At 45.2% G+C, this 113,169-nt stretch overlaps 4 protein-coding genes across 5 annotated transcripts; all 4 read right to left on the minus strand.

The window, feature by feature from the left end:
- Window positions 1-9,630: 9,630 nt before the first annotated feature.
- On the minus strand, window positions 9,631-39,572 carry LOC149863156 (T-kininogen 2-like). The gene is made up of 10 exons (XM_090054473.1): window positions 39,280-39,572; window positions 31,395-31,505; window positions 28,837-28,921; window positions 25,534-25,706; window positions 21,511-21,618; window positions 20,138-20,219; window positions 17,651-17,820; window positions 13,885-13,992; window positions 12,818-12,904; window positions 9,631-10,994 (listed from the first exon to the last, which is right to left on the minus strand). Exons 1-10 carry the CDS (start codon window positions 39,472-39,474, stop codon window positions 10,173-10,175), a joined length of 1,941 nt encoding a protein of 646 aa, XP_089910599.1. The 5' UTR covers window positions 39,475-39,572; the 3' UTR covers window positions 9,631-10,172.
- A 7,427-nt stretch (window positions 39,573-46,999) lies between these two features.
- LOC149863157 (T-kininogen 2-like) lies at window positions 47,000-70,118 on the minus strand. The gene is made up of 10 exons (XM_090051835.1): window positions 69,827-70,118; window positions 63,651-63,761; window positions 62,130-62,214; window positions 57,641-57,789; window positions 56,653-56,760; window positions 54,696-54,777; window positions 52,609-52,763; window positions 51,129-51,236; window positions 50,101-50,187; window positions 47,000-48,190 (listed from the first exon to the last, which is right to left on the minus strand). The coding sequence occupies exons 1-10, from the start codon at window positions 70,019-70,021 to the stop codon at window positions 47,684-47,686; spliced, it is 1,587 nt and encodes a 528-aa protein (XP_089907961.1). The 5' UTR covers window positions 70,022-70,118; the 3' UTR covers window positions 47,000-47,683.
- Window positions 70,119-75,683: 5,565 nt separating this feature from the next.
- HRG (histidine rich glycoprotein) lies at window positions 75,684-86,813 on the minus strand. Of its 2 annotated transcripts, XM_090054861.1 has the most exons (7): window positions 86,576-86,813; window positions 84,527-84,634; window positions 83,114-83,201; window positions 82,410-82,576; window positions 80,848-80,961; window positions 80,034-80,120; window positions 75,684-79,516 (listed from the first exon to the last, which is right to left on the minus strand). In XM_090054861.1, exons 1-7 carry the CDS (start codon window positions 86,771-86,773, stop codon window positions 78,296-78,298), a joined length of 1,983 nt encoding a protein of 660 aa, XP_089910987.1. In that variant the 5' UTR covers window positions 86,774-86,813; the 3' UTR covers window positions 75,684-78,295. The 2 variants fall into 2 exon arrangements, with proteins under 2 accessions (XP_089910987.1, XP_089910988.1); XM_090054862.1 differs by lacking the exons at window positions 83,114-83,201; window positions 84,527-84,634; window positions 86,576-86,813 and having other exon boundaries at window positions 78,548-79,516; window positions 82,410-82,428.
- Window positions 86,814-92,223: 5,410 nt separating this feature from the next.
- FETUB (fetuin B) lies at window positions 92,224-105,662 on the minus strand. Its single transcript, XM_090052013.1, has 7 exons — window positions 105,323-105,662; window positions 100,370-100,480; window positions 98,833-98,920; window positions 95,474-95,640; window positions 94,418-94,531; window positions 93,392-93,481; window positions 92,224-92,852 (listed from the first exon to the last, which is right to left on the minus strand). Exons 1-7 carry the CDS (start codon window positions 105,542-105,544, stop codon window positions 92,295-92,297), a joined length of 1,350 nt encoding a protein of 449 aa, XP_089908139.1. The 5' UTR covers window positions 105,545-105,662; the 3' UTR covers window positions 92,224-92,294.
- Window positions 105,663-113,169: the final 7,507 nt, after the last annotated feature.

Genomic DNA, 113,169 nt, shown 5'->3' on the forward strand with positions numbered 1-113,169 from the left:
ATTTTGTTAAACAGTCCCCTCTAGGTCAAAGCAGTTTATCAGGTATGGACATGCAAGTCTGTGAAATTGGTTTAAAGCTGCCTAGAATGGTTCAGAAGTGTGCCTGGAAAATCAAGTACTATTTTGAACCAGGTCACCATTATGTGTGAACACCCAGTGGCACTCCAGGCATCCCACATAGCATCCTTCCTCTCTTCCCCCTCCCCACTGCAACTGGACATTTTGATACACAGCCAAAACTCTACAGCCCCCTTTTCCTCTGTTACTGACACTTTTTTCCCAGTGAACTTAGTGTATTGCCTTGTTCAGTAAAAGCTATCTTTCTAACAAACAGCTGTGTCCTCACTCCCTGCTCCACCACACCTTCTCTTCAAACCCTGCTTCTCATCCTTGGGAACCCAAAAATGCAGATCCAAGCACTTCCCCCCACTCTCTCCTTCCCCAAGTCACACAAGCACACTGCAGGCTTGGGTCACTTGCAGGCTATTGAAATTTACTGAATTCATTTTTAGGAGAGAAGAGGAAGCAGAAATATGAAAATGCCCCCAGCCGGAGGTCACCCACCCCCTGAGATTTCCGAGTAGTACTTCCCCTCTGTCTCCCTACCTTCTGCCACACTCAGTGCCAGGCATGTTGGGCTGGGTGCTCATACCTGTTGTGGTCTTTGTCTTCTCACCACCAGGTGTCAGAGCCACAGCACTTCACACAATTGTGAAACAGTTCCTGATCAGTGACACTTGGGTACAGCACAATTATTATGTGTGTCTACATAAGTGCCGCTGCCACCCCTGGCTTGGCCAGCTTTGTTTTCCCTTGATTTTTCTGTTAACACACAACTGCTATCTGTTCCAAACTGGCATTGTTTTTTTGATAACCAAGAGATTCCTTTAAGGCAGGGGTCTCAAACTTATTAGACCCAAGGTACCCCTTGTTAGACTGACGGGTGTCCTTAAAAAATGTCAGCTCCTAGTTTGCACTTGATTTTTGACTACAGCAGGGGTCAGCAGCCCCTAGCACACAAGCCAGAGGATGGCACACAAGGCCATTTTGCTTGGCATGCCACAGCAAGCTCGGGCTCTGGGCAGCTGCTGCTAGCCACGGAGCCTGGGCTGCTCACAGCAGGCAGTAGGGAGGCTGCAAACAGTTAAACCAGGCTCTGGAGCCCCAGCCAGGGTCAGTGGTGGCAGTGGCTGCACGAATACCTCAGGGCATGTGGGTGGGAGAAGGTGCCAGGGCTGCCTCAGCCCCTCACCCGCTGTCCACCCAGAGGCATGCATGCACTTGCCACCAGCAATGAGGATCAGGCCCTTTGCAGCTCCCCACACTGTCTGCCTTTGGCATGCTAAGTCCAGGTGTGGGTCGAGGCTGGGCTGTTTTTGGCACTCCAGCAGTGACTTGGTCATTAATTCATTTACGGCAACACTTCACAAAAAAAAGTGGTTTTGGTTACAAGTTCTTCAAGTCTTTTTTGGCATGGATTTTGTCTACTCAGTCCTGAGGCTCTGGACTTTGAACAAAAATGTACAGACTAAGCAGGCTTCTCTTTTTAAAGGACCCTACAATTTCATGTCTGACCTTCAACTCACAGGTCAGCTTTATCACACTCAGCATGAGTGAGTGAAGAATTAGTGCTAATCAACCTTTGCGGATAGGAGAGGAAAAAGGGGAGCACCTGGTAGGCTGATCTCCATCGCCTCACAACTGATAAGAGTTGCCTTCCTTTGAAGCTGCTGTTCAGTCTTTCACTGAGCAGCAATAACATCGGTACTGATCATGACAACATACCTTATCCAGTTAGGAAAAGCCTTACTCTTAACACCTTAAAGTGACCTTTCTCTTATTTTAAAAGAGTGGCACTCAACATTTTAGCCCTGTAGGCCAGATAAGTGGCATGGGGCTGGTCCATGGACTGAATCAGACCCCGCATACCAGGACTGGGCCCTGCAGGACCCCCACCTGGTCCCACGTGTACTGATTGGGCTCTAGCACCTGGCACTGTCTCCACCCAATCCTGCATGCCCAGATTGGGCTCCAGGGGCCCCACACCACCTCTGCCTGGTTCTGCATGCAGGGCCACAGCTCACAGAGTTCCCCATGAATCCATAAGGGCCCCAGAAGCTAGCTGACATGGCACTGGGGGCCAGATCTATTCCACAGGCTTGGGGTTGAGCATCCCTATCCTAAAACATTAGAATAATCCTGTTAGATGATTAGATATTAGAATCAGTGGTAAGCTCAGTTTTTAATAAAATACCTTTTTCTTTAGGCACAAGTGCTGTATAATTGAGAATGAACAGAATGGGAATCAAGGGTTCTGAATGGCCTATATGAATAACCAGATACTGGCATGAAAAAACATCTCTTTCCAAAATGTATTTAGAGTATTTGAGATGACGGAGCACCTGTCACTGAGGGCTGGCGTGTCTCTGCAGTACAGGGGTGTCTTGTTCCTTGGTAGCTTTTTAAATTCAATTTTGTCACAGAGAGCTGTGATTCCTGAATGAGGGGTAGGCATCAAACTGAATTTGTGATTCATAGATGTTGTTGGGGGCTGGAAGGAAGCTCTCGAGGTCATCAGGTCCTGCCCCCCACCGCTTGGGCAGGAAAAACTGCTGGGGTCAAGTGACCCCAGCAAGGTGAGTGTCCAGAGGTTTTTTGAAGATCTGCAGAGTAGGTGATTGTACCACCTCTGGGGGGAGTCTATTCCAGACCCTGGATGCTTGAGTTGTAAAGAAATTTTTCCTTATGTCTAATCTAAAGTGGTCTTCTAGTAATTTATGACCGTTAGTCCTAGCTATCCCCTGGGGAGCCCTGGTGAACAGATGTTCTCCCAGTCCCTGATGTGCACCCCTTATATACTTATAAGCTGCCACCAAGTGCCCCCTGAGTCTTGTCTTCTCCAGGCTCAGCAGACCCAGTTCTCTCAGCCTCTCATCATATGGCCTACTCTCCATAACTCTAACCACATGCGCAGCCCTCCTTTGGACTCTCAAGCTTCTCCACATCTTTTCTGAAATGTGGTGCCCAGAACTGGGCACAGTACTCCAGCTGCGTTCTCACTAAGGCCGAGTAAAGCGGGAGGATGACATCCTTAGTCTTGTTTGAGATGCATCAGTAGATCCATGCCCATGTTTTGTTTGCTTTCCTGGCTAGTTACGGCATCACATTGGTGGCTTATATTCATTGTATGGTCTATAAAGACTCCCAAGTCTCTTTTGGTTGTGATGCCAGTAAGTGTAGCACTGCTGAACCTGTAAACACGTTGTGGGTTGTTTCTCCCCAGGTGGAGCACCTAACACTTCTTGGTGTTGATCATTAGATTTTGATCCACCCACCTTGCAAGCCTGTCCAAGCCAACTTGTATCCCCAGCCTATCCTCCACCATGACCACAGTCCTCCATAATTTCGTGTCATCTTCAAACTTTGCCAGTCTATTTTTAACACACGAATCCAAATCATTAGGACTCAAACACCTTCCAAGGTCCCTTCCAGCCCTAATGCCTATGAAATCTATGTTAAAAAGCACTGGTTTGAGTACTGAACCCTGAGGGATGCCATTGGTCACTGAGCACTATGTTGACTGAGTTCTATATATTATTACTCTCTGGGTCCTGCCTTGGAGCCAGTTTCCTAGCCACCAGACTGTTGGGTTATCGAGGCCACAGTTCTCCAATTTTACCATGAGCATGTTGTGGGAGACCAAGTCAAAGGCTTTTTTGAAATCCAAGTATATGATGTCAACCTCATTTCCCTTATCCAGGTGGCGTGTTACCTGATCATAGAAGGAAATGCAGTTGGTCAAGCATGACCTGCCTGGAATGAAGCCACGTTGCTTATCTATTAGAATGTTGCTTTCTTTTAGCCTATTGTTAATGGATTCTATGATAATTTTTCCAGGGAGTCAGGTCAAACTGATTGACCTGTAATTCCCTGGATCTTCCTTCCTTCCTTCCTTGTAGATAGGCACCACATTGGCCCTCTGCTAGCCTTCTGGTACTTCTCCCAAGTGCCATGAGTTCTCAAAGTTTTGCCATAGGTAGTGCAATGATGGCCAATTCTTTCAGCACACTTGGGTGCAGTTCTGCTGACTTGTAGATATCCAGCCTCTCTAAATGTACCTGGGAGGGGGACTAGAACAGGTACTTAGCAATGTGATTTCTATGAGATTCCACTTGGGTGGAATGTGAGAATGTTGTCCCAAGTCAGAGAACAATTCAGAATCCTATCCAGCACTGGGTTAAAGCATTTTTTCAAGGGGCAACTAGAATAGATATTCTGCCTCATTACTGGAATGAAAAATACAAGAGGAGAAGAGAGAGAGCATTTTTAATCCAGATAGCACCAAAATGGCCATGGCATACTCCTGGTTCTCAGAACCAGCAGATTTCATGAGTTCTTCTAGCGCCCTTTCACACAGTGGAGACGCTTGAAAAGAGGAGTATGTTCAGCTGCGCTGGTCACTAGTTTAAACCACAACTGGGGTACAGACTAACTCTTAATATTTGTATTTGTAAAACACCTATAACATTTACACCCAAGATAGGGTACTTTGTACATACTGGGTGCATCTACACATGCAATTAATATGTATGAATAAACTGTGGATCAAATTGCACTGCAGTAAAATACTTCTGGGTGCAACATCTACACGTGCACCCACGTCAGGAGCAAATTGAGCCCAGGAGGAGCAGGTTAGGCCAGGGCTGCTCCTGCCCTCCTCTGGACTCCTGCAGTAGCCAGAGAAAGCTCCAGACTCTGGCTACAGCTGCCTGGGTGCCAGCCTCAAGCTGGCAGGGTGAATGGGGGTCTGGCCCAGGCTGTCAGGGGGCACCAGGGTCAGCCAAGTTGGTAGGGAGTACAGGGACAAAGGGGGGTCAGGCCTGATTCCCTGGGCTTGAGGGAGAGGGGCGAGTTGGCACAAGCTCTGGGGGCAGCTTCTGGCTAGCGTTGGGTACAGGGGGTCAGGCCTGGGCTCTGGGGGTGGGTAACATGGGGCTTAGCTCTGGGCTCTGGGATGCAAGCTGACTGGAGGCACAGGGGTCAGACCTGAGCTCTGGATGCCTCTGTCAGGTGGCCTTCTGGTGCCTGGGTGGACTAGGATGCTCCTGAGTTAGCATCTATAAGTGTGGTGCTGCACAGTAAAAAACCTTCCTATTTACTATTTATAAGTACTATCCATCTGCAGAGTTTATTAATCTACTGCACCCTCATAGCTGTGTATATGTAGATGTGAAACATGTACTACACAGCTAATTAGGCTACTGTACAGGAAACTGCATATGTGTAAGTAGCTGGGCAGGCTTTCCTTGCAGATTGAAAGAGCTTCAGCACTTAGTAAGGAGATGCACAGGTGTGGAGCATTCATCTGCATAAACACACACTATAACACACTGCAGAGGACAGCGCTGAATGTTAAGCTTACTGACTTAACCTTAACCAAAGCCCTAAAATAGGAAACTGTAGAATCAGTTCAGAAAAACTGCCATCTGCTGGCCAAGTGAGAGACACACTCCTTCAAGGATTAAGTCCTTGTTTCATAGCTACAGCTTTACCAAACAAAATTCAGTAGTAGTGGCTTGTAACCCAGTGGAGCTTCCCATCAAACAGAATAGTTTTTTGGAATATTTGTTTGTTTGTTTTGCACTGGAGAATGCTGTTTCACTTTAACTGAAATTTTCCTTGAGAATATGTTGTTTTCAGTGGAATTTCATTTTGAAGAAAGACTGAAATGTTTCTCTTTGAAGATGACAAAGCTTATTTCCAAATCTTTGGCATGGAAAACTTAAATTATTTTGGTGTCAAAACAATTCTTTGTTTTCAAATTAGTTACAAAAACAAAAAGTCTAAATTGAAATGATTTTTTGTAATTGACCAAAACCAATGGTTTTTGACATTTTGTTTCATGGTAGATTTTGAAATTCCATGTTTTAATTGTTCTGTTTCAGAACAAAAACAAAATTTTAAATTGGGGAAATAGAGAAATTCTGGTCTGTCCAGTGTATCAACACAAATTAAGTTTGCACAACCTGAGTATAAATATTTTCTAACTTTAAGGTACTTGGCTTTTCTTAAGATTCTTTTAATGTAGCTTTTTAATTTACATTCTTACATTTTTCAAAAGCTCTAACAATGCATGAATGAAAAAATCATCTTATACTGTTTTATAGCTCCCTACTGCTGCATGGATCATCAATATGGTTGAGATCTTTAGATCCACAGTGCAGTGTCCTACTATCTGTATTAATATAGTATCTCAGCGTTGCTTGAACTTGTGTGTTTATGTCATACCACTGCTTGCCTTGCCACTAACTGCTGCTGATTCTTTCTGCTGCAATTCCCCTTGCTGGGAAGGGAAATCCTCTTGGCTCGGAACAGAAGTTACACACCAAACAGTTTAAGTGATCAGAAACCACTTTAAACCTGTAACAGAACAGATATTCAGTGCACTTAAACCACTTTCAAAATGGTTGAAATTGGTTTAAGATAAACCTGGTTGGATGTAGTATCAGACTGAACAGATTTAGATGAAACTAGTTTATGGAACTTCTGTCCCAGACACCTTACTAGTTCAAGTTAACTCACAGTCTCCCAGCATCCCAGGATGCTTTACAGCCGTGGGCTGTGCTGTGCTGTGCTGTGCTGTCTGCTCCAGTGGAGAAGGGTTGGTCCTGCCTCTCTGCTCCATAGCCAGAGTGCTATCATTGCTTTGGATGGCTTAGAAGGGGTTAGGGGGAACCGGGCTCTGGATCCCAGTTGGGTTCTGCCTGAATGGAAGAAGCAGGTCCTCCCAGGCTTTTTCCCCATTCTCCACTCAAGCAGAGAGCGGGTGGGTGTGGCCAGGCCCTGGCCCCAGCTGGCACACTGAGGCGGGGGAGGGAGGGTGGTTAAACCCCCTCCCTAGACAGCACTCGCCTTGCACAGGACCCCCACCCCAGGCAGACCCCATCTGGGGTCCTGTACGGTTCAGAGTGGGGGTTTAAAACCCACCCCATCATACTTAGCAGGCTTCCCAGTGCCTGGCCATGTGCCTCCCCCCACTCCAGCAGGGAGAGGGTGAAAAACCTTGGCTTCTCTCCCAGCTTCCCTCCCTTCCCTTTGGCAGTGGCTGGCTGCATGCTCTAGTGTCCCCCAGATCCCCGGCTGAGCCACTTCTGGCATGTGGCTGCAAAAGTGAATGTCTGTTCACCTGCTTCTCTGTTGAATCTATGCAGCTTAGACTGACCTGCAAAAATGCAATCACTTTAGCCTTGGGCTTTTTGACTGTCTGTACTTAGCTCTTGTAGTTACAGGCCCTTTTACCTTGGCCTTTCAGACTTAACTCTGTTACCATTTGCTCCTTTTCCCATCCCAGTCTACTGTGACTATTGCCTCAGCTCCTAATCCTTTTTCCATCTGCACCTTTTTCTTTCTGTCTGCTCCTTCCTCTTGCCTCAGGCCCATGTTCTTCAACCCCCATTTCTATCCTTTCCATTTCTGTGGCTTCTGTCCCTCTTCCTAGTTTCTGATCTTACTCCCTCACCTTCCATGATATTATTCTCCCTCTCCATTGGCAAGATCCTACTGTCTTCTCATTCTGTGCCTTTTCCAGTCTAATTCCAATGTTCTTCATCTGCCTAAACCTGTTCTTCCCCATGCTGAATATGCACCAGCAAGGGGAGCATAGTGATCACAAGAGACACCCTCGCCTTCCTCTTGATTCTGTTGCAAGTGAAACAGTAGCCCCAGGAGCTGGGAAGATTAATTACCAGCAATGTCCTATTCAACTTAGGAACACCCTGGGCTCAAGGCTGTATCTAGAGGGGGTTTACTGATGTAGTTGCACTTCTTAATTCCTGCTCTACCTAACATTTCAAGCCAACTGCCTGCCAGTGGCCTGAAGAAGGGCATTCGTGCCCAAAAGTTTGCAAAAACATTTTTTTCCAACTATTTAGTTGGTCTAATAAAAGATACCATATTTACCCAAAAAACCTTGCCTGACTATGTCCTTAGACCAACACCAGCACAACTACAACTAACAAACCTGGCAGTGGCAGCGGCATTGCTGTTCAGGCAGCAGTGAGAGCATCAGTTGAATCTATGGATCATTAAAATCTACCTGATTCTTTCTAAACTCTTCATTCACAGGTTTAGTGACTCTCTCTCCTTAAACAGGTCTTGATGTTCCACTAATGAAGCTAGCCTTTCTTCTGCAGTGCTGCTGTCTGTTGGCTGCTCTTGGTAATAAAGATCCTATTTCATGGCCCTGCAGACTGCTTTTAGCTCATTCCCATGAAGTTACGGGGTTTTTTTGCTTCAAAGTTAAACTGAATAATACAGCCCTAGGCCACTAGTGTATTCATAAATTTTTCAGTTTCTTTTTACCTGGAGAAAAATAGGTACTGTCACATGAGATGAGGCACCATCTGTTCCAGTTTTCCAAATCTTAGATCTGTCCTTGTTTGGGCTGGGATTTTCATAGATTTCATAGACATTAGGGCTATAAGGGACCTCGGAAGATCATCGAGTCCAGCCCCCCCGCCCAAAGGGCAGGAAGTTAGCTGGGGTCATAGGATCCCAGCAAGATAAGCATCCAATTTGCTCTTGAAAGTGTTCAATATAGGTGCTTGAACCACCTCCAATGGCAGACTGTTCCAGATCTTGGGGGTTCGGACAGTAAAGAAATTCTTCTTTATGTCCAGCCTGAAACGGTCTTGTAGCAGTTTATGACCATTCGACCTCGGCACTCCTTGGGGCGCTCTAGTGAACAAACGTTCCCCCAGATCCTGGTGGTCACCCCTAATAAACTTATAGGTGGCCATCAGATCACCCCTGAACCTACGCTTTTCCAGGCTAAAGAGCCCCATGGCTCTCAGCCTGTCCTCATAAGGTCTGCTTTCCTGACCTCTGATCATGTGCGTGGTTCTTCTCTGGACTCTCTCAAGCTTGGTATATGCTTAGCAGAGATGAAATCTTAGGGAATGTAGCTGGTAACCGCTAGCCAACCTCTCCTAAATACATGAAAACTGTAATTATTCAGAGTCTTCTTTCTTGGACAGGTTTTAGTGGATTTTCATGATAGTGGTGCATGGGGACCAGAGGCATCCAGCCAAATCTCAAATCCCTGAACCAAACCATGGGAATGTTAAAACCTTGCAAAAGAGGTGTAAGAATTTTTAACATGGTAAAACAATGTGTTTTCCTTAATATTATAGTTGCAAATAAGTGGATCATTTTAGCTCAAACCCTCAAAAAATATTCTGGCTTTGGTAGATACCCAGAATAGAAAATTTCTGCTGAGCTACAAGCAGTGGTTTGCAACAGAAAACAGGGACTTATGAAGGAACGTGTCAGACAACCTTAAGCATCCCATACTGTCCACAAGCCTGTTCTCGGCTCTGTTGTACATGTGAACCTCTTCCACAGGAAAAGCTGTCATTTGCTGTGATTATTTTGTATAGCAAATATTCTACATACTGGAAATAGTTATGCTGCTCTGGAAATGCATTCTGGCTGAAACTTGCTTAAGAGATGATGTTTTATCTGGGATTCTGTGACCTCTCCCTCCAATGTCTCCTCCAAGAAAGCACCTACTGTATATGGAAAGAATTGGAGAGTATGTTAATAGGACTAAAGAAATTCACAAGTAAAACATTTATGTTTTATTGTTTTTTAATTGTCAGTCCAGCGGATGATTTTAAATACCCAAGGGAGGGGTCTTACCCTGTTTCACAGTGTGACCTCCTTTTCATCACCCTACAGATATCTTTTGACTAGGTTCCCACAGATAATTCCCAGAATTCTTTGTACTCTCATAGTATTTTAAACCTAGCACATTGGGAGTGAGTGTAATAGTTTTGGCATATGAGAAAAAGGACTCACAAATAATTGAATCAATTGACTTTACTGAAAGATTGGAGAGAGGGGCCCTCAGTTTCCTCTCTGCTTGTTCTACATCAGTATCACACAGTTTTCAGTGGATTCACTCCTAATCAACACCTTTGTAAGGGTTGAATCAGGTACTGAGAGTTGCCTTGCGCTCTATTATGTTCCTAGGTTTTGCTAATGACTTTCTTGAGTATTGTATGTAACAGCATGGGAACCATTCTTCAAAGAAATGTATTGGCTTCCAAAGAAAATAACTGTATAATTTTGTATTTCTGGGCTGAAAAAAAATGGATTGCAGACTGTTCAAATTAAAGGGATAAAGCATCCTCAAGGTCAAAATCATCCACATCAGTATTGATAGGTGAGGGTTTTTCTGATGCTGGATTGAGGTTTTCAAATGGATGAGGTAAAAGATCCTCATTTGTAAATAATTTAGTCTTTTCAGAAGGATTTGTGAGTTGCATAATTGATTTCCATGGCTTTCCAGGACACTTGGGAACAGGGGGTTCTGGGAGATTTGGAAGCTCATCAAATAAAGAAATATCAGGAGCAATTTCAGCAGTTCCAGGGCTAATAGGTTCCTCAGGGATATCAGGGGTAGAAGCGTCATTTGTTGGACCCACCATAACCCCAGGAGTAGTTAATGCATCTGACTGCATTAGACCAGGTGTAGTAGGAAACTGTGAATTTTCTGATGTCCTGTCTATGCTTGGTGACTGGCTTTCCCTTTGGCAAGGGACCTTTTCCTCTGATTCTTCAGAGGACTTGTCCTTGGAGTCTTTATGTTTGTCCTTCTGATGTTTTTTATGCCCTTGCCCAATACCATGCCCTCTTCCACGCCCCTTCCCATGCCCAGGTCTATGCTTAAACCGATGCCCATGTCCATGCCCATGCCCTACTCTACGGTCACACCCATCTCCTTGCCCATGTCCATGCCCATGCCCTACTCTACGGTACCCATCTCCTTGTCCATCCTCATTTTCTAGTCCTGGCCCAAGATTTTCTCTCGGTCCTTTGTCAGGGTCTGTTCCTTCTTCTGCAGTTTGTAAAGAGGATGTCACTGGATAAATTTCATGCAGCATAAGTGATCGGAACGGGGTAAATCCTGGAGGCCTTCTTGCTAGGATACTCTAAAAGGAAATGGAAGATATTTAGACAAAGAAATGACATTACTTTAATGATCAGCACATGGTATACTATTTGGAACGAAATTTTGCCATTCCATTTTGAGGTTTCAATGTAAAAGTTTAAACAAAAATGTTTAAAGAGCTGGTGGAAAGAGGGAGTTTCCTGGATTGCCTAAACTATTGCCATTAGTTTCAGATATTTTAAGAACCAGCTAACTATAGCTGAGGTAAAAATGTGAGCCAGTTAATAAAAATGATTTATCAGGTCTTTTGGGCTAAGTTAGATAATCTTATCCATCTATGATCTGAATGGAAATAATATAACTATATAGAATATTCTTCCAGCAATATTCCAAAAATTTTGGGAGATTATATGTAAAGGAATCAAACCATCTATCACTGACATTTAGCTGCTTTTAGCATGGAAAAGTTCAGTACAGATGAGAGCCAATGCTTTTTGTAAGTGTGTATATTAGTTCTCATTTGTGAACAATTTTGGAACTAAAGTGCTCTTGGCATAGTCATAAGATACCATATCAAAAAGAAAAAACAATGTGCTAATTTATGTCCAAGGCTAGTTTCAATAGAGGCATGAAACAAAAACCTGACTTATTTTTTTTTGTGAAGCACTACTTGATGAATTTTGAGTTGCCAGATTGGAAATATATATGTTTTGAACCAGTGGGAAATAATAAGCATTGGTTAATGTCTACACAAAAAACCCTTGTGTTTAGTAATAGATGATCAACACAGAGCCTTGCTTCATATAGCAATACAGAATGCCCTTTATAAGAATGCCTTCTCATCTAATCAACAGAGACCGATTGCTCTTCCTACATCAAATGTCTAACATGGTTTGGTTCCTGCTCATTAGAACACCTGAGCCTTATTTAGCCACTGTTCGAGGAAACCTAGGGTGAAAACATGTTTGACTTCTAATGGCAGGTGCAATATAGTCTGTAGCATAAACATGATCCAAGTGGTCATTTTCACCCAATACATGTGACCTGGACGTTATGAAGTTACTAAGCCCAGTGAAAGTGTTGAAAACGGATCCATTCATTAAGCAGGTCTGTTAGATTTTCTGTTTTGGATTGGGTACCAGTAAACATCCTGGCCTCACAATTATAAAAAAAAAAATCAAAATGATTTGATATCCTTCTCTGAACCCAGATACAGGGGCTGGTAATGGTTGGATGGGGGAATCTGGAAACTGCTTCTTCAGACAAACAAGCTGTCTGCTTCCCTGCTAATAAGCACAAATTAGAGACATTTTGGAAATTTTTGAACTTGTGGAGTATAATGTTGTCTCCCATTGTCAAACATAATCAGTAAAGAAGTCCAGTGGGGGTTGACAATCCTTAGCACCTCACGAATTTGAGCTTGACAGTAAAAGCTAAGGACCAGGCATCATATCAGTAAAACAGTGTCTACATATTCTGCTGCTTTTTCTGCTCTTTCTCATGTAGCCCAGGATATCATACATGGCTTTAGTTCAGCCTATGTGTCACAAAGCCACCAGGGTCACAGGGCGAGGAAGGTTAATGACATTACTAATATGACAACACGTAGCATTTCCCTCTTATCGCTTTAGAACAAATCAGACCTAATCTGAGAACTGGATGGATAGAGGAGGGCAAATATTTTTCCACAGCACAGGGCGTGTTTATACGTGTGCCCCACTGAGCATTTGTCACTGGGCAGTCAAGTAGTACCCGTTGCTACTGTGATGTGGCATCTCATGTAGATGAGCCCCCCACTCCCCCGCTACTTACTCTGCTGCAAGTAGGCTGAAATGAAAGAATTACTTTATTTAGGATTCATACCGGGATCACTTCACTGCAGTTAACCTGAGGGATGATTTCCTGCTTCCATGGCACCACATATATATTTGCTATGCATTGTAAAGTTATCTGTGAGCAAACCAAAAATGGAACATGAGGTTTTAAAACAACAAAGTATCACAAAGAAACAGAATTTTGTGTATGTAATGATACAGCTTTTTAATGATACTTTTAAACATAATGATTAGAGATTGTATATGTATATCTATAAATGTAGTTGTTGTAACTATGGAGGTTCCTCTCCTGGAAATCATCCCCAATTTAGTTTTACTTAGCTTTAGGAAGCTTGCATGGATGTTACAGTTTAACTTATGACAATTATTCTTAGCACTTTTAATTTCCAGTTCTATACAATATTATGTAGTTAATCCTCTCAACAGCTCTGAGAGGTAAGAAAGTATTGGTGATGTTATCTTTACGTAAAATGGGAAAATTGAGGTAGACAGGGATTAAGGCCAAAAGTTTTAAATGTGTCCATTGATATTGTGGAGCTGGCTTTGCAGCTCCTTGCAGCAGCATTTTTCAGTTGGAGAAATGAGCACTATGCAGCTTGGAAGGAAAGAGAAAGGAAATAAAATTTCCCTGCCCACCAGCCCCTCCTGCCTCCAGCACCATTTTCATCAGTGCCTCCTTCCAGCAAATCCTCTCAGGATCATATGCATTCACTCCAACATCACCAGCCTTTCTTTCCACCCAGCCATGCTCTCCTTTGTGTCCAATCTATTGGAATCATACCCTCAGGAACACAATACTCTCATATCTGGGCCCTCCCACACCCTCTCTGCTCCTTCCCACCTTCCAGTTGGATTCACAACTGGGGAAACGGCCCCAAAATGTCCCATCAACTTTGCAACATGTACAGAGACTGTGGCATGAGGATTGGCTGATATTTAGTGAGTTGGTTGGCTAGCCAAAGAGGCAACTGAACCTAGAAACACAATTATGTTGCTTTACATGAGTTTATCATATACATCCTCTGGTGTTATTCTGTTTGGTGAATTAGGAAACAGGTGTTGGATGTGGTAGCCCATAGCATCCTAATTACTTACCTTAGGAATTACAATTTCACAGTCTTCATTTAGTTTCTCCGCTTCTGACTTGGAGCAGTTTGTCTTCCCAATGAGAAATTCTATCTCATAATTTTTTCCAGCAACCACCTGAAAAATCAGTCAGAAGTTTTTCTTCAATAAATATGCCTTTTTTGGTAAGGGATTCACCAAACCAAAAAACCAGTGCTCTAAATAGAAGCAACTGACCTGCAGGGTTGTGAGCATTAAAAATGTTGTATTCTACATACATTTCTGATTGACTCGTTTTTGTACGCTGTTCTACCTGCTAATATTATTATAGTATTGCAACTGGAAGAGAAAGAACATAAAGGACAAAATGACATAAGGCCCACAAGTCTTGTGTTTTCCTCAGTGCCTGCAGTAATTTCACTAATAACAAAGAAAATCATTAGAGACATCTCAGGGGAGATCCAAATATGATGTAAAGAGACCTTGATTTGGATAAAATGAAGAGTCATTTTTAATCTGTCAGTGGAAAACAAATATAGCATCAGTAGAACTGCTTGCCAAAGACATTAAAGAGCTAAACTGTAATGATGAAGCAATGCACCTGGTACATGTTGCTGTTAGAGTATTACACAGCGGGCTCATCTACACAAGACTACATTGCCGTAGTGATGAACTACGTTGACATAGCTCGTCGTTATGGTGATGTAGCGTTGGCAGGCACTAACTGTGATGCCACCACTACTGTGCAGTAGCAACAACCTACTGCATAGTAGCTCATTGCTACTGCACAGTAGTGTCAAAAATGAGCTTGCACCCCCCAGACTGCCCTATACCAAGTGCAGTCAGGGGAATGTGTAGATGTGCCTAGTATTTCTTATGGCAGTAAAATGGGTAGTAAGTAATGATGTAGAGAAAACAAGAGGCAGGGTGAAATTCTGGCTTTAGTGAAGGCAATGGGGTTCTTCTTTTCATTTCTCTAGTTTCAGGTTGTCAACCGTGATACTTTTCTTGAAAGCGTTTATATAATTGTAGTCATAGCTTGAAAAGGGACTATGCAGACAGTAGGAACAGGACAGAAGAAAGAAGCACGGGGAAGAGCAGCAAGATAACTTGATTTGCTATGTAGGGTGGACAAAAACACTTCCTCCCTGCTGCTCCTCACGACTGTGAAGAGCTCCTGATACACATTTGGAAAGCTACCTTCTCCTCCTCCTTTAAATCCCTTTTCTGTACTGCCTACAGAAATCTTGGTAATAGTTAACTGGTGATCATGCTACCTGCAATTGTGTCATTGTTTCTTCATGCTTCCCTAATTGCTCTCTGGTGTCCCTTGCCTTGTATTTAGACCATAAACTCTTTGGGGTTGGTAGTGTATTTTTCACTGTATTTATACAGTGCTGCTGCTGTTTACCCACCTCTGTTAGCTGGCTAGCTTTGTTGTGGGCTTCACAGAAGAAGTGGGCTCTGGATATTAATCCAACACCCACCAAAGTCAATGAAAACCCTTCTGTGAATTTAGTGACAGTTGGACCACACCAATGAGGAGGGATGTCAGTAGGAAGATACAGAGGGCAGCCCAGGAATGGTGGCTTACAGGCATGGGGCAATATAAAAGAAGGCATGTTGCAGAAAGGCAAATAAGCAGGATGTTGTAGCTGTGTTACAGAGCTCTCAGGTGCCCTGCAACTGAGAGCAGAAACGGCCCAGGAGAGACCTCCAGTGGCGGGAAGGGGGAAGCTCAGCTGCCAGTCACCAGGACTGAGCAGGTGCTGGTTGCCCTAGCAACCAGGGAAACCTAGAGACAGGAAGGGGCGGAGCTTAGCCCTTCTTAAGCCCAGGCAGAAGGCCAGAAGGGTAGTTTTCCTCCAGCGGCCAAGGGAGGAGGAACTCAGCCAGCACAAAGGGGAGAACTCTGATAGTGGGAACATAGAATCATAGAAGTAGGGTCAGAAGGGACCTTGTAGATCCCCTGGTTCCTGCTGGGGGTTGATGCACGCTCTCTCTCTGGTAGGGATGGATTCTTATTTTTGACCAGAATGGTCTAGCTTTTATGTTTTAGCCCAGGGGCTTTGTGTTCTTGTGTTTATTGTTTTGACCGGAGGACCGGGTGAGGCTATTAGGGGTTGGAGGAGGCCTCATAGGGACTCCACAGTAGCGTGGAGGTTCCTGGCACTGGAGAGGGCACAGCATTGTTTGGGGTGCGTGGGCCCCAGCCCTGGAGCTAGGGGGCAGGGAGGAGCCCCGGAGTTAGGGGGCAGGGAGGAGCCCTGGAGCCAAGGGGGGGGGCAGGGAGGAGCCCCGGAGTTGGCACAGGCGAGAAGTCCTGAAATGGGCAGTGTGGGACAGGCTAGATGGCGCTGGTAGGGGCACGGGCTGTGAGATGAGCTAGAGGGCGCCGGTGAGGGTGCAGGTTGAGGGATAAGCCAGAGAATGTCCATGCAGCACAGAGAGTAGGACAGACCTGAACAACACCAGATATATCTGCGAGGCTTGGGCTGTGTTATAAGGGGAGGAAAGGAGCTGCAGATAGTGCCTCAGGCACTGAGACAGAAAATAGGCAGCCTCCCGTTTGATTAAGATCTTCCAATCAAGCAAATAACAACAAGGCATGGCAGGCAAGAAGGCGGGCGGTTGACCCTTGATCAGTGTTGCGAGACCATGAATAGACGGCCCCAGGGAGGCACAACTGTCACAAGCTGGTAGAATTTGGATAAGTGGAAAAGATGGAGATTTTATTTGTTTTAATTCTATGTAGTGTCTAAATTAATTTGTTTTGTCTTTTTTCCCAATTAGGTGGGTATTTTTACCTTGAAAATGAGTCTCATCACTCAAGGTTTTAATCAGTGCATCTTGCTGCAAACAGGAAGTGTTTGTCAACTGAAAGCTTCAGCAGTGAGTATTAAGATCACAGCTCCCAGTACTGAAATGATAACTTCAGTAATGATAAGTATTTGAAAATTGAAGTATTTGTTAAAACACCACTGAAGGAAAGGAATCTATTAGAGGGGTTAACAGAGGTTTGTATTCCTCTATAAGGCATTTAGCAAAGGAAAATATATAATGACTATTTAGTATTTCCTGACAGTGAGACCTGTTGGAGTCTGAGATAGGAATGGTTTGTTTATACAGTGCCGCAACTATGCATTCTCATATATAGACAAGTTAAAGATAAGGATCATATTTGGATACAGCAGAATGATTGAAATTCTGTTCTGAGATTTACAGTGGTGTGAATCTACAGTAATTCTATTCCATTTCTGTGAAGTTACTAAGGTGTGCTATTAAGTGCAGAATTTGGATGCAAGTAATCAGATTATCAAAGAAATCAGGAGAAAATCCACTTTTGAGCTCGCTAAAACCATTTTCAGACAAGGCGTTGGAGAATATAACAGGATAGAATGCTGAGCCTGAAGGATGCACTGAATAATCTTACCTACTTTCCATCATGGACAACCATGTAATGTTGAAAAAGGTTTGCTAAAGAAGGACATATCAGATCCTTGAATCTGTACCTATCCTTAGGATTCTGGGTCCAGGTCATATTGAAACGGTATTTAAGGAATGTCTTTTTTTTTTTTAACTTCTTTTTGGATACAACCTAAGATGGTTGCAATTTTGCAAGTACAGGTGATAGTGGTTCAAACAGTAGGACAAGTGTAGCAACTACTAGGATTCCAAAACTGAGCCTTGATTCAGCTCTGACTTGTAGATATACCACATCCTAGGACCATCTCTACAACATAAGGAGGGATGATGTTAAATAAAACTGAATTAAGAAGGAAGGTCAAATTCCAACCTGGACTGTGGTGTGGAGTACATGTTCAACTTTATAGTAGAAATCATCATCGCTCTCTGAATTGTACTTCTCCATGGAAGCCTTGAGTATTTCCTTCAGTTCTGGACTGTCATTTGGGATGCGCTTTGGACAGCCAGGACAGATCTGTGGAGGAGGTACAGTTTCCTCAACTGAAAGAAACATTGGGTTACATATAAATCTAAAGAGGAAAAGATTCAGTGTGTATTAGGCCTGGAGAACCATCTATTTGGAAACCCACGGTGTCTGAGCAGAATGTGTTTGACCTTGACAGACTGAACCTAAATATTTTGAGCTTAATATGGGAGGTGTATGTGTTGCTATATCCTTGATGTATTTGAGAGAGAGGTGTATTCAGCATTTAAGGCTACGTTGGGCTTTTGATCAATAATCTGCTTCTCCTAAAAGTGAGAGAGATATACATAAAGTGAGGCCAGTGGAGAAGGCAGATACAGACTCATCTGCAACTGGATAAGGGTCTGGATTAGAGGATTTGAGACAACTTCAAGCCTTGAGGTCTCTGAGTGCACATTATAAGGCATGAACAACTGTATTTTTCAGACTATCAGTAGTATTCTTTGGAGTAAAACACAGCTAGGGGTATGTTCACATTGTACTCCGTGACTGCAGAGGAAAGTAGCTATTTCAGAATCAGGTTGAGGTGGGAAATTATACCCCTGAAAAGGTTTCCAAGGAATCAAATTTAAGAATAAATCTGAGGACATGAAATACAAATGGTGACAGCACTAGACATCTGTGGACAGGCTCTGGGAAGACACCAGCTAGGATGGCCGTGGCTGTGTAGTTTAAGGGGATATACGTACAAAACCTAGTTGTGACCATGTTGTACTATCTTTTTTGGACACATCTGTATCTTTGTGAAGGCCCTACATGGTGGACTTCTCTGTCATGTGAGAGCGTGGACTGGAGCTCCTGGGAAAATCTAGATTTTCTGGAAGCATATCTGAAAAATTGCATAGTGAAAATGAATGGTGTGACATTAATGTCTGTTAAAAGGCCCTCTTCTGACTGTGATGGTATAAAGGAGTAAGCAAGTTTATTCTACCTGTAAATAAAGTTTAAGTAAAAAAATGTGCTGTCGAGATTGCCCTGCAAACCTTTATAGTGGGTTTGACTCTGAGATTATCCAGGTGATTGCTGTGGCAGAAAGCCACTTTGGTTTCTCCCCAAAATCTCTGCCCTGCGACAATGTGATCAAGATGGGCCAGCACAGAGGATTCACACCTCAGCCTGTCTCTTTAGGTAACCTGAGCTGGCTGCATTCCTGAGAGAGGGGGGAAACCTGCTCCCTCTGCCTACGTGACTGGCATCAGTTACCTGGGTGAGGGGTTTGTACCTGGTGAGCTGGAATCTGCCCAGTGACAGATGATGTATTTCAAATTGGTTGGCTGACAGCCAACTGGGTCTGACCTCCACTGGACCAGGTGAATGAGGTCACGGGGGCTATATAAGTTAGGACGGGGGAGGAGGTGGCCTCTCTTGGGCCATGAGGTGAAGCAGCAGCCATGCGGGGGACACAGAGAAGCCTCACCATCTGAAACTAGCTCTCTCTCACCCCAAAACTCATGAGCAAGGAACTGCCTGCCTCCAAAGGGAAACTTCACCTGCCTTTGGAAGATGCTTGTGAGTAAGCTACTCAATCTGATTAGATATTTAGCTGGCAGTAACCCAGATGCGTAATCAAAAGGCTACCTCAGCCACACTGTTTGCTCTTTAGGATTTCTAAGATATTGCTCAATCCTGTACCCTAGTTTACCCTACCCCTTGTAATCAATAAAGTTCTCCTTTTTGACTGGTGTGGGAGACTTATTGAGGGGTGGGTCTAAATTATGCCTAAGAGACCCCTTAGGTCTGCAGACTAAGGGAGACTTTACTTTTCGCCCCCTGACTTGGGGAAGTGCCCTAAGTGCCTGTACTGGGTTGAGTACCCATTGGACTATTAGACCTGTGTTTCCCTGAGGACACAGGGCCAAGACAGTCCCTTCTCGGGGTGGTGGCGGTGACATTACCCCCAGACTAGCAAGTGTGCTCTGGGAGAGGGGTCGGCTGAGCATAAGGCGCTCCTAGGGAGGCATTCGGAGCCTGGAAGGTGGTCGGGCACAGGGAGGTGAGCAGCTCAACGCAGGAGCGCCCCCTACTGGCCCGCCACAATCCCTGTATGGAGCCCAGTGGCCAGCCCAACAAGCCATAGTAAACAGAGATGGTGGACAGATCAGAGGTAATAACTTTCCCTGCCGTTCCTACATACTTGTAGGAAATGAGAAGATTGTGCATTAATATTTCCTGGTGAGAAGGGAAAAGACTTCTGATATTTCTTTTCTTTCCCAGCAGCATTTCTCCTCTCATTATTTTCTCAATCCCGTTACATTTTGATTACACAGTAAATTGTAATTGTAACATATCAGCTGGAGTTTCAACACTTTCCAGATTATGGTAATTTTCACATACCTGGAGACTTGCATTGCTGTGTAACATCAACAAGTGTGTTGCTGAGATCCACAAAAGCCTTGGCTACACAGTGACCTACATGCTGAGTTAAAAAACAAACAAAAAACAGCTTTTAAGAATCCTAAACTCATATGTAAATGTCCCACGGCTCCTCGTCATAAGAAGAAAAAACCCCTAAACCCTGGGCCATGCAGAAAGAGAGTGATTGAAGGGGTGATCATGGCTCTCATCACAATAGTGTTACTACATTGTTCTCACCACATTTTCTCTTGAGCTGTATTGGTGGGCATAAAGACAGGGTTCAAGCCCAGCAGTTTCTGATCAGGAAAAATAAGATGCCCTGCAGATATGTTGACAAGACCTTCTGATCCTTACCAAGGGCCATACATGGTCAGCTCATAAGGTTGTTTAACAGCCAAGGAGCTAAGGGGTTGTTATACAAGCCATGTGATCAGTCTTACAGTTGTGGTAGTTTGGCTGAATTCATGAATCATTTGACAGAGTAGGAAATGGAGGCTCAAGCAGATTAAGTGATGAGCTTCAGGTTAACTAGCAAGTCTCTCAGATAGTCCAGCAGTCACTCCCTCGTCAATTCAGAACAGTGTGGTCTCATCCCTTCTCCTTTCAGACAGCACTTCTGAAGGGGGTAGCAACATCCCATGAGGAATTTGTGAACAGCAATCAGAGCCATTCTGCAGTGACATTTATCCGCTACGCATAGATTTTGCGTACATGTAAGTAGCTTTTGGTAGCCTGCTCATTACTGTCCACAATATGATTTTAGAAATGGTAGGGATGGAGAGGTCATTTTTGCTCAGGAATGCTTGCATTAGTCAGTACAGATATGCCTGTGTGCAAGCCAGCTGGTAACTCAGTGCTACATAGGAGAAATATGTGTATTTATTTATTATTTCCTTCAGGGCTTTCCTGCTTAGACTGCAGTGCAAAAAAATGGGAATTTGGCTACTTACTTTCCTTAGGAACTATCTGCCTCAGGCTACTTAGAGTTTGCCATTTTAATGACTACCTTACTGCTTTCCCATGCAGAGTTCTTGGCCAGGATCTCCTTGAATAAAGCTTTATTGTTTTGATGAGACTTTTCTGGTTGCCTAGGTGAATCTAAAGACATTTCAAGAGCCCTGATTCAGCAAACCACTTAAATGTGCCCCTTCCTATCAGTACCATCCATATGATGGCTAGATGGGTCATAAATCCAGCGCCAACACCATAAGCACGTGTTTAACTTTAAGCCTATGCTGAAGTTCCAGTTACCTAAAGCTGAGCAAGCATTTAACTGTTTTGCTGAATTAGAATCTTTGTCATCATTATTATTTCCCAACATGTTCATTCAGCTATACGTAAAGATTACTTACGCCTCCAAAAATGGGCTTGCACTTTGGACTTAAATCCTGAAATTCTTCCTTGGAGCAATTTGTCTCTTTGACCATATATTCAACTGCATAGTTCCATCCAGCTACCACCTGGAACAGATATTCAGGAGACATCTCAAATGATTCAGTAAGTCTCGAGAAATAAAACTTTTAAAGTCACCGAATGGACAGCAAGATAACAACATTTTTGTAGGACCTTCCTTCCAAGGCTTTCAATCATGCTGAAGGTTGTAAGCCACATCACACCTCAGTACAGCAGGAAAATATTATCCTTGTTTGCAGAATAGTCTCAGGGGCCAGCTGTGAAATTTGTGTCCATATCCACGTTCACATTCCAAACCTCTAGTCCCATAGCATGAGGTTTCTTGTATTTCCTCCAAAACATCTGTTCCTGGCTTGTGGCTTGCACTAACTAGAACCATGGGGTTGGAAGGAATTTAAGGGTCATCTAGTCCAATCCTTTGTACAGATGCAATGATAGTGCATCAGGGTGGACAAAGTCGTCTACTGCTTTGACTCAGTGTGTCAGTCCCTGTGTACAGCATTTCAAGGTAGGGGTAGTCATAAGAATTGCCATTTACTGGGTCAGACCATAGATCCATCTTGCCTATTACCCTGTGTTACAGTGGCAGAGTGGATGCTGAAAAGGAGAGTGAATTGGGTATGTCTGGGGTTTTTCCTACTGTTCCTCTCACTTTTAGCCTCCAGTGTAGAAGGTCCAGGAAGTTCTGATTCAGAGGCTGTATTCCTAACTCTTGTGATCAATAGCTACTAATGCCCTTTCCTCCAAGAATCTGTCCAATCCCATTTTGAATCCAGCTAAACTGTCAGCTTCCACAGCATGTGGTGGCAATGAGGTCCATACTTCAATTACACACTGGGTGCATCTACATATGCGCTTTACTATGGACTAATTAGCTTTGCAGTAAAGCATCACCATCTACATGTGTGCAGTATAATGGCATTGTAAATTAATTAACTCCAGTACTGTCCCTGACAGCACTATTGTACAATGGAGTAATTACGTGCACTGAAATGCATGTGTAGATGGTGACAGGGGCTGGGTAGGGCACAAGGGTGCTAAAATGTGGGAGCTGCCTGCTGCCTAGCCCCACACTTTAGCACCCTCCTGCCCTAGCCAGCCCTTCTGCTGTCCGCCACTGCCACCTGGATCTGACCCCCTGTTCATCCTGCCAGGCTGGGCTGCTCCACCCCAGATTCACGTAAGTTTAGGGCTGGAAGGGACTGTGTGACATCATTGGGTCCATCCCCTCTGCTCTGGGCAGGAAAGATTTCTGGGGTCAAATAACCCCAGCAAGGTGTGCATCCAGTCCCCTTTCAAAGATCTCCATGGTAGATGCCTGCATCACACCGCTGGGAGTCCATTCCAGAGTCTGGGCACACGAATCATGAAGAAGTTTTTCCTTGTATCCAGTCTGAAACCTTCTTCTAGAATTTTATGACCATTTCTCCTGGTTTTCCCCTGGGGTCTTTGGTGAATAGTTGTTCATCTAGCCTTTGATGCTCACCCCCGATATATTTGTAAGCTGCCACCAAATCTCCCCAAAGTCTTCTCTTTTCTAGGCTGGAGAGTACCATATCTGTCAGCCTTTCTTCGTATGGCTTGCTCTTTAGGCCTCTAATAATGTGTGGCTCTTCTCTGGATTCTCTTAAGCTTCTCCACGTCCTTCCTGAAGTGTAGCGCCCAGAATTGGATGCAGTGCCCAGGCTGAAAGGGCTGCTGCCCTGGGTACATGTGTAGACACTGTGCCTGGGAGCAGCTGAAGCAAATTGCCAGAGTTCATTTTGTCATGTTAATTGCACATGTAGATACTCCCACTGTGTGAAAAAGAACTTCCTTTTGTTAGTTTTAAGCTTACTATCTCCTAGTTTCATTTTATGACCCCTAGCTCTTGTATTGTTAGAGAGTAAATACATCTCTATTCAGTGGCAGATTAAGATTTATTGGAGCCTTGGACTCCAGCAGGGGGGAGGGGGCCTTTCCCCATCTAGTGCTGCTGCTGCCAAGGGGGGGTGGGCCTCCATGCCTTGCAGGCACAGATGGCATAGGGGGAGCTATAGCCACCCTAAAGTTCACCTTAACTTCCCCATAGCCACTCCTTCCAGCGCCCTCACCACCCGCCCACCTGCCACACACAGGTGAGCCCGCAAAGGTCCAGCACTCCCAGCAGAGGCAGTTTCAGCCTCTTCCTGGTGGGGGAGCTCGGCTTGGAGTGGGGCAGGGTCAGCTGCATGGGGTGGGTGGGCAGAAGCAGTGGTGGTGCTGGCAGGGTGGCTACAGGGGGCTAAGATGAATTTTGAGGTGGCTATAGCCCCCACAACTCCTCGGCCCAGCCAAGCCCAGCCCTGACCCAGCCCCACCACACTGGGAAGAGGCTGGGTGGACCTGGCCAATTAGGGGCACCCGGGTTCCTGTGGGAAACAGTGGGTTTCCCCTCCCAGGCGGGCAGTATTCCAGCCTGCAAGGGGCAGCTTGGGGCTGCCAGGAGCAAGATAAAGGGGGCACCATGTGCACGTGGCCTGGAACACAGTGGGTAGTGTGGCCTAATTTACATACATCCTGCACATCTGACTTTCTGCAGGCTAGATCTGGGAATGGAAAGGCTGATTTGAAAATCCATGCCTAAACTAGTGCCAGGAAGCAAGACTGCAGCATTACTCAGTGGCTACCCATGTTCCCAACCCATGGAACAGAGTAGTATCTACAGCCTCTCTGTAACACAAACCTGATCCAAAGTCTAATGAAGTCCATGGGCACAATCCTGCTGCCTTCAGAGGGCTCTGGATTAGGATTAAAACAAGCATATCATGTATTCCTTCTTTGGTTCATCCTGGTGGAGTCCTCTGGATGGTCTGTACAGGCCTGATGTGAAGACCCTCCAGGGCTCAGAGGTGATGTGGCAGTTTCCTTTCCAGGGGCTCCATTACAGCTCCTGGAACAGTTTTCCTACAAGGTTTAAGTGTTGTGTGTGTCTCCACTCAGAGGACCAGTGGAGTTAATAAAAGCGGAGGGAATGGATTTTTCTTAATACACCTGATTTGATTCCAGATGCGGAGATGAAGCTAGCACATGACTAGAAGGCACAAAGACAAAAGCATACAGATATACAAAGAAAAGGGATACACACTTGTTTCAGGCATGTAATACTTAAACTTAGATAAGTAACTCTTTCAGATTGATTTGAGATTGGAGCCTGCACTTCCAGTCTACCCAGAATTCCCACAAAATACAGAATTCAGGTCTAACAGACAAGTTCTGTGTGGCTTTTTTCCCACTTTTCTGCTTTAACTTTGTCTAGACCTTAAAACAGGGCTGGTAAACCTGCAGCGTACATGCAACAAGTGGCACAGGCTGTCTCTGTGTGTGGCACGTGGCAGATGAGGGAGGTGACAAGCAGCACAGTGGCAGATAGAGCAGCAGATGGGGCAGGAAGCACAGGGAAGGAATCAGAAAGCAGATCAGCAGATTGTGTAGGTGAAAGGGATTGGAGTAGCACTTGGGGAGGGTGCGGGGCTAATGTGTGGCAAAAAAGGTAGCCTCTTACTGCCACAAAACATATCAATTGCTGACAGTATGCACTGGCAACAAGAACAGCTGAACTAATATTGAACACTGTTCAAACACACCATACTTACTAACAGTCCAGAGAACATAGAAGCTCTGAAAATCAGGTATTCAGATAAACCTATAACGAGGGTGCTGACAATAAGGTTATAATTGCACTATAAGATCTGATTTTTGGTTGACCTTTGCACAAGCATCAGCCAATATTCAAGAGAATTTTTCCCCCTCAAATTGAACCTGAAAACATGGATTTGGCTTATATGCAGGGTTGACTTATAATTACAACAATACAGTATAATTTTTATAGCACACATCTTAGGACTGTGAAGTATAACATAAAAATGTAATAAAAAAGAAGTGCATAGGCGGCGCCAAAGTACTACATGCCCTAAAATGAAAGAAAATTCCAGTATACAAACCTGTCTCTTGGCTGTTATTATTTCACCAACTTCATACAGGAAGGCTTTCTGACTTTCTTTATTGAAGATTCGAATGGCATATCTCAGAATGGGTAGCAGATCTAAGCTGTTGCCTGGTATGGGATGGTAGCAGCCAAGACATGGAGCATGAGAAAGAGGCACTCTTCCTGCAGCTGGAAAACAAATCAACCAAAAAAATCATGGGTTTTGCTCAATGAAACAGCTTCACTTACTGGGGTAGTTCTGAAGGATTGTATCCATGATAGTGAATAATACATGTCAGGAGTAAGGGTTCTTTGGTTATATATTTTGTTGGATCAACTGCACAGTTGGAAAGATGTTAGACAAGCTTTTGGGCACAAAGTGCTCTTTCTAAAGCCTTGACCTGGAAAATGGCACTTTGTCCTGAAAGCATGTCTAATATCTCTCCCAGTTGACCCAATAAAAGATAGCACCAAACCCCCTTGCACTTACTAGGCACAAGTGAGCTCTTAGAACCAGAGAGAACTGGAAGGGCCCACAAGAGACCACCTAGTCCAATGCTTTGCTCCAGGCCTGTGTCTAAACTATCCCAGTCAAGTATCTGTCTAAACTGCCTTTAACAGCTTCCGAGGGTGGAGATTCCACAATCTCTGTAGGTTATTTATTTCAGTATTTAATTATCCTCACAGTTAGAAAGTTCTTCCAACTGTACAACCTAAATCTCCCATCTTGCCCATTATTACTTGTCCTGCCCAAAAGAGGATAAAAAAGTAGGTTTCACCCCCTGCCATTTATACCAACCCTTTTATAGCTGAAGATGGTTATCAAAATTTCCTTTGATTTAAGGAGTGAGAATCTTCACTCCTTTCAAATGGACAGCAAAATACAGATCCAGACTACAAGTGCTTACAGCCTAGATCTAAATTCGTTGTATTTGCTAAAACCCAAATTTATGGTTCAGTACAGCAACTTTGCGATCCAAATCTGGAGTCACATACATTTCTGGAGTCTAGGAATCTAAGATTTAGTTTTAGGCTCTTCTCTATTTTAAAAGAAAATATAACACATAGCTCTGAAGATGTGTGAGAAACGATGTCATTTATCAGCAGTGGATAAGAGAATGGCAAAAGCCACTGGGTACCACAGCTAGAATTGCAATAAAGTGAAATTTCCCTGAGGTCTGGTTTTACAGGATAATCTATGGAGATCTTATACACTCCACCAGGCATTAACATTTCAACTGGCAGCTTTTCTGGTGGGCCACCATGATGCAGAGCTCCTGTATAGGTTTACATTCAGGTGCTCAGCAGACAGATTGTGTGAACTGCCTCTAACTCACATAGGCAGCCAAGCGTTTATCAGTTTTCAGTAAAATCAACTTTCAAGCACTGTCAAATTGGGCTGGTTTTGACTAAGCAACCTAGATGGAGGAGGCTCTAGACTGTGTTCCCTACCACTAATCGTATTACCCCTCTTTCCTGCCTGATAATGATGGGCTGGATTTTCATACATTAATTTCATAGTTCACTGCATAAATTAATTTCATAATTCAGTGAACTTGAGAATCAAAGTGAGTATTAGATCTCTATGGAATTGAAGTAGTGTTTGTGGGCCTGATCCCCACCTGATGTAATCTGGCTAGAAGTGGAACAATTTAAGGACACGGTAGAACTGTTCCTGTATTAATGGCTGAACAATATGGTACTCACATATGAGAGACTGAGCTGTGAAATCATTCACCAGGCTGAACCCATTGCTATTGACCTCTTTCCACAGGAATCTTTGGATGAGATTCTGCTCTTAATGCCCATGTGGATTAACTCCAGCACACATGTTATAGTTACTTATGCTTTATGTAAGAGTAGCAGAGCAGAATCTGACCCTTCAGATTCTTGCCCACTAGTGGCATGGCAAAGCGGTTGTATTCATCACAAAAAAGCCTCCACACTCCTGTTTGCAGTGAGCAGTCAGAAACCAGATAGAGCAAGACACGGAGTGCATCCTGTTCTAAAGAGGCTATGGTTTTAATTCTTTTCATGAGCTGTGAACCAACTTGTACATTTTTTCCTCAAGTTGGTAAAAGAGCTCTGCTTCTCATGCTGCCTGGCTAAGATATTGAATTCAAATTTATATTTTTATTTTTCCAAGTGACGACTCAAATGCATACCTCACTTGACTCCTCTGTGGAACACACCTACCTCTCATTATGGAATACACATACTTCTCATTAACTTTACTGGCACCTAGATGTCACCATTGCCCTGCAAATGCATCTGAAATCAAATAGGATTTAGTTGGCAGTAAAACCTGGAGATTGTCTATCCTGCAATCACTGTACACACTGAAGCTAGTTTTAAACTAGCTGGCATGGGTATTGCTAGCAGTATAGCCACAGTCCCATGGGGCTCAGGGTAAGCTGCAAAACATGTATGTACTTGGCTGGGTAGCCTACTCTGAGCTCTGTGCTGCTGCTGCTGCATTGTTAGCAGTCCCTAAAGTTTATTAGCTGCAATTACAGCCATGACTGCAGTGTCAACATCCCTCTGGATACTTAAAGAACCCCAGCTCTGATGCATTCAAGCCTGGTAACTTTCTTCCGATAAGGGCATGTATTCCAGAGGCATTCTGTGGATATCCATCCGGATGTGTAGATTATAAGCAGACAGTGTAATGCCAATCAAGCGGACTAATCAAAGCCCTTTGAAAAGGCCTTTTTCAGATGATTTCACCATCTTTAGATGATTCCACCATTGTCAGACATTTATGCTGGAGGATACATTTTTTCATTTTTTTTCTCTCTGTGAAGCCTCTTTTTGCGGCAAGTTTCAGTAAAATGAGCACAGCCCTTTATGAACTGGAAGACAATGAAAAACTACAATTTTGTCATGCAACAAAAATTCTTGTCATTTCAGTACTCGTGGAATAAACTTAAAATTTGACAACAGGGAAGCCAATCCCTAGGTCATAGATGTGCCTTTAGTCCAGTGAAAATCCTTTTTGATTTGGTAGAGATCTAAGGGTTTCAGAGGTATGTTGGTCAGATGCTTTTGGTTTCTTTACACAAAACCAATTTTTTTACTAATAATCTGCTGGTGTACCATTGACACGGCAAATACATGCATAAGAAGGAAGAGCGGAATTTAATTTTTAATGTATGGTGGCCCATGATAAATGATTTAAGAGGTTCTGAATAGAATGATGCAATGCTCCTTTCTTTAAAATTACCAAAAAATCTCAATATAGGTTCTCTTGTCACCTCTTGTTCTTTTTTGGTTTGTTTTACTCTTTACTTATCTAAAGTCCCCCTGAACTGTAACATACCTGGGATGATTTTACATTCCTGTGAAACATTACTGATTTTCTGAGCCTTGTCAACGTAAACTTCAGCTGTACAGTCTCCTGTTTCCTGCAAACACAGATGACACCATTTGGTTTTAATCTACCTGATGCAGAAATCCAGTTAGCACCACATATTCTGCTGTGAAATATTCCTGAGGTATTTTGTTGAAACAGAATACAGTTGGCAAGTGTAACCAGTGCTTAGTGGATAAGAGCAATACAGGCTGACATGAGCAATCATGGTTGTTCATGAAGGAGTTTCAATTTTACTGTCTAAATTAGTCCAAGATTTTGCTGTGGAAGGGGCGGATTGGTTGATCACAGGAAAGTGGGAGCTGGTCTAAGCAGGTAGTATGAAAGGTATCTTTTGTTCTATGATTAACAAATGTCATTGGAATCTCTACTATTATACTGAAACTCTCTTTCTTAATAAGCTAATGCACCTGGAATGCATGCAGGGAACACATTTCAATAAATAAAGGATGTGTCATTTGCAAACTTAAACAGGGGCTAAAGCTGCCCCCTGCTAGCACAGAACCTGGATCTCATGGGGCAGCTGGGCTCACAGCACTTCACGGTGATTCAGGTGGGACCCAAGCTTCTTGGAGTAGGGTCCAAATATGAATCAAAGAGGTACTGAGGTGTACTGAATCCTACGGCTGCAAGTCTCCATTGGAGGGAAGCTTGAGATTCTTTGTAGTGTCACCAGACCCTCCTTGTGAATTTTCTGCTCCTTTTCTACCCAGGGGTGGTTTTTACTGGTATACAGGAATCAATTTGCTCTGATAAGCTGGGATCCTGGTTTTCTCTGATTTAAAAATATCCCCAATTTTCAGTTTTAAAAAGTACTTCCTGATCTAGTGCCGGGGATGGGAAGTCAGCCCAGCTGGGCTGATTTCCCATCCCCAGCCCGATGGTTGCGCTGGGGAGGGGAAGTCAGCCCAGCTGGACTCAGTTCGTTTCCCCAGCATGATTGTTGTGCTGGGGAGGTGAACTCAGCCCAGCTGGACTGACTTCCCATCCCCAGTGCTATGGCTGAAATGTTTTGACTTTAGAAATGTTTTGACTAGCTTCATTTTGTTTTGAGGCTGTTTCGAAGCCCTTTGTTTCATTTTGATTTTTCTGTTTCAACCTCAAAATGAGTCGAAACAGTGTCGAGATTAAATGGCCGGAGAAATTTCGCACGGCCTTACTCAGCAGGTCTGGCCCTCGAAGGCATCCATTGAGCTTGGCAATGAAAACACTGTTAGATTATGTTTGACTCCTTTCAGCCCTCCAAAGGCAACTCCACTAACAGAATGAGTAGCTTCTATTCCTTTTCAGGTGCCACAAACAGAAACATTCACTTAATGCCCAGCATTTCCATCTGTGCAATCTCAATGAAGGCAACACAGGTTGTACAGATTTCACAGAGGGCAGAACTCAGTTTGCTGAATCTTTTTTCTATCAGTAGTGGCATGTAAAGAGAAAGCTCATGACTTGACTTCCAGGCTAGGGACTGACATTACACATAAACAGGTTTAAGTGATCAGAAACGGGTTTAAACTTGAAACAGAACAGATGTTCAGTGTACATAAACCAATTTGAGAAAACCTGGTTGAATGGAGTATCAGACTTAACTGATTTAGGTCAAACCGGTTGATGCAATGTTTGTCCCAGACCCCTTGCTGGTTTAAGATAAACCAGACACCACCAGCATTCTGGCATGCTCTCTGCACTGGGTGGGGATCTCTGTTTCACAACAGGGTTGGCCCCTCCCCTCTGTTCCCTGGCTGCAGCTCCAGTAGTCTCTGCAGATGTCTGCCTGGCTTCTGCTCCCCACACCCCTCCCCACTCTCCGCTAAGCAGGCATTCCCCCGTCCCTCACAAATATCTGTCAGCATTAGCTAGCAGCCCACATGCTGATTACCTCTGAGCTGTGGCACTCGGGACAAAGGCAGAATTAACAGATAACTAGTAACGTCTCTCTGTTGTTGTCTTAATGGGGTTATAATCACAGACTTAGGGTTGATAAACATCCCCTGCTGGGCCGTTCAGGAAAGTGGGGAATCCTCCCTAATCAGAGCATCCTGCCTGAGTCTGGCCATGCCCCCCTCAGCTCAGCACTGTAGAAGGAAAAGGAGGGGGCTGCTCTAGCACCCCCCAGTTCTAGCCTGAGCCACTGCAGCCATGTGCCTGCATTTCTTGGATGCCTATCTGGTTACAAAACTGATTTAGCCTAGCCACGTTAGACTAACCTGCAAAGACTGAATCAATTCAGGCTCAGGCTGTTTGAACGTCTGTCCCTAGCCCCACACACTAACTTGGGTTTGTAGGGCTGGCAGGTAGCAATAAGTGTGAGGGAACCCGGCTTCATCTTTTTATTTTTTACTTGCAGGAGCACATCTTTTCTGCCAGCCTATTCAACACAACCCCACAATGCCATTGGCACAGTCGCTTTTCAAAGCAGAACTGCACACTTTCCCCAGGAGACTGGTAACTGGTGGATTACATTGCTATTTCCAGAAAAAGAATTTTGAAAGAAGAGGGCAGCCACTTACAGCTTCCACAGATTCTCTGTAATCACAGTCTTGCCAGGCTTTGCCTTCCCCAATGGTACAAGTGCTCTCTCTTATTTGATACTTCACAAAGAACTGTGCGCCAGGACCTGCCTGGGAAAAAAACAACAACATGAAGTTATCATTTGCACTCTAATAAGACAGCAGAGCATTGGAGGCAATAAGTATTTCAAAGAGTTAAGGTTAACTTACCTGTGTACAGCAAGGAGGTATAAAATGGGCTTCAAATTAACTACTGGTCTCCACTGAGCTGATCTCTAAAATCTTTCTGACCCAGTAATTTACCTTGCCAAATACAGACTTTGTTCTAGTTAGCCATTGCTGAGGCTGTTCAAAACACTGTCTCTCCGATGGAGGAAGGTTGAAAGAGAAACAGTTATGTTTTCAATACTCCTTTGTAGTCTGTGCACTCTGATTAAGAAAATGTGGGCTGCTATTTCAATGGTCTGCAGGTCTGTCGTTGCAGACTGTGCTTGAGTCGGACTTTATCAGTGAAGCAGAGCTGAGCGAGTTCCGCAGAAGGATGAGAAACTTTCCCCGGTAAACCCTGGCAGCAGCGGCAGGCTGCAGAGATTGGTGCTGATAATATAGTAATAGATACTTCTCTCTATGCCCCAAACTCAGTCGCAAATCGGTGATCTTTCATGGCAATCAGAGGCACTGCAACATGTGAGATAAAGCTTATGGGTGAGATGTTCAACCAAGCTTATCACTGGTTTTAGCATTCCCAAACAGTGGGTTGCGGCCCCAAATGGGGTATCAGCAGATGGGATAATGATAAATGTGGCCCCTGAGATTTCTGCACCCACAGTGGGTTGTGGGGCTGCAGCCAGGTTGGACCAGCTCTGGGCAGCAGCTGCCTCTGCAGCCCAGCAGACAGGACCCATTGTGTAGGGAGTGTGGCACCACCCTATCTGCCAAGGTGAGGCATGGCAGTGGTAGCAGTGCGGAGTTGTGCCCCTGCTGCTGCCAGGAGAGCAGGGGGCGCCTCACTTGGCAGCCATGGTGGTGCTCCCTCCCTCCTGTGCTGTGTCCTGCCCGCTGGGACGTGGCACCCCTGGGGGTGGGCAGCAGAGTGGGGACTCCCAAGCCTTTATTAAGTATCCTGTATCCTCCCCCCATGGACTCCACTCCGGCAGTGCTACCTGCAAGGGAAGGGGCTGGGGAAGGGCGGGGGAAGCCAGGCTCTGTACTCTGCTCTGGCTGCAGCAGCTACCACCTCCCACGGGTGGCAGCCAGGGCTTGGGTGCTGCTGCTGGAGGGGAAGGGCACTATGGACCCTGGTCCTAGCGCACCTGGCAAGCTGGGGGGCTGTGGGTGGGGAGTCAGCGGCACTGGCAGGGCCAGGGAGCTTTGGGTGGGAGTGAGGGGCACCTGGGGCTGTGGGAGGCTTCAGGTTGGGGGTGAGGGGCCATGCTGAAGAAATGGGGTCATAAACGGGGTCGAGCTGAGGAAAAGTTTGGGAAGCACTGCTCGAGAGATTCTGTGGCCACTTCACAAAAGCTGAGTCTGCCCCTGCAGGTGATTACATTCGTCTTCCTTCAAGTCCTGCAGCCTCAAACTGGCAGTAGACCCCCAGGTCTGCCATGCTGAAGCCAAAGTGGCTGATAGTGGAGTGATGTTGGATTTGCACTGAGGGAGCTGAGAGGAGAATTTGGCCCAATGCTCTCTCTTATTTCTGCTATATTTTGTCTTGCATTATGAGAAAGTTGCTGCAGATCCCTGGGCTGTGGAATACCTAGCAACAGTTTTCTAAAACTGTACTGCTGATGTACATTGACTGTTAAGGAGCAAATGGACTTTTCTGGATCCTCCATTGGTTTAATTTTTATGTCAGAGTTCTCTCAGCAGCATGGGCGAGGAGCAGGGAAAATCATCTTCTGGACTGCTTGCTGCTACTGCCGTTGCTTAGCATAGTGTCAGCTCTCTTGTGCTCAGGGTTCTTCAGAGTGGATCCTGGTGTCCTGTTCACTTTCCCCTGCCCCATACACATGTATTGGGAGCAGGGCTGTGCCTGCTTTGGCATCGGCTCCCAGGCACAGGGGGAGCATCATTCTGCTTACCCTGCTTACTTCCTGCCCCCCAGATACATTGCTTTGTGTGGTACTGTCCTGCTTGGCTCCTATGACCTGGCAGGGGCAGCACAGAAGTTCCCCCAGTGCCACAAAGACTCCTGGTGAAGGTGGTATCCTGACACCCCTTCACAGTCAGCACCCAGGATGGTTACCTCCCTCCCCTTATTATGCTACTGAATTCTCTCTTGCCAACCGTGGTAGCCCCCTCCCTTATTTTTCTTTCTACACCCTCAATACCACACTTGGACCAGGTAACACTTCAGTTCTACTTCCCATATTTTAGCCATTAAGTCAGTGTGTCTAGAGAAGGAAAGACAAGCAGCAACTGCAATAAAAATGTATATTTTAAAATAAAGTGCATATTTAAACTAAAATATGGTGAATATTAGAGCCGTGCAAAATGGAAGCATTTTGTTTCAACCAGCTTTTCGATGTTTTGACAGAACAGTGTGTCATTTCAACTTTTGTTTGGAGTCAAAACAGCTGTTGCGTTTTGTTCTGTCGAAACGTTTTGACATTTTGACCCTGTTTTGACGTTTTGCCCATAGGATATAATGGGGAAGGTCAAAACAGGCTATAACTTTGTCATTTCTAGACAGATTTGGATAAAACTTGCAGTAATGGTAACACCTTCTGAAGGCATGATCCATGCTCAGTTTCAAGAAGATACGTGCAGGGGGTCGGAGAAACTGCACCCCAAACTCTTGAGAGCAAAAGTCATATTGCTTCTTTGTGTTAAGCTACAGCAGGTTAAAAACTGCAGGGGTGGTAGCCCCTGGTGAGCAAGAAAGCCTGCCACATTTCAAGGAGATAGGTACAGGGGGTTCAGAGAAACTGCACCCCAAAATCCTGAAAGAAATACTTGTGTCACGTGTAAGTGTTAAGGCACAGTGATGTCAAAACTGCAGGCATTCTAGCCCCTGCTGAGGCCGCAAAGCCTCCCAAATTTCAAGGTGATAGGTGAAGGGGTTGGGGGGGGGGAACTGCACCTCAAGCTGAGGACAAGCAAAACTTGTGACATGGGTGCTTGTGCAACTGTGTCTGTCTTGGGGCACTGGAGGGGTGCGGGGCGACTACTGCAGGCCTGGCTGCTAAGCTACTGTGTTATCAGTTACCAGTCAATCATGATTCACTCAGGGACCAGCTCAATACACAGTACCTAGCTACTATATAACTTAACGAGCATGGCTTAACACCGACAAAAGCACAGACTAAGGAGAGGAATGAATCAACAGAGACAATCAATTGCCCCATGACAGACACAGTCAGTTGCACAAGCACCCATGTCACCAGTTTTGTCTGTCAGCAGCTACAGGGGCAGGGCCCCAGAACCCAGAAGCCCTGCACCGATCTCCTCGACATCTGGCAGGCGTCGTGGCTGCATCAGGGGCTAGGAGGCCTGCAGCTTTCACCCTGCTGAACCTTAACACACACTGTGTCACCCATGTCATGAGTTTTGCCTGTCAGCAGCTTGAGGTGCAGTTTCCCCAGACCCCTGCACCAATCTCTTTGAAACATGGCAGGCTTTGTGGCCTCAGCAGGGGCCACACCCCTGCAGTTTTGATCATGCTGTGGCTTAAGACATACACATGACATGAGTTTTACTTTCAGGATTTTGGGATGCAGTTTCTAAGAACCCCCTGTACCTATCTCTTTGAAACTTGGCAGGCTTTGTGGCCTCAGCAGGGCCTAGCACTCCTGCAGTTTTGACTCCAGTGTAGCTTAACACGTACATGTGACATGAGTTTAGCTTTCAGGATTTTGGGGTGCAGTTTCTCCGAACCCCCTGTACTTATGTCCTTGAAACATTGCAGGCTCTGTGGCTTCAGCAGGGGCTGACATTCCTGTAGTTTTGACCCTGCTGTGGCTTAACACATGACACAAGTTTGGCTCTCAAGATTTTGGGGTGCAATTTCTCCGAACCCCCTGTGCCTATCTCCTTGAAACTTGGCACGCTTTATGACCTCAGAAGGGGCTACCATATTTACAAGATTAATCCAAATGTGGCAGAAATGACAAAGTAATAGGTTGTTTTGACCTTCCCCATTATAGCCTGTGGGAGAAACATCGAAACAGCATCAAAACCACAAAATGTTTCGACTTGCCTCGTTTCGTTTCAAGGCTGTTTTGACCATATCTGTTTGATTCTGATTGTGCTGTTTTGACCTTGAAACAGGTCTGTAGCAGGACACTAAGGTGCCTGCTACTCTCAGAGCAGAGGCAGGAACCCAGGTGCCAGTTGCCGTGACAACTGGTTAAGGAGGGAATTGGCCGCACCTGCACCTGGTCAGCTGACCGGAAGGGGCGGGGCCTGGCTCCCATATGAATCCCAGGCCTGAGGCTAGGAGGGCAGTTCCCTGCTGGCAGCCAAGGGGGAAGGGAGCTCTGCCAGAGCAAGTAGAGGGGAGAGGCCTGGCTGCACGAGCAGCTCCTGATGCTGTTATGGGCTGGAGTATTCCCTGGTAGGGATTGAATGTTTTAGCCAGGCGGCTTGGATTTTTGATATAACCCAGGGACTTGTGCTTTGTGTTTCGCTTTTACCAGAGGTTTGGGTGAGGCTATTAGGGGTTGGAGGAGGCCTCATAGGGGACCCAAAGTGGCGTGGGAGCCAGTGAGAAGCCCCAGAGCATGGGAGCCAGCAAGACACCTCAGAGCATGGGGGCCAGTGAGAAGTCCCAGAGAGAGGGGCCAGTGAGAAGTCCCAGAGAGAGGGGCCAGTGAGAAGTCCCAGAGAGTGGGGGCAGCGGAGCACCAAGAAGGTGCTGAATGAGACAGCGCAAGACAGGGCTGTGGAAAGCTCAGGGGAGACAAGGGGAGGGCCAGATTACAACAAGGTCCGGATCAAACCACATCAGTATCATCTGCAAGGCTTGGGCTGCGGTGTAGGGGAGGAAAAGGAGCCACAGATAGTGCCCCCTGGCACCAGGGCAAATAAATGGGCAGCCTCCTGCTAATTACCATCCATTAATTAATTAAGATCAAGGTGTGGCAGGTGAGAAGGCAGGCGGTTGGCCCATCACAGGAGGGCGGGATTACCGATAGACGGACTCCAGAAGAGGTACTCCTGTCACAATGTTGAAACAGCATCGAAGCAAAACCAGTGGCAAAATTTTGCACAGCCCTAGTAAATATTATCTTGTCCCTGGGGCATGAAAAAGGAAACAGGTTCACTTAGTAGGGTGACAAGATGGGTCAGTAGTAAGTTGGGAACAGAGTATCATGTTGCTCCTCAAATGGATCAATTGATTTAAAGCGAGCTAGGTAGTCCATCCATATATGAGACCTCTTCTTCTGTGGAGAAAATTAAGACTATTTGTGGGCCAGATATTGAAGTCTTACATTAGTGAGTAGTTTCTAGCACACTTGAAGTTGCCGGCAGTATAATTGCTCAACAGTAAAAGTGTGAGGCTTCACATTTTGGCCCATATTTATTAGAACTCGAGGAGGAAGGGTCGATATCAACCTGGAAAGGTGTGGGTAGTGGAGTCCCACAAGGCTCAGTCCATGGACCAGTGCTATTCAATGTCTTCATCAGTGACTTGGATGAGGGTGTGGAGAGCACCCTGTCCAAGTTCGCAGATGTTACCAAATTATGGAGCAAAGCTAACACATCAGAAGGTAGGGAACAGATCCAGTCACATCTGCACAGGTTGGAAAAATGGGCAGAACGAAATAGGATGCAGTTCAACAAAGACAAGTGCAAAGTGCTGCACGTAGGCAAAAAGAACCACCAACACACTTTGAGGCCAGGGGATGACCTTGTCAGCAGAACAGCAGTGGAAAGGGATCTTGAAGTCATAGTTGACTCCAAGATGAACACGAGTCAGCAGTGTGCTGAAGTGATCAATGAGGCTAACTGCACTTTATCATGCATTAGCAGATGCATGATGAACAGGTCCAGGGTGGTGATGCTTCCCCTTTTATGCGGCACCGGTCACAGCGTAGTTGTAGTCTGTGGCGGGCCAGTAGGGGGTGCTCCTGGGTTGACCCGCCCACCTCCCTGCGCCTGACCACCTTCCAGGCTCCGAATGCCTCCCTAGGGGCGCCTTACGTCTGGTTGATGCCCTTCCTTTAGCACACTCGCTAGCCTGGAGGTAATGTAGCTGCCACCACCCGGAGAAGGGACTGTCTCATGGCCCTGTCTCCTTGGGGAAACACAGGCCTAAAGTCCTATGGGTACTCGACCCAGTACAGGCACTTGGGGCACTTCCACCAGTCGGGGGGCAAAAATGAAAGTCTCCCTTAGTCCACAGACCTAAGGGGTCTCTTAGGCATAATTTAGACCCACCCCTCAATAAGTCTCCCACGCCGGTCACAAAGGAGAACAGGAGAACTTTACTGATTACAGGGGTAGGGTGAAAATAGGGTACAAGATTGAGCAATATCCTAGAAATCTTAAAGAGCAAACAGTGTGGCTGAGGTAGCCTTGTGATCATGCATCTGAGTTACTGCCAGCTAGATATCTAATCAGATCTACAGTAGCTTACTCACAAGCATCTGCCAAAGGCAGGTGAAGTTTCCCTCTGGAGGCAGGCTGTTTCTAGCTCGTGACTTTTGGGGGAGAGAGCCAATTTCAGATGGTAAAGCTCCTCTGAGTCCCCCGCATGGCTGCTGCCCCCTCCTCCTGGGCAATCTTAACTTATATAGCCCCTCTGACCTCATTCACCTGGTCCAGTGGAGGCCAGCTCTGGTTGGCTGTCAGCCAACCAATTTGAAATACATCACTAGTTGCTGGGCAGACTCCAGCCCACCAGGTAGATGCCCCTCACCCAGGTAGCTGATACCAGTCACGTAGGCAGAGGGAGCAGGTTCCCCCCCTCCCTCAGGAATGTAGCCAGCTCAGGTTACCTAAAGAGATAGGGTAAGAGTGTGTCTTCTCTGCTGGGCCCATCCTAATCACATTGTCACAGCACAGAGATTTTGGGGAGAAACAAAGGTGGCTTTTTGCCACAGAGTCTGCGTCTGGTTTTGAGCATGGCACTTCAAGAGAGAGATGGAGAATCTTGAGAGGGTCCAGAGGAAGGGCACTCATCTGGTTAGAGGCCTGCAGGCTAGGCCCTACAAGGAGAGGCTGAGGGACCTAAATCTCTTCAGCCTTTGCAAGAGAAGGCTGAGAGGTGATCTTGCAACTGCCTATGAATTCATCAGGGGAGGGCAGACGGGAATAGGAAATGCTGCATTTACTAGAGCGCTGCCTGGAGTAACTAGGAACAATGGCCACAAATTGAGGGACAGCAGATTTAAGTTGGATATTAGAAAGAACTTCTTCACAGTAAGGGTTGCCAGAATCTGGAATGGGCTTCGAAAGGGGTGGTGCTGTCCCCTACCTGGGGGGTCTTCATGAGGAGACTGGAGAAATCCCTGGCTGGGGTCGTGTGACCCCAGCACTCTTTCCTGCCCAGGGCAGGGGGTCAGACTCGATGGCCTACTGAGGTCCCTTCCAACCCAAACATCTATGAATCTGTGAATCTATGACAGGAAGCCTCTTCTTTGCCTTTATTCATGTGTTATTTTATTTAGAGTACTTTACTCTAAAATCCATTCCTTTCATTTCATTGCAGAAGGCAGCTATCATAGACAAAATCCTACTTCATCGGATGCTATGAATGGACCTGAAGAAAGTAAGGGTTCTAAACAGAAGAGAATTAAACCACAAAAGAAAGATATATATTTGATTTCACTACAACTGCCTGCAAAGCAAGATGCTACCTGTGCTCAGGGAGGTGGGCTGACTTTGGCATAGACAAGTAAGTGAATACATTCCACAATGTTTTTTTGCAAAGTGTACTTACAGTTCGCTGGGCGTCCATCACCATGTACAAAGCGAACTGGTTGCCATCCGCTTTGTCATCATTATATTTTCTGAGGGCTATATCCACAGCTTCGAAGACTTCAGGATGGTCACAGTCTACATTCTCAGGGGGAAGTGGGCTGGCTTTGCTTGAGAAAGAACTGCAGCAGAGCAGTAGCACAATGAAAAATTTCATATCTGAGCATAAACTTGGGGGACTCTTTCAAAAGACGAACGCAATAGAATGCCTGTTAGAGATTTAGTAACCTCTTCCTCTATTTTTCAGAGGCTTGAGGCAAGCAATCAGAGTGGGCTTGCTGATAGGCTGGTGGATTCCCATCATATCCTATTTACAGTGCAAATAGCCCCTGGGTTTATCCAAACAAAGTTTGTGCAGTCATCAGAATGACCCCAAGGTTGTCCACCTGCCATCAAGATAATAGGATAAGCCTTGGCAGCTGGTGTAACAAGGTCAGCATCAACAGTATGAGCCCTCGAGCCCACAAAAAGCCTTAGAAACCTTGGTAGGCCTCTAGGTCCTGGTTAATTTTTCACATCTAACCACCCACTCAGAATGAATCAGAACAGGAGGCCTAAAGAGAAAGACCTAAGCAGGCCACAGTGTTTCACTGAGACAATGAAGTGCTGGTGCTAGACAGTGACACCATGATTGTAAACGAGTTGTTTAATAGTCAAAATGCAAAAGTTCCAGAAAATCAGCGTATGTTGCAAAAATGTCTGCAGAAACGTTATCAGTGAACATCTAGCTCTGATGGCTCTTTAGAGTTCCTTAATCTGTAATTGAAACTGCTAATATGCCAACCCTTACAACTTAGTGCAATGTGCAGCTGGTGATAAACTAATTAATGCTCATCTCTACACAATACAGTCAATAAGCGTTAGTCAGTAATCTGGGAAACTGAGGCCCAGTGAGGTGATGTGTCTGTCCTTGATGCCACTCAGTGAAACTGTGGTGGAGCCAGCATTAGAAATAGCTGCTAATACTCATGCCAACTGCCAAACAACCTGATCTCTGAGCCCTGAACTCATTATGAATGGCTAGGCTCCAGGATTCTACTTGCAGTCCTATCATATATTTTAGTTAGAGTCCTCTGTTAGTAACACATAAAGAAGAACTATGGGAAAAGAAAGCCATTAAGGTACCAAAGTCAAGCACTAATATTTGAGGGATGCCAGAATTAAAATTGGCTATCCAGCCTTAGTTCAGCCCCTTGTATGTGCGCAGTCCGAGACGGTCTTTAATTATACAGCCATGTGCCAGTCCATGGGAACCCTGCCTCGGAAAGGACTGTGCTCGGTAAGCAGGCAGCTATTTAATATTTTGCTTCCTCCTTGTAGAGTGTGGGCCCCATGCTGTATTTACTGCATACTGCTCTGAAAACAAAACAACTCATTTCCTCATGGGACTTTTTATGGTGTTCAACAGCCTTTACAAGCATTCAACAAACTTTACCCCTGTTAGATGAAAGGGGTTTTATTGTTATCTCCTTTTTATACAGGTGGGGAACTGAGATGCAAAGATGCTAAGGGTGCTTACAGGTATGGAAAAAAAGAAAACAGTGCTTTGCTTTCAGCTTAGCACGCACTGAGCACAACACATGCCCAGAAGAGGAATTGAGTCATTTAGACCCAACTCACCTTACATCCGTATAGCTCATGGACTTAAGTGGGGCTTTTTGGCACTTTTATCTAACAGCTGGTTCAATCAGCTGTTAGATTAAAGCAGGAAAAGCCCCCTAAATCGTGTGAGCTATACAGATGCTGAGGAGCTGTGTCAAATGGATGGGATTTCTCTTCTGGAAAAGCTCTAGGTTTTTTTCCCCCCATATCTGTCAGCAGCCTAATGTCAAAAGTGAGCACTAATTTTGAGTGCCTAATTTGAGACACCTACGATACACTATTTAGCATGCTTAGCATTATCTAGCATAGTTTCCACCATTGATTCCCGCTGCAGTTGTGAGCACTCATCATTTCTACAAAGCAGACCCAAAGGTTTCCGTTTGGGCAACTAGAAAATAAGAGCACACAACAATGAGACGTGGAAGAGTTCACAGAATGGGTCTCGGTTGCCCCTTCTACAGCAGAGGGAGAATTGCACCAGTCACTGCCATCTGTTATATCTTCCTTGTCTCTCTCTTTATTTCCAACTTTCCATCTCTGCCTTATGTATCGTAGCTCCAATCCAGCGTTTAACAGTGAGGTGGCCTAGGATTGGATACTGAATGAGGGGTACATTTTATGGTATAATTCAGGGCAATATTCCGTATATAGTGAGGTAACATGGGAGGCAGAGAGTAGCTGGACTGTGGAAACTTCCTCTGAAGGGTTGTTTCTGAAGACCTGGAAACAGTGACAAGCTGCTTGAAATGGGCTGCTCTCCATTGTGCTGTCTTGGATAGAGCTTTGTCAGTGACAGGAACAATGGGAGAAGTGAAGCAGAGCAGCCATGAGTGCTCCTACTTACCTCTTGAATTTAGCTGAGGGTAGGACTAGACTGTGTGGTTGCTAAGCCCCTGGTAGCCAAACAGTTCTTTCCCGAGCCTCATTCTGTCCTCAGCAGAGTGAAATCTTTGAAACAAATGGGCTGTCCAAGTGGCAAATATTTTCCGCATCTTATTTTCTCTGAACAATTTTTCAAATGTGAATGGAGTGCTGGATTGGGCACAATATGGACAGTTGAAGTGCAAGGTTCTCTCACACTGCTGTGCAATAGTTCTTTGACTCTATCTAGAAATAAAATGGTACTGGAAGGCCTTTTTTATCATATCTATTCAAAACTTCCTGTGGTTGTTAACAAGGCTCCAAATTACAGCCATAGAATTGTGTAACAGGAAGCGGGCTAAGTTCACCAAGCTTGTTTCATACAAGTCCCTGAACAGTCATTGCTTGGTCAGTCATCACAGTTCAGCTTTATCAGCCTTGACATAAAAGAGTGCAGAATTAGTGCTAATAGACCTTTATGGATAGCAGAGCAAAAAGGGGAGCACCTGGTAAGCTGATTTCCTTGTCTTCATACTTGGTGAGAGTTGCCTTGCTTTGCAGCTGCTCTTCAGTCTTTCATTGTGCAGTGCTGATCATGGTAACATGCCTTACCCAATTAGGAAAAGTTTCACTCTTTCCAGTTTAAAGCCACCTTCGTCTTATTTTAACACACTGGGCGTTGCCAGATGTTCAGGCCCACACTCTAGTTCATGGTATTTTACATAAAGTGCCATGAGTTGGAGCAGCACCCTTGTCCCAATAGACATTCTCCTGTAGGGTTCAGGTGAGGAAGAATTGAGCTCCACTTTGCAGAGGAGAGGAGCCTGCCTGCAGCCTCTCTCCCCTAGCCCTGCCCCCCACCCTCACAGCTCTGGTGCTGTCTGCAGGAAGGGAGGGGCAGTGAGCTGCGGGCTGGGATTTGCCCAGTCTGTGCTAGAGGGAAGAGGAGTGGGGGGCCTCTGTGAGGCAGGGGGACTCCAGTCCACCTGCCCCCACCCCCAACCCCACTCAGGCCAGATAAACCCCAATCCACAGCTTGCTCTCCATCCCTTTTCCCTCCTCGCTTCCTGCAGGGCAGGGCAGGGCAGGACAGGGCAGGGCTGCCTCAGCTCAGCCCCAATCACGCAATGGATTGACCCTAGGAAATGGAAGTTCCCTAAGGTGCTCCAAAGTGAAGTGTCTTCATCTCATCTCTCATTTAATGAGGGTTAATATGTCTCACGATCAGCGACTTTTCAAGCTCTCTGCAACTGTTCTTGTGTGTCATGATGTGGCTGTAGAGTGCTTTGAAGGGGCCAATTGCATGATGAACGTAAGTGGCGCTCAACCTTTTAGCCTTGAAGTTCAGGTAAGGGATACGGGGGTGGTCCATGGGCTAGATTAGACCCCTCATACCAGGACTGGGTCCCACAACAGCTTTTCCTGGTCTGATAAGTACGGATTGGACCCTGGGGGCCTCCACTGCGTCCACCCAGTCCTGCATGCTGTGACAGGGCTGCAGTGGCCCTGCACCACCTCTGCCTTGTCCTGTATGCAGGACCATGGCTCACAGGGTTCCCTGTGGCATGGGGGACTGGATTTAGCCTCCAGGCCAGGGGTTGAGTATTCGTGGTCTAACACATTAGAATCATCCTGTTAGGTGATTAAACATTAAAGACAGTAGTAAGCTCAGTTTTTAATAAAACACCTTTTACTTTAGGCACAAGTGCTGAATAATTGAGAATGAACAGAATGGGAATCAAGGGTTCTGAATGGCCTATATGAATAACCAGATGTTGGCATGAAAATACATCTGTTTCCAAAATGTAAAGTTAGAGTATTTGAGGAGGCTGAGCACCTGTCATGGGGTGCTGATGTCTGTCTGCAGTACAGAGGTGTCTTGTTCTTTGGTAACTTTTTAAACGCACGTTCTCACAGAGAGCTGTGATTCCTGAATGAGGGGAAGGCATCAAACGGAGTTTGTGATTCATGGGAGGGGACTGGAACAGGTACTTGGCAACGTGATTTCTATTTGGTGCAACGTGGGAATGTTATCCCAAGTCAAAGAGGAATTCCAAATTGTATCCAGCACTAGGGTTAAGGTATTGTTCGAGGAGCAACTAAAATAGATATTCTGCCTTCTTGCTGGAACGAGAAATACAAGAGGAGAAGAGAGAGAGCACATTCAGTCCAGCTAGCACCAAAATGGCCATGGCATACTCCTGGTTTTGAGAACCAGCAGTTTTCATGAGGTCTTCCTGGTGCCTTTCTCACAGTGGAGGTGCTTGAATAGAGGAATGTGTTCAGCTGTGCTGGTCCAATATAAATCACCACTGGTGTGGGGACTAACTCTCAGTGTTTGTACTTATAAAATGCTGGTGACCTCTACACCCAAGCTGGGTGCTTTGCACAGACTAAGTAACTGGGCAGGTTTTTGTTGCAGCTTGAAAGAGTTTCAGCACTAAGAAAGGAGATGCACAGGTGTGGTGCATTCGTGTGCATAAACACACACTGGTGATAGCACACTGCAGAGGACAGTGCTGAATGTTAAGCTTACTGACTTTTTACCTATAACCAAAGCCCTAAAATAGGAACTTGTAGAATCAGCTCAGAAAAACTGCCATCTGCTGGTCAAGTGAGAGACACACTCCTTCAAGCAGTCCTTGTCGTATAGCTACAGCTTTACCGAACAAGATTCAGTGTAATAGCTTGTGACCCAATAGAGCTTCTCATCAAATGATCTGAAGCAGGATGTTTTTTGATGGAATATTTGATTGGTTGGTTTGAAAATGCTGTTTCACTTCACCTGACATTGTCCTTAAGAATATTTAGTATAATTTCATTTTGAAGAAGAACAGAGAGGTTTCATTCTGAAGATAGCAAAACGTGTTTCTAAGCCTTTGGAAAACTTCACTTGTTTTGGTGTCAAGACAATTCTTTCTTTTCAGATTGGTTAAATAATAAATTACAATCAAAAAGTCTAAATTGAAATAATTTCTTGTAGGTGACCAACACCAAAGGTTTTTGACATTTTGTTTCACTGTAAATTTTGAAATTCTATGTTTTGTTCTGATTCAGAATGAAAAAAATGTTTAAATTGGGGAAATAGAGAAAGTATGGCCCACCCAGTGTACCACCATAAATTAACCTTGTACAACCTGAATACAGGTATTTTCTAACTTTGAGGTACTTGGGTTTTCTTAAGACACTTTTATTGTAGCTTTTTAATTTACATTCTTAATGTTTTTAAAAACTCAAACTCAAAATGAATGAAAAAGTCATCTTATGGTGTTGAAGAGCCCCCCTGCTGCATGGATCATCAATACGGTTGAGATCTGTAGATCCACAGTGCAGTGTCCTACCATCTGTATTAATATAGTATCTCAGTGTTGCCTGAACTTGTGTGTTTATATTGTACCACAGCGCAATCAGGCATTTTCACTTTTTCAAGTGGTGCTTCTGCTTCCTTTGCCACTAATTGCTGCAATCACCCTTGCTGGGGAGGGAGATCCTCTTGTGGATAAAAGGCCATTTGCGTTGGTCTCTCTGACTTAATTCTGTTCCCTTCAGCTCCTTTTCCTTTCCACAGTTCTTGCCCCTTTCCAGTCCATGGTGGCTATTGCCTCAGCTCCTGCCCCTTTCTTCCATCTGCACCCATTTCCACGTGTCTGTTCGTCTCTTTGGTCTCTGACCCATGTCCCCCAACCCTTATTTGTGTCCTTTCCGCTTCCATGGCGTCTGTCCCTCTTCCTAGTTTTTGTTCCTCACTCCCTGCCCTTCCATGATATTATTTTCCCTCCCCGTTGACAAGCTCCTGCTCCTGTCTTCCCACACTTGGTGTCTTTTCCAACCTAATCCCAGTGTTGTTCATTGGCCTATATCTGTTCTTCTCCCTTCTGCACACGCATCAGCAACAAGAGCATAGTGAGAACAGGACAGACCCTCTTCTTGCTCTTGATGCTGTTGCTGGTGACACAGTATCTCCAGCAGGTGGGAGGAACGATTACCAGCAATGTCCTAATCAACTTTTGCAACCCTGAGCTAAGGGGTGGCTCAAGGGAGGCGGGGCTGTGCACTGACGCAGTTGCAGCTCATTAATTCCTGCTCCACCTAGAATTTAAAACCAATTGCCTGGCAGTGGCAGCAGCATTGCTGTTCATGCAGCAGTGAGAGCATCAGTTGTATCCATGGCACATTAAAATCTACCTGATTCCTTCTAAATTCTTCATTCACAGGTGTTAATGACCCTCTCTCCTTTATAAAGGTCTTGATGTTCCACTAATCAAGCTAGACTTTATTCTGTAGTTCTATTGTCTGTCAGGTGCTCTTGGTAACATAGCTCCTATTTTGTAGCCCTGCCAACTGTTCTTAGCTCATTCCAATTAAGTAATATTTGTTCTTTGCTTCAAAGATGAACAGAATGGTACGGCCCTAGTTCCTTACCATATTAATAAAGTTTTCAGCTTCTTTTTACCTGGAGAAAAATAGATACTGTGTAACAGGATGATGCACCATCTGTACCACTTTTCCAAATCCTAGATCTGCGCATGTCTGGGCTGGGACATGCTCAACAGAGATGAACCCTTAGAGAATATAGCTGTTAACCACTAACCAACCTGTCCTAAGTGCATGCAAACTCCAGTTATTCAGAGATGTCTTTCTTGGCCAGATTTCATGAGTGTGCTGCATGGACACAGGAGGAAGCCCCCAGCCAACTCCCAAATCCCTGAATCAAACCATGGGAATGTTAAGGCTTTGCAAAGGAGGAGTATAAATTTTTAACATGGAAAAATAATGTGTTTTCCTTAATATTATATATGCAAATAAATTGAATATTTTAGTTAAAAACTTCAGAAAATATTTTGGGTTTGGTAGTCACCCAGAATAGACAATTTCTGCTGAACTACAAGCTATGGTTTGTAACAGAAAACAGGGTCTTATGTCAGAAGGTGTCAGATATCTTAAGCATCCCATACTGTCCATAAGCCTGTTCTCAGACCTGTGGTACCTGTGAACATCTCCCACAGGAAAAGCTGTTATTTGCTGTGATTATACTGTACAGCAAATATTCTACATAGCGGAAATAGTTATGCTGCTCAGGAAATGCGTTCCAGCTGGGACTTGCTTAATGATGATATTTTATCTGGGATTCTGTGACCTCTCCCTCCAACGTCTCATCCAAGAAAGCAACTACTGTATATGGTAAAGAATTGGAGAGTATGTTAATAGGAATAAAGAAATTCACAAGTAAAACATTTATATTTTATTGTTTTTCAATTGTCAGTCCAGCGGATGATTTTAAATACCCAAGGGAGGGGTCTTGCCCTGTTTCACAGTGTGACCTCTTTTTCATCACCCTACAGCTATCCTTTGACTAGGTTCCCTCAGATAATTCCCAGAATTCTTTGTACCAGTCCCCACAGTATTTTAAACTTAGCACAATGGGCGTGAGTGTAATACTTTTGGCATCTGAGAAAAAGGACTCACAAATACCTAAATCAGTTCACTTCACTGGAAGACTGGAGAAAGAAACCCACTGTTTCCTCTCACTGTTGCTTGTTCTACATCAGTGTCACAGATTTCAGTGGACTCACTCCTAATGAACACCCTTGTGAGGGGTGAATCAGGTACTGAGAATTGTCTTGTGCTCTGTTCTCAGGATTTGCTAGTGACCTTCTTGAGTATTGTATGTAACTATAGAAACTATTCTTCTAAGAAATGTTTTGGCTTCCAAAGAAAATAGTTGTATAATTTTCTATCTCTGGCCTGAAAAAATGGATCACAGACTGTTCAAATTAAAAGGATAAAGCACCCACAAGGTCAAAATCATCCACATCAGTATTGATAGGTAAAGGTTTTTCTGATTCTGAATTGGGCTTCTCTGATGCATGAGGTTAAAGATCCTCATTTGTAAATAATCTGGGCTATTCAGGAGGATTTGTGAGTTGCATAATTGATTTCCATGGCTTTCCAGGACACTTGGGAACAGGGGGTTCTGGGAGATCTGGAAGCTTATCTAATAAAGAAATATCAGAAGCAATTTCAACAGGGCTAACTGGTTCTGCAGGGATAACAGGGGTAGAAAAATCATCTCCTGGACCCACCATAACCACAGGAGTAGTTAATACATCTGACTGCAATAGACCTTGGCCTACGCTTGGTGGTTGGCTTTCACTTGGGCAATGGACCTTTTCCTCTGATTCTTCAGAAGACTTGTCTTTGGAGTCTTTATGTTTGTCCTTCTTATGATGTTTTTTATGCCGGCACCCAATTTCACGCTCTCTTCCATGGCTCTCTCCATGCTTAGGTCCATGCCCAGCCCCACGTGCATGCCTAGCCCCTTGTCCATCCTCATTTTCTTGTGCAGGCCCAATTTCATGCTCCTTAGCTGCTCGGAGAGGGGTGAATCCATTAGAATATCTGATGCCAACCTAAAAGGAAATGCTAGATATTTAGACAAAGAGATTACAGTAATTTAATGATTAGCACATGGTACACCGTTTGGAACAAAATCGTGCTATTCCGTTTGAGGTTGCAGTGTAAACGTTTAAATAAAAATGTTTAAAGCGCCTGTGGAGAGAGGGAGTTTTCTGGGTTGCCTGAGCTCGGTACATTAGTTTCAAATATTTGATAAGGAGCAAACTATAGCTGAGGTGTAATGTGAACCAGTTAACAAAAATGTTTTATCTGGACTAAATTAGATAATCTTATCCATCTATGATCTGAATGGAAATAATTTAACTATATATAACCATTCTTCCAGAAATATTCAAAATTGTTGGGAGATTATAAGTAAAGAAATTGCTTCATCTGTCACTGATGTTTAGCTGCTTCTAGCATGGAAAAGGACATTGTGGCATAGCCCACTCAGATGAGAGTTGATGCTATTTGTAAGTATGTATATTAGTTCTCATTTGTGAACAATTTTGAAACTAAAGTGCCCTTTGCATAGTCATAAGATATCATATCAAGGAGAAAAAACAATGTGGTAATTTATGTCAGACACTAGTTTCGATACAGGCACAAAGCAAATACCTGGCTCATTTTATTTTGTGAAGCACTACATAATGAATTCTTAGTCGCCAGATTTAAAATATATATTTGGAACCAGTGGGAAATGATTAACTTAGGTTAATGTCTACACCCCCACCCCACCATGTGTTTAAGAATAGGTGATCAACGCAGAGCTTTGTTTCGTGCAGTAATATAGAACATCGTTTATAAGAATGCCTTCTCATCTAACCAACAGAGACTGATTGCTCTTCCTACATCAAATGTCTAACATGGTTTGGCTTCTGCTCATTAGAACACCTGAACCTTATTTAGCCACTGTATGAGGAAACCTAGGGTGAAACCACATTTGAAATCCAATGGCAGGTGTACTATAGTTAGTAGCACAGATATGATCCAAGTGGTCATGGTCAGTTAGTACACATATCCCAGATATGGGTCTGGTATGGTGCAATGGGGGTTGTGGAAACTGCTGCTTCAGAAAAAACAACTGTCTGCTCCCCTGATAATAAACACAGATTAGCAGTCATTTTTGAGATTTCTGAACTCCTGAGACACATCCACACAAGCCTGTACATGTGGTATGCAGCTCTGGATATCTGTTTTTAGTGGTGCAAACCACACGTGGCGAATGTGACTTTGCGTACCATGCTGAAAATTTGCAGCACAGTGTCAATATTTGATATTGGCATGTCCTTGTCCTGGTATCGTAAAAGTAAAGGGCCGTACAAAGCGGCGTGGAGCACACAGCAGTAGCATGTGTCACCAGAAAAGGAACTTGGCTGTCCACAGCTATGCTCTGGTGGCCAGCTAGATTCTATGCAGCTGGATTGGTGCTGCGGGGGTTGATAATCCTCCGCACCTCATGAATTTGACTTTGATAGTAAAAGCAAAGGAGCAGGCATCCAATCACCAAAACAGTGTCTACGTATTCTGCTGCTTTCTTCTGCATCTTCTGTTCTTTCTCATGTAGCCCAGGATATCATACATTGCCTTAGTTCAGTGTATGTGTCACAAAGCCACCAGGGTCACAGGGTGAAAGGACGGTTCATGACATTACTAACGTGACAACAAGTAAACATTTCCCTCCTGTCACTTTAGAACAAATCAGAGGTAATCTGAGAACTGAATGGATAGAGGAGAGCAAATATTTTTCCACAACACAGGGTGCATTTACATGTGTGCCCCACTGTGCATTTGTCACTGGGCAATCATGTGGTACTCATGGCTACGGTGGCATAGCATCTCATGTAGATGAGCCTCCTCCCCCTTTACTTACTGTGCTTCAAATAGGCTGAAATGGAAGAATAAATTTATTTAGGATTCGTACCATGACCACTTCAGTGCAGTTAACCTGAGGGAAGATTTCCTGCTTCCACGGCACCACATATATATTTGCTGTGCAGTCTAAAGATATCTGTGACCAAAGCAAAAAGGAAACATGAGGTTTTAAAACAATAAAGTATCACAAAGAAACAGAATTTTGTGTGTGTAATGATACAGTTTTTTAATGACACTTTTAAACACAATGAATAGGGAATGTATATGTACATCTATAAAATGTAGTTGTTCTAACTATGGAGGTTCCTCTACTGGAAAACATCCCCATTTAGTTTTATTTAGCTTTAGGAAGCTTATATGGATCATACAGTTGAATACACAACAATAATTTGTAGCACTTTTAATGTACAGTGCTTTACAAGATCAGGTAGTTAATCCTCCCAAAAGCTCTGAGATGTAGGGAAGTATCAATGTTGTTATCCCTATGTAAGAAGGGTAAATTGAGGTAGACAGGGATTAAGGGCAAAAGCTGGGTTTGCAGCTCCTTGCAGTCACATTTTTCAATTGGAGAAATGAGCACTATGCAGCTGGGAAGAAAGGAGAAAGGGAATAAAATTCCCCTGCCCACCAGCCCCTCCTGCCTTGGAGCACCATTTCCAGCAGTGCCTCCTTCCACCAAATCCTCTCAGCATCAAATGCATTCACTTCAGCACCACCAGCCGATTTTTCCACCCAGCCATGCTCTCCTTTGTGTCCAGTCCATTGGGCTCATGCCCTCAGGAACACAATACTCCAGTATCTGGGCCTTCCCACACCCTGTCTGCTCCTTCCCACCTTCCAGCTGGATTCACAACTGAGGAAATGTCCCATCAACTTTGCACCATGTACAGAGACTGTGGCATGAGGGATGGCTGATATTTAGTGAGTTGGTTGGCTAGTGGAAGAGGCAACTGAACCTAGAACCACAATAGTGTTGTTTTACATGAGTTTACGATATACATCCTCCGGTGTTATTCTGTCTGGTGAATTAGGAAACAGGTGCTGGATGTGGTAGCCTGTAGCATCCTGATTACTTACTTTAGAAATTACAGCTTTACAGTCTTCATTTAGTTTCTCCACTTCTGACTTGGAGCAGTTCGTCTCCCGAATACCAAAATGTATCTCATATTTTTTTCCAGCAACTATCTGAAAAATCAGTCAGAAGGTTTCCTCAGTAAATATGCATTTTTTTCTTATACAGGAATCACAGAAAATAAAAATGGTATTCTAAAAAGAAGCAACTGATCCAAAGAATTGTGAGCGTGAAAAATGTCATAATCTACATCCATTTCTGATTGACTCATTTTTTATACTCCATTTGACCTGCTAATATTATAGTATTGCAACTGGAGGAAAAAAGAACATAAATGGCAAAATGACATAAGGCTCAGGAATGGTGGCTTACAGGCATGGGGCAATATAAAAGAAGGCATGTTGCAGAAAGGCAAATAAGCAGGAAGTTGTAGCTGGTACAATTTGGGGAAGTAGAGAAGATGGGGATTTTTTTGTTTTAATCCTGTGCAGCGTATAAACTGATTTGTTTTGGCTTTTTCCCAATTATGTGAGTATTTTTACTTTGAATATGAGTCTCATCACTCAGGATTTTAGTCAATGTATCTTGCTACAAACAAAGAAGCGTGTGTCAATTGAAAGCTGCAGCAGTGAGTATTAAGGTCCCATCTCCCAGTACTGAAATGATAACTGCTTATAATATAAGTATTTGAATTTTTCAAATTCACTAAAGGAAAAGAATTGAGTAGAGGGGTTAGAAGAGGTTTGCATTGCTCTATAAGGCATTTAGCACAGGATAAATTGTGGTGAATATTCATTATTTCCTGACAATGAGACCTGTTTAGGTCTACAATAGGAACTATTTATTTATACAGTGCCATAAGTGTGCATTCTCATTTATTGACAAGTTGAAGATACAGATCAAATTTGGTTACAAATTTGGATTCTGCTCTGCAATTTATAGTGGTGTGAATCTACAGTAATGCTACTTTTGTGACGTTACTATGGTATGTTACCAAAAGCAGAATTTGGAAGTAAGTACTTAGATTATCAAAGAAATAAGGAGGAAATCTATTTTTGAGCCTGTGAAAACTATTGTCAAACAAGGCATCAGAGACTATTATAGGATAGAATGCTGAGCCTGGAGGATGCACTGAATAATCTTACCTAATACCTTACTTTGCATCTTGGACAGCTATAAAATGTTGAAAAGGGTTTGGTAAAGAAAGATGGGGGGAAAAAAGCAGATCTCTGAACCTGTATCTATCCACAGGATTTCGGGTCCCTGCCATATTGAAATGGTATTGAAGGAATGATTTTTTTTACTCCCTTTTGGATACAAAGTAAGATGATTGAAATTTTGAGAATACAGGTGAAATGGTGGTTCAAAATGAGCCTTGATTCAGCTCTTACTTGTAGATGTACCACATCCTAAGCCCATCTCTACAAGATAAGGAGGGATGAGATTAAATGAAACTGAATTTAAAAAGGAAGGTTAAATTCCAACCTGGACTGTGGCATGAAATACGTTTTCAATTTTATAGTAGAAATCAGAAGTGCTCTCTGAATTGTATTTCTCCATGGAAGCCTTCAGTACTTCCTCCAGTTCTGGACTGTCAACTTGGATTGGAACTGGACAGCCTGCACAGACTGGTTTTCTTTCTGCAGTTCCCTCATCAGAAAGAAACATTGGGTTACAAATAAATCCAAAGAATAAAACAAGATGCAGTGTGTATTAGGGCTCGGGAGCCATCTGTTTGGAAATCCATAGCTATCTGAATGGAATGTGTTTGAGCCTAAGAGTCTGAACCTAAATATTTGAGCTTCCGTAGGAGGCATGTATGTTGATGTACTGGAGAAAAATGTAAATTTAACAGTTAAGGCTAGATAGGGTATTTGATCAATAGTCTGCTTCTAGAAGTGAGAGTTGTGTATACAAAGTATATTTGGTAGACAAGACACAAACAGACTCATCTGTAAATAGGTGAGTGCTGGATTAAAGGAAATGAGACAACATCCAGCCTTGAAATCTCTGAGTGCACATTATAAGGCATGAGCAACTGTATTTTTGAGACTATCATAAGCATTATTTGGAGGAGAATGTGTCTGGGGGTATGTCCACATTGCATTCAGTAACTGTAGAGTAAAGTAGCTATTGCTGAATCAGGTAGAGGTGGGAACTTTTACCCCCTGAAAAGTTTGTAAGCTATCAAACTTAAAAATAAAATTAAGGACATGAAATACAAATGGTGGCAACACTACACATTAGTGGGCAAGCTCTGGGAAGACACCAGCCTGGGATAGCTGTGGCTGTATAGTTTATGAAGGGGATATTCATAGAAAATCCAGTTTTGACCATGTTGTTCCATGTATCTTTTTGGACACATCTGTATCTTTGTGTAGGCCCTACATGGTGGACTTCTCTGCCATGTGGGAGAGTGGACTGGAGCTTCTTGGAAAATCTAGATTTTCTGGAAGCATATCTGAAAAATCACTTAGTGAAGATGAATGGTGTGACATTAATGTCTGTTGAAAGATCCTCTTCTGGCAGTGATGGGAGAAAGGAGTAAGCAAGTTGATTCTACCTTTAAGTAAAGTTTAGGGGTACTTGTACACATGGCGCCATTACCATGTACATGGGATGACAGTGTCACTGTGTGGCTTAATGGTGTCACCCTGTATACATGCAAGAGTTTTGGGGGCTTACAATGAGTTTGCAATGTTGCTAATAGCAACAACACAGTTGTTAGCTTGCCCTCTGGTTGCAAGAGGGATAGGCAGGATCCGCAGAAAATAAAGATAAGGCTCCTTGCTGCTTCTGCCTTCGGCAGTCTCCTGCCGCTGGCAGGACACTTGGGGCCACCTGGGAATGGGCTGGCTTGCCCCTGGGGCAGTGTGGGAAGATGGCAGGATGGTGGTTGGGTTTGTTTGAAGCTGGAGAAGGCTTCTGGGCCAGTGCACAGGGTGCTGGTAGCCCTGGTGGGCTGCTTGCTGGCCGGGTGCTGCCCCAGCTTGGAGGCGCCTGATCCAACACGTCCCTAAGCCTGCCCGGGCTTCCAACACTCCATGCACCATCCCCACCACCTTCTCCGGTCACCAGTCACTGTAATGTGGTGGAAAAATTGAAACCGTGTTCAAAAACACTGTTTCAGTTTAGGGGGCATAAAAGAAAACCTTGAGGACTAAACCTCTGTCATGTGTACAAGCGGCTTAGGTGAAAAATCATTAGGTGAAAAATCATGCTGTTGAAGCTGCTCTGCAGACCTTTATATTGGGTTTAACTCTAAGATCCCAAGCCATTCCTGTTTTGAGCCCAGTGGCCAGCCCAACATACCATAGTAGACAGAAGGTGGTGGACAGATCAGAGATAACAACTTTCCCTGCTGTTTTACCTACTTTTAGGAAATGAGAAAATGTTGTATTAATATTTCCCGGTGGGAGGGGAAAAGACCTTTGATTTTTTTTTCTTTCCCAGCAGCATTTCTCCTCTCATTATTTTCTCAGTGACTTTACTTTTGATTACACATTCATTTGTAATTGTCACACATCAGCTGGAGTTTCACCACTTTCCAGATGATGGTAATCTCCACATACCTGGAACCATGCAGTGCTCTACGATGTTTGCAATTGTGTTGCTGAGGTCCACAAAAGCCTTGGCTTCACAGTGACCTTCAGGCTGCATTTCAAAAAGAAACAACAGTTCTTAAGAATACTGAACTCATGTAAATGTCCCAGTTCCCCTGCTTATAGGGGAAAAAAGACTTTGAGCTCGATTGGATAGTTATGAATGCTACTGACTGCCTTTGGCTTCTCTGAGAGTGTAAGGTGATTAATCCTTTGAGAACCAAGTCTTTGGGCTGTTCCCTGAGCTGTTGCCTCTTGTGGTTCGGAGCACACAGTAGTACAATTTGCACTAGAAGATAACGATTCAAATGCATTAGTTTGAGGCTAGTACAGCTGCAGATACGTTGACAAGACCTGACAATCTCTAACAAATGCTACACAGAACCATAGACTCACAGAACATGAAGGTTGGAAGGGACCTCTGGAGCTCACATGTAGTCCAACCCCCTGCTCAAAGCAGGACCAGCCCCAACTAGATCATCCCAGCCAAGGCTTTGTCTAGCTGGGTCTTAAAACAAACTTCAAGGTCCACCACTTCTCAGTCCCAGTGTTTTACTGCCCTATTATTCTACTCCCCTGTATGTGGTCAGCTCATAAAGTTACTTAACAGTTGGGTAGCTAAACAGTTGTGACCTAGTACTACAAGCCATGTGATCGGTCTTACAGTTCTGGGAACTTTGCTGAATTCATGAATCCTTTGAGAGAGTTGGAAATGGAGGTTCAAACAGATGAAGTGATGAGCTTAAGGTTAACTAGCAAGTCTGTAATGCCAGGACATGGACCCAGATAGTCCAACAGGCACTTCCTTATCAATTCAGAACAGAGTGGTCTCATCCCTTTTCCTTCCAGACAACACTTCTGAAGAGGCACGTCCCCTTAATAACTTGTGAACAGCAATCAGAGAGACGTTTTGCAGTGACACTTATCTGCCACACATAAATTTTGCTGACATATAAGTAGCTTTTGGTAGCCTGCTCATTACTGTCCATTACAGTCCACAACATGAGTTTGGCAATGGTAGGGATGAAGAGGTCATTTTTCCTCGAGAATGCTTAGAATCATAGAAAAATAAGTTTGCCAGAGACCTCAACCCCCTGCTCCAAGTAGGACCATCCCCAACTAGATCATTCCAGCCAGGGCCTTGTCGTGATGGGCCTTAAAAACCTCCAAGGGTGGAGAGCCTACCACCTCTCTAGGTAATCCATCGCAGTGTTCACCACCCTCCCAGTGAGAAAGTTTTTCCTAATATCCAACCTAAACCACCCTTGCTGAGACTTCAGGCCATTGTTCCTTGTCCTGTCATCTGCCACCACTGGGAATGGTCTCACTCCATCCTCTTTGGAAGCACCCTTCAGCTAATTAAAGGCTGCTATCAAATCCTCCATTGGTCTTCTCTTCTGCAGACTAAATAAGCCCCACTTGCATAAGCCACTCTCCCGTTGGAAAAGCTTCTGTGCAAGCCAGCTGGTAATTCCGTGCAGTATATGTATTTATTTATTATTTCCAGCAAACCTTTCCTACTCAGATGCTATGCAGAAGAATGGGAATTTGGCTACTTACTTTCCTTAGGAGCTAGCTGCCTGAAACTATGTAAAGCGTTTGCCATTTTAGTGATGACTTTACTGCTTTCCCAGGCAGAGTACTTGGCCGGGATCTCGTTTAAAATAAAGCTTTATTGGTTTAATGAGACTCGTCTGGTCGCCTACATGAACCTGCAGACTTTTCAAGAGCCCTGATTTAGCATAGCACTCAAACATGCCACTTACTGTTCAGTACCATCAACGAGCACGTGTTTAACTTTAAGCCTATGCTGAAGTCCCAGTGACCTGAAGTGGAGCAAACATTTAACTATTCTGCAGAATCAGAATCTTTCTCGTCGTTATTATTTCCTAACATGTATATTCAGCTATACGTGAAGATTACTTACAGCTCCAGAAACGGGCTTGCATTCTGGATGTAAATCGTGATATTTATCCTTTGAGCAATTTGTCTCTTTGATCTTATATTCAACTTCATAGTTTGTTCCAGCTACCACCTAGAACAGATATTCAGGAGATTCTCAAATGATTCAGTAAGTCTTTGAGAAATAAAATTTATTTAATAAAGTCACCAAATGGACAGCAAGGTCATAACATTTTTGCAGGGCCTTCAATCCAAAGCTTTCAGTCATGCTGCAGTTTGTAAGCCAGATCGCATCCCAGCACAGCAGGAAAATATGATCCTTGTTTTGCACAGGGAAGGAAGCAGAAAGCAGACCAGCAGATTATGCTGGCGAGAGGGATTGGAGTGGCACTTGGGGAGGGTGCAGGGCTAATTTGTTGCATGCCTGCCAAACAAGTTGTCCCTCACTGCCATAAAACACATCAGTCGCTGACAGTATGCGTTGGCAAGAGGAACAGCTGAAGTAATACTGAATATTGCTCAAAGACAAACCATACTTAGTAACAGCCTAGAGTCCATAGCTAGAAGCAGTGACAGTCAGGTGTTCAACAATGTGTGCCTCAGTTTCCCCTTCTATAGAAGTGAAAAACGCTATATAGTTTGGATTATAAGTCTACCTTTCCCCCACCAGAAGAGGCATAAAAATTGCCCTTGACTTCTGTGTAGGATGAACCTAAAACCTGCCTGCTGACAATCGGCCTTTCATTGCACTGTAATATCTGATTTTTGGTTGACCTTAAAAACATCAACCAATATTCAAGAGATTTTTTTCCCCTAAAATTAAATCTGAAAACATGGGTTTTGCTTATATGCAAGATTGACTTATAATTGGAACAATACAGTATTATTCGTACAGCACACATCTTATCACTGTGAAGTATAACATAAAAATGTAATAAAAACAAGGAATATGTGCATAGGAGGAGCCAAAGTACTATCTTCTCTAAAATGAAGGAAAAATCCAATATACCAACCTGACTTGTGGCTTTAATTATTTCATCAACATCATAAAGGTAGTGTTTCTCACTTCTATTGTTGAAATTTTGAACAGCAAGCTTCAGAATGGGTAGCAAAATTGGACTGTCGCTATCCATGGGATGTTTGCATCCAGCACACACATGAGCTGGAAAACAAACCAACCAAAAAATTAATGAGATTTTCTGAAAGAAACAGCTTCACTTATTGTTGTAGCCTTGATAGTGCAAGATGCATCTTAGAAGGAAGGGTTCTTTGCTTATATCTTTTTTTGGATCAACCGCATAGTTGGGAGGAATATTAGACAAGCTTTTGGGTACTATGGACATTTATACATATGCTCCGGGATGGGGTGCTCTAATTCAAACAGCTCTGAGAGCCGCTATCACGAAATCCCCTTGCTTCTCGCTGACTAGGCGTAAGTGAACTCTTAGTGCCACAGTGGGCTGGAAGAGGCCTCACAAGACTACCTTGTTTAACCCTCTGCCCAAGGCCTGTGTCTAAATTATCCCAGCCAAATGTCTGTCTATCCTGCTCTTAACAGCAGCCAAAGAGAGAGACCCACAACCTCTCTAGGTAATTTATTTCAGTATTTAATCACCTTCCCAGTTACAAAGGTCTTCCTACTGTACAACCTAAATCTCCCTCCTTGCCAATTATTATTTGTCATGCCCCCTGCGGATACAGATAATAGGTGATCACTCTCCTATTTATATCAATCCTTTTTATAGCTGAAGACAGTTATCAAAGTCTCGCTTGGTTTAAGGAGTGAGAATGTTTACTCCCTTCAAATAGACAGCAATACAGCAATACAGATCTAGATGCAAGTCCCTGGAGGGACATATAGACTTTCAGTTTTGGTTCAGTACAGCAAAATTGGGATCCACATCTGGAATCAGATACTAAGCCCTTCAGCCCTACATTTCTGAAGTCTTGGAATCTAAGATTTAGTTTTAGGCTTTTTCTTCTCTATTTTTAAGAAGAAATTATAACACATAGCTCTGATGATGTTTGAGAAAGGATATCATTTATCAGCAAGGGAGAAGAGAATGGCAAAAGCCACTGGCAGGGCCGGATTAACCCTTTAGTGGGCTCAAGGGCAAACAAACCTGTGGACCCCTACTTCATACTGTATATTTCCATATATTCTATTCACTCAATAATTATAATATGTAAAATAAACACAACTTGGGTCCCTTTTTTCCTTAGCACCCTAGGCATGTGCCTAGTTTGTGTATGCATTAATCTGGCCCTAGCCACCAAATACCCCAGTTACAGTTGCAATAAAGAGAGATTTCCCTGAGGTCTGGTTTTACAGAACAGCTCACAATCTACGGAGAGCTTATACTCTCCACAAAGCATTAATATTTGAACTGGCAGCTTTTCTGGTGAGCCACCATGATGTAGAGCTCCCGTACAGTTTTACATTCAGCTGCTCAACAGACATATTGGCCAGGGACAGACATTACATATAAACTGGTTTAAGTGATCAGAAACTGGTTTAAACCTGTAACAGAACAGATGTTCGGCGCACATAAACCAGCTTGAGAATGGGGGAAACTGGTCTGAGATAAACCTGGTTGAATGTAGTATCACAGATTCATAAATTCATACATGCTAGGGCTGGAAGGGACCTCAACAGATCATCAAGTCCAACCCCCTGCCTAGACAGGGAAGAGTGCTGGGGTCAGATGACCCCAGCCGGATGCTTATCCAGCCTTCTCTTAAAGACCCCCAAGGTAGGAGAGAGCACTACCTCCCTTGGAAGCCCAACCAGACTTAACTGATTTGGCTCAAACTGGGTTATGCAATGTCTGTCCCAGACCCCTTGCTGGTTTAAATGAAATCAGACTCCCCCCAGCATCCCGGCATGCTCTCTGGGCAGGGCTCTCTGCTCTTCAGCACAGCTGGCCCTTCCCCTCTGCTCCCTGGCTGCAGCTCTGACAGTCTCTGCAGGCATCTGCCTGGCTTCTGCTTCCCCACTCCCCTCACCAGTGCCTGCTAAGCAAGCATTCCCCCGTCCCTCACAGACACCTCTCAGCATTAGCTAGCAGACCACGTGCTGGCTACTTCCGAGCTGCTGCACATGGAACAAAGGCAGAATCACCAGACAGCTGGTAATGTGCCTCTGTTGTTTTCTTAATGGGGTGAGAAGCACAGACTTAGGGGTGATAAACATCCCCTGTTGGGTTGCTGAGGAGGAAGGAAGCACCCCCCCAATCAGAGCGTCCTGCAGGGGCGTGGCCACACCCCCCTCAGCTCAGCACTGTGGAAAGGAAGTGGGGGCTTCTAGCCTGAGCCACTGCAGGCATGTGCCTACATTTCTGGGATGTCTGTCTGGTTACAAAACTGATTTAGCCTAGCCAGGTTAGACTAACCTCCAGTGATTGAATCAATTGTCCCTAGCCATTGTGAGAGCTGCCTCTAACTTTTGCCCAGGCAGCCCAATGCTTATCAGTTTTCAGCAAAATCAACTTTCAGGCACCACCACGATGGGCTATTTTTGACTAAAAGCCTAAATGGAGGAGGCTCTAGACTGTGTTCCCTACCACTAACCCTGTTACCCCTGTTTTCTGCCTGATAATGATGGGTTGGATTTTCATACATTAATTTCATAGTTCAATGCATAAATTAATTTCATAACTCAGTGAACTTGAGAATCAAAGTGAGTATTAGATCTCTATGGAATTGAGGTAGTGTTTGTGGGCCTGATCCTCACCTGATGTAAACTGGCTACAGTGGAACAATTTAAGGACATGGTAGAACTGTTCCAGTACTAATGGCTGAACAATATGGTGCTCACATATGAGAGACTGAGCTGTGAAATCATTCACCAGGCTGAACCCATTGCTATTGACCTCTTTCCACAGGAATCTTTGGATGAGATTCTGCTCTTAATGCCAGTGTGGATTATTTCCAGCATGTACATGTTGTAGCTACTCCTGATTCACATCAGAGTAGCAGAGCAGAATCTGACCCTTCAGATTCTTGTCGGCCAGTGGCATGGGAAAGCAGTTATATCCGTTACAAAAAACCAAGTTCCTATTTTCAGTGATCAGTCAGAAACCAGACAGATATAGTCACAGAGTGCATTCTGTTCTAAAGAGGCTATGGTTTTAACTCTTTTCTTGAGCTGTGAACAAACTTGTATATTTTTCACTAGCTTGGTAAAAGAGCAGTGCTTCTCATGCTGCCTGGCTAAGATACTGAATTCAAATTTATATTTGTAGTTTTACAAGTGAAGATTTAAATGCATATCTCACATTACTCCTCTGTGTAATACACATACTTCTCATTAACTTTACTGGCACTAGATGTCACCATTGCCCTGCAAATGCATCTGAAATCAAATAAGATGTAGTTGGCAGTAAAACCTGGAGACTGTCTACCCTGCAGGCACTGCATACACTGAAGCTAGCTTTAAACTAGCCGGCTGGGGTACTGTTACCTGTATAGCCACAGGAACGTGGGAGTCAGGATAAGCTGCAAAACACATATGTGCTAGGCTGGGTAGCCTACTCTGAGCTCTGCGCTGCTGCAGCTGCATTGGTAGCAGTCCCTAAAGTATGCTAACTGCAATCACAGCCATGACTGCAGTGTGCCATGGCTCTGATGGGATGATTGAATTGCGGATGGTCCTGCCTTGAGCAGGAGGTTGGACTACGTGACCTCCTGAGGTCTTTTCCAACCCTAAATTTCTATGAGTCTATGTTTACATCCCTCTGGATACTTAAAGAAAGAAGCCCAGCTCCGATGCATTCGAGCCTGGTAATGTCTTTCCAATAAAGGAATGTATTCCAGGGGCATTTCACAGATATCCATGCAGATGTGTAGATTATAAGCAAGCAGTGTAGTGCCAATCAAGTGGCCTAAGTATTTTCCTTTGAAAGGGTCATTTTCAGATTCCACCATCTTTTGATGATTCCACCACTGTCAGACTTTTACTCTGGAGGATAAATCTGTCCACTTTACTTTTTTCTCTGTGAAGCCTCTTTTTTGTGGCAAGTTTCAGTAAAATGAGTGCAGCCCTTTATATTTTGGAAGAAAGTGAGAAACTACAGTTTTCCCATGCAACAAAGCTTTTTGTTGTTTCAGTATTTGGGGGATCGAGACTTAAAATTTGATGAGAGGGAAGCAAATCCCTAGGTCATAGATGTGCCTTTGGTCCAGTGAAAATCCTTTTTGATTTGGTAGAGACCTAAGGGTTTCAGAGGTACTTTGCTCAGGTGCTTTGGGTTTCTTTACACAAAACCAAATTTTACTAATAATCTATTGGTGTTTCATTGACTCAGCACTTACATGCATAAGAAGGTAGAGCAGAATTTCACTTTCTCCTTGCATGGTGGCCTATGATATATGATTAATGAGGTCCTGAATGGAGTGATGCAATGCTCCTTTCTTTAAAATTACCAGAAGATCTCAACGTGCGCTCTTTTGTTTTTTGTTTTAGTCAGTACTTACCTAATGTCCCCCTGAACAGTCACGTACCTGGCCTGATTCTGCATTCCTGTGAAACATTACTTATTTTCTGGGTCTTGTCAATGTAAACTTCAGCAGTACATTCTCCTGATTCCTACAGACACAGATGACGCCATTTATTTTTAATTCACTTGATGCAGCAATCCAGTTAGAACCACACCTATTGGTGTGAAATATTCCTGAAGCATTTTGTTGAAACAGAATACAGTCAGGAAGCGTAACCAGTGCTTAGTGGATAAGAGGAATACAGGCTGACACGAGGAATCATGATTGTTCATGAAGGACTGTCGGGTTTACTGTCTAAATTAGTCCAAGATTTTGCTGTGGAAGGGGCGGGTTGGCTGATCACAGGAAAGCGGGAGCTGGGCTAAGCAGATAGTATGAAAGGTATCTTTTGTTTCATGATTAACAAATGTGGTTGGAATCTCTAATTTTATATTGCAACTCTTTCTTAATTAGCTAATGCACCTGGCGCCTGGAATGCATACATTTCAATAAACAAAGAATGCCTCATTTGCAAACTTAACTACCGGGGCTAAAGCTGCCCCCTGCTAGCACAGAATCTGGATCTCATGGGGCAGCTGGGCTCACAGCACTTCATGGTGATTCAGGTGGGACCCGAGGTTTGTGGAGTAGGGGCCAAACAGGAATTATACAGGTACTGAGGTGTACTGAATCCTATGGCTGCCCTATTTACAGCCTGTCCCTGGGACGGGCTGGCTGCAAATCTCCATTGGAAGGAAGCTTGTGATTCTTTGAACTGCCATCAGGCCCTCCTCGTGAATTTTCTACCCCTCTCCTACTCAGGGTGGTTTTTACTGGTACAGACCTAGAGTCAATTTGCTCCAAGCTTTCCATACGTGCATGTGGTATCTATTGTGATAGTTGCCCCCAGTGTATACAGACTGCTCCAGCCTCTTGTACCATGCCTACTTACACTGCAGTTTTAGTTTGAAAATGTTTTGCATAAAAATAGCTCCTCCCTGCTCAGCAGGTCTGGCCCTTGAAGGCACCCATCGATTTGGTGATGAAAACACTTTTAGATTGCATTTGACTCCTGTCAGCCCTCCAAAGACAACTCTGCGAAGAGAATGAGGCAGCTTCTATTCCTTCTCAAGTGCCACAAATGAAAACATTCACTTAATGCCAAGCATTTCCATATGTGCAATCTCACTGAAGGCAACACAGGTTATACAGATTTAACACAGGGCACAACTCAGCCTGCTGAATCTTTTTTCTACCAGTAATGGCATGTAAAGAGAGAGCTCATGACTTGACTTCCACACACTAAGTTGGGTTTGTAGGGCTGGCAGGTAGCAATAAGTGTGAGGGGACCCAGCTACATCTTTTTACTTTTTACTTGCAGGAGCACATCTTTTCTGCCAGCCTAGTGAAACACAACCCCACAATGCCATTGGCACAGTCGCTTTTCAAAGCAGAACTGCACACTTTCCCCAGGAGACTGGTAACTGGTGGATTACATTGCTATTTCCAGAAAGAGAATTTTGAAAGAAGAGGGCAGCCACTTACAGCTTCCACAGATTCTCTGTAATCACAGTCTTGCCAGGCTTTGCCTTCCCCAATGGTACAAGTGCTCTCTCTTATTTGATACTTCACAAAGAACTGTGCGCCAGGACCTGCCTGGGAAAAAAATCAACAACATGAAGTCATCATTCGCACTCTAATAAGACAGCAGAGCATTGGAGGCAATGAGTATTTCAAAGAGCTAAGGTTAACTTACTAGTGTACAGCAAGGAGGTATAAAATGGGCTTCAAATTAGCTACTGGTCTCCACTGAGCTGATCTCTAAAATCTTTCTGACCCAGTAATTTACCCTGCCAAATACAGACTTTGTTCTAGTTAGCCATTGCTGAGGCTGTTCAAAACACTGTCTCTCCGATGGAGGAAGGTTGAAAGAGAAACAGTTATGTTTTCAATACTCCTTTGTAGTCTGTGCACTCTGATTAAGAAAATGTGGGTTGCTAGTTCAATGGTCTGCAGGTCTGTCGTTGTGGACCGTGCTTGAGTCGGACTTTATCAGTTTAGCAGGGCTGAGCGAGTTCGGCAGAAGGATGAGAAACTGTCCCAGGAAAACCCTGGCAGAACGCAGACTGGCGCTGATAATATAGTAATAGATACTTCTCTCCATGCCCCAAACTCAGTAGCAAATCAGTGATCTCACATGGCAATTGGAGGCACTGCAACATGTAAGATGCAGCTTATGAGTGAGATGTTAAACCAAGCTTATTACTGGTTTTAGTCACTAGGGATTCGGTGGTAACCTCACCAAAGCTGAGTCTGCACCTGCAGGTGATTACATTTGTCTTCCTTCAAGTCCTTGCAGCCTTGAACTGGAGGTAGATCCCCAGGTCTGCCATGCTGAAGCCAAGTGGGTGATGGTGGAGTGATGCTGGATTTGCACTGAGAAAATTGAGAGGAGACTTTGGCCCAAGGCTTTCTCTTATTTCCTGTTGTATATTGTCAAGCATTGCAACAGACCTGCTGCAGCTCCCTGGGCCGTGGAATACCTACCAAAGGTTTTCTAAAAATATACTGGGCCGAATCATCTGCTGATGTAAACTAACTCTTAAGGAGCAAATGGACTTCTACGGATCCTCCAGTGGTTTAATTTTTAAGTCAGATTGCCCTTTGCCCAAAGCCAGGAATAATAACTCAGTTCAGTCCAATGAATTGTAGGTGTAAACAAGAGAGGGGGTTGCCTCTTTGTTTTATTGTTTGTTGCTTTGTTTCATTATTATTACCAATAGCTATGCCTTTCACTGGGGCAGGCTCAATCTCTCGCCAGTCAGCTTTTATGTTTTAGTAGCTTATCAATAATGAATGTACATGAAAATGTAATAACAAGGCAATTAATTAATGCATTTGGTGTTGCAAGACTGCCGAAATGTAAAGTCTACTTCCTGTTTAGAGGAAGCATTAAGAACGTGGCCAATTCTTTCAATAGCCTTGGTCACTCACGGAGTGTGTGGGGTGGGGCGGGGGTGCTCAGTGGCGTGGGTGAGGGGAAAGCAAATGTTATCCTCTGGACTGCTGCATAGCATCAGCAGTGTCAACTCTCTTGTGCCCAGGCTTCCTTCAGATTGGATCCGGGTGTCCTGTTCATTTTCCCCCACCCCATACACACATATTGGGGGCAGGGCTGTGCCTATTTTTGCATCAGCTCCCAGATGCCAGGGGGAGCATCATTCTGCTTGCCCCACTCACTCCCCGTCCCCCAGATACATTGCTTCATGTGACACTGCTCTGCTTGGTTCGTTTGGCCAGGCAGGGGCTGCGCAGAGCTTTCCCTGCTACGAGAAAGACTCTCCTGGAGAAGGAGGGATCCTGGCACCCCTTCACAGTCAGCACCCAGGATGGGTGCCCCCCTCACCCCACAGCTGTTGGGTCTCTTCTTAGCTGTGCAGCTGAATCCCTCTGTGCATTCAGGCCTGGGCCAGGATAGGCCTGGCTTTTCTTTTTTGAGTTATTTTGCAGTTTTCTGATCCGGCAGAGCTGAGGATCAGGGCTAGGAATTTTGGAGGGTGTGGCTTGCTGACTGAAGCCTCAAAGCCACCATGCAGAAGTGGAAATCAGTGCCCTACAGCTTTCCAGGGAGCAATGAGGGGCCCCTTGCACTGCGGAAGGACCTATGCTCACTAGCAGCTCCCCAAGATGCAGCAAATCCCAAGGAGCAGCTCGTAGGGCTCTCCTGCTAAGTAGCAGGTATTGGGGTGCAGGCCCCCAGAGCTATCCCTTTGGGTGACCCCCAAGCCCAAGACTGTCTGGGTATAGTTGAACCCTCTCCAAGAGGGTGCAACTTATAAACTGTGCTTTATAGTTGTTAGTGTTTTAAATTGCACTTGGTATTTTTGTGTGTTTACCTTGCCTTTATTTTCTATAATAAATCTGTCCTTTTATATTTACTCTGCATGTAAGGAGGAGGCTTTATTTATGAGCAAGATCCCAAACAAATTCAGTGATCCAGTGGGGGCTTGAGAAAATTTCTCTGGTACCCTGGAATTTGCCTCTTGTCCCTGGGGCTCTTGGACCCTTCTGCCTTTACCTCCTTCCAGCGTACGTTGGCTGATGTCAAGCATAGAAAACATGGAGCCTAAGTGTCAGGAGATATAAATTCTAGTCCCACTTCTACTGCTAGCTCACTTTATGACCTTGAACATGCCTGCATAAAGTGCTTTGAGATCTTTGTGTGTAAAATAGTCTAATGATTCATACTGAAATCTAGTGCGGCAGGAAAACAAATGTGAATGCTGGTCAAAGGAAAAAGCAATGCCTCCCATTATCCTCCTAGTAACATTGTCTTTGTGTGGCCCTTGGGAGTAAATACTCTTGTTTGATTAATGCTGAACAGAAAAGACTGGAGGCAAAAGATCCTGCCTGACCTTTTTTCCTCCAACTTCGGCTTCCTTCATGTTTGACTAAGAGAGTGCCTGGTCTTTTTTTGATAAAGATGTGACTCAGAACTAGCCCCAATCACATATCGTCCACAGATAATTTATTCAAAATATTTCCATCATTGGTTAAGTCCATTATTTGGAATTTTTATCATGACTGTTACCAGCTCTTCTCAGGAGAAGACCACATTAAACTTCCTCACAAGCGAGCTTCGCCAGCAGGAAAATTTTCCTAGTGGTGAGTAAACAACATTCGCAACACAGAAAAGGAAACAGGTTCACTTAGTAGGGTGACAAGTTGTGGCAGTAGTAGAGTTGGGAACAGACACCTTGGTTGTCTGACTTAGTCCTGCCCTGGTGGCATTGGAGAGACTCAGTCATATGATAGGGCCAAATTCTGATACATTTACTCATGTGGAGTAGAATGTTGCTCCTCAAGTGGATCCATTGATTTCAAAGGAGCTACATAGTATGCCTGTGCAAAGCGGCTAGTATTCAATTCAGATTCGGCCAATTCGGGGGGACAGTGATTCAATTTGGTGATTTGAATCACTGTCCCTATTTGATTTGGCCGAATCTCTGAATCAGCCAGGCCATGCCCATCCCCCGCCTCTCTCCCAGCCCAGCAATGGCTGCCCCAGCTCCCGGCACTTGTAAAAAAAAAAGAAGCCTCGGATCACCAGGTGCTGCTGGGTGGGAGGCGGGAGGTGGGGGGAGAGGGGGAGGATTGCCCCCTTCAACAGGAATGATGAGTCCTGGGGCTTTTCTCATATTTTTTCCCATAAAGGGCTGGAGCTGGCCAGGGCGGGTCACCCATGGGGGGCTGGGGGAGTGGGGGCAGGGGGCTTGTGTAGAGTCCCCCATGCAGCATGGGGCAGTGGGAGCAGCAGGGATTGCCCCCCCACCCAGCAGCACCTGGTGAGCACCAGGGCTTTTCTTTAAAGTAACAGGAGCTGGGGTGGGTAGGGGCAACTATGGTGGGGCTGGGGGAGTGGGCGGGGGTCAGGGGGGCTGGCAGGGCTCCCCCCATGGTCCACTCCCCCACCCCCTCTCTCCCGCCTCTAGTACATATCAGGTCAGAGTCGGCTGCAGCTCCCTACTACAGCCACCGGGGACTGCCCAAATCATCAAAGTTCTCCAAATCTTTTCTGAAGATTCGGAGAGCTTTGAATCGATTCGGACCTTTAAAATGATGTCTTGATTCGATTTGGATTTGGAGATTTGGCCACTGAATTGGGCCGAGTCTCCTCTGAATTGAATCATCACCCGAAGCTTCGCACAGCCCTACTCCAACCTAGAGTCCTTAAGGAATTGGCCGAGGTCATTGCAGGACCCCTGGCACGGCTCTGTGAGCACTTGTGGTGCTCTGGTGTGGTCCCAGAGGACTGGAAGAGGGTGAACGTGGTTCCAATCTTCAAAAAGGGGAGGAAGGAGGACCTAGGAAACTATAGGCCAGTCAGTCTTACCTCGATCCTGGGCAAGCTTTTTGAGAAAATTATGCTGGCACACATCCAGGAGGGGCCAGCAGGGGACTGCATGCTTAGGGGCAACCAACACGGGTTCATCAGTGGCAGGTCCTGTCAGACCAACCTGGTGGCCTTTTACGATCAGATCACCAGATCATTAGATGCAGGGGTAGCAGTGGATATAGTCTTCCTGGACTTCCAGAAGGCTTTCGACACTGTCTCTCACCCCGTTCTCATTAAGAAACTGGGGGCTGTGGGGCTGACGCCCACACAGTCAATTGGGTCGCCAACTGGCTAGAGGGCTGCACCCAGAGGGTGGTAGTGGATAGGGGCTTCTCAACCTGGAGGGATGTGGGCAGTGGGGTTCCGCAGGGCTCGGTCCTCGGGCCCGCGCTGTTCAACATCTTCATCAGCAATTTGGATGAGGGGGTAAAAAATACCCTGTTCAAATTTGCTGATGACACTAAGATGTGGGGGGACGTGGGCACATTGGAGGGATGCAGCAGGCTACAATCAGACCTAGACAGGTTACAAGGGTGGGTGGATGAGAATAGGATGGGATTCAACACAGACAAGTGCAAGGTGATGCACCTGGGGAGGAACAACCGGCACCATACCTACAGGTTAGGGAACTCCTCTCTTGTCAGCACGGAGGTGGAAAAGGATCTGGGGGTCATCATTGACTCCAAGATGAACATGGGCCAGCAGTGTGGGGAGGCAGTCAGGAAGGCAAACCGTATCTTGTCATGCATCCACAGATGCACCTCGAGCAGGTCCAAAGAGGTGATCCTCCCCCTCCATGCGGCACTGGTCAGGCCGCAGCTGGAGTACTGTGTCCAGCTCTGGGTGCCGCACTTCAAGAGGGACGTCGCTAGCATGGAGAGGGTCCAGAAGAGGCCACTGACATGATCAGGGGGCAACAGGGCAGGCCCTATGAGGACAGGCTACGGGACCTGAACCTGTTCAGCCTCCAAAAGAGAAGGCTGAGGGGGGATCTAGTGGCCTGTTATAAACTAGTCAGGGGGGATCAGCAGGCATTGGGGGTCACTGTTCCCCCGAGCACCGCCAGGAGTGACCAGGAATAACAGTCACAAGCTGGCAGAGGGTAGGTTTAGGCTAGATATCAGGAAGCACTACTTCATGGTCAGGGCGGCTAGGGTCTGGAACCAACTTCCAAGAGAGGTGGTCCTGGCTCCTACCCTGGGGGTTTTTAAGAGGAGGTTAGATGAACATCTTGCTGGGGTTGTTTGACCCCAGTACTCTTTCCTGCCATGGCAGGGGGTCGGACTAGATGATTTGCTCAGGTCCCTTCCGACCCTAGAAACTATGATACTACTATGTAGCCCATCCATACTTTAGACCTCTCCTCCTTGCATTGACAAGAATTAAGACTGTTTTGGGGCCAGACTGTGAGTCTCTTATATTAGGGAGTAGTTTCTAGCAAACTTGATCTTGCTGACAAGAATTGCTCACCAGTATATGTGTAAAGCTTCATAGTTTGGCCTATAATTATTAGAGCTCCAGAAGGAAGCCTCTTCTCTGCCTTTATTCATGCTGACTACTGCTTTACTCTAAAATCCCTTCCTTTGATTTCACTGCAGAAGGCAGCTATTGTAGGCTACAGCCTACTTCATCAGATGCTATGAATGGAATTGGAGAAAGCAGGGGTTCTAAATAGGAGATAATTTGAATACAAAAGATTTAAATTTGATTTCACTACAACTACTTGCAGGGTAAGATGCTACCTGTCCTCAGGGAGGTGGGCTAAATTTGGCATAGACTAATAAGTGAACATGTTCCACAATGCTTTTTTGCAAAGTGTACTTACTGTTCGCTGGGCATCCATCACCATGTACAAAGCGAACTGGTTGCCATCTGCTTTGTCATGATTATATTTTCTGAGGGCTATATCCACAGCTTCAAAGACTTCAGGATGGTCACAGTCGACATCCTCAGCAGGAAGTGGTTTGGCTCTGCTCGAGAAACAACTGCAGCAGAGTACTAGCACAATGAAAAATTTCATATCTGAGCAAGATGTCCCCTTGAAACTTGGGGGACTCTTTCAAAAGATGAACACAATGGAATCCCCCGGTAGAGATTTAATAACCTCTTCCTCTATTTATCAGAAGCATTTAGGTAAGTAATCTGTGTGGGTGGACTGAGGCTGTTTGATTTCCATAATATCCTATTTACACTGCAAATAGCCGTTTAGGTTTATCCAAACAAACTTTGTGTAGTCACCAGAATGACTCTAAGGTTGTCCACCTGCCATCACGATAATAGGATAAGCCTTGGCAGCTGGTGTAACAAGGTCAGCATCAACAGTATGAGCCCTTGAGCACACAGAAAGCTTTAGAAACCTTGGTAGGCCTCTAGGTCCTGGTTAATTTTTGACATCTAACCACCCACTCTGAATGAATCATAACAGGACCCTAAAGAGAAACACCGTGGCAAGGACAGAAGTTACACATAAACCAGTTTAAATGATCAGAAACTGATTTAAACCTGTAACAGAAACATAAAACAGTTTTAAAAAGGCTGAAACTGGTTTAAGATAAACCTGGTTGAATGTAGTATCATAATTAACTGATTTAGATCAACCCGTTTTATGAAACTTTTGTCCCAGACCCCTTCCTACTTCACGTTAAATCAGAGTCCCCTGGCATCTCATCATTTTGCAGCCATGGGCTGGCTGGGCTGTCTGCTCCAGAGAGCGGGGATGGCTCCACCCCTCTGCTCCCTAGATGGAGCAGAGAGGGCTGGCTCATTTGCTCCCTCCCCCGGCAAAGCTCTTCTGGGGTCTAAGCCCAGGGTGGGGGATTAAATTTCCCTTCCCCCGAGCATGGAGATTTCCTGCTCTGCTTACTTAGTGCTGGTTGTGACTGTGGACTACAAATCCCAGAGGCACCTGGAAGCAGAAAGAAGTGATGAGCAACCCTGCAGAATCCTGCTGTTGTGAATCTGGGCTCCAAATCCCAGAGACCTTGGGGGCAGCAGGAATAGGGAGCAAACACACAGCCTACACTAGCTACATGCCAGATAGCCATGCTCTTGTGCCTTCTGGTCTCTGGCTTGAGCCACTGCAGGTATGTGGCTACATTTCCTGAATCAAAAGTGAATGTCTGTTTATTTGCTTATTGATTTAATCTTTGCAGCTTAGACTAACCTGCAAAGACTGACTCAATTCAGCCTCAGGCTTTTTGACTGTCTGTAGTTAGCTCTAAGAAGGCCACAGTGTTTCACTGAGACAAGGAAGTGCTGGTGCTAGACAATGACACCATGAACATAAATGATCTGTTTAATACTTAGAATGCAGAAGTTCTAGAAAATCAGTATGTTGCAAAAATGTTTGCACAAATGTATATCACTGAATATGTAGCTCTTTGATGGTTCTTTACAGTTCCTTACTGTGTAATTGGAACTGCTAATACACCAACCCTTACAACCTAATGGAACGTGCATCTGGTGATAAATCAGGGCTGGGTAAAATATAGTCGATGGGCTGGTTCTGGCTATTCTATCTGGCCCATGGGGTCCCTAAAAAAATTTGAAAATGAATGTTTATCTGCCCTGGGTGCCTGTCAAAGATGACAAGGTATCAGGGTCAATTGGACCCAGCAACCGCAGTGAGGCTGGCCCTGACCCACCCCCAGATGGAAGCCTCTGCCTAACAGAGGCTTCTGGCCTGGGACCCTGGGGCTGTTCCTGCCTCCCTTTGTGGGAGAGGGAAACTCAGATAAGAACAGGGGAAGGGGAGGCAGAGGAGGACCCCGGGCAATTGCCCCAATCCCCACAGCCAGGCCAGCTCCTGTGGTTCTGGCGCTGCAGCTGGAAACCACATGGGGCTGGAGCATGTCGGGGGGGGGCGGGGAGGAGAATGGCGGCAGGTAGGGAAGGGGAGAAATGGTAGCAGCAGGTGGTGGGGGTGTGGTAGTGAGCAGGTGCTTGGGGCCCATGCTGGTGTCTGAGGATCAGCACCAGCAGGGGCCCAGAGCGGGGTAGCAGGAGCGTGGGGCCCAGGCTGGCAGGGGCTCTATGGAGCCAGACCAGGCTGAGCCAGCAGGGAGACAAGGGAGATGGCTTGGCTCCCTAGCCCCTGAGGCCTGGGCCCTGAGCTCCTGCTGCCCCACTCTGGGCCCTTCTGGCACTGGCCCCGGGACACTGGCATGGGCCCCATGCTCGTGTCTTCCCTAGGCCCTGCAGAAGGAGCCGCGGCCTCTCTGCCCAGCTGTGGGGGCCACATGACAGTGTCCCTGCTTGGTGCCACTCCCCCGCTGCCTGCGACTGCCATTTCCCTGCTTCCCTGCCTGCTGCCATTTTCCACACCCCCTACCTACCATTCTGGTACCGTGTGGTTTCTGGCTGCAGCGCTGGGTCACAGGACTCAGAAGGAGCCAGTAGATGGGAGGGGGAAGTGGCAGTGAGTGGGAGCATGGGGCCTGTGCTGGTGCCAGGAGTGGTAGGAGTGTGGAGCCCAGGCTTGGAGAAGTGCTGGTGGGAGGTCTGCCTGCTGTGAGGGGGGCCGTGGGGAAACTCTTCCCCTCCACACATGCCACAACCCTCCCCAGCCACCCTCCTTACAGCTGCCCAGAAACCCCATACCCGCCCACACCCCATATCCACACACACTCACATGCTCCCCCCACCCTGCATATACATACCCTCCCCACACCTCCCCACCTATCTATCCCCCCATAAACCCTCCATACACACCCAGACCCTCCCCCACACCCCACATACCCACAGCCTTCAACAAACCTATACCCACCCCTGTACTGCTCCATATTATACAAAAGTAAGACATCATTTTAAGCTATTATACAATCACCTCTATGTACACTACACAAACACATGTAAATCAGGACAAAAATATTTTTTGAAATGAAATTAATGAATGTTGTAATACAGGGGTTCTCAATCCCCAGGCTGCAAACCGGTGCTGGGCTATGGTAGGTTGGCTGCTGGTTTGCAGCATGGTCACCTGCCAGATCAGAAGTGGCCATGGACTGGCAAACCATGGCCCCTCACAGCCAGGCGGAGAGGCTACGGCTTCTTCTCCAGGGCCCATGGCAGTGCAAGGTTTGGCCCACCCTCCTGCCCAGGGCGTAGGGGTAACCTTACCTGTCTTCTAGCTGGAAATTCTAGCCGTGGTCAGCTGTGACTTCTGGACCACAGTTTGCTGGGCCGTGGCCACTTCTGGGTTGTGGTTTGCTGGGCTGTGGCATAAAAATTTTGGGAACCCCTGTTGTAGTACAGGTTTTTGGAATATAATTTGGTATTTTTCTGGTTCCAAGATGGCAGACCTCCTTGCTGAAAGGAGTACTTCTGGGGTGAAAAGAGAGAGCCTTCTGGTGGGAAAGGTCAGGGGCTAGAGGGTGGGACTTCTGAACCCAAGATGGCGATCAGGGTGTGGGGCTAGTGCCAAGGGGTGGGGCTACTTTTATGGCCCTTGACAGTTTGCCAAAACTCAGTAAGCGGCCCTTTGCCTGAAATAATTGCCCACCCCTGTGATAAACTAATTAATGCTCATCCCTGCACAATACAGTCTGTAAGCATTAGTCAGCAATTTGAGAAACTGAGGCACAGTGGGGTGATGTGCCTGTCCTTGAGGCCACTCAGTGAAATTGGGGTGGAGCCAGCATTAGAAATAGCTGCTAATGCTTATGCCAGCTACCAAACAATGAGCCCTGCACTCATTATGAATGGCTGGGCTCCAGGATATATTTTAGAGTCCTCTGTTAAGAACACACAAAGAAGAACCTTTGGGAGAAGAAAGTTATTAAGATACCAAAGTCAAGCACTAATATTTGAAGGATGCCAGAATTAAAGTTGACTGTCCAGCCTTAGTTCAGCTCCTTGTATGTGCACAGTCTGAGATGGTCTTTAATTATACAGCCATGTGCCAGTCCATGGGAACCCTGCCTTGGAAAGGACGGTGCTCACTAAGCAGGCAGCTGTTCAATATTTTGCTTCCTCCTTGCTGTGTGTGGGCTCCATGCTGTATTTTTTGCATATTGCTCTGAAAACAGAAAAATTCATTTTGTCATGGGATTTTTTTATGGTGGTCATCTGCCTTTACAAGCATTGAGCAAACTTTGCAATACCTGTTAGATGAAGGGGGCATCGTTGTTATCTCCTTTTTATACAGGTGGTGTACTGAGATGCAAAGACACTAGGGTCAAAAGTAAACACTAATTTTGAGTGCCTGATTTGAGACACATATGATATAATGTTCAGCAAACTTAGCATTATATGTGTATGCACGCCCATACAGCACAGTTTCCACCCCTGACTTCAACTGCAGTTGTAAGCACTCATTATTTCTGCAAAGTAGACCACAGGGTCTCCAGTTGAGCACCCAGAAGGTAAGAACACATGATGAGACTTCCTTTGCTCAACTGATTAAAAATTTGGCAGTAACAGAAACCACCATCTTATTGTGGTCATCCTCAGCCCTAATAATAGGTGATGTTACCAGCTCCACCTGTGATATCTACTGAGTTGACAGAGATCCTGTGTGTATTGAGTGGATAGTTACAGTGCACTCTGAAAAGTGCTAAGTGTTGATGTTGTTCAGAACCATGCTGTCTTTCTATTTAATACGGCACTCATAAAAGCCTTTTATCAAGGACATGGAAGAGTTCACAGAATGTGTCTCGGTTGCCCCTTCTACAGCAGAGGGACAATTGCACCAGTCAGTGCCATCTGCGATATTTTCCTTGTCTATCTCTTGATTTACAACTTTCCATCTCTGTCTTACCTATTACAGCTGCGATCCTGCAATTAACAGTGAGGGGACTGGACAGTGCGTGAGTATAAACAGGGGAGAATTGTACAGTACAATTCTGGGCAATTTTCTGGATATAGTGAAGTGACATGAGAGGCAGAGAGTAGCTGGACTGTGGGAACTTCTGAGATAAAACATGCATCTGAAGGGTTATTTCTCTAAGATGTGGAAACAGTTACAAGGTACTTGAAATGGGCTGCTCTCCATTGTGCTGCCTTGGATAGAGCTTTGTCAGTGACAGCAACAATGGGAGAAGTGAAGCAGAGCAGCCATGAGTGCTCCTACTTACCCTTTGAGCTCAGTTCAGAGCAGGACTAGACTGTGTGGTAGCTAAGTCCCTGGTAGCCAAACAATGCTTGCCTGAGCTTCATTGCTGCCCTCAGTACAGTAAAATCTTTGAAACAAATGGGCTGTCCAAATGGCAGGTATTTTCTGTGTTTATTTTCTCTGAACACTTTTTAAAATGTGAATGCAGTGTTAGATTGGGTGCAATGTGAGTAGTAGGAATGCAAGTTTCTTGCACCCTGCCCTGCCTATGTGCCTTGACGCTGTCTAGGGATAAGATGATACTGGAAGGCCTTTTTTATCTTATCAGTTCAAAACTTGCTGAGGTTGTTAACAAGGCTCCAAATTGCAGCCGTAGGATTGTGATGCGGACACCTTTCTAGCAGGAACTGGGCGAAGTTCACCAAGCTCGTTTCATACAAGTCCCTGAACAGTCATCGCTTGGTAACAACGTTCCATTATTACAGACTGGGGCTGCATCTGAACTTGTGATGTATAGGTAAAAAGCTTCTGTCTCCATTAATAATCCCTGAGCTATTTGGCAATGCATGTGTGTGCAGGATTGAGGGAGGTTATTAAATCTTAGGAAAGAATAAAAGCTATAGAGAGAATGCAAGATGATGTGTGGATCTTTATTAGCATGGATTTGGATGACTACATTAATCACTAACAGTATAGCCATGTAGAGAGGCACGTGCTAGAACTTTCACTATGAAATATGAGAAAATTAACAAAACTAGAGTGTAATATTCATTGTGACGATATTTTCTGTCTCCATTCCAGACTTCACTTTCTCAAATGAATGCTGTTTTCCCATTTTCAGAAACCTCCATACACTTCTTAGGGCATGTTTAGATGTGCATTTGAAACGATTCAAACCCTGCAGGAATTTGTAGCACTTCAAAAACAGAATTATTCAGTATTGCTCAGGTTCTGTATCACTAGGCACATCTACACAAAATACTTTACTGTGGACCTGACAAATTAGCTCCACAGTAAATCATCACTGTCTACATGTGCAGTGCTGCTAGGCCAGAGTAGATTAATTAACTCCAACATAGGTAATACTGCACGACACAAGTACTATAGCCCTACCCTCCAGTATATCTACTTCTGCCCCCAGCTTGGTATCATGTGCACACTTGCTGAGGGTGCGCTCTGTGCCATCATCCAGGTTGTTTATGAAGATATTGAAACCGGCTCCAGGACTGATCCCTGGGTCACTCTCCTTCATACCAGCTGCCAATGAGCCACTGATTACTGCCCTTTGAACAGGATGATCCAGCCAGTGATTTCCAATGCTATATGGTCTGTGCAGCTTCTTTTGTCTCCTTAGTCTTCTCTGTGGTCTGCTCAACTAATCTGGTTGCACACTGTCTCCACCACCTAACAGCCATACCCATATGTTTGTTACTATTGTTACTGTTCTTCAGCTGTACCAGGACTCTTCAGATTCCTGTCCAAGTCCCCCCATTTCTTTCATGAAACCTGTACAGACTGCCTTTCTCCATGACTCCGTGTGTCTATACATCATTAACCTTTGGGGAAATTTGGAGAGAGGAAAGGAGGGGATTAGCTAACTCAGGGGATTCTGCCATTACAGGCTGTGACCCTCTAAGAGGGTAGTTCACCACTTACCAAATCTCGGTTCAGTACTCAGACCAGTGTTTTTCAATGTGCTCATCAACAGTTTGGATTTGGGTATTAAAAGCGAGCTAGCAAAGTTCACTGATGACACCAAACTGTGGGGGAGTGTGGTCACACTTAAAGACAGGCTGGCAATACAGGCTGAACTGGCCAGGCTCGCGAGGTGGGTGGACCTCAACCTGATGTTTTTTAATACAGAGAAATGTAAAGTGCTCCATCTGGAGAGAAATAATCCACAACACACTTACAGGCTCAGCAGTGCTACACTTGCTAGCACCACATTTAAACAAGACCTGGGTGTCGTGATAGGCAACAAAATGAACATGAGCCACCAATGCAATGCCATAGCCAGCAGAACTAATCAAACAGTGGCGTGCATCTAATGAGCCATCTCAGGCAAGACTAAGAATGTCATCTTCCCTCTCTACTCAGCCTTGGTGAGACCACAGCTGGAGTTCTGCGTCCAGTTCTGGGCACCACACTTCAGGAAGGAAGTGGACAAGGGGGGCCACGTGCATGATTAGAGGCCCAGAAATGAGGTCATATGAGGAAAGGCTGAGGGACTTGAGCCTGGAGAAGAGAAGACTCAGAGGGGACTTGGTGGCAGACTATAAGTATATTAGGGGCATACAACAGGGGCTGTGGGGAGCATTTGTTCACCAAGGCTCACCAGGGGAGGACAAGAAATAATGGGCACAGGCAGATTGAGGATTGCTTCAGGCTAGATATAAGGAAAAACTTGTTTACAAGTCAAGAACAGGCTCCCCCCAGAGGTGGTATAGTCACCCACCCTGGTAATCTTCAAAAAGTGTCTTGACACCCATCTTGCTGGGGTCATCTGATTCCAGAGGTGTTTCCTACCCAGGTGCAGGGGGCTCGACCGAATGATCTGTGAGGTCCCAGCCCCTAACGACTATGAAACTATCCTATGGTGGAGTTATATACTCCACTACAATACACATGTAGACAGTGATGGGGCTGGCTGGGGCATGAGGGTGCTACAGTATGGAGGCTGCCTGATGGCTAGACCCACAGTGTAGCACCCTTGTGCCCCAGCCAGTCCCTCCACAGCACATTGAGCTAAGTCAGAGCAGTCCCAGGATGGCAGGCTGACCCCTGGGGCCCTGTGCCAGGGCTCAGTGTGCTGTAGCCCTGGATGCATGTGCAAACGTTGTTCCCAGGAGCAATAAACTCCGGTGCAAGTTGCTTCACATTAATAACATGTGTAGAAGCACCTATTCAGATGTGCAGCTGCTCCCCTGCCCTGTGCCCTCAGTTGGATCACTTCAAAATGCTTCTGCCCTCTCATGCTCCACTGTGTACCACTGAGAAAGGAGTATGCTAGAGGGGGGAAGAAAGGAGGCATAATGCTTCAGGAGGACCTTTGAAAAGGAAGCACTTAGGTAATCCCCTCCTGCTCCCCAGCACTTCAGGTTGCTCCATTTTGAGACTTGGAAATGTGGGCACCCTAAGCCACCTATTTGTAGACAGAAAAAAAGTACAGCATCTCATTAGGGCTATGTCAGTTTACAGCAACTAAGGGATCAGAATAATTCTGTCAGTTAAGGGTAAAGCCATTTACTTGGAAAGTCGAGGCGGAAATAAAGACAAAAGGAGGGGTTTATCATACTTGGGTTTTCCTGGGCAAGATGCTGATTGTGAAAGGTGCAGTGGAAAATCTAGAGGAGATGGCTTCTTGTTTGGACTTCTGTCAAGCAAGGAGGACTCCTGGTCTCTGCCTAATGGATCATGGGGTCTTGTTGAATGCTCAGGAAAGTTTATGGTGGGAGGCAGCAGGGAATCTTGCTCATTTAAGACTGGAATGCGATGGACAGATCCTGGTATGGGGGAGAAACCATGTTCTTTTGAGTGCCTCTCCTTGGCATGAGGAGGGGGCTCCAGGGGCAGATGAAGTGATGTATCATGTGGTGGAGGAGGAAAATAAGGACCTACAGGAGGGGGAGTCACTTCACCTGGAGCTGGAGGAAGTGCATGTGGTCCATGGGAAGGTAGTGGAGGAGGTAATCCTCCAGAGCTGTGTTGGTGATGCCCTTCTTCTTCAGGTGAATTGTGATGAAGCTCAGGTCCCTCTGAGTGGATCTGACTACCACCTGGAGGTGGCGGGCATCTAGGTTGGCGTACTTGTCTGTGATGATGTCCATGGCCAGAATGATGGTGTTTATGACGACGTCTCTGTGAAGGACCTGCAGGGGGATGTCTGCATCCAGGTCCTTCTTCAGAGGAATTGTGATGTGCAGCTCCTTCTGGGTGGATCTGATTACCATCCGGAGGTGGTGGGGATCTAGATCGGCGTACATGTCTGTGATGATGTCCATGGCCAGAATGATGGTGTTTATGATGACGTCTCTGTGACGGACCTGCAGGGGGATGTCTGCATCCAGGTCCTTTTTCAGAGGAATTGTGGTGAAGCTCAGGTCCTTCTGAGTGGATCTGACTACCACCTGGAGGTGGCGGGCATCTAGGTTGGTGTACATGTCTGTGATAATGTCCATGGCCAGAATGATGGTGTTTATGATGACGTCTCTGTGAAGGACCTGCAGAGGGATGTCTGCATCCAGGTCCTTCTTCAGAGGAATTGTGATGTGCAGCTCCTTCTGGGTGGATCTGACTACCATCTGGAGGTGGTGGGCATCTAGGTTGGTGCACATGTCTGTGATGATGGCCACAGTCAAAATGATGGTGCTGATGATGATGTCTCTGTGATGGATCTGCAGGGGGATGTCTGCATCCAGGCCTGTAGAAGTGGCAGTGGTGGTGGAGGAAGGGGTGTCTGCCAGGCTTTTCATAACCAAACCAAACCAAGGTAAAGAGCAGTTATCAAGGTTTTCATGCAACATTGTGAATAAATAGGTGGTGGTGAGGGGAGGGGGAGAGAGAGAGAGAAAGAGAGAGAGGGAAGAAGTAGAATTATTTACAAGGCTTTCTTTTGCAGTTTTAGTAACAGTAATTTCTTAGAAGTGGGACAAGAAAAGAGGGGTAGGAACATATGATGTTGCTTGACCAATCTACATTACCCAAACAAGGAATCAATGAAACGAAACAAATCAACTGGCCAAAATTTTTCCCACAGAGATCTGCCAAAAAATTATGAAAAAAGGACTAGCCTGGCCCAATGGCCTAAGGTGGAGTGCAGAAGTGGCATAAAATCACCTTTCCATTTGTCTCCTTGGCTCCAGCTTCTTGCCTACAATGTGGATTTACTGACGTTGCTTCTTTCTGTTCAGTAGCCTGTGGAGTCTGCATTAGCAAGTTACCAGTGAACTTTCTGTAATGGTAGAGAGAACTGATTACATACCAGGGTGTCATAGATTTCACAGGATATATCGATGGCATCAAGACCTTCTGTGATGACCAACAGGCTTGCTTGACAGAATCCCACATGCTGCACAATAAAAAACAATATATGTTCAGGGTTTATAAAGAGGAAGTAGTTGGAAACTGTTGATTGCTCAGCAGCTTGAAAGTCAGGCCACTTAGTACCTAGCTTTAAGCAACTTTTTTGAAAAAACTGGCCCATGGTATTTACCTACTAAGTCATACTTAAAATACCAAGAATGATTAAGGCTAGGTATTTCACTGTAAGTGTGGACATCCTTTCTGTGTGAGTCTCTAAAGCCTCTTTTTCACGATTCATATTAATTCACTATTACCTGGGGGGGAAGGGAAGGAGAAATCTATAGGAAATTTTGGAAATTTATCATCCAAGGCCAAGGGGAGGCATTGCCTAATTTCACTCAAAATATGTAATGCAAGTTACCTAAAATTTTTTGTGGAGAAAAATAACAGTGCATTGTCTGTGGGTGAAAGTGGGTAATAAGAAGTGGGTAATAAGTAGAACTTCAAAACACATGTCAGAATAAGAAATTAGACATGAACCCAAGTGACAAAGATCCAACTCTGAAATCTTCCAAACTCTAGTCATCTTTGGATTTGGGGTTCTCCTTATTTTAAGAAAAGGACAAATGGAGATACAGAGCTGGATTTGAACTTTCCTGGTTTCTGGAATTTTGATTTGGGCGTATCATTTTCAGAGACACCTGGAAATATTGTGAGAAGTCATTGTTGCTCACACAGCTTGCACAAGCTCTTTCATTCAGTGCCCTACTTACAGCATGTGCGTCATCTAGAAAATCACATTCAGATACATTCACATGGGATGTGGACTTGGAACATCTGGTCTCTTTTATGCTGAATTCGATGCTATGTTCTTGACGATCTGCAGCCTGAAAGAGGCAGGCCACGTTATCACCCATTTGTGCATTTAAAATGCACCTTACCATTCTGAAAACATTTCTTACGGGAGTACACTCTGGATCCTGCCCACCTTGCTAGTTGACTACCTTCCTTCTTGAACATGCAACCATAGTGAGTTAGGCATGCAGACTCAGTGTTTAGTATAATTCTCTCTCTTCTATAGTGGCAGGTCATCTTGCATGGTTGATTGCCTTTTCCTGTGTCTGTCATGCAGTGTCCATACTTCCCTTGACTAGAGATTGTGCTTTCAGAAAATGGGATCACTAGATGCTTCATCCTACACACAGCTGCTACCCCTCTTAGAAGTTCAAGGTTCATTGAACTGGAGGCACTCCCACCCAGTGACAGGAGATACGGCCTAAGCAGTGCTGGACCTATTTTAGAACCAGATTCTTCCACCTTGATTATTTCACTCGGAAATCAGTGACGTTTCTCACAGAGGAAAGGGGCAGAATATGGCCTTTGGCTTTTGCTGGGGAAAAATCTTTCCGATTCTATCAGCCCTGTTCATATCTGACAAGGCTCAAAGGTAGCTGAAAGCTATCCTGTTCACTCCCCACCCTGGAGTGTGGGTTTTGTGATGCAGCCCTATACTGCACAGCACAGAATCAAACTCTCCCCCATTGCAAAAACAATGGGATACAATGACATGAACATCATAGTTACATTTTTGCTTTTCTTACAGGGGAAATAGAAACACAGTGCATAAGTGGTAGAAGCTGTGCAATTTCTGAAAAATTATCTGCAGAACTTAGGTCTGAATTTTGCTCACTCTGGAGCAAGTTTGACCCCTGATATCAATGGGAGAAAGATTGAGGCTCTAGAAATCACTCATTGCTAGCTGTTCCTCGCTAGGCAATAAAGTACATTTTCATTTTGACTCAACAAGTTTCCTATCTTAATTGATGTGCAAGTTTACAAAGAGGAGGTTTTTATTAGATGATCAATATCAAAATGTAGCATTAAAATATTAAATCCTGTTCAGCTGTAGGATGTATCTCTGACAAAGGGAAATCCATGTACAAGGCTGTGATCTTGCAAATGTGTATGTCTGTATAACTTCAAACAAGTTAACTTTAGTCCTGCTGCTGCAGTCAGTTTAGTGGTTAGCTTGCTGGCACCCTAATGCCAAGGTCTTGGGGGCTGGATTAGATGACTGCTGAAGGTCCCTTCCAGTCCTTTTTTTGTATGACTATGATTCTCAGTGCCTAACTCGGTTGACTTTGGGTCTATCCATCTGCTTCAAGCTAAGAGCACGTGTAAGTATTTGGAGAATCTGGACTTCAGATATAAAAGATGAGCTGCGTGGCATGTTCACAAACAACCAAGGTGTCTTTAGCTCCCTTGGAAGCTTGTGGTTTTTGAGTACCTCACAATATTTTGCCCTGTGTTAGTTTGAAGATAGGAAATCACCTACCAGTCTTATTGCTTTTTCCACTTTATCCACCTTGAAGTACTTAGTGTGGTTACTCTCATCATTGTATTTCTCCAAGGCTTGCTCAGCTTCTCCTCTGTATGCCTCAACATCTTCTAAGAATTCAGCTCGTACCGAGCAGTGTTTGCACTCGGTTAACTTGTAAGGAACTGTGAAAACAGGGTTGCTGGTCTACCACTCTTTTATTACGTTACCGTGGTCAGGGATGGCAATGTACATCTGTATAGCTTTAGCATATATCTGTTATAGCATGAAATCACTAAAGGCTTCTTGTAGTGGACCCACCCAACCCTTCATCTCACACACATGAGCTGGCTTCTACTGTTTGAAAATAAAAAACTTCCCCAAAGCTCAGTGGATTTCTATTCTTATATTGTTTTGTACTATTTTAAAATTGTATCACCTCAAATAACTCCCCTCCTTAAGTCCATCTAGCTCTTCTCCTGCTCTCCATGCCCATGTTTTGGTAGCTTAATCAATTTGACACAGTTTGCTTTTAAAATTTCAGGGCTTTTATAGTTTTAAAATTCATTCTTACCATCAATTTTGCTCTAAACCAGATATGAATCATGCACAGATGAACTAATCTGTCACAGTTACCATGTATTAGTGGCACACCTGCTTGTGTTTCAGCACTGGAAATGGCTTATCAGCAATATGCTAACTTGTTCAGCTGGTTATTTTACCTGAACTCGTAGTGCAGTTGTACCCATAGAGCCAATTTTTCTTGAACTCTTTGTTTGTATACATGATAACTTTACATTGCCCAAAGACCTGAGAAGAAGAAGAAAAAGATTATTGACTATGTAATCTCTAGAACAGGGGGCAACTTTTTTTGGCCGGCCTACCACAAATTAGCCCCGCACCGTTCCCAAGTGCCACTCTCCAGTGGTAGAAACTTCAAGTGCTACTTACAGTTTCTATCACGTATGCTCTTCCTGATCTGCTGCTCTGCTGTTTGCTCCCAGTCCTGATCTACTGCTCTGTTTTCTGCTTCCTGCCCTATCTGCTGCTGTGCTGCTTTGTCCCCTCCTTGATCTGCCTCCCGCCACACATAGAGGTTCCCTGTGCCACTTGTGGTGCCCGTGCTGCAGGCTGGCCACCCCTGTACTAGAACAAGGCACACAATAACATTCAAAAGAGTCTGGCTTTCACATTGACTTTGTGGCAGTGACTCAGATAACTGAATGCAGAATTTAGCCCTCTTTTTTTATAGACAGTAACTTGAAGAATAACAAATGTTGTCATAACCAGAACCTTTAATTTGATCCCCTCTAGAATTTGGTGGTTCACAGAAATGGATTTTTTTTCCAAGGAAACCCTGGTTTTCATTCTGGTTTGAACAACCGAAAAGGTTTTGCAAAACCAAAGCTTCCTTTCTAGCTTATCTCTAACTGTTCTTGGATGGAAGATGCTTCCACCCACTGGGGAGTAGCTGCAATGCCAGGAGCATCCAGCAACTGCAGAGCTCATTAACAAAAACTTGTTTCTCCAAAATAAAAGGGCAGGCACCAACCCTGACACACAGTCTTGATGCTATCCTTATTAGACCCATCTTACCAGTCCCTTGTCTCAATTAAGTTTCAGCCAGCTGGCTTTCATCCCAGATTGCACCATCTGGGTCTGAGGTACAGGCAATGTATTTCTGCTTGGCATTTGCATATTGATGTCACCACAGACCAAGCATTTACACTGGCAGTGCTTCCCACATTATCATCACAGATGCATTGAAAAAGAGCTCTGACAAACTGTAACCCTTCAACTTTCTGCCTAACTTACTGGGGTTATGCTCTATGTTCCTTGTACATTATCTTTGAATGACTAGTGTTCCCAAACCAAATGAATTACAAGTTGTGGATATATAGTGCAGTCCCAGTTTTCCCAAACAGGTTGAATGAATCTGCATTTAACTGACAAGGTAGATAAGTTGACCTTTTTCCTGTCCATTAAATTTTCTCTGGCATTACAAAAAGGTAATATATCTCATTATATGCAGGCAAGTATTAATACTTGGTTTCTACATAGGGATTTGTATATGAACTGGGTGTTTGTGTTGAGGCATGGTTGACATTCAGCACTGGAGAAATCCTGTTACTTGCCAATGAATAGAGGTCGGGAAATGTACAAGATTCCCAGTGTTTCCCAGATAAAACAGAGCACATAGTTTCCAGTACATCCAAAGTTAAGTACAGGAATGATGAATTCCCCTGGAAGAAAAGAACAGAGTAGAAGGTGCATTTGTTTCTGTCAAATTTTGTCTGAAGGAAACGGTCTTTTTTTTTTCCTAAGTGACCGTCCTACCTCCCTCAACAGATCGTTTCATAGTGCTTAGGGTCGGAAGGGACCTAAACAGATCATCAGGTCTGATCCCCTGCCCCAGGCAGGAGTGAGTGCCGGGGTCATAACACCCCAGCCAAATATTGGTCCAACCCCAGCCAAATATCTGTCCACACCCCAGACAATCTAGATCTTCCTAGATTTCTTATTAGGGGCTTTTCTAGGATCCAGGGAATCAATGAGTGAGGAAGGGGCTGTTGCACTTTCCTCCTTTTGGGCTTTATCCCTCAAAACATTGGTTTTCTTACCTAAATATCTCTGTTCTGTATCTAGCCCATTCTACAGACAAATCTCTTCCACTTGAGGTAAGTAACTAGACTTCCAGTCTAGAGACAGACATTCAAAAAGCCTGAGCCTAAATTGATTCAATCTTCGCAGGTTAGTCTAACCTGGCTTGGCTGAATTGCTTTGTAACCCTAAAGTCATCCCAGAAATGCAGGAATATGCCTGCAATGGCTCAGACTAGATGCCAAGGGGTGCTAGAGAAGCCCTCCCTTCCCCTCGTCAGTGCTGAGCTGAGGTGGGTGTGGCCAGGCTGCTCTAGTTAGGGAGTGGTTTCCCCTCTCCCTCCTGACCTGCCCAGCAGGAAATTGATAACACAGTGTCTTCCATCCCTAACTCAGTGTGTATCACCCCGTAAGAAAACAACAGAGGGACATTACGAGCTATCTGTTGATTCTGCCTTTGTCCCAGGTGCCACAGCACGGACTGTAGCCAGCATGTGGTCTGCTAGCTAATGCTGAGAGGTGTCTGTGTAAGGTAGAGGGGATGGGGATCCCTGCCTAGCAGAGAGTGGTGAGGGGAGCGGGGGGGGGAGGAGCAGGGGAAAGCCAGGCAGATGCCTGCAGTCTCTGCTGGAGCTGCAGCCAGGGAACAGAGGGGAGGAGCCAGCTTTGCTGTGGAGCAGCGAGCCCCGCCCAGCTCAGAGAGTATGTTGGGCTGCTGGGGGATTCTGGTTTAACTTAAACCAGCAAATGATCTGGGACAGACATTGCATAAATTGGGTTGGCCCAAATCAGTTAAGTCTGATACTACATTCAACCAGGTTTATCTCAAACTGGTTTCAGTCATTTTGAAACTGGTTTATGTGCATTGAACATCTGTTCTGTTACAGGTTAAAATAAGGTTCTGATCATATAAACCAGTTTATGTGTAATGTCTGTGCCTAGCCTTGGTGACAGCAAAGGAATTAGACCCCAGAATTAGTCTGTCACTGATTGCTATGACCTTCAACCAAGCATGCAGAAAGGATGGCCAGGTAGTTCAGGCACAGATGTAGTAGCTGATTGATCTGGGCTTTCTAACCAGCTCTGCTACTGTCTTGCTGGCTCACATTTCACCTTTCTTTGCTTCAGTTCCCACTGCATCTCCAAATGGAGATGGTAATATAAAACCTGCCTCTCGTGGGTGCTTTGAGTCAATTAACTTAATGCACTAGAGAGCCTCAGATGCAAGAAGCTCTAGGAGTGTAAAATACATAGAGCTGGTAACTGATTGCCTAACTGCAGATTAAATTCAGACATTTTACAGAGCTGTTAAGGGGATGGCTCTTTTCCTTATGTCCTACTGAAGTCAATGAGAATGGAAGGTACTCAGTGTCTTGCAGAATCAGGCTCCCAGATAATAAACCACATCAAAGTGAATCTAGACTGAGATCTTCAGCTGGTGTAAATCAGCGTACATTCATTGATTTATATTGGCATAACTCCACAGAAAGCAATAGAGCGACACCAGTTTATAACAGCCGAGGATGCGGCCCATCATTTTTAAACCACAGTACTATGCAAATCAGCCTTTATATTAATACTTACGGTATGTTGCTCATGGGCATCAGCCACCCGAAACAGACTAAAAAGATAGCCGTCTGTGCGGTGCTTATTGATCAAGTCCAGGGCCACTCCTGCATCCGTTTCCACAGCAGCACAGTCTGCAGATGTTACAGTCATTTGGCTTTGGGCACTGGAGCAGAGCAGCAGTGCAAGAAAGAGTGCTCTGGCTAATGACTCCATTTTGTTTTCAGCCTGATTACTTCTCTGCTTTGTGCTGAGCTACAACCAGTCATTTGAGTTTGCATCTGAAGATACGGATAAATATTTAAAAGGACATATGCGTATGGTTCCTGCATAACTGAGCCTCTTGACCCTGGATTCATATCTGCAAATAGAAAGTAAATGATTAGATGAAGTTCAAGCAAATGTGGAGGACAGCAGGTCAAATTATGCCCTCAGGTCCAGCTATGGAAGAGGATGGTTTTTTTTCTGGCTCTGATAGATGTGTAATACTACATTACTAATATGGAGGAAATGGATGAGTTTTTAGCTATACAAGCTGAGACATCATGAGGATACTATGCAAAGGTGCTGATCCTTCACAACTCTGAGTGCAATGATGGATTGCTGCCAGAGCCAAGCCCCCGATAATCAGACCCCAAGTGTCTCATGTTAGATAAAGACCAGGATAGTTAATTATATAAAGTGATTGTTGGTAAATTGAGCTCATTCCAACAACAGGATTTTTAATATAGGCAAATGCAAGGTTATATATCTAGAAACAAAGAAGGTAGGTCACTCTCATAGGAGGGAGGACTCTATCCTGGAATAGAATCCAAAGGACTTGGCTGCCAGCTAAACATTGCTCACATTGCAATATGGTGGGTTAATACCCTGGATGGATCTATAAGCAAGTAAGACTAGATGATAGGGCTGTGTGAAGTTTCAGTCCCTGATTTGATTCGGCAGAGATTCAGCCCGATTCGGTGGCTGAATCTTCAAATCTGAATCAAATCAGTAGACCCTTTAAGCTCTCCGAATTGAATCAAAAAGATTTGGACACAGACACAGCTTTAAATGTTTTTTCTACATACCTCTAGGTAGCAGGCAGCTCGTGAATGCTGCAATGCTGGGGCAGATGGAGCATCCCACAGGAGCTCAGGGGCTCCCCAGCGCACTTGGCAGCAGACCCAGAAGTGGAAGCACTTCTGGCCCACTTCTGGGTCTGCCAGGGAGTGTGCTGGGGGGCCTCCCCTACTCCCCCTGGCTTGGCAACTGGTGCCTCCTGGGTATGGAGGGTCACCCGGGGTCCCCTGCAGCTGATCGTTGATCTGGGGAAGTGTGGGGGGGCCCCCAGCTTGCTCCCTGGTGGACCCGGAAGTGGACCAGAAGTACTTCCAGTCCACTTCTGGGTTTGCCGCCGAGCACACAGGACCGCCCCTCCTCCTCCCCCCCCTCCTGTGGGATGCTCCATCTACCCCACCATCACAGCCTTCACAAGCCATGCCTGGTACCTTGAGGTATGTAAAAAAAACATTTAAAGCTGTGTATGGCCGAATCGCTGATTCTCCAAATCAGCATCGAATCTTCAGATTCTGGTTTGGCCGAAGCAAAACCGGGGACAGTGATCCGAATCGATGAATCGAATCACTGTCTCTGATTCGGGCTGAATCTGAATCGAATACGGCCTGTTTCGCACACCTCTACTTGATGACCTCTTCATAGATTGTTGGTGAGATCCTCTGTCTGCTTCCAGTGTGCACACTTCAGGATGAGCCTTGACTCATTGGGAAGGATTCACAGAAGAGCTATAAAAATGATCTGGGGCATGAAAACCTGCCAGACAGTGAGTGACTTAAGCTCAAGCTATTCAGCTTAATGGAGAGAAGACTAAGAAAGAAGTGATTTCTTCACAGTCTACAAGAGCCTACCCAGAGAGAAGATTGTTGAAGGCAGAGGGCTCCTTAGCCCAGAAGATGGGACCATAACAAGATCTAGCAGCTTACTTACAGAGACTCCAGGTATAGCTTTTGGGGGAAGCTTCGTCTGCCCAGTTGAGACCTCTGTGCTGGCATCACTAAAGCTAACATGGGTCTAATGATATATGGCTTTTGTCTCCTTGTGAGCATCCCCTCTTCCCTGTGAAGTCAAATCACAATTGTGGCCATCTGAGGAACTCCAGGAAGCACCTTCTTGTTTAAAAGTGTGTGCTGGTGATTGGCAATGCCTGGCAGGAGGACATTTTGGACAATACCTTTGCTTCTTCCACTGATGTGTTTGCTTCCTTCATTGAGCCAACCATATCATGTTTTAGGCTATACCATAAAACTCACCCATTAGCCTGGCCATTTTGGGGGTCACAGGAACTAACTGGGGAAGCGAATGATGTTATGGGATGGGGAGGCTTTTAGGAGCTCTGTTTTTCTGAAGCTTAGTTTTGTAACATTGTGTTTAAAGTTTGGGTGTATAAACAGGAGTGGACCTTTCCAGTAGACTGCGGCCAATGCTTGTGATTGTATTGCAATTTTGATTATATTTGGTGTTTCCCTTATGTTGCAAACTGCTGGAATCAAGATTTCTTGAGAAGTATAGCTTCAGCTTTAAAAAAGTAAGTGTATGGCCCTTAAGGTTGCAGAGGAAGCGTTGGAGCTTGAAGTGTCTGCCACCTGAAAGCCTGGATGTGAGAGGCAAAGAAAAGAACCCAAAATGTATAATTTTCTTAAAATGACTTTATTTTAAAGCTGGTCTTCTGAATGGGGGGCCTGAACTTTGATTTATGAGCTCTTAAAGTTGGTGGTGATGAGCATATGATGTGGTACCTGCACTATAGCTCAAGCCATATACAGCAGTTCCCAGTGCCACTGCCAGCTTTATCCTGCATTCGTGGAGCCTGTGTATTTAGGGGTAAACGGTAGATAGCATGTGTCAGCAGTAACAGATCCACAGGAGTTCTTCTGCCTTTGACTGTCTGTGCCTGGATGGGTACGTTGTCCCTGAGAGAAGGGCATGTTTCCTTTAAATAAATATTTCAGACTGGATTGTGGCTGGACCAAGCCCAAAGGAACAAGTATGTGTGAGGGTACAAGTAGCCTCCTCCATTCTTGGTCTTCAAATACAGAGTACAGCCATAACTATAGTCCCTCGTACACTCTGCTGAGCTGCCCCTGGTAGTGCATTCTGGCATGCAGACTATGCCAACAAAGGCAAGAAGGAAGTGGAGCTGTGGGCCCCAAGATGCTGCCTGGGTAGCAGAGCTCCCCTTAGGGTAATGCATTGATTACCACCCCCAAGATGGGATATACCTTAGGGGATATCTGCACTGCATCTACAATGTTCTCAAGGAAGGATGTTCCTGTACATGCCCAGCCCACCTCCTTGCAAGGCCGTAGACACCAAACTTGGAACCGCAGCAGGAAAGTTGCTCCCCATGCCCCCAGCTCTCTTGAGACCTTTCCCTCTGTGGTGCACTTGAGAGCAGCTTCCTGAGCTAACTCCAGAGTGACTTCACTGCTGCCTTTCTGGGTTTGGGGTGTGTGGACAGAGGCAGGTTGGTACAGCATGCTGGGGCACCCGTACCCAAGAGTGTTGCAGAAGCAGTGCTTGAATACCTCTGGCAGCTCACTGATTCTGTCATTCACACATTTTTCTTGATCTGACTTTTTTCATTGGCTATTATGGTATTATAAGGTAAACCAATTAGTTCAATGACTCTTTCAGCCTTAGTGCCAAGAAATAAGCTTCTTATTATAATCCCCTTTGACAACAAAGTTTCATTCAGAGCAGATATGGACCCAATCTGGATCTGAATATCTCCAAAGGCCAGAAGTAAATAGATACAACATTTTTGTTTGGTCCAATAAGGAGACTGCTTGCAAAGTTGAGACTCTGGACTCCAAACTTCCACCAGACTTTGGTGGAGATTTTGGTTTGGTCTTATCTTATTAAAAAGCTTAACATTAAAAACCACATACAAAGTAGACTTGGATTTTGAGTATCTAAACCAGTTCTTATCAAAACACTCAAACGTACTTTGAGTGTTTTGGTATAAAGTATATTACAGTTGGTTTAATACAAGATATCAAGTTTACCCAAAAAACCTTGTCTGCCTATGTCCTTAAACCAACATGGCCAGAACCTACACCCTTGGTATAAAATGGCACTCTCAGATGGTTGGACTGGGTGACTTAATATGTCTTCTCCATATTTACTTCTGTGAGTCTTCAGCTTTGTCAAGGAGGTTTTAAAAAGAGAGCAAATCCACTGTCAGCATGATATTTGGAAAAGGGTGTTTGGATCAAAGCTTCTGGGTGACTGAGAACAGAAATAAGCTGCTTTTCCTTTCACTCTGCTTCAGGACTGAGAACCTCCCGAAGCTCCCTGTCATCTTTGGAGAGGTAAGGATCATGCAGGATGGAGTTCTCTCAGCTCAGTAACTCCTCCTTTTGAACTGGTGCAACAACAGGTTCTTCTGCATCTTGCAAAATGTCAGAGGCTTAAAGGAAATGGGATGTGGTATGGAGAAGAGCATGTGTTTCTTGTTGTCTTATGTGCAAAAACACTAAAGACCAACCTCTCCATACTGTATCTACCCCACTGTCAGTGAAACGTTCACTGGGCAGAGACAGTGAAAAAAAGGAGGGCATCTCTGTCTCTGCTATGGGAGTCTTCCTGTGAGTATTGTTCTGATCACAGCTGCTTCTCCTTTTGTATCACTTGTACGGCTTGTCTACTATCTAGTATGGACATTTCAGGTTTATGTAGAATAGGAGAGTAAGAAAGGAAGAAACTCTTGCTGCTGCCAAAGCTATTTCTGTCTCTTGCTGCTTTTAGAGACGAAACTGGAGACTCTTCTTAACATCTAGAAAATTTCCCCTTTTATCTCATGATAGTGTTAATTCCTCCCTTTGCTCAACGCCGTAGATCTCTGCTGGCCTGACTCTTAGTTCCACAGCAATGCGACTGTTTTAACTGTAATTCCTAATTCACTCCAGTTTAACTGAGGGTTTGTCCTCCTGGAAGGATTTATTTCAAAGGGACATTATTGTTTTTATCTGCTTCACACTATCTGGTACATGGTAAGCCACTTTTTACTTTACCATTGATTCAACATGGAGTGAGAGGGTGTTCTTGAAAATAGATGCTCGGTATTAGGACATGGTCCTTTATATTGCTAGTGAGCTCAGTAGGCTCCTGCCAAAAAATTGTTCTAAAGGTTTTACTGCCGAGATAGTTGTCAAGCATGACGTAGGCTTGGATTTAAGTTAGCGTAGACGTAAGTAGCACCTAAAAGGTTAGGGTAGGGAGTTTCAAAGCAACCTAAGCAATTTAGACAGTCTTCCATTGCAAATAACAGATAGGTCTCTGAATCTTCTAGACTACTTTGAAGTTCTCCCCAAATTATTATTCACAATGTTCAGTTTAACCCCTTAAAAGACAAAGCATGTTTAGCATTACCTGATAAACCACATTCTTCTTCCCCATTTACCTACTAGTGTAATACCAGGGTGGCAGTAATGCTTCATCTCTCCCCGGCATTTTACTCCTGCATTACGCATTATAGTAAAGCCAAAATTTGATCCCCTTATACCCCGCTTCCCTCCCCACTATTCTCTTGCTGGAAAATGCAACAATTAAGTCTCTCTTCATACTCAATCCCCATGCTCACTTTCAGCTGACAACTGCAGAGATGATCACTGTAAAGAATATTTTATTTATTGAAAGGTTTAATAGGGAAGACTGAACTCTGCTGCATAGCTGCAGCTTATGATAGTGGGGTTGCAGTTGGTAATTCTTTGATGAGTTTCCTGGGCAGCAGATTCAGGATAAAGGAATCTGAAGTTGTGGGTTCTCCTGGGCATGTGTCCGAATGTGAAAGCTCATTAGGGAAAGAGAGAAAGACTGGGCCAGTTTTGGGTTTGATTAAGCCCAGGTTCCCTCTTGGTCCATCTGTCAGAATCTTTTCCCCATCAGGAGCACCATGGATATCTGGAAGGTTGGGCACAGGCTTTCCTACCTCAGGGAGAACAGGATTGCCATCTATGTATTCAACTGGACTTTCTGGTAAGGTGTGGAGAGAAACATGTTCTTGTTGGGGCGGGAGAACTTTCACCCACCCCACTGTTTTTTCTAGATAGAGGGCTGCCTCACTAGCTTCAGTGGGAGATGGGTGCTTTTCTTCATGCTGCCTGTGCCCATGCTGGTGCTTCTGATGGGGATGGGCCCCTTTCCTTCTGGGGTGATGAGGATCTTCATGACTTCCATCTCTGCCATGACCTAGTTTATGGCCGTCTGTCTCCTTCTGCTTCTCAATGGCAGGCACCTAAATTGGCAAAGAACAGACACATGTAAAATATTTAAGTTTCTTACACCCATTTCTCTGATGCAAGGACACTCTTGGACTTGTGTATACTGAATATCAGCCCCAGTTCCAGGAAGCAGTGGCCAAATACTGGAACTACACCGGGGGGAATAGTTACGATAGACGTTGAAGCTGCCTCTTACACTAGCACAGGTGATGGTTGCACAAAACCAGGGTAATGACACTGTTCCTTCACTTTTCTATCCCCAAGCTGTGATCATGCTTATTTCTGGACCCTTTGTAAAAAAGTTTTGCTCATAGTTTGCATAAATGAAATTACATGAAATTAGATTGTATTATCCTGTTCCACCATCCTGTCTTAACCCTTCTTCCTCCTCCCCATGACTCCCCCAACAAGACAGATTTCCTTCTGATTTGGCTTTAACATTTTCCTGGACATCATTTCACTCATGAAGGAAAATAATGGGGGATTATCAGATTTTTGGTAGTTTTCCGTTTTATTGTATAATGGACCCTTGCCCAGTGAGATTGAGAAATACCTGTGGCTCATAGATTTTGCAGTCTATCCTGACAAACTGATGATGATCAACTTGGCTGTTCACCACAGAGCCTCTGCAGAAACCGGTATGCTGAAAAAAAAGGAATGTCACATTAGTGCACATGAGCATTGCAACACACTGGCATTTAATGCTGAGCTTGCAAAATAGAAGATTATGAAAGATCAAAGCACTTTAGCTCTACAAATATATTTAGAGACATGCACAGTGCAAACGTTTGGACCAGGGATGGCAAAGTTACATAGCAAGGCAAGTTTCCAGGATAATTTTTATTTTCTAAGCAGGGTTAGATGACTTGAGAATTAAAATGCAACTAGCATCCAGTGCCCTAGCTACATTAGCACCGTTGCTATGACTGGCATGGAGCTGCTGTGGTGATGGGGGGGATTTAGGGAAAATGTCTGTGTAGGTAAGACTGATAAAGGAGGTTTGTATCATGTTTCAGAGAAAAAAAATCTAATTGCATCTTGGTGAATGAAACCATGCTAGAATACTGATAGGAGCAACTGTGTTTATACCTGGCAGTGGAGGCACATTTTTGGTTTTGGTGCTTCTGAGAATTGAATCATTAACTACTATGCTAATTAAAACCTTTCTTTCTCTAATTCCTCAAGGTTTCTTATTTTTGACTTTTTGAGGACAACACACACAAGCTGTGTATTCATTATTTATGATTTATTTTCTGTGTCTGTTTACAAGAAACAGGTCAGTTTTGCAAAGCACTAGCTGCTCTGCTTTCTCCCTACCGTATTTTTCTTTGCTACCCATGTTCATGCACTTCCTGGCAGGGATACAGTACTTTGTCTGGGAAGCTTTCCCTGTTGTATTGTGGACACTTATACAGAGCTTGGGCTTTAATGCCCATTACAATCAATAGAAAGAATGCCATTGACTCCAGCTGGCTTTTAATAACACCCACAAAGAAGAACAGAAAGGGGTAGGCAAAAAACTTGAGGCAGAATCCAAATATTTGCAAAGCTAAGTATTTTTGCAAGCAGAACAACTTACAGCCTTTTCAAATGGGAGAGGCTTGCACTTGGAGATATCAGCAATGGACTCATTTCTGGAGCAGGACGTCTCTTGAATTGTAAACTCTACAAAGTATGCAGGACCGACAACCCACTGTCAGAGTTGAGGAGAGACAAAAAGCGTTTGCTATTATTATTAAGCTTTGCAAAGGAAGTGGATAACAAATCCCTTACCCAATCCTGGCAGACAAGGTTCTTTAGGTAAATGTAATATCTTTTATTAGACCAACTAAATAGCTGGAATAATTGTTCTTTGCAAACTTCCAGGTACAAATACCCTTCTTCGGGCATAGGGAGAGTCATCCAATCTTGCACACTTTGGAATGAACACAAAGCTTCCCTTAATTACAGAGGGAACAGGGTTGGGCTTAGGAGTTTGTTGGAGAGTATATTTTCTTCATTCCCTGCTGCCTTACTGCCCAGCCCATACCTCTCGTATACATGAAATTCCCATTAAAGTACTGCTATTGCTCATGCATCAGTCATTTACCTAGAACCTTCCATGAAAGAGCCCCACAGTGATTAAGCCTCTCAACCAAAATTATCTACAGGGATCATTTAATCCATCCCAACTTCTGAGCTGGAAAATGAAAGCAGCTGAACAGCACAGAATAGCACTACACAAAGCTTAAGGCAGGGAGTGAAGACAAGTATCCCACCCAGATGAACTAATCTTAGGGAACAAAGATGAAACAAAAGGATTTTAGCCAGGACATTCATAGCTGTACATCACTGTGCTGAGAGATTAAGCCAATTCAGTGAGTTATAAGTGAACTTCAAAAGAGAGCTCTCTCTTTTACACTAAGTACTTTGTTATATAAGGCCCCTCATTAGAAGTGGGTTGAAACCAAATGCCCAGAACTGAACAGTCTTGAACTATGGAATGCAAATCTGGAGCCAACTCAAAGCCCCAGGTTTAGACATTCCCAAAACGTGTAGGATACAGAAACAACTGTTGGCGCTTGAGCCCAACTTACTGCAATCCTGCCACAGTTGTATTAGTGATTTCCAGGGGCCATATGAATCTTGGCTTTACCTGCATTGAAGCCTTGGTGACGTTGAGAACAGAAAAATAATGAGCCTCGGTGCTTTCACTGTTGAATTTGGCAAGACTCACGACAGCCGTTTCCAGATACTTTGGCTCAGTTGGACAGCCAAAGATCGGACAATCGGGGCATAACATCAGAATGGACCTTGTTGGAACTTGGTATAGAATAAGAGATACCAGCTGGTCAGGTAGGTCTCAAAACATGACAGAAACATTGGCTGTTATAAGTTGGGGAGGTGCATGCATGTGCTTCTAAGGATTTCAACCCCTGATGCCTTACAGGTCCCAGGTATTAACATAGTACCTGAAATATCACATGAACAAACACACTGATCATTTGTAGATGTGCTTAGCGTTTTCTAAACCATGTTAAGTGATTCGCATCACACAGTTCAAATTAAAGTTCAATTTGAATTAAGGGTTAATAGATGATCATTTCCTGTCAGCCCATTAAGAGACCCAATTTGCAGCCTCTGCATGTGGTTTTATGTGCTTAGCACTTGGGGTTGGAAGTACTTAGGTGGCAATCATAAGCCTATTTAAACACTGCTACATTGTTGCAACCCTACTGACCCTTTTCTAAAGTGCTGTTCCAGAAGCCCTAATGCAGGGGCAGGTAATTATTTTAGAGGACTGCTTACTGAGTTTCGGCAAGCCGGCAAGGGCCGCATGACAGGCAGCTCAGGGAAGATTAATATTAATTTTCTAAATTTTTTAGGGGCCCCACAGGCCAGATAGAATGGCCTGGTGGGCCACATCCGGGCCCCAGCCTGCATTTTGCTCACCCCTGCCCTAATGGGTGCAATTGCCCTGAGTGTTGATGACCATCTCAGCCATAGTAGGGCAGGGGGCAAGGGGTTTGCCCCCTTCTTCACAGATCAGTAGCCCTTGTGCTTGGACAGGTCTACTTGGTTACAGTGAGGTGGTGTTGACACGTTTTACTTTGTAAAGATGTTACTTGGTGCTTGATAGCCTCTGTTGTGTTGCAAAAACCCAACAGAGTTTCCCCTACCGCGACTGACACTTGCAATGCTTATCTGTCGAGATCCTAAGGACTATTTTACCTAAAAGCAACACATATATACATGTAAATTAATACAATTTAAATTGTCTAGGGTCAAACATGTACTACAACATTCATTAATTTCATGTCAAAAAAATATTTTTGTCCTGATTTACACGTGTTTGTGTAGTGAACATAGAGGTGATTATATAATAGCTTAAAATGAAGGCTTACTCTTGTATATTGTGGGAGGGTATGGGTGGGAGGATGGGAATAGATTTGTGGGTATGAGGGGTGTGCGAGAGGGTGTTTGTATGTGGGGAGATTTGTGGGGAGGGCAGACAGGTGTGGGGGGATGTGGGTATGGGTTTTGTGGGGGGCTGTGAGTGTGTGGGAGGAGGGTGGTTGGGGAGGGTTGTGGCTTCCGTGGGCGGGGATGGTTTGCTCACAGCCCACCCCCCTCTTCCCCCCCACCCCCACAGCAGGCAGAGCCCCTGCCAGTGCTCCTGTAAACCCGGGCTCTGTGCTCCTGCCACTCCCGGCCCCAGGGCACTGGTGTGGGCCCTGTGCTCCTGCTCACTATCACTTGCCCCCATCTACCTCTGCTGCCCTTCTCCTGCTACTTCCCCATCTCTCCTTCCCTCTCCCCCCTGCCCCTCCACCCCCTGCCGCTCCAGCACCACATCCCAGCTGCTCCTGTGGTCCTGGCACTGCAGCTGAAAATCACGTGATGCCAGAGCATGGCGAGGGGAGTAGGGAGATGTGGGGTGGGCAGGGAAATGGCTGCAGCAGGCAGGGGGAAAGGGTAGTGAGCAGGTGCATGGAGCACAGCGACAGCCGGATGGGAGCATGCCAGTGCACAAGGGCCAGTACTGGCAGGGCCCAGAGCAGGGCTACAGGAGTGCAGTGTCTGGGCTGCCAGGGGCTCTATGGAGCTGGGCTGTGCTGCTCAAGCAGGGAGCCAGCCCAGCTTCATAGACATATAGACATCTTTGACAGGCAGCCAAGGGCAGATAAATATTCATTTTCTAAATTTTTTAGGGGCCCCATGGGCTGGACAAAATGGCCTTGCGGGCTGGATCTGGCCCACGGGTCATATTTTGCCCACCCCTGCTCTAGAGATTGTTGGCTTTTGCCATGGCAGGCTCAGCATGGCTCCCTTCCCATTGCCTGGATTTTGGTTGCTGTGGCACAAAGACCTGCTGGTCAGAGATCTGCTTGGTAGCAAGCCAGAGGAAAAAAACCCTTAAAATCTAGCAGTTCCCAGCCAGGAAGCAACAAAAAGATAGGGCACTGAGGAGACGTGGCAGTTCAGCATGTCTGTTACGTGGCTTCCACCTGCACAGCTCCAGTGAGGCATCAGTTGTACTCTACATCTGACTTCTTCTCATGGCAGCCACCGGGGGAACAGTGGGGCAGCCTTTGCTTGCTGTCTCTTGGGGATGCCCCCTCACTCTACATATATAAAATGCTATGGTTCCTGCTAGTGGTGGTTTGCATTTCTCACAGCAGTTAAGACAAACCAAGCCCAGGGCTTTAAGTTTATGCAGAGAGGGCCTCAAAGCACAACAGTTACCAGCTGGACTTTTGGTTCATCTGATTAAAGACATAGGGATCAGTTTGGGAAATTCTGATCCAGTTCAGCAAAATTCAGAAGTTTGAGCAGTATGGACTCATTTCTAATATGAAAAGTATAAAATAGGACACTATTTCTAATGGCTCTTCTACCCATGGGGCTCCCCAGCTGAGAGAAGGGGAACAAGACCCTGCTGTCTTTCCCATAGACAAATGAAAAGGTGAAAAATAGGATTCCTAAGAAAGGAAGTTTAGCCTGAATAAGGCCTGAAGGCTCCCACCTGCTTGTTTAGGAATAATATCTCACCAGCATAAAATAACACTAGTAATTTCTGTGGAGTTTTGTTTCATTGCTAGCTTCAGCCGTATTGATTCGCAGAAGATGAATGCTGTAAACCATAACCATGCATTTAATTTTTGCAGCCTCCTAGGCACCACACAGACTATTCAATAGTCCTGTCATGCAGGAATAAGAGAAACAACTCTATCTAGTGGCCAAAGTGAGAGGCAGCAGGTTATGCTTCTAACTCTGCCACCGACTTGCTATGGGAACTTGGGCAAATTGCAAATCTTTTGGCATTTCAGTTTCTCCTGCTGAGAAACTGGGCTAATAATATTTATCTACCTCTTGTCAAGCACTGTGAGGGCTTTGGATGAATGGAGGAAAGTAATGGCATCATGTTCAAATGGGCTCCTGCCTACTTTCCAAGGTAAGGCCACACTTCATTCCTAATGGTCACTAAAATAAGCATGTTAAATAATGACATACCTGGCCGCAAGGTACACTCATAGGAATGCAGGTGGGCTATTCTCCTAGGGTTGTTAATGTAGAGTGTTGCTCTGCACTGCCCAAATACCTGAAGCAATACAAATATGTACTGTAAGCGTCCTGGGCCCACCATGTCTGATAGCAAGGGAGGAAAGTGGCAGAAAAGTGCTGGCCTCAGGTCTGTGGCACTAAATGCCTCCACCCTGCTAAAGAGATCCTGGATAAGTACAATGCAGTTAATGTCAGTTTATACCTCTTGAATAAAAGTGATTCTGGCACAGTCAGTTCATCCTGTCTGTAGCTTTAAGGCTAGGGACAGAAGTTACATGTACATTTGTAACACAACAGAAATTCAGTGCACGTAAACTGCTTTCAGAATGGCCGAAACCAGTTTAAGGTAAACTTGGATGAATGTAGTATTGGACTTAACTGATTTAGGTTAAATCAGTTTACTGAACTTCTGTCCCAGATCTCCTCTAGATTCAAGTTAACTTACAGTCCCCCAGCATCCCAGGATGCTTTGCACCACTCCTACATCACCTTCCCCCTTACACCACTGGATGGGCTAGCTAGTCTTGGCCCAAGCTGGTTTGCTCCAGCTGAGCAGGGAGACGTGCTCTGTCCTGCCATCACTTTTGGCCTGAGCCCTGGCAGGCATGTGGCTGCTTTTCTGGAATCAAAAGTGAATGTCTGTTCACTTGCTTATCGGTTCAATCTATGCAGTTTAGACTCACCTGTGAAGACTGAATCAATTCAGCCTTGGGCTTTTTGACTGTCTGTAGTTAGCCTAAATGTTAACAAACATGAGGGACTCTGCGTGACCCCCAGCATTCCCACTGGTTGGAACAAGGCATCAGTACAATGAGCTTCTGGAATCTGTTGGTGAACAACGTCTAATGGGACCACTGTGGATCCTAATGGAGAGGTGGATGGTCCAGGCTATGTTCAGTGCCTTATAATGCCAATGACATTTTTAGTATATCTGATGAGCATATTAATTAGTTTTTTGCATTTCAGATTTACAATTAAAAAATTAAAACTGCCTGATGTAGATTTTTTAATGAAAAATCTGGTAGTTTTTCTTTATATTCTTTCAGGGCTGATTGTATTAGGTGGTCATAATAAAAGAATTAAACTCCAAATCACATGTTCTATAAGGTGAGTCTCTTTCATTCCTCTATTACTAGACTAGTTGAAAAAAAAGAAGCTTTATGGAGTTGCTATAAAAAAAATAAACACTGCTCTAACTGGAATCTTTGCCAGCAATGGGGAATTGAATCTGGTTGAAAAAAATACTGAAATTTCAAATTTTTTGAATGTTTGTCTACTGTATGAACTGATTTGAAAACTGCAAAAAGAAATTCATAATTTAATTTTTTTCACAGTATTTTGACTGATTCCTTCCCCCCTTTCTCCCCCGCCCCCAATTTTCCTGCTTACTAGAAATGTGTGTGGAGGACATTTTCTTCATTCAGTGGTAGCTGAGGCATACACTTACATTTACACATATGCTTAAATATAAAACCAAAGTCCTTACAGTTTCATGTTGGTGTCGGGCTTGACAATTCTTCCACAACTTTCTGCTGAGGACGTGGCATTCAGTTTCTGCCACGTCCAAGATGAGATAGAAAACAGAACCACTGGTTTCCTGAAAATAAGGAAGATAAAGTTTGAGTCCTAATTTAACTTAGCAAAAAGCAGAGAGGAGTAAAGAGAAGGGATGGATACCTATTAAAAAGTTCAGATGATTGGTTCATATAAGCACCCAAGTAAATGGAAAAATTTGTGGGCAAATCCTTAGCTGTTGAAAAGCAATACGTGGAAGATGAGGATTTAGCCAGGTAAGAATAGGCTCTGTTACAGTAATTGTGATGCTTCTGATCACCAAAGAAACATGAGTTATTACCTGCATTTGCACACCTAAATTGGATACCCCGCTTTCTCGCTGATTAATGGCCAGAGACCTGCACATTTACAAAGACTAAAGTTGGTATTTGTTATTTGAGCTTCTGCAGTGGTCACCTAAGCATTCGGAATATAGAACATTTAAATTGTACATTGAGCATTTGCAGGTATCAAATTTAGGTGTGATTAGCCCAAGTTAATGCACATTAAGGGTGCACATGTGTAGACACATGCCCATAATGCACATTAACTGAGGCTAATGCACATTAAAGCATCTTGTGTAGATGGGCCCAGACCATAGGATGTGTCAAAGAATATTTGTCAGCCTCTGTAAATGTCAGTGTTTCATAGCTCAGCCTGGCATTTGAGAACCAGACTCATTACTTTTGATTATGTCTTAGCTTAGGAAAAAATATCTTATTGCTCTTTGATTAATGCTATGTATCTCTGATTTAGTTAGTCTACAGCAGTTTTTCTCAATCTTTTTAGTTTCAAGGTACCGCTCTTTAGACTCAAAACACCCCAGGGAAACTGTCAGCTCTTTTTTCATTTATTTTTTGACTATAGAAAATTACAAGAGCAATTCTTCTCTTGCAAAGAACTCAGAAAGACAACAGATCAGAATGTTTTCAACACTATAGGTTCCTATTTGAAATCTCTGGATTTATCTTGTGATTTATCTTTATCTTTATCTGATTTATCTATCGGTGCTAACATTATGTGGCACTCTGTGGCACCTTTGAAAGAATCACACAGCACCCTAGAGTGCCTGCAGCACCCTAGTTGACAATCACATGGTCTTCAAGGTATAAATGTTCCCTGCTTTCTCTCTGATTAATGGCCAGAGACCTGCACATTTACAAAGACTAAAGTTGGTATTTGTTATCTGAGCTTCTGCAGTGGTCACCTAAGCATTCTGAATGTAGAACATTTAAATTGTACATTGAACAGATGTATTTGTGATCAGCCTATGTTGGTTGTTAGTTGTGTATACTCAGCTGAACCAAGAAGATTGGTTTTAAAGCACTGGGGAATTTGGCAATATTAGAAGGCTTAAAGAGAATCAAACTGAACCAAAGTCCTTGTATTTCCCTCTTCCAGGCCTCCCATGTCAGAACAGCACTTATACTTAGACAGGGTCTGAGTATATGGTACAACCTGTGTCAGGTTTTTTTTATTCACTTTCAGAGGCATCGGCCTCCACTGGGGAAATGATAGCTCAAGTTTCAGTGCTGAGCAGATCTCGGAGGATATCATTCTTATTTTCACTCTTACAAGACTATTAGGAAGAGCCTTTGGTATCTGCTCAGCATTGAGTAACACCTGATGCCTGTTTTCTGAGGAGGCTCTGAACCCCTCACTTTGATGCTGCTGACATCAAAGCCCCAAGCCCAATCTTTGCTGAAGAGTCCTGGAACCAGGAGGGCTTTAATAACCACAGGGCGGCAATTTGGGGTGCATACAGATGTTTAGGCAGCCTGTTGGGGAGGCACTCTGACTAGGGCACTTTACACAAAAGTGCCATAGTTAGAGCATTGTTGGGGGCGGGTGAGGGGTTGGAGCCTGTCTACATCAGACCTGGCAAGTGGGCAGAGGCACTCGAGCAGCCTCCCAGGAGGCTGCCAGATCATTCCTCTCACCAGCCCCACCACCCCCTGCCAGCTGGCAACAACTATCCGCAATGGCTGGGGGGCAGAGGATGGACCCCTCACCATGCAGACCCCCAAACTACCCCTGCTGGGTTCTTGGGAGGGGTTGGCCCTGGCCCATGTGCCAGGGGAAGCTCCTTTCCCCTCCCATTCCCTGGATAAGCCACTTGACAGCAGCAGCCTCCTCACTGCCATGCTTAGAGAAGGGGGGGGACGCAGCCCCCACCTTGCAGGCTTGGCCCATAAGGCCCCAGCAGGGGTAAGTGTGGGGGTGAGGTGAAGAGGGTCCATGTGCACTAGCAGGGCTCCCTCCCATCTTGCCCAACTGCACAGGGAGGAGACAGCTTTTTCTGTCTACTCCCTGTGACAGCCCCTCAAAGGCCCTGGGATGTGGGCAAAATGTCCCAAAATTAACCTTCAATGCAAACCTGTAAGTAAGTTCGGTAGGGCGCTCTACCCTAGAGCCCCTTCATCTGATACTACATTAGATGAGGGTTCACTTTTCATGCAATCTGCCATTTTTAAAGTGCTCTGCAGCCCTGAACATTTATTTTATGGCTTCAGAGCACTTTTGGTGGCTTCATTACACACAAAGTGTAACTTCTGTACACACCCTTGAAGTAGGCAGGGGGACATACCACAAAGGAAAGGGAAATACATCTCCAAAGCTAACAACAGTTGAAAAGCTAGTGAAAAGCCTATCATTGACATGCCTTGTTCAGCATTTCCTGTGACTTACAGCATCCTTGTGTCAGGGACTAAACTCTCATTGACTTCAATTACAGCAATATTGAGCCACAGTTTGCTTAGGCTAGAAGTCATTTTGGAAAAGTTGTCATTCTAGCTATTGGTTGAGAAAATGAGGTGAGGGAAGAGGAGAGAGAATACATTTTTTCTATTGACTGACAGCAGAGAGTCAATTCCTTGAATCTTTTTGAGGAACAAAGGCTTCCAAGGGCTCTATTAGCATGTTTGAATATTCATGGCCTATTCAAATACACATTATATATTCCATTCCCACAGCAGCACCCGTGTGACAGAAGGTTCAGCTGATCTGTTCTGCTAGTACATGTTGTGTTGGGGGCACCTCCTTTGGTATCTTTTGTAAACAAAGGAAAATAAGAGTACGTTGAAATAGAAAATAACCAAACAAAGCAAGACACAAGCTGTGCCTTAAAGGAAATACGGGAAATATCAAGGGATGCGAGCAAGGGACCATATGTAAAACTGAGCTCCAGATTGTCCCTTGTGTAGTAGCTGGAGGCTTGTGATTTGGAAACAACCTGTTATTATTTACAGAAACCTGTGTACAACTATTTATTGTACAGAGGTGATAGTTTACTGCTTCCTTTGTGGTTGGCCTGCTCCTATTTCACCACCTATAAGTCTCTGACCTCATTCAACATCTCATGGGATAACAGACTTCCTGGACCCTCTGTGTGTCCACAAGTTCTTACTTTATGACCATTTTGTGCTGCAATGTTTGGCACAGGTGAAATGAGAAGGACCAACAAATGAGCAAGTACCTCCTGGGCCATCCACACAAGTTCTGATATGGGTTAGAGTAGCCCAGGGTTGCTCTAATTCAGGGGTGGTCAGCTTGTGCCATGCATGCCACAAGTGACATGGGCAGCCTCTGTGCGTGGCGTGTGGCGGATTAGGGAGGGAACAGGCAGCACAGCAGCAGATAGGGCAGAGAGCAGGGCAGTGGATCAGGCTAGGCATACAAGGCGGGGAGTAGAAAGGAGAGCAGGAGATTGGGATCAGAGTGGCACGTGGAGACGGCACGGGGCTAATTTGTGACATGCCTGCTGAAAAAGTTGCCCACACTGCTCTAATTTATGCCAAGAGTAGTAGGCCTTAATGGGTCAAGTCCAATTGGTGATTGCGAGAGCACACTTTGCTGTAGCTATACCCACAGCCTACCCATCAACAGCTCTGATATGCCTCTGATGATGAGGCCAGTTCAGCAGATAGCGCAGGACTGGGCTCTGCTGTTTCTGTGGCAGCTGAGAGTGCCTCCAGCAGAGAAATTCTCAGCAGGCTTGATCCAGTTTCTTTCTAGGCATTTTTGTCCCACCTACGCTGTGCAGGGATCTGGAGGAGTAGAGAATTTGGCCTTAAGCATGCTGGAACATGCATGCATATTTATTGTCAAGGGTTCTGATTACTGAGGGTAAATCTAGCCACAGCACCTTCCTGCGCAGATTGTTAGAGAAGCTGGGCCCTAGTTAGGAGAAATGGTGACAAATCCTAACACATGTGGGAAACCTTTAAATATTCAGTATTGCATCTCAGCTTCTCTGATGCCACAGGCTGTTTGCCTTAAAACAATGAAAATGAACACAGAGAGAAGCTTATGTTAGTGAACAGCCACATCAGGGAATGTTAATGACATGTTTGGATAATGCTTAGCACGTTAGACCATTATATACATTATAGGCTGGCATCACAAAGATTCTGGCTGGGACTCCAGGATGCCATTGCCATGCAAACTTTCACAAAAAGAGAGCGAGGCCGTTATATTTTTTAAAAAGAAAATCCAACGTGGTGTTTGCCCATGAGATGGTTTCTAAGCTGTTTTGGTGATTCAGTCTTTCCTAAGTGCCCAGTTGCAACGACTCCCTGGGCCCAGTTCACTGTTGTCTTGCATCTGGTGTATTCATTTACCCCTGGGCCAGGTGGGTGCAAAATTCTATTGAACCTGAAGTGGTGGGGTTTTACCCCCACTTTGCCCAGAAGTGCACAAGGTTCGTCGCAGCAGAGAATCAACCCTGATGCTCCACTCCCAGGTGCTCAAGTAGTTCATGAAGCTATTTCTCCAGGTTTGTGTGCAAGCCTGGAACCCCATAAACCTGTAACTCTTTATATGTTCGAACATAGGGCAGCAAATCCCTCCACCTGCAAAACACCCAGAGCACAAGAGGGTTGCTTACCTGGGGGTGTTCCAGGACGCTGAAAATTCGATTCAGCCTAAGCACGTAGCCCTCAGTTCGTCCAGTGTTGATCTGGCCCAGAGCCACATCTACCGCTGACTCCACTGCTGAGTCATTGCATGCAGGGAAGAGGAAAGGACTTTGCAGTTCCTTCCCAGGAGGAGAGAAAGCCTGGGAGCACAGTGCCTGTATGCCAAGGAAAAGCAAAATAAGCAGTGCCATTCTGCATGAAAACAGTTGCTGCAAGGGATTGCGCTTGGAAGTCAGGACAAGGAAGCCAAGGCTAGCCCACAAGAACAGATTGTTGGAATGGATTCAGGACTTTTTATGCCCATAGTGTCCCATTTATATAGCCTGCTGACCATCACCTTTCAACTGCAGACAGGGCAACTGCAAACACTAAGTCAATGATTACAAGATAGTACATAAGCCAAGCGGCTGTTTATAGATCAAATTGTGTTCTTAGTTGGATCTGTCTTGTGTGGAATTCATCAGGCAGTTCACCTCGGACAGTTCACCTCGCTGATTTGTATAGGGCAGCAGGCACTACACAGAGAGCTGGTCCACATCTATTAATGGACCAGCTGTGCTCCCACTCAAGTCAGTGACAAAATTCTTGCTGGTTCTACCATTTTGGTAACTGATTTTGCACTTCTCTTGTTAAATTAAATGTGCTTTAATGGCAGTGCTCAGCCTCCTGGGATATATCCAGCTGCCAGGCTTTGAGAGAGAGACTTTGACTTGGATTCATCCTAAAAGTTGACATAGGAAAAAAAGTCATAATTTCATAGTTTCACAGTTTGTAGGGTCGGAAGGGACCTGAGCAGATCATTAAGTCTGACCCCCTGCCATGGCAGGAAAAAGTACTGGGGTCAAATGACCCCAGCATGGTGTACATCTAACCTCCTCTTAAAGCCCCCCAGGGTAGGAGCCAGCACCACTTTGCTTGGAAGTTGGTTCCAGATCCTAGCCACCCTGACTGTGAAGTCGCACCACCTGATGTCTAGTCTGAATTTACCCTCTGCCAGATTGTGACCGTTGTTCCTGGTCACTCCTGGTAGTGCTTGGGGGAATAGGGACTCCCCCAATGCCTGCTGGTCCTACGAAGAGAGGTGACGGGACCTGAACCTGTTCAGCCTCCACAAGAGAAGGCTGAGGGGGATCTAGTGGCCTTCCTGATTATATCCCCACACTGCCGGCTCATGTTCATCTTGGCATCAATGATGAGTCCAAGATCCTTTTCTGCCTCTGCACTGACGAGAAGGGAGTTCCCCAGCCTGTAGGTATGGTGCCGGTTCTTCCTCCCCAGGTGCAGCACCTTGCACTTGTCAGTGTTGAATCCCATCCTGTTCTCATCTGCCCACCCCTGTAACCTGTCTAGGTCCGATTGCAGCCTATTGCTCCCTTCTAGCGTGCCCACATCCCCCCACCTCTTAGTGTACAAGGAGACCCAGGGTTCATAACGTGTTGTTCAAGCAGAACTCTCCACTAGCTTCAGGTGGGAGTTAGCCTCATTATAACTCATTGTAGTGATCCAGATGCCATAAGTGCTTATTGTACTGATCCATAAGTGCTTCCCGGATGTATAGGCACTGTCTCGGCCACAAAGGGCTTAAATTCCATGAAGGTCCCTCTGTGTGCTCTGTTTCCCTCTAGTCACCTCATCAACCTGAAAACCTCCTGCTCCCCTCGCCCCCTTTCTCCATTTGGCTTTCCTCTCACTTCATGTGGCAATCCCAGGTGAGCTGTCCTGCAGACATCCCCATTTCCCCCAGCAGCCAGCACAAGCCCTTGGCCCTCCATGGGCAGTGAAGGCTGCTCATGTCCCCCCGTCACCTCCCCACTCCTATCCTGGCTGCTTGGACAGACCCCTGCAAACGTCCTCTTGGGGCATTCTGCCACTTACATATTATCAAGACAAGACTTATAGTAATGAAAACTTTCATTAACTTTGGCCAAACCCAGTGAGGATGGGGGAGCAGGCCAGAAAGAGAGTGTAAGAGCAACAGGGTGTAACCTGCCCTGATAAGTATTACCCTTGTGCCAAAGCTTGGATGGGAAGAACCTGGTAGAGAAAGCTACTCACAGGACAGTGTGAAGCTGAATGAAGGGAAGAGCTGTTTCATCTCACAGCCTACAGTCAGTGACTTATTCTACCCTGCACCCCTTCAGCACTTGTCTCTCTCGTACACTTCTTTATGCCACTTTGATGCTGGAAATGCTACTTGTGCACATTAACCCACTTTTTCACTGGTTCATACTGCCATTTGCATTATTCCTGTATTTAATCCAGGGGCTCCTGTCAGAGCCACAGCTCCTTTCACCATGTCTGAATTGAACATCCTGATATCCCTCCTCAATTTTCCATCTCATTCCAAGGCAGTTTTCTTGACCTCCTACCTTGGTACCAGGACAGTCACCCAGTGGCTCAGAGGCAGCAGGGCCACCTACGGAATCTGCCCCTCAGACTGACTCAGAGCTCTAAGTGCTGACCCAGCCTGTCTCAGCCTTGTTGCGGGTGTAACAGGAATATCACGGCAGTGGCATATATGGATACAGGCTGGGGGCTAGTGCAGATGGTTCCTGCAATGCTTCTATTTTAGTCTTAAGTAGCAGCACTGAGTGGTGCTCTGGCAGCCTTCCTTTTCAGTAGCTAGAGCATTTAAATAAAATCCTGACGTGACTTGCGCAGCCCTCTGCTGACTTTTTGAGGTTTTTCTGTCAACCAAGGAGTTGCTCACTAGTCACCTATTTACCCACAGGCCAGTTGCAAAATGGAAAAAGCAAGAGGCCAGGGAGATCCTTTCTAGAGCAATATCTTTTTGAAAGGGCACTGAGTTTGGGGCTGACCCAGAGGCAGCCACAAAGTTAAGGGAGAGAGGGTGGAAGGAGCGGACCCACACATCAACCCTGCAGCTTGAGAGAAGGGCAGCCAGAATTGTGCTTGTGGGGAGCATGGTGACTGCAACGGAGCTCCCGCCACAATGCTTCACTGTGAAGGGCATGGGGAGCACGCAGAGCCTTGGCTCCATTGCTCACATGTGGTGGATGACTCTGTGCAATGCGGGGCAGCTCCATGCAGTGAGCTCCCTTACATCCCCATCCTGCTCCCTGCAATGGGCCAGAGCCCACGGTTGCAGTCTGGCCCACAGAGAGTTTCCTTAAGTTGGTCAGTCAAGCACAGCTGTCCAGAGGCTGGGCCACTTCCATCCAGGACGTTTGGGTGGGAGAAAATTGAAAGGGGGTTGCAAATCTCCAGGAGCCCAGTGTTTTTAAATAAGGTTTTTCCTCAAAGGTTTTTGTCGACAAGATGTGAATGAAAATCTCTGATTAAACTGTGCCCCTTTCTGCCCTTCCCTGCTCCTCTCCACCACCAGCAGTACTCCATCCTACTTAGTGAAGGCTACCTCCCTAAGCAGGGGTGGGGAGCTTGGTTTTCAGATCTGGGCCTTTGATTATGTGGTGCTGGGAAGGAAGTGTGCAATGCAAGGGCAAAGACTTGTTCTACTAAAAATACCATCCCCTGTCTCAGTGATGGAGAACAACACCAGAATCACAGCCCCGGAGGGCCAAACCCTTGAGCCACAGGACAGGCATGGCAAGGAAGCAGCATCACAGCCTCCCTTGAATTGCTCACTGCTAACTAGCCCTGAACCTGGGTTTGGGAGCACTTTCCTCCTATTGAAAGGGTAATACAAATAATTCACCCTCTATATCCATTCAGTGTTTGGCCTGACAGTGACAACATGGCTGCCAATTAGCACCAGCTGGGCAGGTGGCTCCTCTGATGGGGAGTTGTTATATTCTTGATTTTGTTCTCATCTCCCAACTCCAGCAGCTGGATGGAAGCAACTTTTCTATCGAGTAACTGTTCTCTGTGCACCAGCCCAAACAGGGAGGTAGCCAGCAAAGCTCAGGGCATCCTTCTCGAGTAGCAGGCAGGACACAGCTTGTTGATCTGTCAGCCAGAGACAGTGAAAAGCACAGTGAGTGACTGGTGCAGATCTGACCCAGCCAGTCCTCTGTCACTCAAAGGAAAGGAGTGCTTTTATTTTATTGGATAATTGCCATTCCTGTAGCCCTCGTCCCCCTAACATCTGAGTACACCAGTTAAGAGGATCAGCTGTGCACAGTCCTCTGCTCTACTGAGGGACAAAGTAACAGCATTTAAAGCCCATGATGCAAATGTGATGCTCTTAGAGGAGTAGGTGTCAGGGAGAGGGAAGATGAGAGACAATTAAGTGCTGCATTAGATGAGCCCAGACCATTTTATGGATAAGAGAGGGTACTTGTGCCAGGAGAAGGAGCAGAGATGCTGCAGAGCCTGGAAGCAAAAAATATTCTCTGTGCCCTTGTCTTGCTGTGGCAGGAGGAATGCTTCCACTTCATCACACAGGGATCTGCAGGGATTCCTGCTACAGATGTGCTCATTTCTGCCAGGGAAAGGAGCCTTCTTCCCCAGCCAGGAAGCATCACATGTACCTTGTACAGGGTAATACATATAGCATACTTTAGGTGCTTACTCCAGTTTTGTGAAAGTAAATCTGGGGTGTAGAAATAAGTAGGGAAACTCATTCTCTTGAGGGGATCATGGAGCCAGTGCATTGTTTTGAATACAAATCAAACAGGAAGAACCCTGCACTGAGTAGTACTGGTGTGTAAGGATTGAGAGAGTATGAGGAAGGTGTATAGGATTTTTCTCCCCGTGCAAGCAAGAATCCTACTGGCTTACTGCCAGGGCACTATGCCACCAAGGCCGTGAGTTAGCCACATAGCACACTGCTTTAATGGAGGGTGCTCAAGTCCTGCAGTTAGGAGTGAAGTACTTATTAGGAGCGTTGCAGAAAAGCAGACAGGATGTGTACTCTGCCAGCTTTGCAGCACATCCAGCCAGTTGGTAGGCAGCCAGTGCTGCTCCTGTTTAAAGGGAAAGGAGTGAGTTTCCCCTAGCTGGAGAATCCTAGTGCCTCTGACAAGATTCATACAACGATGAATGTCCTGGCCATTCTCCCTGACTGTCGTCACTGCACTCCCCAAGATATAAATCGGCCTTTATGTGTATGAGAGAGGGAGATGCAGCTCTGTTGCATCTGGTTCAGGACACAGTGCAGAGCTGCAGGGCAGGCTTGCGGGTGCTGCTGCCTGGCATAGCAAGGTTGCCAGATAGATGTGCCTAGGGAGAGCTGTCTGTTAATGCAGCAGTAACTGGCAGTCTGAACTGATGTAACTTGGGACCATTTGCTGGTGGCATATTTGTATTCATAGTCTAAGCTGGAATTGGTTAATAAACACAGTGGTTAGTAGGCCCGTACGAATAGGGAAGTATTTGATTTGGATTTGGATTCGGCCGATTCAGAGGACAGCGATTCAATTTGGAGATTTGGATCGCTGTCCCGAATCAATTTGGTTGAACTAGCTTCAGAAGATTTGGCGCTGATTCGGAGAGATTCGTTGATTTGGCCATAAACTATAATGGGGAATCACTGCAATACCTATAACTTTGTCATTTTTTGTCAGATTTGAATGAAAAGGGCAAGAACAGTAGCCCCTTCTGCGGGCATGAGGTCTGCCAAGTTTCAAGGAGATAGTTTCAGGGGTTTTTGGGAAACTGCACCTCAAGCTTCTGAAAGCAGAAGTCCTGATGTGTGACTTTGTGTGTGTGTTAAGGCACAGCGAGATGAAAACAGCAAGGATACTAGCCTGTAACAGGGGCCTTCCTGGTGCTTAGGCAGAAAAGCTCACAAAAGGGACAGAAAGGCTGCAGACAGAGGCCTATGTGCTGTTTCTATGTCCCTCCCCCAGAGCACTGTGATTGAAAGGGGACTCAGGGAAAGATCACAGTCACTGGCCAGCTACAGATGTCAGTCTTTGCCCCCCTGCTCCCCCTCCCTCTTCTTAGTTTCTGTTTCCCTGCAAGACTGCCTTCCGAATTGCCGAATCTCTGAATCTTTTCTGAATTGATTTGGAGTCTCCAAATCAATATGGAGGGTTTTTTTGCCTCCTGATTCAATTTGGATTTGGTGATTCGGCCTCCAAATTGGGCCGAATTTTCTCTGAATCAAATCGGTGACCAAAGTTTCATACACCCCTAGTAGTCAGCTAATTCTTTTAACACATTATTTGGCTGCTGGGGAACAGAAGCCTTACTCTGCTCGGGTGAAGTAACTTTGCCAGTGGAGGGATGTGGGGTGGGGGTTCCAACACCACTACAAAACGGCTTGGAGTCCAAAGGCAGTTTTGGTAGAGCTTTGAAGTGTGTAGTACAATCTCCTTAGTCCCATGGGGGTCAAACTTTTTGGCAGGCATGCCACAAATTAGTAAGGCTGTGTGAAATTTTGCCAGCCATTTCATTCCAACACTGCTTCGACCAATTTCAAGGTTGAAACAGCAAAATCAGAACAAAACAAAGACAGCTGTAATAGCCTCAAAACAAAACGAGGCTGATTGAAATGTTTCAAAAGTCGAAATGTTTCAACCATAGGCTGGAGATAGGAAGTCAGTCCAGCTGGCCTGACTTCCCATCCCCAGCGCAAGATCCGGCAGGGGGCAGGAGGCAGCCCAGTGGGGCTGCTTCCCGGTGCCCTGCGCTAGATCGCACCGGGAGCGGGAGGCAGCCCCACTGGCTGCTTCCCCGACTCCCTCACTTGATCACATCCAGGGCTGGAGGCAACCCAGCGGGGCTGCTCCCCCAACCCATATGCTTGATCATGCCAGGGATGGGAGGCAACCCAGCAAGGCTGCTTCCCTGAGCCCCTTGCTAGATTGCACCAGGCACAGGAGGCAACCCAGTGGGACTGCTTCCCCGACCCCCTCGTTTGATCACACCTGGGGCGGGAGGCAACCCAGTGGGACTGCTTCCCCAACCCCCACGCTTGGTCACACCTGGGGTGGGAGGCAACCCAGTGGGGCTGCTTCCCCAACCCCCGCGCTTCATGATGAAGTGCAGGAGTCAGGGAAGCGGCCCCACTGGGTTGCCTCCTACCCCCGGCACAATCAAGCACGGGGGTCGGGAAAGCAGCCCAGCTGGGTGATGTAGCACTGGGGATGGGAAGTCAGCCCAGCTGGTCTGACTTCCTATCCCTGGGAAAACTCGAAACAGTGGTGAAACAGCCTTTCTGTTTTGACGGAACAAAATGGAACAGCTGTTTCAACTTGAAATGAAATTCAAGATGAAACACTGTTCCATCGAACTGTCGAAGCTCATGGTGAAGTGGAATGGTGCCATTTCGCACAGCCCTACAAATTAGTTCTGCACCTTCCCTGTCCCATCTGCTACTCTGCTTTCTGCCCTATCTGATACCGTGATGCTTGTCTCCTCCTCAATCTGTCATGTGCTATGTATGGAGACTTCCTGTGCCACAAGTTGACCGTCCTTGGTTTAGCGTACAGCACAGGCAGGAGAGAGGAGGGTTTAAAGAGTAATCTGGGCAAAAAATTGCTTGATGCAATAGCATCTGTGGGGGCTCTGAATTACAATGTAACTAGTCTTAATTAGGTGTTAACAGACAGACACACTCACAGTGTTCCAGTACAGAAGAGCAGTCAGGCCTATTGTTGTTTAAGCAGTGCCTTCAATATATAAATGAAGAGAGAATCTGGCAAATTGTTTGTGTTTTCCACACTATAAATTGCTGCCCCTGTTCCCTGGAGGCATCTTAATTGGCTTACACAGCACTGTAAATTGATGTCCTCTGACATGCATGTAATTGTGGTGGCATGACTTACTGCCAGGAGAGAGAGATGTCATGTCTGTCTGAAGGAGCAGGAGGCTGCAGAAAAGTCACCAGCCAGTATCAGGTGTATGAGAGTTACTAGAGTCCTCCAATTTTTAGGTATTCCATTAATGA

The sequence above is a fragment of the Crocodylus siamensis genome, chromosome 6 (assembly GCF_052110815.1).
Source record: "Crocodylus siamensis isolate JL-2025a chromosome 6, ASM5211081v1, whole genome shotgun sequence".
In the NCBI taxonomy this organism is placed as follows: domain Eukaryota; kingdom Metazoa; phylum Chordata; order Crocodylia; family Crocodylidae; genus Crocodylus; species Crocodylus siamensis.

Bases quoted from the DNA above. Each gene is read 5' to 3' on its own strand.
- LOC149863156 (XM_090054473.1), bottom strand. From the start codon at position 39,474: ATGAAATTTTTCATTGTGCTACTGCTCTGCTGCAGTTCTTTCTCAAGC. The intron at 21,619-25,533 runs GTTTGTATACTG...TATCTGTTCCAG, and splicing joins TAATAACAGCCAAGAGACAG to GTGGTAGCTGGATGGAACTA. The intron at 12,905-13,884 runs GTAAGTAATTAG...GTTTGCTCACAG, and splicing joins GTGAAATTGTAATTCCTAAG to ATAACTTTACAATGCATAGC.
- LOC149863157 (XM_090051835.1), bottom strand. From the start codon at position 70,021: ATGAAATTTTTCATTGTGCTAGTACTCTGCTGCAGTTGTTTCTCGAGC. The intron at 57,790-62,129 runs GTACGTGACTGT...TTTGTTTTCCAG, and splicing joins GGAATGCAGAATCAGGCCAG to CTCATGTGTGTGCTGGATGC. The intron at 52,764-54,695 runs GTATGTGGAGAT...AGGGAACTGCAG, and splicing joins AGAGCACTGCATGGTTCCAG to AAAGAAAACCAGTCTGTGCA.
- HRG (XM_090054861.1), bottom strand. From the start codon at position 86,773: ATGGAGTCATTAGCCAGAGCACTCTTTCTTGCACTGCTGCTCTGCTCC. The intron at 84,635-86,575 runs GTAAGTATTAAT...CTTTTCTTCCAG, and splicing joins ATGCCCATGAGCAACATACC to GGGAATTCATCATTCCTGTA. The intron at 80,962-82,409 runs GTAGGTGATTTC...TGCCTCTTTCAG, and splicing joins TGGAAAAAGCAATAAGACTG to GCTGCAGATCGTCAAGAACA.
- FETUB (XM_090052013.1), bottom strand. From the start codon at position 105,544: ATGGCACTGCTTATTTTGCTTTTCCTTGGCATACAGGCACTGTGCTCC. The intron at 94,532-95,473 runs GTAAAGCCAAGA...CAACTCTGACAG, and splicing joins TCACCAAGGCTTCAATGCAG to TGGGTTGTCGGTCCTGCATA. The intron at 93,482-94,417 runs GTAAGTTGTTCT...CTTTTTTTTCAG, and splicing joins CTCTCCCATTTGAAAAGGCT to CATACCGGTTTCTGCAGAGG.